At 35.9% G+C, this 142,928-nt stretch overlaps 12 protein-coding genes across 18 annotated transcripts; 3 read left to right on the top strand and 9 right to left on the bottom strand.

Moving 5' to 3' along the window:
* The first annotated feature begins 11,376 nt into the window (after positions 1–11,376).
* LOC115974954 lies at positions 11,377–15,012 on the top strand. Of its 4 annotated transcripts, none has more exons than XM_031095540.1 (6): positions 11,377–11,651; positions 11,864–12,766; positions 12,985–13,235; positions 13,963–14,050; positions 14,523–14,589; positions 14,684–15,012. In XM_031095540.1, exons 2-6 carry the CDS (start codon positions 12,618–12,620, stop codon positions 14,735–14,737), a joined length of 609 nt encoding a protein of 202 aa, XP_030951400.1. In that variant the 5' UTR covers positions 11,377–11,651; positions 11,864–12,617; the 3' UTR covers positions 14,738–15,012. The 4 variants fall into 4 exon arrangements, with proteins under 4 accessions (XP_030951400.1, XP_030951401.1, XP_030951404.1 ...); XM_031095541.1 differs by having other exon boundaries at positions 11,381–11,651; positions 11,864–11,989; XM_031095544.1 differs by having other exon boundaries at positions 11,382–11,651; positions 11,864–11,989; positions 12,980–13,235.
* An 18,992-nt stretch (positions 15,013–34,004) lies between these two features.
* On the top strand, positions 34,005–38,073 carry LOC115974953 (EIN3-binding F-box protein 1-like). The gene is made up of 2 exons (XM_031095539.1): positions 34,005–34,375; positions 35,353–38,073. The coding sequence occupies exons 1-2, from the start codon at positions 34,351–34,353 to the stop codon at positions 37,272–37,274; spliced, it is 1,947 nt and encodes a 648-aa protein (XP_030951399.1). The 5' UTR covers positions 34,005–34,350; the 3' UTR covers positions 37,275–38,073.
* Positions 38,074–41,961: 3,888 nt separating this feature from the next.
* Positions 41,962–48,110, bottom strand: LOC115974952 (succinate dehydrogenase subunit 6, mitochondrial). The gene is made up of 3 exons (XM_031095538.1): positions 47,733–48,110; positions 43,547–43,649; positions 41,962–42,341 (listed from the first exon to the last, which is right to left on the bottom strand). Exons 1-3 carry the CDS (start codon positions 47,913–47,915, stop codon positions 42,187–42,189), a joined length of 441 nt encoding a protein of 146 aa, XP_030951398.1. The 5' UTR covers positions 47,916–48,110; the 3' UTR covers positions 41,962–42,186.
* Positions 48,111–49,204: 1,094 nt separating this feature from the next.
* LOC115974950 (protein WVD2-like 6) lies at positions 49,205–54,800 on the bottom strand. Of its 2 annotated transcripts, none has more exons than XM_031095537.1 (9): positions 54,534–54,800; positions 53,476–53,758; positions 53,164–53,391; positions 52,940–52,980; positions 52,620–52,688; positions 52,421–52,520; positions 52,259–52,330; positions 52,067–52,177; positions 49,205–50,255 (listed from the first exon to the last, which is right to left on the bottom strand). In XM_031095537.1, the coding sequence occupies exons 2-9, from the start codon at positions 53,743–53,745 to the stop codon at positions 49,791–49,793; spliced, it is 1,356 nt and encodes a 451-aa protein (XP_030951397.1). In that variant the 5' UTR covers positions 53,746–53,758; positions 54,534–54,800; the 3' UTR covers positions 49,205–49,790. The 2 variants fall into 2 exon arrangements, with proteins under 2 accessions (XP_030951397.1, XP_030951396.1); XM_031095536.1 differs by lacking the exon at positions 54,534–54,800 and adding an exon at positions 54,396–54,527.
* An 11,807-nt stretch (positions 54,801–66,607) lies between these two features.
* On the top strand, positions 66,608–69,200 carry LOC115978252 (ADP-ribosylation factor-like protein 2). Of its 2 annotated transcripts, XM_031100274.1 has the most exons (5): positions 66,785–66,848; positions 66,950–67,060; positions 67,465–67,627; positions 68,209–68,289; positions 68,934–69,200. In XM_031100274.1, the coding sequence occupies exons 1-5, from the start codon at positions 66,832–66,834 to the stop codon at positions 69,042–69,044; spliced, it is 483 nt and encodes a 160-aa protein (XP_030956134.1). In that variant the 5' UTR covers positions 66,785–66,831; the 3' UTR covers positions 69,045–69,200. The 2 variants fall into 2 exon arrangements, with proteins under 2 accessions (XP_030956133.1, XP_030956134.1); XM_031100273.1 differs by having other exon boundaries at positions 66,608–67,060.
* A 614-nt stretch (positions 69,201–69,814) lies between these two features.
* On the bottom strand, positions 69,815–72,381 carry LOC115974949 (60S ribosomal protein L6, mitochondrial-like). The gene is made up of 2 exons (XM_031095535.1): positions 72,178–72,381; positions 69,815–70,461 (listed from the first exon to the last, which is right to left on the bottom strand). The coding sequence occupies exon 2, from the start codon at positions 70,429–70,431 to the stop codon at positions 70,123–70,125; it is 309 nt and encodes a 102-aa protein (XP_030951395.1). The 5' UTR covers positions 70,432–70,461; positions 72,178–72,381; the 3' UTR covers positions 69,815–70,122.
* Positions 72,382–82,187: 9,806 nt separating this feature from the next.
* Positions 82,188–82,884, bottom strand: LOC115961120. The gene is made up of 3 exons (XM_031080155.1): positions 82,871–82,884; positions 82,304–82,768; positions 82,188–82,212 (listed from the first exon to the last, which is right to left on the bottom strand). Exons 1-3 carry the CDS (start codon positions 82,882–82,884, stop codon positions 82,188–82,190), a joined length of 504 nt encoding a protein of 167 aa, XP_030936015.1.
* Positions 82,885–83,061: 177 nt separating this feature from the next.
* Positions 83,062–84,223, bottom strand: LOC115961111. Its single transcript, XM_031080150.1, has 2 exons — positions 83,408–84,223; positions 83,062–83,259 (listed from the first exon to the last, which is right to left on the bottom strand). Exons 1-2 carry the CDS (start codon positions 84,221–84,223, stop codon positions 83,062–83,064), a joined length of 1,014 nt encoding a protein of 337 aa, XP_030936010.1.
* Positions 84,224–87,242: 3,019 nt separating this feature from the next.
* On the bottom strand, positions 87,243–93,103 carry LOC115974948 (putative L-ascorbate peroxidase 6). The gene is made up of 9 exons (XM_031095534.1): positions 92,731–93,103; positions 91,922–92,058; positions 91,148–91,218; positions 90,911–90,953; positions 90,716–90,812; positions 90,379–90,462; positions 88,757–88,878; positions 88,317–88,383; positions 87,243–87,524 (listed from the first exon to the last, which is right to left on the bottom strand). The coding sequence occupies exons 1-9, from the start codon at positions 93,039–93,041 to the stop codon at positions 87,422–87,424; spliced, it is 1,035 nt and encodes a 344-aa protein (XP_030951394.1). The 5' UTR covers positions 93,042–93,103; the 3' UTR covers positions 87,243–87,421.
* A 3,039-nt stretch (positions 93,104–96,142) lies between these two features.
* LOC115974947 (probable methyltransferase PMT14) lies at positions 96,143–103,999 on the bottom strand. Of its 2 annotated transcripts, none has more exons than XM_031095533.1 (7): positions 103,669–103,999; positions 102,250–102,918; positions 101,384–101,594; positions 100,805–101,087; positions 98,660–99,046; positions 98,121–98,198; positions 96,143–96,657 (listed from the first exon to the last, which is right to left on the bottom strand). In XM_031095533.1, the coding sequence occupies exons 2-7, from the start codon at positions 102,892–102,894 to the stop codon at positions 96,420–96,422; spliced, it is 1,842 nt and encodes a 613-aa protein (XP_030951393.1). In that variant the 5' UTR covers positions 102,895–102,918; positions 103,669–103,999; the 3' UTR covers positions 96,143–96,419. The 2 variants fall into 2 exon arrangements, with proteins under 2 accessions (XP_030951393.1, XP_030951392.1); XM_031095532.1 differs by having other exon boundaries at positions 103,734–103,999.
* Positions 104,000–106,614: 2,615 nt separating this feature from the next.
* LOC115974946 (G-type lectin S-receptor-like serine/threonine-protein kinase SD2-5) lies at positions 106,615–110,249 on the bottom strand. Its single transcript, XM_031095531.1, has one exon. The coding sequence runs from the start codon at positions 109,208–109,210 to the stop codon at positions 106,760–106,762; it is 2,451 nt and encodes an 816-aa protein (XP_030951391.1). The 5' UTR covers positions 109,211–110,249; the 3' UTR covers positions 106,615–106,759.
* A 29,659-nt stretch (positions 110,250–139,908) lies between these two features.
* Positions 139,909–140,700, bottom strand: LOC115961094. Its single transcript, XM_031080137.1, has one exon. The coding sequence runs from the start codon at positions 140,698–140,700 to the stop codon at positions 139,909–139,911; it is 792 nt and encodes a 263-aa protein (XP_030935997.1).
* Positions 140,701–142,928: the final 2,228 nt, after the last annotated feature.

The following is a 142,928-nucleotide window of genomic DNA, read 5'->3' as shown; positions in this document are numbered from 1 at the left end:
TAAATGAATTTCTAATAGTTTCAAATAGAAATCAGGATTTAAAGTGAATGGGTTTTTCTGAAAACTTTTCTAACCGCATTATTAATCGAGATTATCATGCGTTCTTGAATTGTCTCAGTTCAACCGAATCATAAGTTTTTAATTGTATAAGAACAATCAATTATGAAATAGATATTTTCTTAGATCATAAAGAATTTCATATCAATATAGGGAAACACCCCGATACCCTAGTATTTACATTATTGATTTAAATCAGTTATTATTATTATTCTTGTTAACAATCACCAAGCAAAAGTATTTTTCTTATTCACCCAAATTGTTATTTAATTATATTGTCTTTGAATTTACCCTGCTCCTTGTGGTTCGACCTCGGTACTCCGAGAATTATATTGCTACGATCTCCTGCACTTGGGAGTGAGCAAGCAAGGTCCCTCGCACCTTCATCTTGTACAATGACCTTCAGTTTGATAGCAAATCTTTTAGAAAATACTGCTGTGATTTGGAAATTACGAATAGATATTCTATACCAGCTTATCCCTAAGGGAATGGACAAGCCGAGGTTGTTAATAAGGTCATAATGAATGGTCTCAAGAAGAGGTTAGATGATGCGAAGGGAAAATTGGCAGAAGAACTTTAGTTTGATAGCAAATCTTTTAGAGAATACTGCTGTAATTTGGAAATTACGAACAGATATTCTATACCAGCTTATCCCTAAGGGAATGGACAAGCTGAGGTTGTTAATAAGGTCATAATGAATGGTCTCAAGAAGAGGTTGGATGATGCGAAGGGAAAATTGGCAGAAGAACTACCACGTCTTGTGGACATATCGAACCACACACCTCGGAGGTCAACAAGGGAGACCCCATTTTCAATGACTTATGGAGCAGAGGCTGTCATTCCTTTAGAAACTGGTTTCCCAACGCTAAAGACCAACTCATTCAGTCCAAGCAGTAACAATGAATTGCTAGAAAAGAGCTTAGATTTTATTGAAGAAAAAAGAGAAAGTGCAATGGTTCAGTTGGCATACTACCAACACAAAATCAAGCAAGGTTATGATGCCAACATAAAGCTGAGGCCATTAATGCCTGGTAACTTGGTATTGAGAAAAGTTCTGGGTACTACAAAGAACCCAGCATGGGGAAAGCTAGGACCCAATTGGGAATGACCATATCGCATCACCTCGGTGGCTAGTATAGGAGCATATTTTCTAGAATACTTAGATGAACATGTAATACCGCGCCCTTGGAATGTAAACAACTTGAAAATGCATTATTATTAATGAAAGTTTCCTTTATCAATATGTTCATTTGTTGTATAAAGGCATGGCACTTCCCATTATTTGTTCTTTTTTATAAGTGTTAAATAGATCCTAAGTTATGTTAGGCCTCTCAGATCATATACTTAGATGAAATTAACGCTTAACGACATCTTTATAAGTTTTTAAACAAAACCTTAGTTATGCCTAGGTCCTCAGACCAGATGCTTTGGGGAAATTGACACATTATGACATCTATCTAAGTGTTTAAACAGAACCTTAGTCATGCCTGGGTCCTCGGACCAGATACTTTGGGGAAATTAACACGCTATGACATCTATCTAAGTGTTTAAACAAAATCTTAGTCATGCTTGGGTCCTCGGACCAGATACTTTGGGGAAATTAACATATTATGACATCTATCTAAGTGTTTAAATAGAACCTTAGTCATGCCTGAGTCCTCGGACCAGATGCTATGGGGAAATTAACACACTATGACATCTATCTAAGTGTTTAAACAGAACCTTAGTCATGCTTGGGTCCTCGGACCAGATGTTTTAGGGAAATTAACACGCTATGAAATCTATCTAAGTGTTTAAACAGAACCTTAGTCATGCCTGGGTCCTCAGACCAGATGCTTTGGCAAAATAGATCTTCAAGGGCATCTTTATAAGTGTTAGACAGATCCTAAGTTATGCCAGGTCTCTCAAGCCACATACTTGGGTGAAAGTAACATTCAATATCTGACCCTCGCTAAGTGTCAAAATAGATCCAGGACTATGCAAAACTCCTCAGATTGATGGCTTTGAGTAAGTCAAGGACCTTGATTATTTATACAAGCGTTGAATCATTTCACAGTGCAAGCATAAGGTAAACCTCTTTGTTACTGATACACAGTTATTTCCAGTTTTTATTAAAGTTAGCATAATAACAGTTCGATACTATTTATGATAGTCATAAGCTTCGAAGCACATAAAAGTAAAGGTACGAGAGATAAAAAAGAAAATTTTCATTAAACAAAAGAGGGAATACATTGTCAGAGGGTAGAACGCCATTACAAAAAGTATAAAAATAAAAAATAAAAATAAAAAAACTACTACAAAAGAAAACCCTATAATTGAGATCATAGGCCTTGGCTTGAGGAGGGTTTTCCTAGGGATCAGCAGCCTCGGAGTGGACATCACTAGCTTTAGACTTAGCCTTTCCATCCTTGGCCTGGGAGACCACATCCTTGATTGTAAGGGCATCCTTAGAGGGGTTGGGCTTCACCGGAGGCTGAGCCTCCTCACCCACTCCAGCCCCTTTAGAGATTTCAACTTCGGGATGGGAAGCTTGGGTGGTGGGGAGTTGCTCAGAAGGAGGAACCGTACCCGAAATTTCTCGAATATCCTCTGGGAAGAAGATACTCCCGGCCCTCCTTAGCTTGGAGTCTACAGGGACTACCGCCCGGTCCATTGCTACTCCCCAGGACTCGGTGCAGTAGTCCCTACACACTGTAGCCACCTCCTCTGCTAGGCAGGCCTCCGTGTTTAACACCCCACGTTCATAGGATGCGGCCACTATGGCCTCAACGGTTTCCCTAGCCACCCAAGTAGCATCCTTGGCTTTTTGTAGCTTGGCCTTAAGATCTAAAACATTTTTCTTTTCGGTGGCCAAGTTTATCTCAGTTACATGCAGTTTCTGGCATTGATCCTCCATTTGCCTCTCCGTGGTTTTAGGCCCGCCTCGATGCTTAAGCAAGCCTTGTCCGCCTCCTTTAATTTTTTAGATAGTTGGGCATGTTCTTCTTTAAGGGCCCCAAGGGCCTTCTCAACTTCAATGTGGGAGTGGGCCTCAATTTTGACTTCATTACAAGCGTTTCGGACCCACTCCTTGGCCACGTAAACCTACTGAGTAAGCTGCATGACCATAGCAGAACGATCAAATATATGCATAAGAATAAATAAGAATCCTCGTGTTAAACTCAGAAAAGTGTTGACTGACTTACCATGACAAGGTCCCTCTTCAATGACATGAAGAGGTCGGGTTGCCTAGTACGCCTAAGGCCCTCCATATCCTGGGGGAGAAGTAGAAGTTGCTCTAGAGCCTCGGTGAGGACGGTGGCATACCCCCTTTGGGACTCCCAGCGTGGCATCCCAAGGAATAGGAGCACCATCCGCCTCTAGCCGAGGGGCCTATGAGCGTTGCCCTCGGCGTACTTCAGCTTCATCACGGCTCTCCACCGATTTGGCCCTTTTGTCATGGGGATCCTTACCCTTCTTTTGTTGCTTGGCCCCCTTTTGAGGCGCCACCTCGCCTTCTTTCAGGTCTTCAACTAGCCTTTTATTCCTTAAGTTGGGAATGGCCTTCAATCCGAGGTCTGTAGATGGAGGAGGAGGAGGAAGAGGGAGACTGGTAGGAACTTGGGTCTTAGGAACTTCCTTTGATGTGGACCATTTGTTCCTGTTTGCCAGCAACCCCTTTAAGTCGGACCTGGGCTTCAAATCCATTCCTTCTTCTTCGATTTCTGAGCTAGTGTTGACCCGAGCGACAATTAGCTTCAGAGGATGAGCTATAGAGAATTTGTTGGACTCATGTTCAAAATCCGAGAGCTCTACAGGTCTTTCTGGTGCTCCTTCCTCCTTAAAGCGGAACCGATCAATCTCAACGTCAAGGGTATGCCGAGAAGAGGCTGACTCCTCTCTCAAAGCAGCTACATGAGGAGAAACGCATTGAACAGGCAATCAACGGGTAGGAGATCTCTCCGAGCCAAAAATCCTAGCTTGGATACGTCTATGCGGTTCAGCCTAGAGTCACTAGCTCTTATTGCCGTCCTGGAATTGACAAGATAAAGGCTTGTAATCTAAAATCAGATGAGCAGCTCTTAATTGTCCGTCTTTGCTTATAAATACTTCAGACCTCAGCAACTTGTCGAGACCTGGTACGTTAACAAGACTTAGTCTCAGGGCGACGTGGTTTTTATTTGCAAAAAGTTTCTGAGAAGGAGATTACGGTTAGATCAATTGAGACTATTATCTGAGAAGACAAAATGCTAAGGCAGGGTATAAAAAAAAGAAGAAAAATTTTGCTAAAAAGAAAAAAATTAAGAGAGCTAAAGACAATCAGGTAGTCATCTTTCATGCCCTTATTAGATTTGGGGAGACAAGATATCAGCCTGACGACCTCAGATTGGGACTTGAGATAGTATCCCGCGCCAGCAAGCTTGTGGCACTCGTACATGTGAACCACATCATGCCACGTGAGCCCTAAGCCCATTTGCTCGTTGAGAGCGTCTACACAGCCCAAAACTCTAACTAGGTTTGGAGCGCACTGATGACGGGTCAATCTGTGGTTAATCAGGTAGTCTCTGGTTATCCTACCTGTGGGAAGCATCATTCCTCCCTTTATGAAAGCGATCATAGGAACGACGACTTCACCCACCTCTCTATTGGTATGAATTTGGTTTGGCGCACAATATGATAGAGCTACTCCCTGTGGGATGTGATATTTGGCCCTAAAGCCCTCCATGCCAACCGGAGAGTGAACTAAATGTTTAAATCTACCCATTTGAACAGACTAAAAGGATGCGAAAGAAATTTTTTGAAGAGAAAGAAGGCTGAGGGGTTGGCCGAGGAGGAGAAGAAGAATGTAAAGAGATAGAAACTTACGAAAGTAAGTGTATTAATCTTGATCCTTTAGAAATGGTCTTTTGAAAAACTTCTTAAGAACAGAGTTATAAAGTCTTAGGAACTTAGAATATTTTGTGGGTTGGAGCGTTGGGATTCTCTGGAACACTTGAAGATTTGTGAAGTAAAGAAGAAAATGAGTGCCCTCAAGGCTTTATATAGAGGGAGAAAATAAGTGAGAATACTCCCGCTCAAAATTCTAGGAAAAATGTCAGCCATTGAATTGGCGCCTCACCGTTGGATACAGGGAACATAAAGCCCCCTAGAGTAATTAATAAACACTTCGTGGCCTACAAAGCGTCAGTAGCAATTATGAAGCGTGTAAAACCACACTCTTGCACATGTGAATCAAGGAATCAATTGGTCTTATCTCTTAAAAATCAAAACCCCACTTTTTCTCCTTGGATGAGAGGGAAAAACTGAAATTTTGAGGGGCTATTGTAGGGATAAGGGCCTAAGATCATATATTGGGTCTTGGGCTTTGTCCGAGGATATTGATAAGTCCGAAGAGGAACAAATAGTTATTAGGGGTTCCCATTTAAAGTCTCATAAGTAGGGAACGAATGGAGGGTGATCCGAGGAGGAACTCCTCCTTAGATACGATGAATGCAGCTCAAGTATCTATTCCAGCGATTAGAATGACCTTCCAAAAAGCCCCAATAATAGAGACATGCCTCATGAACATATGAGAAAAAAGGAAACCCAAAAATATCTAAGGAAAAGCTGCTACCACCGCATTAAATACACTACAGCTACTTTTCTGGTCGCATTTATGTGGAAAAGACCTTTGAATAATGCTACCTTGGTTATTACAACTCACAGAAAACCAAAGAAGGTATCTGATGAGACAGGTATTCAAGTAAGGGCTTAAATGATCAACAAGTGTAGGATCAAGATGATCCCAAGGGAGCTATATAATGTGAGAGATCCTTCATATCCAGAAAATCAGAAAAATAGAAAGAGGACACTGTAGCAATTTAAATTGTTCTTGTATTCAATTGTAACCAATTTATATAAGTTTGACCTCCTCGGACGGTGAAGTCGTTCAACTTTACTTTCTTTGTTCCTGCTTGATCATCTTCCAAACCCATACTAGCCGTTGTCAAATTCATTAGGGCCTAATTCTTCGACCTACTCTCTACAAATTTATTGTATTGGGCTTATTGGGCCAAGATCCCATGCATTTTGGGCTTGGGCTGTAAACCGTGTCCCTACAACTCTAATTAAGGTTGATGGTTTTTCTTTTGTTTTTTTTAATAAATATGTGTTTTGGTATTGTGTTTTTTTAATTTCTCATCACAAAGTCTTCTCTCTCCCTTTTATAATTTTGGTTGAATTTTGGTTTGGGTTAATACTTAGTTTCTTTATAAAAAAAAAAAAAATTAGTTTATATCAAAACACGATCTACATTACTATGAATTTGAATATACCTACCAATTGTTTGAGTAATAAATTATTATAAAGTTTATCTTTTATTCCTTTGGTTTCATTTTAATTTTGGTTCAAATAACATTGTTATTTTGTAATGAATTTTGATTATTATGATAATCTCTTTATTCCTTAAGCTATGAGAAATTTGAAACTTATAAAGTTTAGTTGTATATCAGACAAATATAACACACTACAACAGAAGTTAGAAGAATATGGTTCACCTTAAAAAAAAAAAAAAAAAAAAAAAAAAAAAAAAAAAAAAAAAAAATTAATCAAACAAAAAAAATAACAAAATGATATATTTTGTAAAGATAAATAAAAAATAAAAAAATAAAAAAAAAAAAAAAAACTTGTAGCATTTTTTTTAAAAAATAGACAATACTTGAAGTAATTGTTACTTTTTATATATTACACTCCATTATATAATATTTTATATTCTTACGCATTGCGTGGGTCTGCAACTAGTATATATAAAACCAAAGTATTTTCAATTTTCACTGATCTTATAATATTGTGCCATATAAATTTTTGAAATTTCATAATTTTACATGTCATTATCCCAATATATATTTTTAATTTTTTCTCAATTTTTTTTAATTTGCATTTAAATTTTGTTCTATATTTAAACCATCCATTAAAATTTTTGTACAAAATGACATAATGTTTCTTTTAAATGAGACTATATAATTCCATATATAAACACCATCATAATAAATGCATAATTTTTTGTAAAATAGTTTATATCTCTAACAGTATTCCTTTATATAATAGGGAAATGTTAAGATCACAACTTTTGTTATAATTTGCTCATGTGACAAATAATGAGTGGTGGAATTGTGGACTCATCATAATTTGCCACGTGGGCAAATTGTGGCAAAAGTTATGGTAAAAGTTATGACATAAGTTGTGGTCCTAGCAATACTCTATATAATAATATAATCATAATAAATGTTTATTAATAACTACCATAATTGTTATATTTCATATTTAAGTAAAAATAAATAAGAGTTAAAAAATTATATTATGTTGAAATTTCTTGTGCATTGTATGGGTTGTTGGCATTCCTCCTCCAAATTTAATGTCTTATATATATAAAAGGTAAGGATCAAGTTATATATGAAAGATAGTTTAAGTTCTACGTATGTCCCTGAAATATCATTCAAGTTTTATTTTTATCGGTTTCTCAAAAAAAAAAAGTTTTATTTTTATTCTTGACAATTAACAAGTGTAGGGGAAGGACAAAATGTAGAATTTTTTAAATTTCTAAGAATTTGCAAATAGATTAGCGGCTCACCATCATTGATGGTTGTAGAACTGTTAAGCCTACGTAACATGCATTAACGACCCAAAAATAAAATAAAACTTTTAAAGTTTTAATGATGAAAATATAACATGGGCTCAGATAAAAAAATATATATAACATGGGCTATATTTTAAGAATGAAAAGAATATTTTAGTCTAATAAATGAAAATTCAAATTATAAAATTTTACAAAAAAAAAAATACTACATAATTTAATTAAAAATTTGTTCAGTGTTGAATTACTTTATTTAAAAAAGGCAGTGAGTTTTATTTAGTTTTTTTTTTTTTTTTTTGAAAGCTATTTAAACTAACAAAATTTAACACAATATATATAGTCTTCAGTTGTTTGAGTTTAGATTAACTTTTTATGAAAAAAATTATTTATTTATTTGATAAAAAAAAGATATTTATTTACTTATTGAAAATTGATAAAAATATAATCATATTTTGAAAATATGGAGTTCACTTAAATTAATAAGGTTAGAAAAAATAACTCCATGCTCACACGACTTCCCCTTTTTTTTAGGGTAGGTGTAACATAGATTGTTTTCTCTTTTGTTATTCTTTTTTTTTTTTTTTGGCTAGATGATTGCGGGGGTTAGGAACTCCCGAGCATCAGGTCAAATAGGTACCTGGATGCCAATAGGCTACTGAGGCCAATGGATTCACTATTGTTATTCATTTAAAGTTATCCTTATCCACTTTATTTTCAATAATAATAATTGGCGATGTGGACTTTGTCCAATGCTTTTATGACTTCCTTGGGTCACCAATGGCAATAATTGTCTTTCTTATGTAACATTTTCACTTTGGGCAATTGGGCCCATCTCTCATAAAATAAATTGGAAGTCCTTAAAATGCTTATGGTCGTTTTTCTTAACCAATAAAAAAAATGCTTACCATTTTTAATATGCTCTAATCAATAAGTTCCGTAAAAAAAATAGTATTTTTTATATTTATTTTATTAATAAGTGACTTTTTTTTTTTTTTTTTGGGTGCTAAATGTCCAAATGTCTTTTGTTTAAGCTCAAAATCCGTTTATTTTGACTTATTAGATATTCTTTGAAGCACTTGTTTTCTAGGTATATTTTATTCAAATTTCACTTTTTAAGATAGCTACGAGTCTCAATTTTTAAAATAAGCCAAATAAAAGTAAAAAAAAGTTCGTACTTGGATAGGTTTTATTTATTGTTTATTTGCTAAATGTACCCTAGAAAAAGAGGAGATTTTCCCCCTTCTTAAAACCCATCAAAAGAAGCTACAAGTTTTTAAAAAATTGGTATTTTTGCATTTGTCAAAAACATTCTATAAGAAAATATGTTGCAGATTGAAGGGATGACAAAAATTCCTCTGTATGCTTGATCAGTTCTATTATGCTTTACTCCTTGTCCCAAAGAGGTGACAGGGCGAGGATGGGTCTTGCTCATCCCATTTCGTCTTCCCTTATCTCGTCTCAATTATGTACATATAATTTAACTTAATACATCTTTAAACTATATATAATGTAATTTTTTTAATACTTATCTTATTAATATTAAAGTTATCTAGTTGAGGACAGAAAATACCTCTAACCTACCCTAACCTTGACTCGCCTCGTTCCCATCCTACAAGTATTTTTCCTACCCTGAGAAGAAACGGTCATGCAACTTTGTCCCTCTTCATTTCCATCCTTAGGAGATTAACATTAAAAAATTTTAAAAATCTAAAAAAATATACCAAAAATAGAAGTAGGAGCATAAAATAGGAAGTAGAATAGAGAAACTAAAAATAGAAGTTGGATCATGAGAGCATTCCCATCAACACTTCTAAAAATTTAGCATTTAACATCTCAAAACCCAATTTTATAACATATAACACACCACTTTACAACACCTCTTACATCAAAATTTCTTTTTTTTTTTTAACACTTCATTTAAATATTCTTTCATTATCATTTTTTATTCTTTTTTCTCTATCTCTCTCTCCTTTGTGTCTATCTTTCACAACCCAACGCTGCCGGTCACCATATCCACCTACCATCGCCGCAACCAAAAAAAAAAACCTCCACATCAAAAGCCACAAAATCAAAGAATCATCCAAATCAAAGAATCACAAAATCACAACAAAGACTCAAAACCACCCCGATCAACTCATGAACCCAACCACCAAAATCAATCAAAACCACTGAAATTAAAACTCACTGATATCAAATCACAAAACCCACTCATCGAACCACCGCAGAGACCTACCACGAACCACCGTAGAGACCTACAATCCACCAAAAACCACCGCAACCCAACCACACCTAACATCACATCCTGGCCACACCCAAGACCCATGAACTCGAGATGCAGAGAGAAAGGGAAACAGAAAGACGAAGAGAAAATGAAAAAAAGAGTAAGAAGGAGTGGACGAAGAGCATGAGGGGGACAGTGAAAAGGAAAGGAGTGGACGGAGAGCACGAGATCGGTGGCGGCATGTGGGTATGGAGATAGCGCAGAGATCGGAGGGTAATCGGATGGTGGAGGAACCGTATTCGGATCGGACAATAAGGATGGAGATAACGGTGATGATGATGATGAGGAGTGAGCATGTGGGTTTGGAGAATAATGGCGGCAACATGTTTTGGTGAGCTATGGAAGGCTTGCCTTTGAGAGAGACACTAGAAGGAGAGAGGGACGGAGAGCACAAGAGAGAGTGAAAAAGGAAGAAAGAAAGAAAAAAATTGTAGTGGTGAAAGAGTTGGCTGAGATGGTGAGAGGGAAAGGAAGAAGCTTGGGTGAAATGGTGTAACAGAGGAGAAGTGAGAGAGGAGAGAGAAGAGACTTAGGAAGGAGACAAACGCGGAAGAGAGAGAGAAAGAAATTAATAAAAAATGATAGTATAATATTACAGTGCGGTCTCAAAAATGAGAGCACACTATAGCAATATTGCAAATTTTTTAACATATGCAATCTTTGATGGAGCAGATTTTTGGGTTATAAATGCTAAAAAAAACATATTTGAGCATATACAACCCTTAAGCTCCGTTTGGGAGTTCATAAGGGAATAGGATAGAATGATCATAAGGGAATGGAAATAAATGAAATATATTTAAGTAAAGGAAAGGAATAGAAAAGAATGGAATAAAATAGAATCAAGTAACCTTAATTAGATGTTTTAAAATAAAAGAATGAAAATAAATGAAATGTAAGTAATCTTGTTTGAGAGTAATATGGAGGAAATTGAATGGAATCATTTTATGACAATATTACTATTAGACCTCTATTTTAAAATAAATTGTTAAATATATGGGTATTTTGACAATTTTAGTAAAAAAATTATTAAATCTAATTTCATTCACTCTCATTCCTCCCAATTTCGAGGGAATGAAAATTTGAGATTTTAAGGGAATAGAGAGGAATGAGTGTTGTTTCTTACCCATTCTATTCCCTCCCACTTAAACTCTCAAATAAAAGAATAAGTTTTCTATTCTCTCCATTAAAACTCTCCTATAATAAAAAATAAAAATAAAAAATATTTTAATATTATTCTTCTCATTTATTTCCATTCCGTCTTCCGATCATACCGTCAATTATTAAAGGAGAATCAAACATTTCCTGACTTAAACTCTCAAATAAAAAAATAAATTTTCTATTTCCTCTATTAAAACTTCCTAATAATAAAAAAAAATAAAAAATATTTTAATATTATTCTTTTCGTTTATTTCCATTCCGTCTTCCGATCACACCGTCAGATGTTAAAGGAGAATCAAACATTTCCTGACTTTTCTTACGTTGGTCTGTCTTTCTGTCTGTCTACAGCATAAGGAAGAATAAAAGCAAATAGCTACTACAGTTGTAAGAAAAAAAAAAATTACTAAAAAAAAAAAAAAAAAAAGTAAACAAACAGAAACAGAGGGCGCCCTTAGCTTTGGTTGAGAATCACTCACCGGAGGAGAGAGGGGGCCAATTGTTTTCACGAAAAGGAGTTTAACAATTCCTTAGACGCAATCCTTATCCAAACATGCCATTTTTGAGGTCTGTACAACCTTTTTTTTTTTTTCTTCTTTTCTCTTCTCTCTTTTTCAAGAATTTTTATGAAGGAAAATTTTTGAAGGAAAGTGACGGAAACTGTTTTTTTCTTTTCTTTTCTTGGGAACCAAACAAAGCTGGATCTTTCTTAATTTTCAATATTCATTTTTTGTTTCAGTTATCTGATATTGAAATTGGAATATTTATATTCTATGCAGGACCGTAAGGCCAAAAATTCTTGGACTAATAAGAGTTTTGCTTCAGAGATCTCTGCTTGGACGTGCATAAATGCAATTCTCTACATACCTTCCGACTTGCCTCTCTCAGCTTTTTGCTTGCATGGGGTCACTTCTCTCTCTCTCTCTCTCTCTTCATCATAATTCTAAGCCCTTTTTGGATACTGAGAAAAACAGAAGAAGAAAAAAAAATCCAGGAATTTTGAGATTTCGAGTCTATACATATTCATTGTTTGTGATCCGAAGGGGAAAAAAAAAAAGAACTTTAAGTTGAAAGCAGGTTTAATAACTTTTGAATTTTTGCTTGCAGAGAAAATATATGAAAATTAAAGGAAAGGAAAAAAAATCCTTCAAATTTGAGAAAAATATAGAATCTCTGCTCTGCTCGAGATAGTTTTGCAAATTTTGGTATACTGTGAGATTACAAACAGGAAATATATAAGATTTGAGATTCTAACTTGTTTTGTTTTCCTTAGCTTTCTTGTAGTTTACAATCAAAAAAAGGAAAACTTTCTTGTAGTTTATAGTTGCTTTGTAGGTTAAGGAATCTTGAGGACTTGTGTTTGCTTGTTCAGAAAGCAAACTTTGAGACTTAGCGAACAGGGAAACACTGGGGAGGATCTTTTTTGTGGTTTGTTAATTCTTTTCTTGGAGTTTTGGGAAGTTGTTTAGTCTATATAGATATGATTTATATTATTTGTATTAGATATTGGGGGATCCTATAGCAATAGCAGCTATGTATTCTAGGTGTTGTTTGATAGCCAAATCGGAGAGATGCTTTGGGAAAAAACCCTGCTGTTCATTTTTAGTGCTTTCAGGAGCGTATTTGCATGCTCTTGTGCTTTTGATCAAGGAAAAGTTCAAGGCTAAATGGAAGGCTCTAGTGTAAGGAAAAAGAAAATTTTATTTTTCCTTCTTTTTTTGTTTGCAAAGAAAATAGAAATGAAAAACCCTGTGGCTTAAATTGGGAATATTTAGCTCAGGCAATGATTGTTCTAAACTTTTTTTTTATTTATTAATAATTTCAAATGCTAGATTGAGAATTGAGTTGATACTTGGTTTTAATCAATTTTGTGGTTAAAACCTGATTTGCAACAGAGCAGAGGCTGCCTTGGATGCTATACTAAACCTACATCGATGGGTGAACCTTCACAGAGGCTGAGAATTCATGATAAATATGTGAGGAGAAATAGTGTATCAGAGGATTTCTGGAGTAGCAGCACTTTTGAAATGGACAACAGTACAGTTCAATCCCAGAGAAGCATCTCATCAATTGGCACCTCAAACCAAGCCCCCCTTGATCAACAGGGTTTTGATGGCAGTGTAAGCAACCCATCTGAATTTGTAAATCATGGTAAGTTCATATTTTATTAACTTTTTTTTCTATTCACAATAACTGATTGGAGTGTTAACTAATTTCTATATTGCTTATGTTCTTGAATTTACCAATTGGAATATATTGTTGCTTGTATGATTAGTATTTTTTCCAGTCCCCTTGCTTGGGGCTAGAGGGCTCTAACAATCTTGCTAAGACTAGTGAGAAGGGGATCCCTTCAGATGTAATTCATTGATGTACAGTTCATCCATCTCAACTTTGCACCGATCTTTTCAAATTTAATAATGCCTTGGGACACAACCTTGTTCAACTGCCTTAAGTGCCTTCTGCGCCAGATGTGGTTATCATATGAGTACTGCTATCTGCTCTGACCCTCTCTTTTATAATTAGAAAAGGGACAATGATAAATGTTCTGGCAAGCATGGAGCTCCTAAGACATTTATTACTTATCTTTTCTTTGTTCATTTTATTTTATTTTTTAATTGCCTGACTTCTCTGCAATTTCTGTATCTCCTTTGGTGCTCGTTAGACAATCTAATGAGTAATGATCTGTATATTCATGTACTCTGGACCTACACAATTGACACAATGAATGGCCTTGGTGTAATATAGTAGGTTATGTAGTCTTATTGATGATGCTTTTCTCTTTTGAGAAAAAAGAATGAAAGATAAGACATTTTTTAACCATTAATCCTCTCTTTCTCAAGCCAACTCTTTTACATAATGAAAACTTTGATGGATGCAGGACTTCTTCTCTGGAACCAGACAAGGCAGCAATGGCTTGGAAACAAAAGGTCACAGAGCCATCCACAAGTTCGAGAACCCAAAATAAGGTGAATAACTTCAATTGATATTGCCATTGAAGTATTCTGCTCCTGTTGTCATGCTAGTATGTGCATAATGGCCACCCAAAAATGAAAAAACAAAAAAGAAAAGTCTTAATTTCCTGGTGTCTCTAGCAAAAAGAAAGAACCTCCTAATTTGTCCAGAGAATCTGCACCCACCTCCCTCCAAAAAAAAAAAAAGAAGAAGAAGAAGAAGAAGCTAAAAAAGAGATTAATTATTTCCTAGCATAATTTGATTGGGTTTACTGACCTGATGAAGTTAGCTTCTATGTTTTATTAACTTGTACATTAATATAATTCTTTCTCTTGCACATATGTGCAATTTCTTTATGGAAATATTTTGCCTGCAATACTCACAATCCTGCAGCTTGAGCAAGCCTTGGTCAAGTGTTCTGTTGTTTAACTTCTTTAATTGGTGCCTATTTTCTATCTATATGATTCAACCATTATGTTTCTGCAGATGGAATGAAACTTATGACAGTCTACTTTCAACCAAAAAGCCTTTCCAACAGCCCATCCCCCTTCGTGTAAGTTGAAAGAGACTAGGTTGCTTCCTTTGTTGTTATTGCTCATACAAGATAGTACACAACTCCTTACTATTTACTGGATTTTAAATGACAGGAGATGGTAGAATTCCTTGTAGATATCTGGGACCAGGAGGGTCTGTATGATTGAGCATGCAAAACTGGAAAGCTCTTAAAATTTTCAATCCTTTCTTTCTTACCTTTTTTTAGTCCCCATTTGTATTGATTGTGTGTCTAGTGCTAAGGTTGTATATTTTCAATTTGTATTGATTATTGTTCCCCTTCTCTGCTTAGGTCCTTTATGGGTGGACCAGACAAAGTGAATTATTGTGGGGTGTTTTAAATAAAAATGACCACTTGCAATGGGACCATATATGTATATATCGCCTACAATGTAATAATATGCAATCCCTGCAATGTGTCTTAGTTGGCCCAATTAAAACTTGACCCATTAATTAGAATGCCGTCTCAAATCCACATCAGTCTATTGGTGATGGAACTCCCAAAATCTTTCTCAGTTAACCCTTGTGTTCTGTCAATTATCACCAACATCTCAAGCATTTAGGAAATTGTGGTGATTTGCCAAATGCCTATCACAATGCAGATATCAAACCAAAGAAAAACCAAAATAGCGAAAGAGATTATTATTATCTCTTACTGTTGTGGGTCCGGCCCACATGACAGGCCATTCAATGGGTTTGTGGTAGTGTGGCCAGCCAGCCACATGATTCAAGTTGAGTTTGGCATTCTAGTCAAGTTTTTTTTTTTTTTTTGGGAGGAACAAAGCATTCTAGTCAAGTTCAGTTAGGAATTGAGTGTTCTTATTTAGGATAAAGCGGCATGCGTGTTTTTCAAATTAGAGAAGAGAGCTGCCAATGGCTGAAAAGAGAAAAGGAAAAAAGAAAGAAGAAAAAAAAAGTGAGTGCATATCAGTTTTTGCAGCCACAGAAAAAGTGAAAGTGTAGTGAGGGTAAGAGCAAAGAAAACAATAAGATATTTTTTTAGCGACAGAGAGACATACACAAGAGAAGAGACGATAAATTTGGAATTTTCTCTGAAAAGAAAGATTTTGTGGGTGCTACAACTATAGACAGTTGTATTAAATGTGAGTGAAGATCACAGACTAGTTTGTGACCCATCAAGTGCCATAAGAGTTTCCATCGTCCCAACAAGTGGTACTAAAACTTGGTTGATTTAGTGGGCGTTTTTTTAAGATGGATGAAAGTTATGGGACTATGATTAAATTGATGGGTCCAAATTATCATATTTAGAAGCATAAGATGGAGGACCTACTTAATTGTAAGGATTTATATGATCCTATTGAAGGTGATACGACCAAGCCAAAGGATAAATATGATGAGTAGGAAAACTATTGGGTTCATTTGTCAATGGGTTGATGATTGTGTATTTCATCACATCGCAAGTGAGACTAATGCTTAGACACTTTCGATATATTGGAGAGTTTGTATAAGCGAAAAGACTACTAGAATAAGGTATTTTTATTCAGAAGTTTGTGAATTTAAAGTTTAAGGATGGAAGATCTGTTGCCGAGTGTTTGACTGAATTTCATAGTTTGGTGAATCAATTGACTACAGGTGAAGATCGCATTAGATGGTGAATTGTAGGTGCTGTTACTATTAAGCAATCTTCTAGACAGTCGGGAAATGTTGGTCGTATCATTGAATAACTTCACCCCTAATTGTGTTGCCGCTAACCGTTGTGAAAGATAGCTTGTTTAACAAAGAAAATAGAAGAAAAGATGCAGGCGGAGTCAACGTACAAGATCAAGCTATTGTCACAAAGAACACGGTAGAAGTAAAAGTAGAAGAGTTTTAGAGATTGTTTGGATTTGCTGTTTCTATAACTCATAATTCAAAAATGGTGGGACTCATGATTGAGAAGTCCGTTTGGATTTTCATAACTCTATTTCTAGTTTTTGTTTCCATCACTCAATTCTCTGATTTTTGAGTGATGAGTTATGGAAACTGAAAACACATTTTATGTGTTTTTAGTTTCCATAACTCTATTTTCAATGGCATTTTTATAATTAAAACAACATATTGGGTCCCACAGTCAGAGGTCAGTTGCAACTTTTGACCTTTTTTTTTTCTCTCTCTGGGTTTGGTGATCTTCTTCTTCTTCTTCTTCTTCTTTTTCTTTTTCCTTTCACACTGGTGGGTTTCGGAGTTTAAGATCATAACCCTAATAAAAAAAATAAAAAATAAAAAGATTTTTTTTTGCAAACACAGATCTGAATCAAAGACCCAGAAGGCTTCTAGATCTTAGAAAGTTAAGAAATTCGCAATCTTTGTGTACCAAGTCAAATCAAACTCACATTCTCATCTCTCACAATCCATAACCCAAGCAAGAAAAACACAGAGACAGAGAGAGAGAAGAGGCAGAGAAAAATAGATAAAAAGTTTCTTAGTGTGAAAATGTGTATAGAATAGTGGGTAAGTACTGAAATTTTGCAAAGGAGATGAGATTGTAAAGGCAGGTCTCACTGAAAGTTTCTGGGTTTTTGTTTTGTTTGTTTGTTTGGTTTTTTTTTTTTTTTTTTTCATTGGGTTTGATCTCCCTCCACACCATCGCCTCCATCGCCCTCTTCTTCTTTCAGTAGGTTTTGGCCTTGGTTTGAGATTTGAGAATGGTCTGCGGCGGAGTGAAAATCGAAGAGGACTTGCAGAGAGTCAGCGGAGCCATCTTGGTGTTGCTGGACTAGACGGTGGTGTTGTTGGGCTTGTCTTCATCGGGCGAAAAGGGTAGAGGGAGGTCTCCATACAACCCAATGCAAAAAAGACCAAAAAGGAAAGATATGACGCAGAGAGAGAGAGAGAGAAAGAGAGAGAGAGAGAGAGAGAGAGAGAGAGAGAGTGATTAGGGGCTGTGAGTGTGTCAGGCATGGGTCCCACAAACAATGAAAAAATATTGAATGATGATAAGTTGAGTGATGGTGCCAAACAGAGTTCGTGTAGAGTGATGGGGTATTTTAAGTGATGAGTGATGAGTGACAAAAATTGAGTGAGGAGTGATAAGTGATGAAAAATAAAAATCCAAACAGGGCCTTAATGATTGGATTAAATTCAATGATAGATGATAATCAAGAGATAGATCTTAGTTTAAGGAGACTAGAGAATATTCCTATTGTAAAGAAAGTGATCATATAAAGGTATTGGAAAAGAGAATTAACTGATGGCAAAGATGAAAGGAATGATGATGAGAAGAATATTATAGCTACTTTGATTGTTGAGGAAGTTATAGTGCTTTATGTTGAAGAGAATAGTGTGAGAATGTTGCCAATAATGATGTTGAATGGGTTGTTAATTCGGCAACCTCCAACCGTGTTATGATAGTGCTACAAATTAATGAGTGAGCAATTTGTGATGAAGAATATAGAGAGGCTAAGTCATCTACAATTGATAATGATGAAGTGGAAGATTCAAAGGGTTTTGAGAAGTGGGAGCAACTTCCTCCATTAGAGATTTTTTAAACCTAAGAGATGTGGTCTATTAAAGAATATCAAATATTGAGCTTCAAGAATATTTTTGGGCTTCTAACAAGGGAGGCCAGGGAATTGGATTAAGAATATCTAATGTGAGATTAATTCTTTGAGAATGAGAGGCATTGAATTTGATGAGGTTTTCAGGGACTAAATGCAGGAATTCTCCATTTTCAAGGGGTACCTCATAGCAAAGCGATGACTATTGCTCAAAAGGTTGTTTTGCTTCAGCTTGCCAAATTTCATGTGATTCCGTCTCCAAGGTCCATGATTCTTCTAGTGCCTTTTTGCCTTGCGCTTTGATTTCAGGTGCACATGAGAGTCCAGGAAGGCCATGGCGGTCTATTCTACATCATTAGATCAACCACATAAGATTCAAATGATAAAGCACCACTTGTGGGACTTTGTTCAACTACTGATCCTCTTTCCCCATTAGAAAGTTTGAATTTGGAAACAAATGAAAACATATAAAAGGCAGTTATGGTGTAAACTAGGGTTTGAATTTGGAAAAGAAAAAAAAAATCATATAAAGGGCAATTTTGAAGCTATTGAGTTAGTCAATTTAGTCATTTAACATAAAATCTATGGCAATATCTTATTGCCACCAAGTGCCTAATGGCTTATGCGACACTTCCTAATATTTCTAACCTAAATATTTAAGGTTCAAATCCTCTCACCCCCAACTATCTAATTATATTAAAAATTAGAAAGTATCTTGTTAAGTTATGGTTTTTCACATAACGTTTATGTTGGCTTTATTCCATGATAAAAAGTGTTGTAATTGCATTAATTTATTTCTTTGTAATTTGTAGGATTTTATTGTATTGGGTTTAGTATTAAGTTGGTGAAGATAGCTCAAGAAGTTGATCTCGCGACTTGGCTCACGAGTGGTGCAACCCGCGAAAGTCACATGAGAAGCACATGCTAGAAGATAAAGAGTCAAGTGTTAGGTTGTATTTTGCGAGTCACTTCATAACTTAGGCCAAGTCATGAGTGACCCGCGAAACTCTCTACCTGGAGGGTTTTAAGTGTGACCTTTCATCTTTTTTACTCTACTATATATATCCTCATTACCCACAAAATTATAAGGAAGCTATTCAAAAGAAAAGTTTAGAGAGGTTTCTACAACACACCCACCTTTTAGAGAAAGAGCTACTCATCCTTAAGAGAGAGCTACTCATCCTTAAGTGAGAATTCATTTGTAGTCTTTTCCCCTTCCCCTCTCCCATTGTTATACCTTGAGAGGAGATTTATACTCAAACACAACCCACACCAATTCAGAGTATAGAAAGTGTCTTAAAGCTTGGGAAGCATTTAGGATTTGCCAAAAAAAGCCGATGAGGGTTGGCAAATGCAATCGAACGGTATTGCAGGATCCGGATAACTAGTGAAGATAAGACTTTGAAAAGTTCATTGGTAGCTGGAGCTTGGAAGGCTCAAGTATATTGGGTAAATTAGGCTTGGAAGGTCTTTTTGATGTTCATGTACTCCAACTTATTCACTAATGGATTGATTTCGGCTTGGAGGGTCACGGAGAGGTTTTTCGTCGAGTACTTCGGTTTCTTTTTCAATAACACGTCTTGGTGTTATCTTGTGTTTGCACTCTCTTCTCTACTCTTTAAGCTTTACATTTATCGCTTATTGTACTTGCTTATGCCTTAGAGTAATGTTTCGGTTTATTGCGCATCTTTTACTCTTGTTCCACACTTGGTTAAGTTAGAGTAAAAGCAATTAAGCCATAATTTAAATTTGGGAGTCTAAATAAGCATTAGTGTTTCTACACTAATTGAGCTTTCATATCTTATTGCCACCATTGCCATGGGTTAACAATATTACCATATATTCTAGTCATGAATCCCATAAATAACGAATCAAGCATGGTAATATATCATAATCCTATAAATTGGTGTAATCTTTGTCACATCAAGTAAACCAAACATGCACTTAAAATAAAATGAAGAGGAGATGGTATGACATTATAGAGTTTTTTTTTTCCTAGAATGAATAAATAAAAAGGCGCACAGTTTTTGCATTTACTTTGATTTTTTAAAAAATAAAATAATAAAAATATCACTCACTTATTTAGGAATCAACTGTATAAAAAAAAAATGTTGAGAGCAGAAAAGAAAAGGAACATCGAAAAAGTGGATGCAAATGTATCTAGCCTAAGCCACCAAAATGGAACCAACCTATTACTTATGTGACTAAAGCAATGCGTTTCACGTTGATTACCAAAATCAACTCATGGGTCATGCATATCATATGTGTTATTTAAGAACCAATAATTAAATTGTAAACCTATCTATACTTGGTGTGAAACCGCGTTTTAATTTCAACTTTCCTTCATGCTTCCTTAATGGGTAACTAGCAACTGCTCCATTTTCCTTGGCGTAATAGCCATGTCACAAGTTGTGACGTTAAATTTGGCAATGATATTTTATTTTTTTTGCCTTTAGCTCTAGTCCAAAATGAACAAAATCCTCATGGGCCATACTTTTGATACTTTTGCAGATAAGATAATATACATATGGGGCAGCCCCATTATAGATGTTCAAGTTCAACCTCCATTCCTCCACCACTCAAAATGCACTCAATAGTTTATTTTATCACAAAACACAAACTCCACATTATAACATTAGTCATTAAGAAAATCAATGTGATGATGCCTTGTGCGTTTAGCCTAAAGTTTTTTTTTTTTTTTTTTTTTTTGTTATGTCTCTTTTTCCCCACCTATTTGGACTTGTTAGGAGAATCCCAAACTTTTTATGCTAGATGTTCCGTCAACATTATTAATGCTTAGAAGATTTTTTTAAGTCTCGTGTACCTTCACAAATGAGTGTTAATTTCCTACCAATGATTATTAGTGGGGCACATCTCTCCTGTTCTACTTTTTCGAAAGAGTAAAACTACTTTTTCGAAGGAGTAAAACTTAGGAAGAGAATATTGTTTGTGCTTTATTAACCAATGCAATCAAGGTTGTCAAAATTGAAATTCTACGTAAGATCGTGAGAGAAGGTAAGATCATGAATCATATGATTGGATTATGAATTGTAAGATCCTATATTATTTGAGAAAAAAAAAAACAAAAAATACACGTTGGTATGTTAAATAATCATATAAATTATACATTCATTGATATAATTACTATATATCATTATATCCATTTGTAAGTATCATTTAAAGAGGCTAAAAATCTCAAAACATTGACATTATTGGAATATTTTTTATTCGGGTCTAACTAACACTCTCTTTACATTAGAGTGAAAAAACTTGGTTTATTGGGATTTTATTTTTCATTTAAATTCAACTAAGCCTTTTGTCAAGTTAAAAAACATTACAAGAAACAATTGTCGTTTGAGATCATCAAAATCGTAAGATTTTGCCAATCCTGAACGATCACAAATATCCTTGAAAGATCTGGATCGTTTTAGACAGGTGAGATTATAAAATCGTAAAATCCATATCAGGATTTTGACAACCATGAATGTAACTATGTAATTGAATTTAATTAGAAAACCTAATGTATTACAATTGAGAAATTGTATCTAAGTTTTACTATAAGACTTAATTTATATCCTCTAGAAACAACTATTTCTGTAATTCCAAAATAACACGACCTGGGACAAGTACATACAAAGAGAAAAACAACTTTTTTATTTTCAAACAATAAAAATTAAAACTAAAAAAAAAAATAAAAATAAAAAAGAGAGAAAGAAAGAAAGAGGCTAGAGGAGTGTAAACTAGTGATCCTACTTTTGCTAAATCAAATAAAGGTTGTGAAACTATTACCCTTCAACCCCCCCCCACCCCCCTTTTTCCAAAAAAAAAAAAAAAAACGTAAGATAGGTTATACATAGCAAATGAGCAAGCCACCATTTTATACTTTACACTCGTACTAAGATTATTTCAATAGAAATATCAATTTAATTAAAATTAATGGGTGTTCTGTTCTATTTTTTTGACATTTTGTGGTTTGTCAAGAAAAGTATCAACCACGCTTAAGCTGTAGGTATGAGACATGATTTCAAAATGGGATACTTAATTATTTATTAACTATTTTGTGTCTTTTCACCTAATAAAAAACAAAACAATTATGCGTCTTTTTATATCCCTTACTTGCATGGTTGTCAAAATCGCGATCTGGATCATAGGATCACACAATTTTACGATTTCACTTCACCAAAATATTTAGAATTGCACTAGAATTGTAAAAATGGTAGGATCGTAGGGGATCCTACCGATTCTACTGATCCTACCAAAACATTAGTTTTTGGTTTATGGTTTTTTTTTTTGGGGGGGTTTAAGGATAAATTTTTGGTTTTGATAAAGCGTTAAGGGTTGTTATTTTTCTATGTTGTGATGGTATGGCTTTTTATTTTTATTTTTTATAAAATTATGTTAACCTAGGCAAATGTTTTCTAGTTTTTAGTTCACTTGTAATAAAAATAAAGGAATGTTTCATCATTTCTAAATGAAGAATTTATATTAGTTTTGCTACATTTAAGCTATAATGTTGTAAAATTTGTTTGATCAATATACTAATTTGTGTTATGATATTATTAAAATGTTTTTCTTATATATAATTTTATTAGTATTCTTGTATTTGTATATTGATTGATTGATATTTTTGAGCACACTCTGTAATTCTTGCTGAGTGATATAACTTGAATAATTGATAGTATGCAAATATACAATGTGTACATAAATGATAAAATGGTTGATGATGATTAGGACGGTGGTCATAAGAACCCTATAATGAGAATAATTAAATGTTCATTTCACCTAATATTAATCTTGCTTTTGGATTTCATATTTTAGTTAACTAGTTTCCATTTGATAACTTATTTTGGATTTTAAACTTGGAACTTAGAACTTTAAAAATATTTTCATATTGTTGGTAAATATTTTGGTATTTGGTTGCTAATTAAACATTTATTAAACTTTTTAGATACATTGGGTCAAAATGTAAATATATTTGCTTCGTTAGTATAGACATAGCGATGTAAGACATGCAAATTATATTATATAATGTAAATTTTTGTATTTTTATGGATAAATTCACAATTTACGTGATTATTCAACATACAAAGTCATTATCGATGTGTTTTTTGCTTTCAATATGAAAATATGTAAGATCTTACGATCTACAATTCGATCCTACGATCCACAATCCCACTTACCTCTCACGATTTTACGTAAGATCCCAATTTTGACAACCTTGCTTGCTTGCGAACTACATTTGTTATATCATTGCCAGCCAATAACTTATACAATTGCAATACTACAATGCTGCTTTGTTGCACTTATATTTACTTTGTCTTTGTATTGTTATTTTTTTTGGGTAAAGGATTCCAATTTAATCTTCCAATTCATTTTCATTCTTATTTATTTTTTTATTTTTTTTGGGAGAAAAATTTTCATTCTTAATTAGATGTGAGGCACCTGTTTTGTTTTGTTTTTTTTTTGTTCTTTTTTTTTTTTTTTTTTTTATCAAGGCAAGTGACATTTATTGAGTTTTATATACATGTATTACATCAAAATAAACAATAAATAAATAATTGAAGGAATTGAAAGATTCATAGATAGTTTTTTTTTTTTATGTGAAAATGCAATCAAATAAAATATAGTGGATATAATGTACTTTAATTACAATTATTAGTGTGTGTAGGATGAAATGCAATCATCTAGATGGTATTGTTGAAAATGCAATCATATTCATTAAGTTATGAAATTGCACAAATGTGTACCATCATTAAAATAATTCATCTTTTTAATAATTTGATAATTACAAGTGTAAGGACCCAAAAATTTGTGGCGCAGGCCCACTTAGAATAATGGAAAAACGTGGTCTAATCCAATAAAATTTGTAAGAGGAGGGAACGAACAACAACAATGGGCTCTGCCCGAAGACAGCTACAAAGGAAGAATCAAGTTTATATTCAGAAACAAATGAGTCTCAGGCTCTACACAAGTGCTCCTGAGGAGACTGAGCTTACATAAAAAGTAGAACTATTCACTTTCTCCTTTCTCAATGTTCTTCCTTTTGTTTTCTCTCTCTTGTTCCGATCCCCTTTTCAATGCTCTTTTCTTTCCTTATAAACCTCTACCTCCATCACATCTTCACCATCCATTTCTACCTAATCTCCCACCTTTTTTTATGCTTGTTACCTTTCTCATCTGAAAAAGATGGTGGAAGGAATCTGCTAAACTGTGGCTTACACTATTCAAGTCACTTTCTCATCAATGCGGCTGATAAAGCTGTTGTTCATCATTTAATGTAGATGCAACAAGCTACACCAAGCCAAAAAACTTCCCTACTGCCCATTGACTTTCACTATCTTCAGATCCTAGCTCCCACTTAGAATACAAAAGAGTTCCATGATTCATTTCTTCTACTCCTCGAGTAGCCTCCTCCCTCGGGCCCGTGGCTTCCAGCATTACCACGTCAATGCTACGACCTTTCGACTTCATCCTCGATCCTCAAACCAATGCTGTGACCCTTCAACTTCATCCTCGGTCCTCGAGTACCCACAACAAGAATGGAGAAAGAGAATTTGAATCTTGATATTTTCATTATTAACATTAGTAGCTGCTAGACAAATTACAATGTTCTTTACTAAAATTAGTCAAATCTAAATCCTAACATAAATACATAAATAAATAAATAACATCCCAACAATGAATGATTCAAAATTCCCATTATATATATATATGTGTGTGTGTGTGTGTGTGTGTGTATGCATATATGTATATAATTCAAAACTACAATTAAGAGTCTTATGATATAATAATTATAATAACTAGTCTCATTGCACGCACTTCATGCATGCATGGGGCTCTCTTTTTTTGGTTTAATGTCATAATTTTCTATTCATCACAATTTGAGGTTTGAGTGTATGTTCGATCATATTATGCATTTGAGAATTACTGATACAAACAGGAGTGTCATGAGACTAATCGCAAAAAATAAACACATTCACACACAAACATATGATTTCAAATTTTTTTTAAGGGTTAGGAAAAATTTAGGAGTCCCCACTTGATTTTAGGTATATTAACTATTCTTTTGACCCCTACATAGAGGTTTAATTGAACCGGACCGTGAGTTCAGAGACAATAAGGCAGCTAGATTGTCTCATGAGTTAAAAGAGAATCAAAAAAGACTACAGCCTGCCTTACAAACAGACACTAAGGCATCAGGTGGATTGTGATTATTGAAAGAAAAACATTCAAGGGAGGCAAGAGACAATCTAGCTGCCTTATGGGCCACACGATTACATTTTCTTTTAACCCAAGAAAAGGAAAAGCTTAAATAATGCTTAAGGTTGTTACCTCCTTTAAGTTGAGCTAAATAACACTTAAATAGGCTAAGAAAATCATAATACAAGTAGAATTTTCATGTAGAAAAAAAAAATCCATAATTTTAGGGTTTTGATTAACCGCCTTTTTTCAACCCTTAAGCTTTGGAATTTGGAGATCTTTGTGAAATTCAATTTTTTAGCCCTTTGAATTATCTTTCGAAATAAATTTGAATCGCCTCAATTCGATAATTGAACTGGAAGTTATGTGCAAAATAATAAGACCTTCACAGGCTCAAATTGAATTAGGCTGACTTTCTTTAACTTCTTTGAATTCATTTTCAAAATTTAGTCCATTAGTCATTATCTTTAAACAAATCTGCTTGTCTCTTTCTTGATAAATTTTGCTAGAATTGTTTTCATTCTCCTTAAAAAAACATATTCATACATTATAAACTCACTTTAAGGAAAAATAAATGATTTAACATTAATGATCAATCCAAACCAAATATAAAATGAATGAATCAAAATAATATAAGTATTATAATGTTCTATAATAATGATATAAATATGCAAAATTAAGTTATTAACCATCTCCAATTCAACAACTCAAATTGCTTGGCATTGGCTCTAGCTCGCACCATGGTCTTCACGACAAATATGATAGTGGTTACGACATGGCTGCTGGTGGGAGGAGCAACTAAGGAATTAGGTGAAGGAATTGAGCCTAAAGAAATTAAAGAGGGAGACACGATCAAAGGAGGATGACATGTTAGAGTCATGGTGGTGGGAAATGCTCAAATTTGCTCAAGGACTCCTTATATCTTAAGGAAAAATTTTCCTAATTGTTTTGTTTTCTCACTAGCCAAATTTATATATATATTTATATATTTGCTCTCGTACAATGTTTCCTCAAAACTTTCAACTAGAAACTAATCACTGTTTGCGCTAGGTGGGCCCACGAAGGGGTAAAGCGCTGGCTTAGGAAATTCTTTTCAAAGTGCAGGTAGCAGGACTCGAATTGAGGAGCACACCCAGTCAAGCCCAGTACAAGCACCTTAAGATCGAGAGTCTAACCAACTCGGCCAACCCCCTGGGTTACTAGCCAAATATATGTGTGTGTGTGTATATTTTGCTGAATAGCTAGGAAAGATTCATGAGCTCTTTTGTTTTTGAAATTTTTTTGCTAGATGGATTGAGTGTAGATTGGCTTAGTAAGTTGTTTTTGTTCTTTGAACTTGGAACTTTTTATATTTCTTTTTAATTTTTTTTAGCTATTTGAATGTGTGGTTTTCAATATATATACGAATTCAAAATTTTGTTTGAGAGATGGAAATTGTAGACAATGGTCAAGTTGGATAATGAAAACATGTAGGGTTCCCAAATGTGTGAAAGAAGTAGAAGAATATATAAAACTTGAAACACCAGACGTGGTCTTAAAAGCAGGTTTGCCGGAGTCCATACACACTATGGCCCATGCGGGCATAGGAATTCGTACATCCCTTTCTTATTATACTTAATGCAAGTTCCCTGTATACAGATCCCCTTGCCTTTGCCAGCTCGGCTCTCTTTTTCTCTCTCCATATGAAATTACAAGTTGATGTTTTAAAATGGAATTCAAAGAACAAATTGGCTATATATATACACATATGTCCAGCATCAAGACAGCCGTAAGTCCCTAACTCTTTCTGGTATATGATAATTAAGGTTTCCCTAGCTAAAACCTATACCTTTTTTTATATTTAATTTTGATTTCCTAAAATTAATAAAAGAATTAATAGTAGTTGTTCTTGCTTACCCTCCACACCTTACAAGGTGACTTTCCAATTTCATGATTATATTCTTTTATTTTGATTGATAGTTAACAGGTTTCAAACTTTGAAGAGGTGAGTAAATTACACTGTTAAATAAATTGGAGGAAATATAGAAAATATTGTAATGAGCTGAGCGGAAGTAAAAATAAAAACATAAGAGAATTACGTGATTCGGTGTTAACAACCTACGTCCATATAGAAAATTCTTACATTTAAAAAAAAAATATAAGTATAATTTCTATATTAATGAACTCAATGTACGTATTTATATGGAGACATTAACTATGATTACTAGACTTGTTTACCCATTGTCTAGAATTGGACTTGTTATATCTCTAACATACCTAATTTATCATAATGCAACATGAATGCCAATCTAATAGCAGATCTTTTATAGGTCATATGAGAACTTAGATTCATCTCCATCATGCATGTTCTTGCCCCAACTAATAATAAACCATGGTTCACACGCCAAATCTAAAAGAACATGCTGTGATCAGAGATAACTTATATGATAAAGAACCTAATTTTTCTTTAAAAAAATCTTTGTTTAATGAAGTAGTTATGTAAATTATTATATAATAAAAATGGAACCGGGCCACTTGTCCTGGTTGTATATTATATTATTTATGTTAGAATATGCATTAATTGTTGGCGTAAAAGGCGTGGATTTAGATCCTAGGACATGCATGGGCTGCACAGCTGGAGGCAGAGGAACTGTCAAAACTCATTAGAAAATAGAAATAGTTGTGAGTCTTTATTCTTCAAGGTTTAACGTTAGCGAGTGTTGTTATATATATGATCAAATGCATATATCATCATGCGGTTTATCAGGGGGGAATGTACCAGGAATATAGTTCTTCATATGAATCGGATACACGTGCAGCTCCTAAATGGTTCTGCTTTTAAAACGTTGAATATCATCAAGTTGGGATAAGGAATGTACTTCCATTTTTCATTTTTTTTTTTATAGGGGAAGGTTAACCAGCACCGCAAAAAAAAAACAAAAAATATTTGTCAAAAAAAGTAAAAAATATCTTTAAATAGTACTTATAAACTAAAAAAGTAACATAAATTGAAAAAAAAAAAACACAATTTTTTTCAGAAAAAGGGGTGCTTAACGGGCACCGTGCGGTGCCCATTAACACAACCCTTTTTTATATTAATGAAACGAACTGGGAAAATCTTGAAGTATAAGAAAAGGGGTTATTTGAAATCACTCAACTTTGGGAGATCATTTAGGAAGAAGAGGTGTTTGTTGCTCAAGTTCAAAGGAAAGACATACTTAAAGTAAATTTATTTGTACTACTTTACTGCGGTAGAAAAATATTGTAATTATTACGATATAAATTTAACATAACTTTTATAAATTAATATATTTTTGTTTATCAATAAAAAAAATTAAAAATTATATTTTTTTTAATAAAATGATAGAATTTTAATTTACGGTACCTGTTTTATCTTTTTTATTATTAAGACAAAATATCAATTGATTTTTTTTTTTTTGGGTGTAAACAACTAATTTAAATCCCAATTTTTTATTTAACAACAACAATATTTTTTTTTTTTTTGAATTGAGCTTATTGGAACTCACTATTTATATTTACACGGTCGAAGTCAAAAAGATCACATTAACATTTTTCTTATTTATAAAGAGAGAACATGAGCACCAATGCAATGTCAGAAAATATAATAAATGTCTAAATTTTGTTTATGTCAAATATATGTGTGATATTTTGCAACTATAAACTTGTCACGAGTGCTAAATGAACAATACTTGTAACAATGTTCCATAGTTAATAAATAAATCATCTGTTTTATCAACCATAAAAAAAATAAAAAAATAAAAACATTTTTGTTATTTTAATATGAAAAATGCTAACTAATGTCTTTAGGGTAATGATTAACAATCTATTTAAAGAAAGTTTTTATGAAATAAAAAATAATTAATATTTTGACAATTTTTTTTCATTTTTTATAAAAATTGTATTAAAATTTTCCTAAAATGAATAATTAGAACCCGTTTGGTAACCCTACTCAACATATATTTTTCACATTTCAAACATACTTATACACATTTTTACCTAGGCCTCGTCAATGGGCCGGGCCGGGCTGGCCCAGCCCGTTTTTACTTGGCCCATGGGTCTAATGGGCTGGGCTTAACGGGCTGTTGACTAGTCAATGGGCTGGGTCGGGCCGGGCTGGATGGAAAAACCCTAGCCCATGGCCCTACCCATGGACAATGCCCATTTGGGCTTTAGTGAGATGGGCTAGTGAGGTGGGTTTAATGAGCTACCTATGGGCATTTTTAACAGGTCTTCAATGGGGTTATAAAAATTTAACCAAAAAAATTATAATTATATATTATTACAAACTATCAAATTAAACAATTAAATCTACTAAAAAGATTCTATAAAAAAAAAATACTAAGACATACCTATTAAAAAGGTACTAAAATGAGATTAATTAACTTTATTGATAAGAATAAATTGGTACATTGAATTAAATATCAACTCCTAAAGGAAATATTTGAAGAATAAAATATCAATTCTTAAAGGAAATATATGAAAAATCAAATATCAACTCATTAAGGAAAGAATTTCTTCCAACCAACGGTAAGCTTTTTTTTTTTTTTTTTTTAAGGAATTTCTTCTATAATTGTAACTTGTAAGGAAATAATTAGAATTTATCACAAAGGAAAGAATGACTTTCTTTCCAAAGGCACAGAGGTAGGGTAACAGTCATCTTAGTAATTTTGTTTTAAAAATCAAAACTACTATACTAATACCAAAATATATATTTATTATGCATATTGTATCACAATCATTCCAAGTATTTAGTGGTTAGGTGTGTGGTCTTAAAGTTTTTATAATGTCTAAAGTTCAATCCCTCACCCACCCAACCCCTAAATTATTTTGTTATAAATTTTGGGTAATGAGTCAGGCTAACGGGTCGGGCTACTGGGCTAGGCTAACGGGCTGGCCCACCGGGCGTCCATGGGTAAAGAAACCAACCCATAGCCTGTCCCATTGGACTATTGGACTGCCCACGGACTTCAATATTACCGGACTGAGCTACCCATTAGCCTGGTGGGCTAGCGAACTATTAGACCGACCCATGGATCATAGACTATTTGATGACCCTTATTTTAACCCACACATATATCAAAAACACTCAAAAATAACTTACTCAAACTATTCTCACAAAAAGACATTAGTTAACCATTTCCATAAAAGGATTAGTTAGCTTTGCCCTTTTAACATTTATTTAACATTTATGTCATGAGTTATGACTTCTATGTGATAATTAGAGTCCGCGTGGAAGGACCGGAAGGTGGTACGAATACTACGAATAGAAGAAAGTATCCAGGAGCAGGGGTACATGCACATCTTGCTGCAAAATCAAAAATGTAATAATGTGGCCCCACAAAACGCTCACATGCATTTAATTAGGTGGATTATAAAGACTTGACCTTTATTGAAACTTAAAAGGAAACTTCGTAGACTGTGCCCGTGCATGAATTTTCTCCTTTTTTTATTCTTGCTCATTGTTCCCGTACATGCATCTGCCACTGCCCCGTCACCTCCGTTACAGAGAAAATTAACTCTGGATCAAACTATGAAAAGGCATCATTTAAGTTTGTTTTTTAATATATAGTTTTGTCATTTACTTATAATGCAACTAGTGTATTTTCATAACTATTTATCTTTCATCCCTTTTAAGTTTGAAATTATTTTCATTTTGGGTCCATTAAGTTTGATGTTTTTTATTTTAGTCCCCCATGTTTGAGTCTTTTTCAAAAATGACTCATAGATTACACAAATAAACACATAATGTATGTCTAGTCGTAGATGACAAGTCATAAGACAATGTCTAGTCAAAAGACATGTCACCCCTTTTTTGCTCAAATGTCCTAGTATGCATGCCAGATCATGCCCAAATGACTAAGTGAGAGAGAGAGAAAAAAAAGACACTGTGTAAGGATTGAAAACTAGGGTTGTAAACAAGCCAAGTCGAGTTGAGCGTTAAAAATTCAAATTTGTTTATTTAATTTTATTTCAAATATGAGTCTAGCTTAAGCTTATTACTAAATAAGATTATATGTTCAAAATTTGTTTATTTTTTTGTCAAAAAAGCTCGAGCTTGTTTACGAGCTACTTAATTAACTTATTATTTTCTTATATATAGTAAAATGATGACTCGAAGTTTTACCACTCCACTAATTAATGAATTTTTACAACGAATGGACTGTGTAGAGTATCAATAAACTATAAATGATAATTTTATATCATATGAAAATATCTAAAAACTTATACAATTCAGTCTCAAGTTTATATAAATATATTTTTAACCAAATGTACATATAAGAATATAATATTATATATAGTTAAATCAAGCCATGATGTTCACGATCTTATTCACAAACACATTATAATATTCAAACTTAGCTCATTTAATAGTCAAGCCTAAACTTGGATTTGAGCTTGCCTTGTTTGCTAAACAAAACAAACATAAACAATATTTTTTCCGAACCAAACTCGCGTTGTCCATAAACAACAATGAAAACTACTCATCCCCATCCTAATCTTAATTGTCATTCATATATACTACTGATAGAGAGATAAAGAAAGTGAATGATTTTTAGAAGAGAGATAAAATTTTAAAATTCAATTTTCTCGACTTTCTTGCTCTATGTTGTTGTTCGATTCGCAACTACCAAAAATTTTATTTCCAATCTATGCAGTCATCTCCTAAATTTTCTTGGTAAAGTTATCTTGATTTTGCTCTCTTCCAATTATATTTTCAATTCACTTTTCTAGTGTTGACTTATAGTTTGAATTTATTTGTTGAAAATTAATGGAAATTAGGGTTTTCGATTTGGAGTGAGGAATATACATTAAAGAGAATTGCAATATGTGTAACTATTCAGTGCTTTCCCCTCTCATATGAATAGTAGGTCCCAACAAGAATTTAATTAGTGAGATCCACTATTATGTGAAAGGCGGGAGTACTAATAATTACTCTTGCAATATGAGTCCCTAAAGATAGGAGAATGATTAGGGTTTTTGAGGTTCCCTCTAAGAAGAGGAAGTGAAGCAATTTTTGTGGGTGATGGAGGCATTGCATGCATGCCTTTACATAGCAGCATCATTTGAAGAGGTTTCTAATTTTAGAGAACACTTTATAATAGCATAAGTAAGAATGGTATCAATAGCAACAACAATAACTTTAATTCCAAGTTGCTTAAGTATTTTGACACTAACCAAAAGAAGAAGATGGTAAAGGTGGAGGATCAGTTTGTGAGCAGCAACACAAAAACAATGACAAAGATTTCAAAAGAATAAGTATGATGATGGAATTGAAGACTTAAAATGTTGAAATTTGTGAAATTAAGAATGACAAAATTTATGTTGAGAGGTCGTCGGAGGGGGGTGGAAATGCAAACTTTGAACTCTAATGATGGATAGGGATCAAGACACATTAGTAATAGACTAATTTTACACCATTTAAATAACTTTTTAATTAAAACTTCGAAAATCCCACTATTGGATCACATGTTCTCTATGTTCTTAACATGTATGCAAAATTCCATGCCAATTAAATGGTATTTACTATTCAAAAATTCAATAAAATGATATAGTTATTAATATCCTTGATTATCTTGGAATTTTGCAAGAATGGAATGAATAAGAAATAAATGTAATCTAACAGTAGATTTGTCTAAACTCATAGCCAATAAAAAATATTGAATGGTATGACATCACTTCAAATAACCAATAAGGATAAAATAGTAATTTAATTTATATCTTTTTACTTTTCCATCCGTTTTACTAGGGATGTATACGGGTCGATCTGAGTTGGGTTTGTGCTCAACTCGAACTCGACCATCACTTAGGGTGGGGAATACGGCTTGAGTCTTAATGTGTGGTAATAGGATGTTGGTCGGAGTAGGTAAAACTATGAGGAAAACAGTTCTTACAAGATTTGTCAAGATCTCATCAGATCTAGTCAAGTTCTAAGTTCTAACCAAAATCTTGTGGAGAACAATGGAAAATGGCAACGTCTAACAGTGGACATTGGTCGAATCAGTTGAAATATGGTTTTCTTGCAACAACCAGTCACTTGACCTAATCTCGCTAGATTTCAAGGGAGGTGAATCGTCGTCGACTTCCGCATTGAGTAGATCGATCGAATCTTGGATCGAGCCCAAGCCCAATCAAATATTTCGATTTGTTAAGCACTTAATTGGGTTTGAACAGTCTTATAAGCTGTGGAGCTAGCTTCATAAAGAGAAAAAAAAAATTAAAATAAACTGTGGGTTACTTTTATGTCTTTTTCTTTTATTTATCTAAATTTTTTTATTAAGTGAAACCCACATTAGTCCAACATTAACAAACACCATACGATACTTGTTAACATTTCCTTTTTTCTATTTTTTCAATATTTTTCATCCTTACCAAACGATATATAAAAGTTGGCACTGTAACACGGAGTCTCCCATAATGATCTAATTTTATTCCTTCCACTCATATTTAAAAATAAATAAATGAAGGAGTAAAATAAAAGGAAATTACTAGTCTTCACCCATCACCTTGGTTACAAAGATAGAATTAAAAGACAAAGAAACAAACAAAACGTTCTCCACGATCCTGACTTAATATCATCTCAGCACCCAAACAACCCCAACTTAACCCAAAAAGCAAAACCGAAAACCACAAAAAAGAAAACCAGAAACCGGAATATGGATTCTGGTTTTAATTTGGTGGGAGAATATAACAAAGAAACCCCCACTTCTATGCACAAATACATTGCATTTGGGTGACCCTTGCGTGTATTGTCATGTACCCAAACTCCCATTCTGTTTCAGTCTCACAATAATAAAAGCAATCAATAGAACCATTCTCACCCTTCAATTTCATTTCTCTTTTTTTCTCTTTAACCTTCTCCCTTTTTTTTTCCCTATCTTATAGGGTTTCCATGTTCTTCTTCCTCTGATTTCTCTCTATCTCATGAACTTCTGCTTCGCAGCTTTGTACGTAGCTATATCAGTGTTTTTAGCCATCTTTGTGGTTCTCTTTTTTGCTCTCTTTGGAGGGTTCTTTGGTGAAAAGCGGTGTGGGTTCGACCTCCCGGGGTTTTTTAAGCTGTACCCATGTCTAAGCTCTTCGGTTTCAGTGGTAAGTTTCCTTTTTTTTTTTTAAAATATATATATATATATATATATATATTTATCATGGGTTTCTTTCAAAGTTCATGTTTTTAAGCTGAATATGTATGTGGGTTTTGTTTCAATCTTCTGATTTTCATGTTGTTTAGCTGATATAGTTGTAGATCAGATGTGTATGCTTGATCTTTGAGAAGGGTTTCATGACTTTTGGGGAATTTTGGGGTCATGGGTTAAGTTATGTTGTGAAATTTATATATAGTACCTGTTGTGTTGTAAGCTTGCGATTGATGCCCAGATGGGTTTATTTTTGTTTTGGGGTAATTTTAGACCAGGTATTCTTAGAAATGATCAGATGGGTTATTTTTCTGTTGCTGGTCCTTTGTTATGTAATTCTTTATTTTGTGTAAGTGGATGCAGATTATTTAATGGCTTAGAAGTGAGATAACCACGTATTGGTGTTGGATCTGGTTAGAGATCTTAGATATGATCTTGATACTAATTTTATCTATGGTGCTTTGCTGGTATAGAAATCCTGTTTAGTTGGAATATAAGAAAAGAGAGTAATAAAACTAGATTGAGTTGTATGATGTATGCTTTTTTTTTTTTTAATTCCCAGAAAGTGGAATAGTTTGGTTAGGCAGGTTCCTAGGAGTACTATAGTTAGGCAGATTTCTAGGAGTTCTATAGTTAGGTAGGAAACTAGTTTTCTTTCCAGAAATTTTGTTTGTTAGATTGTAATACTACCTATTATAACTTTCCCAGTTATAAATATTTAATTTATACACACAACTGAAACTCGAACATAGAAATTATTACCATGTGTTGTATATATATGTGTGTGTGTGTATGTATGTATGTATGTATATTAACTTGAACATACATATTGATATATATTTGCGGGTGTATTAAAGAAATTATTGAATGTAAAAATTTTTTTGTAGTTCATTGGAATATTTGTCTAAGCTACTATTGTTTTTGGGTTTTCAGGAGATGATGATTTTTGCCCTGGGGGGTCAATATACCCAAATCCCAAGGAATCTAGCCTCTTTTTGTCCCTTGGTCATCATGTGGATGTCTACTTCCCTCCTCGCAAGAGGTCTCGCATCAGTGCTCCCATTGTTTTCACAGAGAAGTTTGAGAGGAAGAAGGAGGTCTCTATTGAAGTTCTTCCAGATGAATGCCTCTTTGAGATCTTCAGGCGGTTGCCTGCTGGCCAGGAAAGGAGTGCCTGTGCTTGTGTTTCCAAGCGCTGGCTTACGCTTTTGAGCAATATCCGCAGGGGTGAATTCAGCAGCAACTCAAACATTGAAAATCTTAAGCCCGAGGAAAAGGTTAACGAGAATAAGGCTGAAGATCAAGAAATTGAAAGTGATGGATTCCTTTCTAGGAGCTTGGAAGGGAAGAAGGCAACAGATGTTAGACTTGCTGCCATTGCTGTTGGTGCTGCTAGTCATGGTGGGTTGGGCAAGCTATCAATCCGGGGAAGCAATTCTGCTCTCAGGGTGACAGATGTTGGCCTTAGGGCGATTTCTCGTGGCTGCCCTTCTCTGAAGGTTCTTTCTTTGTGGAATGTTCCTTCCATAGGAGATGAAGGTCTGTGTGAGATTGCTAAGGGTTGTAACCTGCTTGAAAAGCTTGACCTTAGCCAGTGTCCCGAAATTTCTGATAGGGCTTTGATTGCAGTTGCGAAACACTGCCCTAATCTGACTGATTTAACAATAGAGTCCTGTTCAAAAATTGGGAATGAAGGTCTTCAAGCTATTGGGCGTTGCTGCCCCAATCTTAAGTCCATTTCAATTAAAGACTGCCCTCTTCTTGGTGATCAAGGAATAGTGAACTTGTTATCTTCCACTTCTTATGTCATGACTAAGGTGAAGCTCCAAGCATTGAATATTACTGATGTCCCTTTGGCAGTTATTGGACACTATGGCAAGGCAATTACTGATCTTGTGCTTGTTGGCCTTCCAAACGTTAGTGAGAGGGGCTTCTGGGTCATGGGCAATGGTCATGGATTGCAGAAATTGAAGTCGTTGTCAATTACATCATGCCGAGGAGTAACAGATACCGGGCTTGAAGCTGTAGGGAGAGGTTGCCCAAACTTGAAACAGTTCTGTCTCCGTAAATGTGCCTTTTTATCTGACAATGGGTTGGTCTCTTTTGCCAAAGCTGCAGCTTCACTTGAGAGCCTGCAATTGGAAGAGTGCCACAGGATCACCCAATTTGGGTTTTTTGGCATACTTTTAAACTGTGGTGCAAAGTTGAAGGCTCTTGCTATGGTGAACTGCCTGGGGATCAAGGACCTAAATATGGGACTGCCTCTGCAGGCTCCTTGCAAATCCCTGCGATCATTGTCCATTCATAACTGCTCTGGATTTGGTAATGCAAGCTTGGCAGTGTTGGGGAAGTTGTGTCCTCAACTGCAGCACTTAGACTTGAGCGGGCTTCAGGGAGTAACAGATGCTGGGTTTCTCCCAATGCTTGAGAGCTGTGAGGCTGGTCTAGTGAAGGTTAATCTTAGTGGTTGTGTAAATCTGACAGATAAAGTGGTTTCATCCTTGGTTGAGATGCATGGTTGGACTCTAGAAATGCTAAATCTTGATGGTTGTCAGAAGATAAGTGATGCAAGCTTGGTTGCTATTGCAGAAAACTGCCCATTGCTCAGTGATCTTGATCTTTCGAAGTGCATGATCACAGATTGTGGGATTGCTGCCCTGGCCAATGCAAACCAGCTCAATCTCCAGATCCTTTCAGTATCAAGGTGCTCTTCGATAACAGACAAAAGCTTGCTTGCCTTGGGAAAATTGGGTCAGACCCTTGGTGGGTTGAATCTCCAACACTGCAATGCAATTAGCATCAGCACAGTTGACCTGCTTGTGGAGCAGCTATGGAAGTGTGACATCCTTTCCTAAGCAGGGAATGTTTTCAAACCAATCAGGTCTAAGAATTCCGGTCAGGTTTTGTGAGTAGCAGTTTGTGTATTTTTTTTTTTGGGTCCATCAGCTATGGGTCTTCAATCATTCAGTAACCCAGTTCCCTTTTCCAGGGAATGCAGCCATTAACTCTTTTTTGCAGGTTTCCTAAAAATAGAAATCTGTGTTACCAGTTTTTTTGCTCCAAACAATGGGGCGTAATGGCTGCATTTCCCTGAGAACATAGTTACCGGGTTTTGAGTGTAGGGTTTCTTTCCACTAGTCATGGTTTTTATATTGCTGGGTATCTGCACCTGGTAGTTTTTTTTAGCTCAGCCTTGTACTGGTTATGGCTTCCTGCATGTGCTAAGCTCTTCTCCTTCTACATTTTACCCAGTTCCGAGTCTGTACGTTGTCTCTTTTACCAAGTCGGCCACGTTTTTGAACCTGTATTCTCCACGTGATGGTTGGGTCTCTGTTTTCCTCAAAGGGCAGGTTAATGTACCTGAGTCAGTTACAGTAGTGCTGGTTGCTCTTAGCAGTTTGAATTTTTGGTGCCTTGTATCTCTGGGGCTTTGGCCATGGCAGCAGGTAATACAAAGTCTGCCATCACAATCCTCCTCCTAAGGGAGGGTTGTTTTTTTACCAAGTCCTAGTATTTCAGGCTTCATTTATTTTTTTTCGAACTGTGAGCAACCTCCTTATGATGTAATGAACATTGTTATCTGTCCTTTGTGTTGTATGCATTCCATCCTATTGGGTGATGATAAATAAAAATCTTGTCTTTATGTATTTGTAATATGTAGCTTTAAATGGAATCCTTTTGTGTGACTAATGGTTTTCATGGTGCTCCATGCAATTCCCACTTCATAATTTGCCCCTATTTATCAGAACTTGTGAACCTTTTAAGTAAATATCTCCAGGAAAGAAAAATTGACAACTTAAGGTGTGCTGTCCTGTGCTTGCTCTTTGCTACCACTGCTCTCTTTGACTTATAAAAAGCATGCAAATAACAAGTGTTTCTGGATAGATGGATAAGTAGTGGTATAGCTCATCCAATGTTAGAAGCCTGTTTATAAGAATCTTGGCTTAGTGGTTCCTGCATGATATTTATGAGATCTGCATGTGATATTTATGAGATCTCAAGTTCGAAATTTCTAGTTAACATCTTTAAGGCCACCTTCATGAGATTCTTTTAATCTGGTGCGTGTGAAAGTTTGTTTATGAGAGAGAGAGAGAGAGCTCCTCGTAGTTTGCAACTGTTGGAGAGTGAGTGAGTGAGTGGCAAGTCTTGTATAGGAGGCACTGTCTGATTGATCTTAGGTAAATTTTTTTATACAAGATAAGAATTTTACTCTAACTTAATCTAATTGTATATGTGTGTAAAATTTTCATCTGGAGACTTAAATCCTAACTTTTGTCTTCTATATTCTATAAACATTTATACTTATAGAGTGGTCATTACACTAAGTATATGCGGTGATTGGATAAATATTTTATGGGTCATGTTAACGAGTGCCCTTAGTTAAGAATCTATTTTAAGAAAGTTTTAACATCACTTTTATGAGAAATGATAAAAGCTGTCAAAATATTAATTGTTTTTTTTTTTCTTTTTCTATAAAACTTTCTTTAACTGGATTCTTAATGAGTGCCCTTAGGATGCTCGTTAGCATTTTCCATTTTTTATTGACTTAAACTTTAGTTTTACATTTAGGGGTAATAAATGCAAAACCAATAAATGCTCGTTATGAGTTGTAATGTGCACTCTTCAAAATTAAAATACAAATGTTAACAAATTTACACACATAAATTTATTATGATTATATGTGTTTTTTTTGTTTTTAATGTGTACAGTTTGACTTTATATTTTGAAAAATGTATAAAAGTATTATTTAATAAAGCATTAAATGTATCTTAACAACTATATTAAAGGCATTTGTAAACAAAATCTTGCAAATTTATAGTATTGGGACTAATGAATCAAGGTGAATGATGAATTATTATTTTCATGATGAAGCGAGGATTTTTTGGTGGGAAGAGATCTTAAAGGGTGGTGGGAAGATTTTTCAATTAAATTTAACTATATGGTTACATTGATTAATGGTTCACAATTTGTATAAATCATTGAGTGGGGTGGGAAGAAAAGTCCTAAAGAGTTTTTGGGGGGGGAGGGGGGGGGGGGGGAATTTTGAATTAAATTTAATGATATGGTTATATTGATTAATGGGTCACAATTTGTATAACACCCAAAGAATTATACTTAAATTTTGTTATTTTTGGATGTATGGTAAAGAAAATGGTGCTATAAGTGTACCTAAAGAGTCTTGTAATTCAATTTACATCTCTTGATGTTTTTAATGGAGATGTCCATTGTTTAAATCTTACCTCCTCTCTCTTCCTACTATCAAATAATAATAAAAAAGTAATTCTTCTTTCTACCATCAAATAATAATAAGAAAGAAAAGTAAATCATACATTGTATAGTAAATAAATGAGTCCACAAGTTGTACATTATATAAGGTATTATAGGTAAGTCTATAATGCATAAGCCTCCACAACTGATCCAAAAAAGTTTTAACGTCAATATATTATAAAAGTTGGGTTTTAGATGCATAAAATAATGATCTCTCTTTGCCAAAGCATACAATAATGGCAAATGGCAATACTCCTTTATTCCTCCTTTTGAGTCTAATTATCTATACAATATAAAAAACAGAGGACTTGAGCAAGGATTGAAATGGTCCCTTGTTCTGTCGTCTAGGAAAATTAGTGGGTTCTCTTGATGAAACTAATAAAAAATATTTATACCAATGAAGATAGTAATCTAATACAAAGGATGTAACAATCGACAAGTGAAGAGATGCAATCGGTTTTGGGTACTTTGTTCTCAATTAATGGGGTGCTTTGCATTTCCAATCTCTCTCTCCCTCTCTTGACATTTTACATATCCAAATAAAGCCTTCACTTTCGGGATTTTGATGTTTTTTTATTCCAATTTGTTCATCACTCACTTCAGCTTTGTACATGTTTCGCTCTCATCAAGAACTACCACTGATCTTAATCAAATCAAAATCCAAGTCCCCTTTTCTTTAACAAATCCTTATATATCATTAAACCATTCAACAACCCAAGATCCAAAGCACACGTACACACACAAAAGAAAAAGAGCAAGAAAACAAAAGAGTTGGAGCACCAAAGATTTGTGAAAAGATTATTTATTTATTTTTTTTAATGTGAAAAGATTATTGATGATGTTGTTGTTTGTTTGTTCTCTAACCTACAGAAAGACGCAACTTGCTTTATATCCTATGTATGGTTTTTTTTTTTTTCTCTATACCATGCTATCGGCTGTTGTAATCAATATGATTTGGTTACTCAATTCAATTTAAAATAGTTTAGATGCCCAACCACCACCGTAACTTTGTGAATTGGTATGTTGAATTCTACTACTTGTTTGGGGTCTTTTATGTTGATTAAGGATTCATGGTTGTACAGTATAACTTGAACACCTTTTAGTTTTTTGCTTTAGCCACTAAGCGCCAAAACTGAAAAAACAAAAATTCTTTCTTGCATGGAATCGAAATTGCTAAATAAAGAACCACGTTACAAAACAAACAATATTTCACGCATTACAAAATTTGATTGTACTCATAGGTAGAAATCTTTTTGGAGATTGTGCTGGTATATTACTATATATGTATTCGTGATATAACGTAAGGGTAAATCTATAGTAGTTAGGAAGAGTATCCGATTCGGCAAACATTATCTTCTTCTTAATCATCATTCTGACGTGGGATTCCTATGTTTGGGGTTTAACTGTTGTTTTAAGTAAATTTTTTGTGGGATTAGTGTAGTAATCCGAAAAAGATTATAAAAAATATAGTCATTAAATCACATTCAAAAAATCTATCTTAAATTATTGTGTTGTCTATAGAGATCATGTCACGTGCTGGTATCATGCAAGATCAATTATGAAGCAAGTATACAAAATCCATACATTGATATGACCAAAGATTTGTCAATCTCATCACATGAGAATGGCAGTCGGTGCTTGGCCTAAATAACATTGCTGAGATATTACCAATTTTTGCGAGTTTGTTGAAATTTGAAAATTGAAATGGTCCATTCATCTAATAAGTAATAAGAAAGTTTCGTATGTGTGTTTTTAATGATGTGTGGTGTTAAGGACCCAGAAGAGTCTACACTAGCACTTGAGTTTTGACTATTTGCCAATAGATGAGTCATCCTTTTAACCATTTTGAGTTTCCTCCATTATTATTGCATCTTCAACATCTGTTTAAGCTTAGTCATTATGGAGAATTGCTACAATGGATCAACAAATAAACTATTATAATCCAAAAGACTCAAACTTACGGCATGAACCATGCGTCATCTATGTACATGTAGAACGGGCAAAGTATACATATTTGAAATGCGAGTTTTACAATGAACATGGTAAATATGTAATTGCCCAAACGCAGGCCATTGAATTTGTCAAGGTTTGATCTATCACAAAAGAGAGAGGCCAGAAATTTTATGGATTTTCCCTGCATACGTTTTAAACGGGCGGAGGCAGGGGGGCCATGGTTTATTTCATCCACATAACATCCTCTGGGGCACTGATTTACTAATGCGCTCACTAATTTTGTGCAACAAAACTTTATTATAGATTGGGTAGAACAGCATCATCAAAATTCAACCTTTTAAACAGAAGTAGATAAAGCAGAACAGGTTGCAAGTAGGTCACTTTGGAATCAGTTTTGTTTCATAAAGAGAGAAGATGAACTGCCTTACTTCAAAAGAATCTAAGCATATTCAAGGTATTTCAATCAACCATTACATTTGTAACCCTGGTGAACTTATTGAAAACATGGAAACAAAGTTGCACTTCACTCTTCATGTAATGTTTCAGTTAAGACTGTCCCTCACTCTTCTTTTCCCACCACTCCATAAACTTGACTTGTGCAGCCATGGTGTCCAGCCTGTAGAGTTGCAGCCAGTGGTTTGCAACTTCCTGTCCAAATGTCCAACCAAACACACCTCCTGCTAGAAAGGACAGTCCAGCACCTGCCATATATAGGAGGGGTAAGAACCATAATACACAAATCCCCGTAAAAGAAATTTTACGGTGAACAATTTGTCCCATTCAATCATTGTCAAGAACCTACCCTTGATTGATACACGCATCAGTTCTTTGTCAGCAATTTGAAATATATGATGAGCAATGCTAGGGACACAGCTTCTTCTTTTTTCCCTTTCTTTTTTTTTTTTAATTTATAATTTGCTAAAGAAACAAGTTGTGATTAAAGTAACATCACTTACCACTTAGACCCAACATTGACCACTTTATTATGCACCAATCAGGCAATCACAACATTCCACCTCAACAACAAGCAGCCTTAATCCCAAATTTTTGGGGTCAACAATTGTGAAAAGAGGTATTGAAAATTTGTGTCCCTAGATTTTTAGATATATAATTAGTCCAGGTGAGCAATTTCACATAATTAATATATGAAAATACCAAAAAAACCATTTTGAGCTTGTACAAAGTCAGACATGGAAGAGAAGCAAAGGGGGCTGTGAAATTGGTGTCACACACTGAAAACCTTGTCAATGCCTCCAAAGAACAAAAATTACATTCCAAATAAGACGTATGTGAATGTCTTCCCAAAAAAAAAAAAAACCTCTCATCCTCATAATTTGCAATTAGTGTCCACCTAAAGCATGCAAAGCTCCTGATCCAATAGGAACTTTGCATGATAGTGCACCACATTACTTAGACACAGCCAAACCACCCCCACCCCCAAAAAAAAACACACACACACACACTTCTCTTTCCCCCCAAAATTCCTCTCTCTCTCTCTCTCTCTCTCTTTGCCTGGGCAAGCCAACAAGACACAAAAGTCTTTAAATATCAATTGTCATCCATTAATATTCATATTATCATATTCTTCAGCTAAATTTATTTTCTTCACACAAGCATTTTCAAAAAGTGAACCTTTTGGTGAGGTTTAATGCACCCTCAACAAAATTAGGATACAGTGAAACATGACCATGAAAAAGAAGTAAAATATACACTAATAGAGAGAGGTGGTTTAGTGTTCCATAAGCAAATTAATCTTTCCCAGAGCCTCAAAGCATTAAACAACAAAAATCAGTAATCACTGTAATCAATTTCACATAAATCAAAGTTAGAAACAACTTCATCCCTAAGCAGTATTCTGGTATAAAAAGGTAAAACAGCTATTAGAAAGAAGAGTCAGTAGACTTGCCATGTAAGCTCCTTGAATATTTCCAGGCAACACCTGCAGTAGAGACTGCTCCAATAACACTTCCTGTAAGGCCAAAGTTCACTGCTTCCCTAGCAGTTTTCAGCTGAAAGAAGAAAAAATGAATCAAACATTTCACAGAAACATACTTTACAGTACAAAGATTAATATTTAACCACAAATCACTCAATGAAAATATTAGTCAATCCAAATACAGTCACTACCCAAGGTCACGGCAAGCATCTGCTCAAGTCAGTACCCAAATTAAAGTACAAATAATGATTTTGGCAACGAAAAGTGCTGTATATGCTATTGATCTCAAGCGCATCAGTGATGCTAACTAATTACCTTTTTCTACATTTTAAAAAAAAAAAAAAAAACCCAACAAGGCTTATCATCATATACGCCTAGAAGTCTAAAACGTAATCTCAGACAAACAGAGAAGCACATGAATATTTCTTCAAAAAGATCTACGAATAAACCAAGAAGGCGGCTCTAGTTAAGTTAGCATTAAAAAAAGAAAAAAAGAACACCCTATAACAACAAAGCCTTAGACCATCACAAAAGTGTTGGGATTGGCTATTGATTCTCATGAGACTAATTGGTGTATTCTTCTTTATTACTTTTACCAATGTTCTTTTGTTCCCTCAACAAAAACATGAAATTTCATCATATCAAGGAAGGACAAGAAAGGCAGAAGGGTCTCTTTATATGCTATGCGGTCACTTGGCTCCATCTCTACAGTTGCTTTATGGCTGGCTGCCATATAACTAAAATTATAATGAAATGAAATAGCTTAAATATGGTATGAGTTGAGCTGTGAAATATGAGATATTAGGGTTGCAAGACAGAAAAAGAATGAAGAGAGATTTGAGGTTTAGGCTGCCGTAATTAGCCCTTCACCTTAGCAAATATTTATATTAGGATTTATGGCATGATTACAAAAATAACCTTATTAACATGTTCATATGGAAAAAAAAAACAAAACAAAACAAAAAAAACAAAAATAAAGTAACTCTAATAGTACGCGCATTTGATCCTCCTCTTTTTTTTAATAAGTAAATGATTTTATTCCAGAAAATCTACCTCGTGAACAATACAAAGCACAAGATAGTCTATAGAATTGTACCTTAAGAATTACAGTTAAAGGATACCAAATTAATGAACTCATAACAGTACCATGGTCACTACTCACTAAAACCCAGGGCATTTGACCCTTCACTAAGTAATTTTAGAAATGAAAGCCTCAACAGCTCTTCAAAAAATTCCACATCTTTGAAGGTTTGAGAATTCCGCTCCCACCACAAAAGCCACATTAGACACAGCATAAAAAGCATACACCAAACCAATCATTCCACCCAACTAGTAAATCAAAAACTCTACATGGCAGCACCCATTACTCCAAAAGTCAAAATACATGGCCCCCACATAGCATTGGCAAAATCACAATGAAGAAACAAATAATTCATGGACTTCCCACTACACCTACAAAAAAAAAAAAAAAATACCAATTTACTAGTGCAATTTCTCTCTTTCAAAGATTATCATTAGTCAAAATCTTCCCCCCCACACTATTGTACACCCACACACGCACACACACAAAGAAAAAAGAAAAGCTACCCGCTTTAGGTCTTTGACATATAAAATTCCACTCTATGGAAAAGAGATCTCCCTTAGCGCCCGTAGCACACCATAGTAAGATCACACATCAAATGCCCCTGTACCTCATACACTCTACCCCATTCGATCAAGGCCCACCCTCCTTGGTACTTTTGGATACAGTAATCCAAGTATGGAAGGAGCCAAGAACACCTTCCAGTCATCAAACTGAATCAGAAATCCCTGTTTCTCCGTACCTTCAGTATTGCATTCCAAGTATGAAGCTATGAGAGCGTCCTAGTCAACTGCCAAAGGGTACAAGATCAGGTACAACTCCTTCAAAGGTAGAGCCCAACACCACCTAACATGCCAAAATTGCACATGTTGCCACCTCAAAACATACATGGCTAAAAAATATATCCTGCCCTGCTCTAACACTCTTCCATAAGCTACACCCATGAGTTCAACGCACTGGCTTCATAGTCCAACCTCCCCCATCCAGCCCATATTTTAATGCAATGACCAGCCTCCTCAAATGAGTCTCTTCATTCCCCCCAAAATGCCATAGACATTTCCCTAAGAGCCTGATTAAAAGAACTAATTTATGCACCCCAAACCACCAAAATCAATTTGAGAACAAATTGCATTCCAATTTATGAAGTGAAACTTGAACTCCTCCCTCAATCCACTCCATAAAAAATTCCTCTGCAACTTCTCTACTCTGTTTGAAACATGAAAAATATAAACAACGAGACGTAGTGGTTTGGAAGACTCGATATCTTACTATTAGGTAGTGTTAGTCATCCCCCTTTTGAATGATCAAACTTCTTCCATACTGCCAATCTTCACTCTGTTTTCTCAATAATAAGATTCCACACTGTCATGGTCTTGAAAGACACCCCAAGGGAATACCCAAATAATTCATTGGCAAACTCCTACCTTTACAATAAAGACTATCAGCCAATTCCTCCAATCCTTCAACATCTCCAACTGGGACTGCTACACTCTTATTTAGATCATTTAATCCTCCCTATTTAAGAATTCTAAGAAGTGTCACAAGCAATAGAAAAGGCTGAGATTTTATGGCAAGGAAGACAAGAATAAAGTAAGTCATAATGTTCAATCTAACTTCATACTACAAGGAGGTCCTATTTGTAATTTTCAAAAATTGAACGAACCACATTAAAGATCTTAGCAGTTGAGGAGGGTCAATTTTTTCTCTTCCTTAGATTAGGGGAGCACCTCGGAATTAGTTGAACCCCCCCTCCCCCTACACCCTCTCTCAACCAACGATTACAAGAGTAGAAAAGAATTTCCAGTAGAGATCCATGTCATAAACATATTAGACCTGAGAGGAGGGAGAAGGTCCTGCATGTTAGCCATGTAACTGGCAAAGTTCCATTGCATGAGAGACCGAATCAGGTAAAGCACGCACTCCAAATGTATTGACAAGATTTGAAAGAGGCAGACACCCAACACAACAAATCTTTCCTCATTCTCCTAGATCAAAGAAAGCAGAATGAAGGCATACAGTAAAGTTTGGTGGCATCACAAGTTCACTAGTCTCCACTTTGACACAATTTTAAGTATTAACAGAAGTGAGCTCTGTTCTTGAATAATAGCATAATAACTTATAATATTATTACCTTAAAGATATCTAAGGGAGGAACCAAAACTTATTTTCACCAAAAACCCAATCAATATTAGTCACTCCCAAAACAATGTTGATAAATTCATATGATTAATAGCTAGAAACAGATACTTTCCTTAGTCTTCTGGCACATCGTCATTTCTGCTGCTTTTGAGAAGCATAACTATAGACAAGATGGAGAATGGATGGGCAGTGTTATTTAAGTATGAAGGTGCCCTTGAACGCTAAATTCTCCTAGAGCCTACGCACAAAATGAGGTGTGTGCTTAAAGAAGTAATTCTCTTGCTTTGGAGATACAACTTCTAGGGAGTTTGGATTAGCTTTTTACTGAAAAAAAAACTCATTTGCTGATACTTAAAGTTGGCAAAAATACAATTGTACCTAGAAAATATGAGGCTTTTGCTTTAAAAAGCTGTATATAAACAAATAAACTAATCCAAACACACTACTGATAAAATCACACTCGCTGACCATGAGTAATCACATATCTATGACTGCTTCCACGCACGAAGAATCACACCAGTCTGCAGCATATATCCCCAAATTATATATAATGAGAAAGAATCTAGTTTAAAGAGATAAAGAACCCAAGTAAAAAATCTGCATCAAAAAACCCAACAAAGATCATCGGAAATATAAAAACCAGTCTATCGCCATCACTAACAGAAAAGTGCTTGTCGTGTAACATGGTTAAAAAACAAACAAACACTAAGACAAAAAATGAAATGGTCAAAGCCCAAAATAAGACCAACCCAGATGAGTGTTATCACATCAAAGCCAAAATCTACTAGACACAATCTAAAACAACAACAATTTAAGAATTTAAAGAACAGCTCAAACCCATTAAGAAACAAATACCCAGATCAGGAAAAGCCAAAAAGAACTTAAAAAAAAGCACAGAATAGAACAAAGAGTTAGAAAAGAGAGAGAGTTACAGACAGTGAATCCATTAACGGGGTCGGAAGCAATGAATTCTTCAACATCGGAGTCGGACCAAGATGGGAGAGGCTTTTCACGCTGGACGAACCTGCCATAGTTCTCCAAGAACGAAAAACGCTCGGTCCAGAATTCCTTGACCCCCTCATAGTGTTTCTTGAAGAAAGATTGTGAAGACTCCCCCATTTTTCTTTGATTTTGATATCTCTCTCTCTCTCTCACTTTCTCTTTCGTCTAGATTTCTCCAGCTCCTTTTCTTTTTCGGACCCGAAATGCAAAGGAGCGATTGAGTGCCTAATGCGGTGCGTTTAGACTGTGGGTCGGGCCAGAGTGCGAGTCTTTTGGATTGAAAATGGACAATGCTTACTAACACACACGCACACACTCGCTACTACACACTCTCTATAAAATGTGGCTGGGTGTACAGTGAGATTATAACAAGAACTTTTACTCTTACACTTGTTTGTTTTAAACTTTTAATAGAAAACCTATAATATATATATATATATATATATTATATGACAGCCAAAATGTTACAATATTTACCCTTGATGAAGTTTCCACTATTGTATTACTATTGACCCATGCAAATGATGATGTTTTTGAAAAAGAAGATTCTTCGTCGTTTTAGTCACCTCATGCTTTCTTCCAACACATTTGGTTCTTTGGATTGAAAAATCAGACAAAGCCCTTGCTTATAGAAAATTATTTCTTAACTTTCCTTATTTAGTTTAGCATGAGAGAGAGAGAGAGAGTTGTTCTCTCATACTAAGCTAAATAAGAAAAGTCAAAAAATAGTTTTTCAATTCATTTTAAAGTTACTATCAAACATAGGAAAATGAGATAATTTTCTAAAAATTACTATTTGAACAAACATGAGACACCACAAATGATACAATTACCATTAAGTTATCAGTTGAAATCATATGCTAATCATTTGTAAACTTTAAAGATTGACAAATTTTCATTTAATTGCGGGTGAGAGAATTTGAATTTTGGGTGTCTTCATTGAAAACACGCTCAATGCCAAATTCAATAACCTTATTCTTCTATTAATTTTTTATCTTACAACCCTATCTACGACTTTAGAACATACAATCTCATGCCCATAACTCTGTATAATAATTTATAATAAAATACAATGTGCCCATTCATGAACTAATTGAGTCCATTCATTAACAAATTATATCTGAGAATAGTTTGTTTGCTAAACAAACAAATATAAATAAATTCTTTTGATAACCCAACAACTACAATAATGGGGAGAGGAGATTCAAACTCTGATGGAGAATGAATTATGCCACTGAACCATTAAGCTCTTGAAATATTAAGTAAATGACTCAGTCGTCCCCCTCTTTGGGCAGCCAATCCGTTTAGCTCTTGACTTTGTGTTCATAAAATTATTTCAACAAACGTGAATTAATAGCAATTACTGAAAAAATAGAAACCCACTTATTGCCGTGCACTCTGTAGCAAGATTTATCAGTGGCTTGGAAATTCATTCTACTCTAATACAAGTATACAACCCATCAGTTTGTGGTTGAAATTAAGAAACTAACAAATATATGATACAGAACAACTAAACAAGTTCAAACAGTTATCAAGGATGTCCCAGCACAAAATCAGCCTTCGTAAACAATACCCATTTGTTCAACAGAATAGGCTTAGACAAACAATACATTTCATCCTTAACTATCTAATGGCAGATCCTCCCAAAATTTTCCCAAACATTTCCAAAAGACAAGGCAACTAATACATTCTTGAACAATTATAAATTAAAATAACCTGACACTGACAAATAGTTACATACAGTGCTGCAAGCTGGAATGCAAAACTCTAATGCAAGACCAGCAACCTAGAAAGCAAGCACACAAAACAACCAATGCTGCTGACTATGGACAGGATGACATCACAAACCATAATGCAAATTTTTTTCACCTTCATCGTCAAATAATTCAGGTCTTATACCTCTTATTTTCATGAAATTGAGAGGGCTCTGTAAGTGCGCATCCATTCTATTGCTGCATTTTGTTTAATGCTGCAACGGTGCGGGTTTTTGAATCAAGTTGGTTGAGGCTGCTTTTCTACCTCTGCCTCATAATCTTTATGTTCTTGAATTTCACTTGGCTCGGCTGTGGGAACTACCTCCTGGTCTTCAGTAATAAATGGACGTCCATTTGTTTCGCTGGACACATTGATCTTATCTTCATCTGCATTGGACATGGCAGTCTGCTCTTCATCTGTTGCATCGGGCAATGTGATCTTTTCCTCATGTGAAGCTTTAGATGAAGTGCTTTTTTCTGCATTAGTTGCATTAGATAAAGTGGTCTTTTCAGAAGGTAATCTAGGAAGAGACTTTCGGTGTGGCTTCTTCTGATTGATGGGAGAAAGACCTCTGGCAGGTTTTTCCCTGGGGACTTTCTCATCCAAACTAAGGCGGCCAGTTCCAACACTGCTACTATTCCCTTCAGTCTCAGAGCCCTTCTTTCGGCCAAGCTTGGGAGATTTAGCTCTTGTTGTTGGTATCTGCTTCAGAGTAATAAAGACATTAGGGCCAAAGAAATTGCAATCAAATGAAAACCCCACCTATTTTTTTATAACAGGATTTTCTTGATAAGAAAAATGGCAAAACCCAAGTGCAGGAGAAGTATATAAGAGCAACACAAAAAATTACAAAGAAACAAGAACAACAAACATCCCCAAAATTCCACAAACCAAATCAGTAAATGCTTGATGGTGCCACACAGCAGACAGGGAAAGCAAAAAGGACCACCCAATTCAACATTAGGTTTCCATTAGAATACCTTTAGAAAACCCCCACATGGAAAAACTCAAACATGAAGCAGCAAACTATATGACCTAAAAATTAGCAGGATGTATAATAAATATTTAGTCTAGAACCATGACAGAGAAATCTCTCATTAAGAAGATAAAACCTTTCAACATCAAACATGCTTGCAACACTGCTTCTAGTTGGTGACTTGGCAGGCCAAAAATAAAAAAAGATTTTGTAAGAAATCTACACTCCTACAGCAGCTAAGGATCAATTTGATTACTATAATGTCCCAAAGTTTTCCTTACTATTCTTATGTCTTCTCCCCAACCATATATCACATTATAGCTGTAATAGACAGATAAGTGGTAAGGCCATGGATTAATAGGAATAACAGTTCAAAAATGTAAATTAATGGGATCAGACTATAAATGTATACCTCAATCATTCTAAAATTGAAAACTGACATGTCTAACCCACAAATTGACAATTACAAATGCTATGATAACCAGGAAAGAATTTCGAACAACTCATATTAAGGAGTATAGGTAGATACACCTGTGAAACCCTGATTACCCTTATTAGCACCAATTCTGTTAATCTGAGAGAGCCCTTAACTCTTAATTAGGTATTCTAGGACCTGGAGTCTCCACAGGTAGGAAAAAATACCAGTGGAATCCTGATTACTGTTATTAGCACCAATAATATTAATCTGAGTGAGTCTTTTGCTCTTAATAATAATTTCCATGCCTGGACTCTCTACAAAGAAAATTCAATGTAATTCGGCGTTATCCATTTCAGTTCATTTTTTGATAATTTAATAGTTGGTGGTGGGTGGATTTGAGCCTTGATGTCTCCGTTGAAAACACCAAGAGGTGTCAATTGAGCTACAAGGCTCTTGGCAAAAGGGCTGGAAATGATTTCAGTTCATACAAAGCAATCATGAGAAAAAGCAATGCAACTAGCACAGCCTTACTCTGATAAGGGCTGCCTCAGTTAGGATCAGTATCCAATCCAAAATTAAAATATATATATATATATATATTTATTAAGCAATGGAGTTAGTGTCCAAGGCACCAAGCTCAAAAATATTTTATTTTTTCCTTTTTTCATCCCCAACTACAAAATCTTGAAAGCAGCCTAGGAACCACTAACAAACATATAACAACATAAAATCTTGTATACTTAATAATAATTATCCAAAAAAGATGGCCCTAGAATAAGCATAAAGAATGTATATGGTATCACAGCATGTTTGAGCCAATCTTTAAGTGCAGGAATTAACCAGCTTTTTGTTATAATCCCATTCCCCCAAAAAATAGTAAAATTTAATTAAAACCATCAGTATCTTGACAAATTGAAACAGATAATCCGATTGATGTGGGGAAAAAACCAACACCAGCAACAAGTACCTGCTGCTCCACACAAAGGAACTAACTTACAGACATTCCAAAAGAGGCTAGAGAGTTTGTTTAGACGTTGTCCATACAATGGCATGTTTAAGTTATGGACAGAAGAAAAAGGTTTATGATAGATACCATTATGACAAAACATAAATACTTACCTTCTTCAACTCCACCTTGGGAGGTGGAGGCTCCTGATAGAAGCTTGGCATGGGTGTTGCTTTAAAGGTCAAACTCTTCCTGAGCATCTTAATCTCAGCTTCTAGTGTTTCCTGCAAAGAGTTGGAAAGTTGTCATAGCAAGAACATATTGCATATGCAAAACATTCTAATTCAGATTCACAAATAAACCACCTTGGACTTGGCTTGCAAGTTATTCTTCTCTACTTCCTTTGCATGAATCTTTTCCTCAAGTTTAGAGTAAAACTGCACAGCATTATCAAAAATATATTGAAGTACAGACATAGCTGGAGAAGACCATATAATAATTCAAGAAGGTGAAAGTATAGAACTAACCTCTCTCCGTTTCTCAGCTCGTTCATCACACCTAAAACTGAACCCATAGTTTGGAAGCATGCCAACCTTGCGAGACTTCCCATCTTCTCCTGTGGGACTTCTATGAAGTACTTAAGGATAAACAAACAGATATTAGTAATATTATATTTCTATTTCTAACCCAAGAGAAAGTGAATAACATTCAAAATGCAAAGGATACAAGGAAGGTTGTATGTCTTCAGCTTTACCACCAGGTCCTTTTTTCAAGGGCTTCACTTTTGTCTTATCCCTGTATCCAGAGAAATCACAGAACAGCCACAGAAAATAGCTCTATCAATTAACTTAAACATTAACATTTTTATATTAAAAAAAAAAAAAAAACTATAAAATTAATCAAACATTTCAAATACAGATGGTCTGTAAGAGCATCCTACATCCAGCCTCATGAACTTAACATTAATTTAAATTGGAGATGAAGATATAGCTCCAACTCAAAAGGATTAGATAAGAAAATGAAACTTAAGGGTAAAAAATACATACATGAGACCTACAGACAATGCTGCATCAGACTTATCTGATAGCTGTCAGAAGCAGATAGAGAGTGAAATATCAGTAACCACAAAGATGGTAAAAAAGGATCAACCAAGATGAAGAGGTAAAAGTGGTATGCTGAAATCAAAATATGGCCATGCTACAGAGGCAAGACAATATAAAGTTGGCTACAGAAGCAAGACAATATGAAACTTTATATTGGATAACTGAACCTGTCTTCCGTTGAAAGATCTGCTGTTAGAAGGCTGTTTTGAGAGTGAAATCAAACCAACTGAACCATTTGAAGTGGATGTTCCTTCCACATCTTTTCCATCTTTTTTCTTCATCACGGAAGCTGCTGAAGCACTTTTAAGGCTCAAGGGCTTCTCATTCTTGCTCTTGCCTAGAGCCTTTTGAGGTCTGGACTGCTTTGAATGATCTTCGTTTTTCACTTCCCCATCCTAAAACATGGGCACACATGTAGAATTTAAATCATAAGAGCTAATTTAACAAACCAAACAGACAACAAAACAACAACCTCCTACCTTAAAAGTTGTCAAGCCATTGCTTTCTAGCTGGACATTTGAACCCTCATCAAGTTCCCCAGTAGATGAGTTAATAGTTGCATCATCATACAACTTGACAACGTTCTCTAAATTCCCATTTGGCACTGCAGTATCTGAACCTTTATTGACAGTCCAATTGACATTATCCAAAACAACACCATCGTCTCCAACAATAGGAATTTGGCCATAAACACCATTTTGATGGGTTGCCTCAACCCCAGCAATGGGTACAAGATTATCTGAGTCCATCACTCAAACAGTACTACAACAAAGAAAAGACGCATAGAACTATAAGCTTAACCATTAAGACAACATGGGCAAACAACATAGAAAGATAAAGCTGAAAATCAACCAGCTGCTAGTCCTATAACCCAAATAAATAATTTTTAGTACGAGTCTTCTATTTTATACGAACTATGAATGTACGAAAAACGAATCATTTGAATTTTCAAACCCCGCACACAAACAAGAGTAAATAAATATGCCAATACTATGAAGAGAACAAATCATTTAGAGAATGCAGTTCATCAAATCGCATAGTATTTCACAGTGCACTAATTGTCTCAGACAACATGAGATTTTACAAAACCCCAAGCTACCCAGAAAACCCTTTAACCTGGATTGGCCATTGCGAACGTGAAAACGAAGAATAATGCAAGATGTGAGAAAATTTGAGACTCAGAGAGTACACAAAAACCTAACTTGAAACTATTTTCTCAGGAAGCAAACGGAGCATATCTATCCAATTACATACACACTTAGAAAAACCAATGAATTAAGCAACCACAGCCAACTAACCAAATCAAAATAGAGCAAAAGAAAATAAAAAAATTCCACATCAAGCACATTCTCAAAGATAGAAACTAAGATTTCCACATTGATCTGCTACAGACACTTACATGCAACAAATACCCGTATGTTACAGAATCACAGTACATAGAAACTACTAGATTCAAAAACTTTCTCCCATCATTTTCTCAGCAACCAAACAAAGAAAGTGTAAGATAAAAATTCAAAATCTAACTGCTCGCTCTTACCTGAAAAAAAAAAAAAAAAAAAAAGCGTGCAGCAATTATTAAATCTCCATTTGAAGTAGAAGCTTTGAAAGATCTATGGACCACATCCAAAACCGAGAGAGAGAGAGAGAGAGAAAGAGAGAGACAGAAGATGATAATGAAGATGGTGACAATGGATCGGAGGATCCGAACCCTAACGAAGGATCTGTCGGATTCAAAAAAATTTGGAATATTTTTATTATAGTTTGTGTTTTTTGTTTTTTTTTTGTTTTTTCTTAATTTTTAAGGAAAAAAGAAAAAGGTTAGTAAAATTTAAGGATTTGAAAAGGTTGAAAGTTGAAACTAAGGTAGAAACTAGAAATGGAGGAATAAGAGGTGGGGGATTTAAAACTTAACTGGTACTGTCTTTCGGTTAGGTAGGAAGGTAGACCGTAGATGTATACGGTCTTCCGTTTTTCGGGCAAATACGCACGGATTGTTTTAAGTAACTATTAACTAACATAACTGTGTACTGTCTCTGTCTCATATATTGTTTTTTTTTTTTTTTTTTTGACATATTTTAAAAAATATAAATGAAAATATAAAATAAAACAATAGATAGTGATGCTGCTAGAAACAATAATCATTAAAAAATACAAAAAAGTATCATATTTGTACCATGTATCATATTTGCCACCATAAGTATTTTGGGGGTATTAACTAATAATGAGTGTAAAATGGTGAAAATTTTTACAAGTTATACAGAGGAGTAGGATCAAGTTACACCTGATTAATATATGGGATGGTCCTTGGGTACCTTGACTAGAAGATTTCAAACAAAAACCAAGAGATGGATCCATTGTTAGAGAGATTATGATGGTGAATAGCCTTATTAACCCTATAACTCATACATGGAGGGAAGATAAATTAACTAAATTATTTGATGAGGAGTTTGTAAGGACTTCAGTCCCCTATAGCTATAAACAAGATACCTTGAGATTGATTAAGGACGTGAAAGGTCAAATCTCTTCTGGCAACACCTACACGATTTTGTAACAACTTCAGAAATGTGTTGGCAACATCTTTGCTTATAACTTAAAATGATTAGTTTTTTTTTTTTTTTTTAGTAAACTTAAAATGACTAGTTAAGTCATAACTAAGACTCTTCATAATCACTTACAAACCCAACATCCAGCAAACACCCAATATGAGACTCAACACTCGATTGCATAACACACACTCAAACAATCAAAGTTTCTCTCTCAAACAAAAAAAAAAAAACACAATTTAGTGTATCACATTAATCAATAGCAAATAATTAAAGAGAAAAAATATGACAATGCACTAATGACAAAAAACTCTATTTTTGCTAAGTATTTTGTAACTCAATTCACAATTTTTAGTATTTTCAAAAGAAATGTTCGGAGTTTGAATCAATCCTCATTCATTATTATAATTGCAAAATTATAAATAAATAAAAACGAGTATTTTTTTGCAGTTTCCAACAAAAATATATATTATAAAATAGAACAGTATTTTTGCTAGCATGGCACTTTTATTTTATTTTATTTTAATAATAATGACATTGACTCGTTGAGGAGCAATCTCCAAGCAACTCCACTTTGAAAGGCGCATGTATAGTAAATGTGCTATTGATTATATTATTGTATATATAAAGTGTACATAATCTATATATATATATATATAGATATATTTGTGTATTTTAAGTATATTCTCGATCTATACCCGTACTAATATTCATGAATAATGTAAAATAAATTCTTTAAATTTTTGTTGAATTTTTTTTAATGTTGACATATAAATTTTAACACTTTTTATGTTATTCTTTTAATATATATATATATAATTTAATTTAATTTAGTTTTTAGAGTTATTAAATTATATAATTTAAAGTAATTAGAACTCTGTGGGGATGAGGAATCAAAGAGGGAGAACCATAAAAAAGAACCTGCCCAAAGGGTAATACGTCCAAACTATATGCCAGGATAGGTCCAGATCAATCTGAATAAGATTTTTTGAGAAACTGAGGAGAGTGATACACCTAAGGAACCTGAGGGACAAGTACTCTTCAGGGGACCAGAGAATGATCATCAAGTCCACAATGCTGGGAGCTAAGAAGGGAAGGAGAGACGTACAAGTAAAGAAAGGGGGAGGTTTACAGATAAAGTACCCATCACCTCCGCATTCAATACACTGCACCAACTCAACTGGCCGTATTAATGGAAAAATGACCCCTGAATAGTGCCTTCGCAACTTGCAGCACATTGTACCACCTCCAGCAAGGCCCTGATAGGACAAACATCCAAGTGAAGATTAGTGGTTGTCTGAGTGGAGGGCTGAGAAGGAGAAATATAAAGTGTAATCAAGAACTTTGTAACCGAGAAGGTGATATCATATGAGTTAAGGCCCCTCGGACCAACCCGAGGAAGAATTTATACCAATATCTTTGTCTTTTTCCACTATTTTTCCCTCATGAAGCTTATTCCTTGATTGCATATTCTTCTCTGAATCATCTAACATAACTAGTTAGGCTTGAAAGGTTGGCCTTGATAACCTACCTCTTCAAATTAATTGTATTGGACTTTTACACAACCATGTCCTTAACGAAGTTGGGTCGGTCTGTCAGTTTCACCTATCTACAAACTCATTTTCATAAAATAATTTAATGCTATAAAAATTCTAATTAAATTGAGTTGGCTCTTTTTAAAAGAATTTCTAATTGAATTAGGAGTGTTCTTTTCAAAAAAAAAAAAAAATTCTCTAATTTTACTGTTTATTATTAATACTTATTTTTTATTGAGTTTTCTCATTTATAGGCATCACATGGATTAATAACTAGTATTTATACTAATAAACTTGGAGTTACCATTGAAAGAGGTCCTATAGTAGAAGACAATTAACACTCGTAATGAAGCCCATGAGTAATCTACAAATAATTTTAAGAGCCAAAATAAGTTTATAAGTTTGCAAGAATACAAATATATATAAATAACAAATAACTTGATCATAAAATAAACAAAAGAAGAAGATGACAATAAATAATTAAAATCGTGATAAAGTCGCTTTAAAAAAAAAATCCTGATATAGGCCCAGAGTATATTCAAGTTCTATTTTTCTTTTAGATACAATAATATTTCAATTTATAATGTTTGCTCTATGATACTTGTTTTTTATCTTTAAGTTCAAGACATTAATTGATTTTTGGTGTAAGCAATGATCATCAAACTCCAAATCTTATATTCGACAACAATATATTTTACCAGTTGAGTTAACGGAACCGTCGAATTCTAATGATTGAGCAAATGTTGTTTGTATTGTTCAAGCAGCAGTAATAGCAGTAGAGAAAGGGGGGCAGTGTGAGGAAGTGACAAACCGACCAAATATTAAGCCATGTTGTCGGGTGTGTCAAGAGTCAAGAATGAAGTGGCTAAAACAGGCACCATGTTTTGCCAAGACACCATTCGATACAAATCGAACACGTCTGCAACTGCGACAGTTGAACACGCATTAAAAGTATAGGGTAATAGTGCCCATAATTTTTTCTGTAATCACAAGCATACATAAACGTCCCTATTTTCTTTTTTTATTTGAATAAATACATGAACCTCCCTTATAATGACAGGGCAACTTTCCTTTTGATAAAAGCTAATCACAAGCATACATAAACGTCACTTACATAAAAGTAGTTAGGAAACAACTATTTTTTTATTTTTTTGGGTGCAATCATAAAAATTACTTTGAAGTAGTTAAAACTACCATATTTATATACTGTTATATACATGCATCTATTTTTCCGATTTTATTCTTTATTGTATTTATTAAATAATCATTAAAATTAATTTGAATCTTGAAATAATATTCTTTAATTAAGTAGTAGGTACAAAACAATTATATTCCCCAAGAGTCTTGTATTTCAAATCTTCTATCCCCGTCATAACTATCAAAATGACTGGTACAAAGCCCAGCAAAAATACATAAAAAGAAGTTTACATTAAAAATTTTACATCAATTCATCTAGCTGAAACTTGATAAACTCTAAATTCAATAATTTTGACGTAAACTCACGAGGGTTTGGAATTATTTTAGTTAGTAATATTACCACTGCTCGGCATTAATTATAACCAGATGCAGAATTATATATATATATATATATATAAGATTTTAATAATGTTTTTTTTTTTTTTGGAGAAAAAGATTTTAATAAAGTAAAAGTAAAAGGGTTACATGATATTAGAATTATTATTATTATTATTATTTTTTTTTTTGGGTTTGTTCTGCAAAAGAAATGCGTGACACAACAATAGTTATTAATATCAATTTTAAAAGAGTGGGATACATTACATGATTTTATTTTATTTTATAAATATCATTAATGGACTTTGACATTAATGTTAATTTAAACTTGACCTGAAAAGTTTATCTCATAGATATTAAGTTTGTAACAAATCAAGCCTTATGTTAATAATCTTTTTGTCAACCACTGTGCATCCTTGGTGCGGTGGTCACTTCACAAATATAAATACTTGTGGGGTGTGGGGGGTAAAGGCCGGGGTTAAAATTTTCAGGAGGGAACTTTACACACATATACACTTAGATTAGGATAGAGTAGAAATTTTATTTTGTATAAAAAAATATATATAATAATAATCTTTTTGTCAAAGTCGAATGATTATAATTGCATAATGTGCACATGATTCAGAAAGTTATGTATTCAAATCATAGTTTTAAAAACCGAACCGTTAAAAGAACCGAAAATAAGAAATGTTTAAGGTTTTAAGGTCATATCAAGATCCAACTAGAGGCTAAATCATGATGTCAAGGGTGGCTCTATGCATTTTTGGGCCTAAGGCAAAAATTGGAAAAAATATAGAGATATTGGAAAAAAAAAAAAAAAAAAAAAAAAAAAAAAAAAAAAGAAAGAAGAAGAAGAAAAAGAAGAGGTGTGAGTTTTCTTTTGGGGGGGGGGGGGTTGTGGTTAATATTTTGTTGATTTGTTCTGTTTTGTTGAGAGAGAAAAAAGAGAAAGGGAGAGATATTTTAGCTTCTAGGTCACAAACTACTTTCTTTTTCTTTTCTTTTTTACCCCCCCCCCCCCCCCCCCCCCCCTTCCCTTTTTGGCTATACTTTGGGCATAATTTATTGGCCTCCTTCCCCTCTTTCTTCTTCTTCTTCTTCATTTTTTTTTCTCTTAAATATTTTTTTCCTTATTTGTTTGGCTATATTTCAGGTATAATTTATAGGTCTTTTTTCCTATTTTTTCCTTTGACCTTTATTTATTTATTTTTTGGCTATGATTTAGGGTTTAATTTATTCATTTTACATAATTAATTTTTGTGGGAATCAAAAAATTTACTTAATTTGATAAAAATTGGGGGGCCTTAGGTGGTTGCCTAACCTACCTAAGATAAGAACATGTACTCCGTGATGACTTACTAATTATGTGATATGGATATAAATAAAATGAATGTATAAAAATTAACAATCTTCACTAATTCTTATTTTTTAAAATCTAAAGAGATTATAGTATAATGAGGTTAAAGATAAAATGATATTTTCATTAGCTATTATATGTTTTAAGCAGATTTTTTTTATCATTTAATTTATTTTAACAAATTTGTACAACTTGAAAATATCTTTAAAAGTCCAATATGTTTATGCAAAATACCTTTATCTTTAAAGCAATTGAAATACTTTAACCATATTAATAGGCATGTAAAATAAAAATAAAAAATCCAAATGTCCCATGTAAATTTTTTACATTGCCTTATTTTCTTTAACAATTTACCATGGGTTCTAGAAGATAGGGTTCCATCATCTATTGTGGTACTTGGGCATTGGGCCTTTGAACCCTACCAACCTCCCTTCCCCTTTTGTTTTCTAGGTTTTAAAATCCAAAAGTAGCCAATTCCCAATTAACCCGATGAAAGCCATGATTCAAACCGAAATTTCAATGACCAAATACTCATATTAGCTAAAAAAGGGACAAAAACCATTTCATTAAACCAATAAGTTTTTTAAGCATTTATTTTACTCTCTTTCAAGGCATTGGATTTATATAGTTTTTTTTTTTTTTTTTTTGAGGAAATGGATTTATATAGTTAATAGTTAATTAGTGTGAGAATATCATTTCTCCTTCGTAGATTTAAAATGCCAAAGTATGGTTGAGTTTTTCTTGACTTTTAATATACTTCCATTATGGTTAGCTAGACTAACTTAGGTGAGACAGTTTTCAGTCTAACCATACGAATTGCTTTGCTTACTAGACCGTATAACCTACGTGATAACTGATAAGATAGAAATGCTTTAAAGCCAAGTTGGCTTGCCGTTTATTCTCAAAAAAAGCCAAGTTGGCTAACAAGATAAGATTTTTATTTTTACACTAGTTAATGATCTCATAAAAATCAATGACATGACCTGATAAATTAGAAGGTAAGAGGTGGGTGGAGAAAAATTATCTAAAAAAAAGGAAAGAGAAGTGTGACTTTTGGCAAGTATTATAAAAAACAAATTAAAGAAGAATTCAAGTTTCTAAAACATATATATATATATATATATATATATATAAATAAAGTATAGGAAAATTTTAGCTTTTTTAAACCTTATAGTTTAGGAGTAGTCTAAATTAAATACTATAGTTTCAAGAATAATAAATTAAACTCCAAATATTATGATTCTAAAAAACAACTCCAAATATTTTGAATTTGAAAGGTAACAAATTGAATTTTGGAGTCAAAATTGATGTAATATCGTTTAAGTAAATGTTAATGAGAGAGAGATGTTCGTTTGAATTTGGAGAGAGGGCATGTCTACGCCACTTGTCTCCAGGTTCTCCACTGCCTACAAACGTAAGCTATGTTTTCACTTTCTCTCTCTCTTTTTTCTTTTAATTTTTTTTTTTTTATAAAATTATTCTTGCTGGTTCCGCCGTTTAAAACGAAAAAACATAATATAAAAAATTCAAAGTAAATTTAGCAAACCCACAACAAATTGTATAAGTTTTCACTTATTATTATTTTAATCACTCAAAAAAATAATATGTGGATTCTATAAATTGAAACTCTATCTCTAAAAAAAAAAAAGAGAGAGAATAATACATTTTATATGCAAATACATCTATTATAATAATAATAATAATAATAATAATAATAATAATAGGATATATATCATCAGTATATAGCTCAGCTGAGGCATGATTATTTCGCTCTCATGATTCAATAGCCTAGCTATATATACTTTAAGCTTCATATATAAGTTTGCATTGCACAATAGAAAAAAAAAAAGTTTTTCTATTGTGTGTGTTTGTTTCTCAACAAAAAAAGAAAAGAAAAGAAAAAGGTTTGCATTGCACAATAGAAAAAAATGCTCCACTAAAAGTAGAACGTTTATATGTAACACATTCTACCATATCACATATCTCACATAATTTCTATATCTCCTTCAGTCAGAGTACCATACTTTATATATAGAACTTGAAGTTATAAATAAAGAAACATTATGTAAATTAAAAAAAAAAAAAAAAATTCCCCCTCAAAATTTGAATTTTCCTATTGTTTATTTTAATTAAAAGGAAGGCAAAACTTGAAAAAAGAAAATGAAAAACTTTATTTGCTCTTTTTTTTCCCCATTGATGTTGGATTAGAAATTCAAAAACATTATTCTCATGTGTGTCTCCTATGTCAGGTGCTCTCAAGAAGCACATGAAACCCAGAGGGTGAATGGGCATGAGGAAGCACAGAGGAAGCAATGGTGCAATGAGAGCTGACAAATGCATGTTTTTAGTCTTTATTCTCCAAAACATTTTCTAGCATTTGCACGTGCGGTGAGGTCCTAACTCAATCCTCATTGGCTATAACACGTGACATGTTTACAGGTTGTGGCCCTTGTGGACCATAAAATCAATCAATGGGCATGCATTGCAGCCATGAGCCTAATTTGGGCCTGTCTTATAAATCTAAATCTTACCCATTTTATGTACTTTATTGATACATCGATTCATTCTTCATCCATGGCCAATCCCACCCAAGTTTATCATGCTATTTTTTTTAGTCATAACATTGTTTTTCATGGGCTTTTTTTTTTTTTTTTTTTGCTATTTGGAGACACTACCACAAATTTTTTTTAATATGAGATATAAATTATATTCTAGTATAATCTAAGTGTAAATGTGTAAAATTTCTTCCTAAAAACTTGAATCTTGACTTTTGCCCCTTGTCCCCCACCCCACAATAACTTATACATGTAGAATAACTATTATGCCAAGGGTGAGCGGTGGTAACACTACAACCATTTCTATCAGCTCTTATCTACGGGTTCTACCATTTTAATAGAGGATAATTCATGCATACTTTTAATCTTGTCAATTAAATTCCCAAATTTATGGAATCATTTCAATTTAAGGCATTTGTCCATCATTTGTTATTCATTTCAATTATTTTGAACACTGTTAGAGTGTTGATAAAAGTAGAGAACTATTGATTAACTTGGCGTTTCACCTAGGCCCTAGAATTTGTTCATAAGTGATTTTGCCAAAAGACCGAAATTTATTTCCTGGGTGAAACACATGATTTTATCAATACTTTTTCCATTTTCTCCACTCCATTATTGCCCAAAACAATGTAAATGAATAATGGAGATGTACAGAGAATTTAAATTAAAAGTCTTGATAACTGATAAGTTTGGGGTTTTGAATTGACAAAAAAAAAAAAAAAAATTCAAACTTAATATGATGCAGAGTATAAACGCTGGACCTTTTTATGTAATTTCTCCATATGAGTTTAAGCAAATAACGCATGCAATTCAATTTGTAATCTACGATATGATTATGAAGGTAGAAAATAGGTATTTACACCCAAAACCAAAAGTGCTAGGTACTCGCCCTCTCAAGCGATGGAACCCACCACCAAGTATGAAAGCAACACTTTAGAAAATTGAAATAGGAAGATGTAAAACAAGATTCTTTTTAATTTAGGGATTTTTGGTGCAAAATGTGGCCAAATATCTTAGAGAATGGCAAGGATTTTCTCATCTAATTTTTAAATGGTATGTTACTTCTATCATTATCTTTATCAAGCAAAACAAAGGGAATCAAAAAGTTAGGCCAGCCCAAGACAATGATACTAAATTGACATCCATGACTTGTTAATTTCCTGCCATCCTATTCATCGAAAAATTCTAAATCATCTTTCTATTTAATCGATGACAAAAGAGAAGTGAGAATCCTCACAATTGGCCATCTATGACCTCTTGATTTTTATTTTTATTTTTTTTTAAGTTTGGATAATCATTGTCTATAGGACTTGAGCACTGGAAGGTATATTCGCTCTTAAAAAACATATATTAAAATATAGTATATAGAACAGAAATTAAAAAACAAAAAGACATATGATAATCTTACGGATTTAAATAAAGGAAATTCGGAAAAGGAAAACAACTATGTATATTATATTAGATTATTTATTTTATCATATTTAAATTTAGTAGCATATTTATTTTATCTATTAGTATATATTTGTAAGATATTTTTAGAATAAACTAATTTAGAATACTAATTAGGAAAATAATATATTGATTATATATTTATTTAATTTTTGTTATACTTTCAAGAAAATCAGTAAACAAATTACATAATATAAATTTCCTTGTATCATTATAAATTTAAAAAAGTTGTAATTTAGACACTAAGATCTAATCATCCAAATTAAAAAAAAAAAAAAAAAAAAAACTTAAAAGATAAAAAAAAAGCATGAATATATATATATATATATGTAAGGACACGATTCGTAACGACCCATAATAGTGTTGGGTTCGCACGTAAAAAGGCCCAAACAATATCATTTATAGAGCATGGGTTTGAAAGGCTAGGCCTTGATCACAAGACGGTGGTTTTCTGTAGTGTTCATACATAATTAAATTGTGATCGCCCTAGGAGTCTTTCTCCTGGAGGCGGGCTGGGAGGCTCTGGTTTTTGGCCATTTTTCCCAGCCTCTCTCTCTGGATTCTTACTTTTCCTTTTATACTGGCCTGCATCTTTTATCCAACGTCCACGTGTAGGATCGACCTTTCCAAAACTGATACTTGTCCCATCAACCCATACCCAGAGTGGTTGGGGGTGGTTGTAAAAGCTGAAGGGTATGGCTCTGTCAGTTGCAGAGTATTGAATGGCAGTAAGGGCAGCTTTCCCTTTGTCCTTGGTCGTTAAACTATCCAACGTATCCTTCCTTATTGACATAGATATTTTTAGATTTTTTCCAAACTGTTCCTATACCGTTTTTGTCCTTCCTTCCAGGGGGACCTCGGACATGCCGAAGACTGAATCATCCTCGGCTGTGTCCCAAGACTATTTGGACTTGTATTACCTATCCTTGGCTATAACCTTCCTCGGCTCGGGCCTTGGGTCCCAATGAATAAATGGGCCAGGGCCACAAATTATTGGGCCCCACAATATATATATATATATATATAGAGAGAGAGAGAGAGAGAGAGAGGTCTTTAATATAAAGAAAATATTACAAGATAGATTACATTATTAATAATTTTGATAATTGTGTTGTCAATTATAATAATACAATTTGGCACAATAAATAACTTTACAAGAGTATTCAAGTTCAATCAAACTATAATATACACAATATTTGTGTATGTAGAATGCAAAAAAGAAAAAAAAAGAAAAAAAAATCCCTCATGCGGAAAAAGAGTCTATTTTTAAAGTATTTGAATATTAGAAAGTCTATAGACACAACAAATTTGATATTTGCAAATATGACAGATTGTTAATGGTAGATAATAAAAGTGATGTCAGTAATGAACTCAAATAAATGTGTACATCTATGAATTATAATAGATATTGATGGAAAACTCCAATATTCACAAAATCAAGATTGGATAAAAGAACCTTTATCACTTAAGTATTACTAGCATATCTTTGTCACCAAAATAAATGAGCAGAGAAGAAAATACAACATACTTTAATGAGAGGAAGAAGTTATGGGCTTGGTGATGTGACCTGAATGAGGTGGTTTTTTGGACTTTGGCCTTAGGTGTAGATATATATGTGAGAGAGAGAGTAAGATAATGTATTGGATTTTCATGAGCCAAACCAATAAGTGAGAATTAAAAATGCAAGCATAGCCACCGCACACCCTTGGTGCAGTGGTCACTTCACAAGTACAAATACTTGTTGATGTGAGAAAGAAGTTATGGGCTTGGTGATGTGACCTGAATGAGGTGGTTTTTTGGACTTTGGCCTTAGGTGTAGATATATATGTGTGAGAGAGAGTAAGATAATGTATTAGATTTTCATGAGCCAAACCAATAAGTGAGAATTAAAAATGCAAGCATAACCACCGCACACCCTTGGTGCAGTGGTTACTTCATAAGTACAAATGCTTGTGGGGTGTGAAGGGCAAGGACCGAGGTTCAAGTCTCCAAGAGGGAACTTCACACACATATACACTTAGATTATGTTAGAGTAGAAATTCTATCTTGTATAAAAAAAATGCAAGCATATTACATTAAAGGCTGCCTATAATTAAACAAATAAACAATACTATTAATTATAAAGTGCATTAAAATAGCTCAATATTAACAATAGGTGGTATTCGCTATCCACTATTGGGTCTAACAAATGCTCACTAAAATACACTCTAACTAATTCATGTTTTATTAAATATATAAAACAATGACTATGCTAGCCCACACATTAAAAAAAAGAAGCAGCTAACAATCAGGTTGTAACTAATTTTCATGCCCTTAAATTTGTTTTGGCTGAATAATTTTCATTCCTCTTTGTGAGACGCATTCAACCAAACTTTTAAATAATGTACAATTAAGAAATATTATTAGGTAGTCTGGAAGGAATATGTCTCAAATTTATGATGCATCCCCCTTAATTTAATTAGTGACATTCATGTTGGACATGAAAGGAGGGACAATCCCAAAGTATCTAATACTAATTACTTTTCCATTCAACAACCAAATGAAGCCTAGGCCATGTGACAATTCTTGGACCTATGGCAGCATCCTATCAAGTCTAATATAAAATACTTTGGATTGAACAAAAATTATGAGGTACTCCTAGAGTACGATAATGCGGTGCCCTCTTCCCTCCAAAAAAAAGTCATTTCTATATATTCGGTAGTATCTAAGAATTACTCGTAAACGAAGCCCAACTTGACAGAGAGAGAAATACAACAGCTACAGAGAAAGAGAGGAGAAACACATCGGTTTGAGAAAGAGAACAGCAGTGGTCGCTTGCTGCGGGGGGGCGGGGTGGGGGGGGCTACTCAGTATAATCCGAAAAATCAAAAGGAAAGAGAAAGAAATGCGTATACTCGTGGTGTATGTATAATGTATTGTATAGTGTATACCCTCCAAAATCTCATATTTATATGAATATGTAATTTGCTAAAAATGTTAGAATACTTTGCCTTGCTTTGCAGCGGGCTTGATAATTCAGGGAAGACTACCATTGTCTTGAAGATCAATGGGGAAGACACCAGCGTAATCAGTCCCACACTCGGTTTCAATATCAAGACCATCACCTACCAAAAGTAATTCAACTTTAACAATTTGATTACATTTTTTGTCTGTGTCTTTTGGTTGATATTTTTGCAAATATATGATGATTTAGTATATTGGGCAATGGGCAATATATCATACAGTAATGGAGGTCTCATTAAAATTATTGCCATTTGGGCAATGGGCAATGGGCAATGGGCAAAATGCATGGAAATGGTATTTAATTTTGTAAGACGGGTTTTATACTTTGTTTTCTTGTTTATATCTTAATTGGGTATGTCTAAGTCTCTTGAAAAAGCTATCATCAAGTTCTCGAATTTAATCTTTTCACTGCTGTTCTTGCACTTCATTGCATATTGCTTCATGCTTTTGAGTTGATCAAAATTTGCTTCAATATGTAGAATATTGAAATTCCAGTTAATGTGACTTTTGGCAGGTATACTTTAAATATATGGGATGTTGGGGGCCAAAAAACTATAAGATCTTACTGGAGAAACTACTTTGAGCAAACTGATGGTTTGGTATGGGTGGTTGACAGTTTGGATCTTAGACGGTTAGATGACTGCAAAATGGAACTCGATAATCTTTTGAAGGAAGAGGTATATACCCCATATCAAATTTTCTACACACATGCTTAAAAGGCGAGTCATTTGGAGCGGTAGTTTATCCATCCTGCTTACTTTTGTTCTTTTGGTTTGCTTCTCAGTGGAATGTTTGTTCATTCATCTACATTAGATAGAATCGTAGAATAGGAGCTCTCTGTTTGTAGTTCACTTGAGATGCCTCTTAATTTGAGAGACCCAACTACCAGAATGAGCCACTTAATTTGTTTTATGGAACTCAAAAAGTTTTTCTTAAGATATTTTTTGTTGGGTTTATTGACCATGAACCAACTGTTAACAATAAGATGCATACTTTAAGCGTCTATACTTGAGGCAGTGCTTAAATTCTTTTATGTAATTTGTCTTTTTACTGAATAAACTGATGATTTGTAGTACACTTGAAAACAATTGTTTCTAATTGTTTTGCTTGTTTTGGAAAGCTGAAATTAAAATTTGCAAGATAAAAAAATTTCAGGAATGGTATTGCAAGAAATAAAGAAAGGGGTTCTCTTGGACTTCTGGTCTTTTTTCTTTTTTGAACTTTTTGAAAAATTCTAACTTGTTTGTTCACTTGACAGAGGCTTTCAGGAGCATCTTTACTCATACTGGCAAATAAGCAGGACATAAAAGGTGCCCTTACCCCAGAGGAGATTGCAAAAGTAAGGCTGCTGGCTGATAATTTCCTCTTGTTTATGTAGTTAAATATGGCCTTTGTTAGAATGCAGATTAAATATTGTAGACTTGACATTTGATTTCTCATTGACTCAAGGTACATTTGTTTGCCATATTAAAGCCTCAAATTTGTATTTTAGAGCTGTAGATTACTAGATTGTCTTCTGCTTATGCACAAATTTCTGTTGAAACTGGTTCTGTCATATGAGTTCTTTTTCTTTCTTTTTCAAAAAAATTCCAGTGGCAAACTTTGCATGTACTAAATTCTTTACTCTTTTAGTGTGAAGTGTGAAACCAAGTTTGGAATCTGAGTACGAGCTTCGTGTATAAACACATTTATGCTGGATATCTTTATGTTGGTCATGAGTTCAACTCTGTATGTGGTTGTCAAATATAGATGTCTACATGTGGTGCATTTATACTATGTAATGCGTATGCCTTTTATAATTGTTCTTTCTATAGAAGAATGATGTTTGTAGTAATGAGTTTATGGGCCAAATCAATCCATTTTATTCTAGGCATTGTTATTGTATGTTTAAAATAATAGATATTTACACAGGTACTTTGATTAGTGTTTATATATTTGTACATTAACTTCTAAAATTCTAAAGGGTTATTATCACTTCTACAGGTACTGAACTTGGAAGCCATGGACAAAACCCGGCGTTGGCAAATTGTTGGTTGTAGTGCATATACTGGTGAGGGGCGCTTGAAGGATTTGATTGGTTGGTCCAGGATGTAGCCTCTCGAATCTATGTGCTTGATTAATGCCTACTTGGGAGTCATTTTTTGTTCTTTGACAATACCAAAGCATTTATGGAAGCTAAAATGGAATTGTTCCTAGGCTCTTAAGCATATTTTCTATTCAATGAGAGAAGGTATCTTTGTTTGATGGACTCGTTACCTGAGATAGTCATCCTTCTACTACAACTTCTTCTTTTCCTCTTTTTTCTTTTTTTCTGTTTTTTGAATTGACCCGAGTCATCGATCAGTGCATAAGACAAATTTCCAAATGTGACAATGGCATTTGAAACAAACGGCAATTCTTCAGATAGACATTATACAGTTTATACTGCCCTTCTACAAACACTAATGAATTTTTTTTTTTTGGGTGGGGGGGATTTTCCAGATTTCAATTCATAAAAACAAGCATGCATTTTCCAATGCTTTGCCTTTTTAACATCAGAATATTGTAGTCATATGGCAGAGCACCAGACTTTTAACACTCAGGGCTCAGCTTATCAGATTAAATCATTGAAGTAGGAAAGTGGAAATGAGTTCACTAACTACTTGTAAGAAGTGAGAATATCTATAGATTAGTCATAATATCATTTATGATATTTAACAACTCAATTTATGGTTAGCTGATGCCCTGGTTTTAACTTCCCTCAGTTTTGAGAAACTCCTAAGTCCTAAATGTGTTGCCCATTTCTACACGGAGCAAGCAGGGAGATGGTGGCTCACGGATTGGCCATTCTTGCTTGTCAGTGATGGGTCTCTATACTCTCCTAATTGACAATAGGATCAAGAATTAGTTTGAAAACTCTGCCCACGAAATTACATGGAGATGTTTAGTATCTTATTACAGCGAAAACAGTAATAATAAGGCCTTAAATTAAGCAAAAACTCCTAGCTGATTCAGAGAAAATTGGATCAAATATTACAAAGCTTTTAAACTAGTTCGAAAGCACTGTGCTGTGCTGCATGAATACTTTGATTTGAAGTCAGATGCCAAACCCATCTTTGCAGGATGAGGCAATAGTATGTCCAGACATGGCTTGATATAAAACATTCTCCAATACTACTCATCCTCTTTGCAATCATTTTGATTTCTTTCCTTGCTTCTTCTTAATAACTTCATCAACGTACATAATGCCTTTGCCTTTGTACACTTCAGGCGGCTTACAACTACGAACAGCAGCAGCAAACTGGTGCACTCTATGCTTGTCAATTCCGGTGCAACAAATTACATTATTTTTGAAGCAGAACACACGCACAGCTGGAGGAACAGTCAGTTCAACCTCATGGCTGTATCCCAATTTGAGAAGTAAGAGACGTCCTTCAGCTTCAGCTCTTGCTTTGTACCCAACACCCACAATCTTAAGAAAGCGAAAAAATTTGGCTTCCATTAAGCTTAAAGTGAAATGATCACCTGAATTCTGAGAGATAAACAAGTGTCAAAAGGAAAAAAAAATTTAATAAAAATACATTAGCCAAAGAAACCACAAATTATAACCTAATAAACAATATTTATATTTTTGCATTAAAAAAAATCTCTATTAAGAAAATTAAATTTTGGAATCTTGATGGCACATATATCTTCTTTCTAACTAAAAGAGGAATCAATTAGTAAAACAGCAAGTGCATGCAAGCTTTTAAAAATCTATAATTTTGTTTTATCTCTAACTCATCTCACTAATAAGATCAGTGAGCATAATTTCATTTCAAAATTTAATAACTAAAAACTGATTTGGAATTTCTATCATCATTAAAAAAATATGTATGAAAGCAAATAGAGGTTATGGTTTCGATACTTCCTTCAAGGTCTTTGACTTCCATTTATTAACGCAGTATTGTCTGTTTTGTTTCTAAAATTATAAAATTCATTCACCTGCTGAGAAAATTTCTCACACATCACGAAAACATTGGAAGTTTATCAACATTGATTTCATCTATCTTTTAATTGTATCTTAGCATTCAATTATTTAATCTTCAATGGAACCATATATTTTCATTTCCTTTGCCATGTTTTATTGGCAATCAAACAGTACATAAACATTTAATACCATGATGCATTTAACTCAGCCACAGTCCAAAATCAAAGTCTACTTGAGGAATTTAGAGTGTGAGTGTGTGCATAATTCATTCAGCTGTCATGGCCACTATGGTGCTTACACACACCTTAGTTCCATACCCATTCTCAAAACCCCAGCATAATTTGCACAACAACAACCACCACCTTTGAAGTTAACAATTCCAAGCCCAAAATTATTAAAAAGTAATCATCAAATACATCACCAACATAAACAGAAACAAAATTTGAAACTTCAAACCGTTTGCATTTGGTTTCGGCCTCATCCACAACCAAGAGTTTATCCCCAAAAAAAAAAAAAAAAAATATGCAACAACAACTTCCCAACAATCCACTCCATTAGAAATGAAACCCCTTTAATCCCAAAATTGCAATATCAACTTTGATTCTATCAGATTATTCCTTACCCATCAATGTATAAACATAAGAATTTCCATTGAGAAACTTAAGATATTATTTTGATTTTTTTTATCACTTTAAAATTTTGGGAAATTTATGTAATGTGTACAACATTCTTTTAAAAAAAAATTGTATTATGTTTCTTTTACAAATTTTGTTCATAAAAACATAGTTGATTACCAAATTAGGCTAGTCATAAGTTAAAAAGTAGATGACAAATACCCTAGCTACTCGTTCAGATCAAATGACCATGATCTCATAGAATAAGCAATTGGAAAGTAGAAGGAAAAAGTAGGGATGGCCACAATCTAATCTAAGGGTCTATTAAATCTAAAGTTAAGAGTTTGGAGACCTTAAAAGCAGTTACAGCTCTAAAAACAATTGGAAAATCACTGAATAATTTATCCAACATAAACTGATCCAGATTAAATGGCAATATATAAACAGGTTACAGCTCTAAGAATTAGTAAATTACAATGTATTAAACAATCTGGTGTACATTAAGTTTGAAAATTTTAACTAACAAAAGATCCAATTAACATAACCATTTTAGACGACCCCTTAGGCGAGTTAGGCAATTGCCTAAGGCCCCCAAAATTTTAGAAAAGAACCAACCGGGTAGTAGAAACACAAAACAATCCACTCAAAACCCTAAAATTTTTACCTTTCTCTCTAGTCTCCAGTCTCCACTGTTCAGTCTGATTCTCTGCTCTCCGCCTCTCTCAAGTCTCAACTGCTCACCTCACCTCAGGAATCAGGTATAAAATTATAAAATATTTGGGCTTTTATTTGTTAAGAACTTAAGATAACTTTGTTTATTTCGGCCCTCCCTGGCTCTGGCTGGTTTTGTAACTTTGTTTATCACCTATCAGTTTATCATTATGGCTGCCTGGACTGGGTGTTAAGTCTGGGCCTTCAAGGTTTTTTTTTTTTTTTGGTGGGTCTTATTAATAAGTCTTGTGTCAGTGTTATGGCTGTGCTTAATTTTTTTTTTTTTTTAATTTATGTAGGTTGAGATTGCTAAAAACTTGTTATTATTCAATGAAACTACAACAATACTTTTTATATAAATCAGGTTCTATTTCTCATTTGCTCTACACTTGAAAGTTATTTTTTATTTTAGTCTTTATAAATATATTGTTTGATTAGAAATATCTACTAGAAAATATGCATCTAAATATGAAAAACTTAAAAAAAGAAAAAAAATTAATTGAGTCTCAAAAAGGATTAATGGATAAATTTGTTATTAGTAATAAACAAAATATAACACAAAATTTAGATGAAAATATCACAAATGAGCAAGAAATTCACCAAAATAATTTAGAAGAAAATGATGTTCAATTTTGCAATACAACAAATTTTGATAATGAACTTCAAAATAATTTAGAAGAAAATGAAAATAATGATGAAAAATATACTATAAAAATATTAAATAAACATTAATTTAATTAATATATAAGTATAAAAAAATGCCCCATTTTTAGTTCTCGCCTTAGGCTCCAAAATGTCTAGGGCCACCCCTGTTTCCCTCTCATCCTCTCTCTGCCTCAACCCACATCACACCGTGCTCCATGGCTGACCATCAAGCTCTCCTTCTAAACCTCCATGGCCGGAGCTTTTCAAACTCATCACCTCCAACCACGCACCACTGCCGAAACCCAGCCAAAATCAAATCACGACCACTACCACGGCCAAAACCCAACCAAAATCAAATCACAACAAAAACCCAAAAGCCCACCAAATCACAAATCAAATCACACACACCGAAATTAAAGCACAAAACCCACAAAACAACCAAAATCACAAAATGAAAATACTGAAAGTGAACCCATCGTTAAAAAAACATATATTGGTTTTGTTATTATATTTTAGAAGAAGAATTATCTTGTTGAACTAATTTTAGATCCAAATTAATCAAACACATACCACAAGCAAGAATGATAGACTGAAAGTAAAGCAAAAAAAAAAAGATATTTCTCAAAAAAGTGTTTTCAGAAAGTAGAAAGGGTAAGCAAAATATAAAAACTATTTGCTTCATAATCTCAAATAAATAAATAAATAACCAAAAATCACACACCATAATCTGGTGAAGCCTCGTGAGCCACAATTTCACCTAAGAAGATCGTCTGAGTTGAGAGGAAGAGATTTTCATAGTCTTTGACTCGACAGCACAATCTTCGATTTCCTTTCTTGACGTGGCTTTCGCTCGCTCCTCTCCTGTCAGTCTAGGCGATGTATAAAGAGAAATAAAAGGAAGAAGAACAAAGCACCGTGTAAAAAAGAAGAAAAGAAAAATAGTGAGAGAAGAAAGACGGACTGAGATCAGGTGCACTGCCGTGGGTATTTTTTTACATTTCTTACATTTTTTTAAAAAAATTTTTTAACTCTCCTTTAATATATTTTATTTAATGGTTGAAATTGAAAGTTGTTTTTTCAACTTTTAATCTCAGCCAATAATTACAATTGCATCAGGGTATTGCACCTGAATCTAAAAAAGACAAAGAGACATACACATACACATACACATACATAAGCACACATACACATACACATACACATAAACATACATAAATATAAGCATGCGTAAACACATACACATACACATACACATACACATACATAAGCACACATACACATACACATACATATACACATACATAAGCACATATACATAAACACACATACACACACATACATACACATACACATATATATACACATACACATACACATAAATATACATATACATAAAAAAACACATAAAAAATAGCAAAAAACCCCCATGACACAACAAGTGCAAATTTGTACTTTTGTAACTTCTCTTTAGCTATCCTTTCTCTCACCCTAGTTTTTTCTTCCATTCGCTTGGTTTTGTTTTCCCTCTCAATAGCTGTTGTTTCCCTATCAATAGCCTCCTTTTCCTTTTCCTTTGCAACTCTTGCTTGATTTTTGTACATGCTGAATCTTGCAAGGACAATGGGTGCAACTTCGGATCCACGCTTACATATTTTGCCATCCAACCACCTAAAGTATTTACAAGTATGTTCATCATCCTACAAACAAAATCAAATTAGGGTTATTCATAAAGCCAACAAAACCAGAAAACCAACAAAACCAGAAAAAAAAAAAATAAAAAAACTAAAAAAGGAAAAAAAAAAATGAAAACCAACTATTACTCACCACATCATAGTAGTTGCACCCATAAAACCTTCTCCCAAAATTGTTCAAGGTCAGAGCAGTCCGTAGCCTGCAACTGTCAGCAAAGCATGAATGGTGACTGCAACCCGAGTAATAACTTGAAGAAGACATGTTCGGGGATTAAGCTTAGGCAATCGGAGTACAGATGGAAATGGGTTTGGGGTTTTTTAGGGATCTTGATATAGCGGAAATAGGTTTGGGGATTTTTGAGGGTTCGAAGGTAAAGAAAGGGAGAGAGCTCAGTCCTTTTTTAGGGTTCTAATTGTGTTCTAATTTTGGCTTATATAGCAAATGAGATTTTCTAATGGAAATGGCAGAGGTGGGTAACGGGGATCTAATGGAGCCCACCTTAGGTGCGTTAAGTGACAACTTTTAAATCATGGGTGGGCATTGTTAAAACAGGCCAAACTACAGGTGGGTAAATTGCAATTTTCCCTTTTTGTAAATAGGTAATACGTTAATTAGTGATACTGATATCCCTAGCTTTTTTTTTTTTTTTTTTTTTTATCGAAATGATAGAAGTGATATCCCTAGCTTTACTTGGTAGTGGCTCATGTCAAAAGCCCATTTGTCAACGGGTATTATCCAACCCGACCCATATAAATAAGTAATTATTTTAAAAATAAAAAATAAAATCCCGAAAAAGTTTCCTAATTCAGTTCTCATTCTCACTCAGCTACCATAGCCATCATTCTCAAGCTGCCTAATCGAAAACTCGTGTTCCCGAAACTTTCGTGATCTACGTAGTCCTCTGTCATAGGTCAGAAATCTCTCTCTCTCTCTCTCTCTCTCTCTCTTTCTCTCTCTCTCTCTCTCTCAGTTTTTTCTTTATTTGACCATTTTTTTGGTTGCCAAGAAACTGAGTAAAAACTGGTAATTTTTTTGTATATAGTGCTTGATATGCTTATATAAGGATTTGCAAACATTTTTTGGATGTGGGTCTTTGAAGCGCTTATGTGGTTTGTGCTTGTAGTTTGATGTGAGTTCAGTGTGAAAAGAGTATGAAAGGTGTTTGTGAAAAATTCTCTTAGAATTTTTCAATATACAATACTATTAGGTTGGGAACATTTTGGTTCTTCTATTCGAACTATGTTAGTAAAACTTGGTCATTAATGTACTACGTATTTATAGGTTAACCCGTGCTTTATATGTTGAAAATTGTTACACAGGCTTCTATATCTTAAGTTATAATAACCTGGTTGCACATGCCATGCATGTTCAGCATTCACATATGTGCATATGTGAGACTATTAAACATGGGGGTTTTCTTTTCAAACACCCTCCCAATTTTTTAATCATGAATGAAACTATGTCAATTCCTGCCAAAGTTACTGTAGTATCACATTTGTGTAAGCATGTCGTCTACAGGGGCAGCCCTAGACATTTTGGGGCCTAAGGCGAGAACTAAAAATGTATGTGTATGTGTATGTGTATGTGTATGTGTATGTGTGTTTATGTATGTGTACGTGTATGTGTATGTTTATGTGTGTGTATGTGTATGTTTATATTTATGTGTATGTGCATGTGTATGAGTGTGTATGTGTATGTGTGTGTGTGTGTGTGTGTGTGTGTGTGTGTTTATATTTATTTATGTTTATGTATGTGTGTATGTTATGTATGTTTATATTTATAAATATAAATACATATACACATAAATATGCATGAACACAAACACAAACAAACATACACAAAAACAAACAAATAAATATAAACACATATACATATAAACATGCGTACACAAACATAAACAAAAACACACGTACACATAAACACACACACATAAAACATAAACATACATAGACATAAACACACACACAGACTGAGAAAAATTAAACCCTCATATAAATTGGAAAAAATTGCAAACTAACACCAATCCTTAAACAATTTCGTTAGTTACTTTGGTATGCTAAATTGAGCATTTATATGTGTTTATGTTTATATTTAAGTTTATGTGTGGGTATGTTTACGTTTATGTGTGTGTATGTTTACGTTTATGTGAGTTTATACGTGTTTATGTGTATGTATGTTTATATTTATGTATATGTATATTTATGTGTATGTGTATGTATGTGTATGTGTATGTATGTGTGTGTATGTGTGCTTATGTATATGTGCTTATGTATGTATATGTGTATGTGTGTTTATGTTTGTTTGTTTTTGTTTATGTTTATTTATGCGTGTTTATGTTTATTTGTTTATTTGTTTGTTTTTGTGTACGTTTGTTTGTATTTGTGTTCATGTATGTTTATGTGTATATGTGTTTATATTTATATTTATAATACATAAACATACACACATACATAAATATGCATAAACATAAATGAACATAAATATATACACATAAACATAAACATACACATACATACACATACACATACACATACACACTCATACACATACACATACATAAATATCCACACGTACATAAACATACACACATACATTAATATAAATGAACATAAACATAAACACACATGCACATACACATACATAAACATACACATATACATACACACTCATACACATACACATACATAAGCATACATACACATACACATACATTTTTAGTTCTCGTCTTAGGGTCTGTTTGGATACAGCTGAAAATTGAAAACTGAAAACTGAAAATTACTGTAACAAAACGTGAATACTGTAGCGTAGCTGAAAATATATAAGGGGCGCGTTTTACTGTAGCTCAGCTGAAAAAATCCTTTTTTTTTTTTTTTTTTTTTTTTTTTTTTTTTTTTCTGCTATTCACTCCTCACCCTCCAGAGAAGATAGTTCCGCACCCACCAAAGAATAGAAGACGAGGTTCAATGCCGGCGAAGAGCTCAGAAGAGAAATCGACGATGAACGTCACCCAGTCCGACACCGGCAAATACAACCTAGTCTTTCATAAATCCATTTCACCATTTTCCCTAATTTCAGTCCTCTCCCACCCATGACAGTGCTCCTTGAAACCTAAATCTGAATTAGCCTGAGCTCAAAAATCAGAAGCAACCGTGTAGAAATGAATCCCACTTCCCTAAGGTGAGTGTTCTCAATTTTTTTTTTCACTATTTTCTATGAAGTCTTGTTCGAATTTCATTTCTTGTTAATGGGTTTCTTTTAATTTGCTGGAATTACTTCATTTGATTTGATAGAGTGCAAGTTCAGTCCTCTCTATTCATTTGTTGGAATTTCAGTTCTTGTTAATGGGTTCATTTGATTTCTTTTTACAAAGTTTTGATCTTGTTAATGGGTTAATGGGTTTCTTTTAAATCAGATTCTTGCTGAAGTCGGTTCATGTTTATGATCACTCATTGTTTTGAGTGCTGCATGAATGCTGCTGAGTTTGCACCAACTCGTGGGAAGAAGGGATTATGCAGTGAGTGTTTGAAGCTTGTTTTATATGCAGAAGAAAACGTGGACCAGAGAAGCTGTTAGGGTGCTTTTGCACCCAAAAAAAAAAAGCAAAAACTCATAAGCAAAAAAATAAGCAAAAAGAGGATAAATTGGAGAGGTATAAAACTCATCTGGTACTGTTCACGGGCTGTGTGAACAGTACCCATGAACAGTACCAGAGAAGCTGTTAGGGTGCTTTTGCACCCAAAACAAAAGAAGAAAAAAAGCAAAAACTCATAAGCAAAAAGAGGATAAATTGGAGAGAACATAACATATTGGGTTTGTTCAATGCGTTTTCTGTTTATGCTTTGGAGTTTCATTGTTGAAACGGTGCGTTTTTCATTGTTGGAGTTTACACGCATAGACGGTTTAGCGTTTCAGTGTTTTAATGAAGCGGTGCGCATAGATATTCATTTTGCGTTTCAGCGTGGAGGAGCAGCGTTTTACTGTAGCAGGGTCCCATGTCTTAGAAAAACACAAATGCAGAATTGGGCAGAAAATGCCCAATCCAAACATAACCTTAGGCCCCAAAATGTCTAGGGCCGCCCTTGTAGACGACATGCTTACACAAATGTGATACTACAGTAACTTTGGCAGGAATTGACATGGTTTCATTCATGATTAAAAAATTGGGAGGGTGTTTGAAAAGAAAACCCCCATGTTTAATAGTCTTACATATGCATATATGTGAATGCTGAACATGCATGGCATGTGTAACCAGGTTATTATAACTTAAGATATAGAAGCCTGTGTAACAATTTTCAACATATAAAGCACGGGTTAACCCATAAATACATAGTACATTAATGACCGGGTTTTACTAACATAGTTCGAATAGAAGAACCAAAATGTTCCCAACTTAATAGCATTGTGCCTTAAAAAATTCTAAGAGAACTTTTCATAAACACCTTTCATACTCTTTTCACACTGAACTCACATTAAACTACAAGCACAAACCACATAAGCTCTTCAAAGACCCACATCCAAAAAAGGTTTGCAAATGCTTATATAACCATATCAAGCACTATTTACAAGAAAATTACCAGTTTTTACTTAGTTTCTCGGCAACCAAAAAAAGGGTCAAATTAAGAAAAAACTGAGAGAGAGAGAGAGAGAGAGAGAGAGAGAGAGAGAGAGAGAGAGAGAGAGAGATTTTTGACCTATGGTAGAGGACTACGTAGATCACAAGAGCTTCAGGAGCACGAGTTTTTTATTAGGCAGCTTGAGAATGATGGCTATGGTAGCTGAGTGAGAATGAGAATTGAGCTAGAAAACTTTTTCGGGATTTTATTTTTTATTTTTAAAATAATTACTTATTTATATGGGTCGGGTTGGATAATACCCGTTGACATATGGGCTTTTGACATGAGCCACCACCAAGTAAATCTAGGGATATCACTTCTATCATTTCGATCAAAAAAAAAAAAAAAAAGAAAAAAGAAAAGAAGAAAAAGCTAGGGATATTAGTATCACTAATTAACGTATTACCTATTTACAAAAAGCGGAAATTGCAATTTACCCACCTGTGGTTTAGCCCGTTTTAACAATGCCTACCCGTGATTTAAAAGTTGTCACTTAACGCACCTGAGGTGAGCTCCGTTAGACCCTCGTTACCCACCTCTGCCATTTCCGTTAGAAAATCTCATTTACTGTATAAGCCAAAATTAGAATACAATTAGAACCCTAAAAAAGGACTGAGCTCTCTCCCTCTCTTTACCTTCTAACCCTCAAAAATCCCCAAACCTATTTCTGCTATATTAAGATCCCTAAAAAACCCCAAACCCATTTCCCTCTGTACTTCGATTACCTAAGCTTAATCCCCGAACATGTCTTCTTCAAGTTATTACTCGGGTTGCAGTCACCATTCATGCTTTGCTGACAGTTGCCGGCTACGGACTGCTCTGACCTTGAACAATTTTGGGAGAAGCTTTTATGGGTGCAGCTACTATGATGTGGTGAGTAATAGTTGGTTTTTTTTTTTTTTTTTTTCCTTTTTTAGTTTTTTTATTTTTTTTTTATTTTCTGGTTTTGTTGGTTTTCTGGTTTTGTTGGCTTTATGAATAACTCTAATTTGATTTTGTTTGTAGGATGATGAACATACTTGAAAATACTTTAGGTGGTTGGATGGAAAAACATGTAAGCGTGGATCCGAAGTTGCACCCATTGTCCTTGCAAGATTCAGAATGTACAAGAATCAAGCAAGAGTTGTAGAGGAAAAGGAAAATGAGACTATTGATAGGGAAATAGCAACTATTGAGAGGGAAAACAAAGCCAAGCGAATGGAAGATAAAACTAGGGTGAGAAAGAGGATATCTAAAGAGAAGTTACAAAAGTACAAATTTGCACTTGTTGTGTCATGGGGGTTTTTTGCTATTTTTTATGTGTTTTTTGGTAGGATGGGAGAATTTGGAACAAAGGCATCGTGTCTGCCTTAAAGGCAAGTTGTTGTAGTTATTGTATAGTTTTGGGTACTACCACTTTTGACAAGTGTATTCCATGTATTTGGCACTATGTAATGTTGTTGTTTATTTGAATAGAGTATGCAATTTGTTCTTTATGTGATGTGTTCTTCTTTATGTGATGTGTTCTTTATGTAATTTGTTCTTGTTTATGTAATGCTACCTTATTTGTGTAATGTGTTCTTTATGTAATGTGATCTTGTAATTTAAATAGAGCATGCTGTCTTGTTTATGTAATGTATAATGCTGCCTTGTAATTTGTTCTTTATGTAATGTGATCTTATTATTTGAATAAAGCATGCTGCCCTGTAATGTATTATTTATGTAATGTGTTCTTGTAATTTGAATAGGGTATGCAACCTATTCTTTATAAAGATTGTGTATGTTATACATCAATTGGGTAGGCAAGGACATGCACCCCACAGGATTCTGTTTACATCAATTGAAGAAGCATAAAGAAGTATGTTTTCAAGTAAGACCATTCCATACATATATATTAATAAGCATTGTTCAAAAACTGCCAAATTTCATCTAACATTAATGGCTAAATACTGACAAATTTCATCTAACCAAGAGTACCATTCAATACTATATATAATAAGCATTGTTCAAAAACAAGTGGACTCCATTAACATTAATGGCTAAACACTGCCAAATTACATCTACATAATAGGTGGTTCTGTCCCCACTAAGACAATAACAAAATAACTTTACAGTATAACGTTCTGCACAATAACAAAAAAACAAAAAAGTGGTGACATGCCACTATCAGACAAGCACAATAACAAAAAAAAGTAAAGTAAAGTTTCTACTTCCACATTCTCCAATCTTCATTTTCCAAAGACCTTGTCCTTGCCTTTGCCCCTACCTATTGAGAACATTGCACCAGATTTCTCAGCTCTTATTCCACCTCCTCTCCCATATGAGAACAGATGACTGCTCCCAACTACCCTTGGTGGTACCAACTCCCTTCGAGGCTGCAAAATACATAGAAACTCCATATCAAGATCTAATCCAGTGTTTTATGTAAGTATAAAGGGTGGTGTTTGTGTTTGTGTTTGTGTTTGTGTATATACCTAAGATTCAGCTCTTCTTGTGTCCTATGTTTCCTTAGGAGTACGAGAGATGGGCTGGAACCATTGAGCTGTGGGTGCTTTACTTGCTGGTGGTTTGCTTGAATCTGCTGCAGATGGTGGTGGTCTGCTTGAAGCTGAAGCAGATGTTTCAGTTGGCTGCCTCAATGGCTGCTTTTGTGGCTGGTTGACTGGTTGACTTTCTTGATGGGTGGTTGGCTTTCTTGTTGAATGGCTAGCTACCCCACTTGTTGGTTGATTGGTTGTCTGCTTGGCCTTCTTGTTTACTAGTCCAGGTGGGTGCCTTGCTTACTGGTTGGCTGCTTTGTTTGCAGATCTGGGTGGCTGCCTTGCTTGAATGGTAGTTGCCTGGTTGGCCTTCTTGTTTGCTAATCTTGCTGACTGCCTTGCTTGCTCATTGGTTGCCTGGTTAGCTGCCTGAGTGGTTGGTTGCCTTACAAACCTCATTGGTGGTTGCCTATGTGGCTGGCTGCCTGCCTGCCTGGTTGGCAAACCAGGGTGGTTGCTTAGGTGGCTGACTGGCTGGCTGGCTAGTTGACTGGCTAGTTGGCTGCTTGTTCCTTGTCCCTACAAACAGAATTACCTTGCATCAGAAATAGATTTGTAATATAATTGTCATAGTGAACACATTCTTGCTTTACTTACAAATTTTTTTTGCCTTTCAAGTCTCTGCCTCCTTTGCCATGGTATCTCACCAGTTATTCCAGCCTTACACCTCCTTGAATTATGCTCATTCTGATGGCAAAACCCACATTTTATAGGTCTATATGACCTAGAAACTTTGTATGGGTTGTTTGGCTCATCTGCATCTTTCTTCCTTTTCATTGGTGGCCTGCCTGCAGGCTTGTACACAATTGGAGTAACAGAGGTAGGAAGGTTGGTTTCAACCCATTCATCTTGGCCAGGCAGTGGGGTAATCATCTCCTTATATGCAGCCACATAGGCATCCTTTCTAAAGCATGCATGCACATAATCTTCAGGCCTCTCCAAGTTTTTATAGATTGCTGCAACACCATGCTTACATGGGATTCTTGTCAAATCCCAAACTCTACAAGTACAACACTTTCTTGTAAGGTTAACCACATGCCTCTCATATTCATTATCAATCTCATATATATAGCATCTTGATGGAATAACAGAAAATGACTTAGAATCAACTTTCAACTACTCAAGCTTCTGCACTACGTTTGGACATATGTCACTAGTGAATTTTTCAATCCCAGACCTCTTACTGTACATTCTAGTCATCAACCTAACCCTAATCCACTCTAGCATGGCAATGATAGGCTTATCCCTAGTTTCTAGTATTATAAAATTAAATGACTCACTAAGATTGTTCACATAACAATCAGAGATGGCCTTTGGAGTGAAATGTGACTTGGTCCATTGGGTTGGTTGGATGTCTGCTAGATACTCCTATGCTTCTTTGTCCAATTCCTTCATATCTTGCATTCTCTTCTCAAACTCCCTAACTGTTGTTACTGTAGCACACTTCCATAATGTAGCCTTTAATTCTAAACCCTTGAAGTTTAACTTAAAGTTGTTGTAAATATACTTCACACAAAATCTATGTTCAATTGTTGGAAACAACATCTCCATGGCAGGTATCAATCCCTGGTTATCATAAATACAATAAAAAAACATCCAAAGAACAAAAATGAACACCATTTGCCTAAGAAAAAAAACAAAACTTTCAAAAAGCATAAATGTAATGATTAAGAACAAACAGCAGTATCAAAAAACAAGTGAATTGTTGTATTACCTTCTGCCTATCTGAAATGAACACCAGATTTAGCTCATCTGGCCTCCCAATATCATCTGCAAATGTCTGTAAAAACCACACCCAAGAATCATTGTTTTCTTGCTCAACTACACCTAGTGCAATAGGGAAAATATTGTCATTCCCATCCCTTACAGTTGCTGATAATATATGTCCACCAAACTTGCCCTTCAAGTGGTAACCATCTAATCCTACAGGTGGCCTGCACCCCTCCAAGAATCCAACTTTCTGTGCATTGTATCTCACATACATCCTCTTGAACTTAGGTTGTGTGTTAGGCTCAGTAATCTCAGTTTGCAAAATCACCTTACTCCCCACATTAGTTACTCTTATCATCTCTGTATAGTCCCTAAGCTTCCCATACTGCAACCTCTCATCACCTAGTATGAACTCTCTAGCTTTCCTCTTAGTTCTGTACACTCGATTTATGCTCAAGTCCACATATACATCTTGCATAACTCGATGCTTCACACCAGAAATTGCCCAATAATGGTTTTTGTTGAAATCATCCAAGTATTTCCTAGCCACATATGTAGAAGTGACCTGCCTATGCTTGAATGTCCTCCTACATGTACAAGTTGGAACCATGGTCTTTATCTGGAAGGTTAACTCCCCTGCAATTTGTGATGCATATACCCTCCAACCACATTCATACTTGCAGTGGATAGAAACTTTGGTCTTCTCATTAAGCTTGAACTTAATGTCCACAGGCTTCCTCACTACATATTCCCTCAGAGCAGCCCTAAACACCTTCCCATTTGGGAACTTCATACCCTTGCATAACTCTGGGTTACTCATGCCAGTCTTCTCATTAAACTATGGATATCTCACCCTTTCATCCTCATCCTCTGAACTATTTATGCTCCTAGTGTCATCATCATCAAGAACTTTTTCAGCCCAATCATTATTATTACCAGCTTGATCACTTACAGCAGCTTGATCACTGGCAACAGCTTCTGGTCTCTCCCCATTATCTGTAACTGGCTCTCTCACACCATCTCCATCGTTTACATTTTCAGTATCTTTTTCATGCTCTCTTATATTGGGCACCTGAGCACCAAATATGTCATCAGGATAATCTAGTCCTTCATACCCTTCATCTAGCCAATCAGGTTCATTCACATGAACAACTTGATCACTACCAACAGTTTGTCCATGGGTAGCATGGTCATCCACATGCACAGCTCCACCACGACTGCCATCCCTTAAACCCTCAACAAGTTCTGCACTAACATCATTTTGGTCAACCACAGATGATCTAATAGTATTGGTCACCTCCTCACAATCAGTATCATTATCAGTATCATCATCTTCATCATTCATTTCCCATGATTGGTCTACTGCAACTAGTTGATCTGGTTCAACTATAGTTTCTTCAATAGCAATTGGTTCAACTTCAGGTTCTACATAAAGTGTGACTTCATTTGTTGGCCATTCAGCACGTAGTTCACACATGTAGGTCACAACATCATCTGAATTAATTAACCTTAACCCTTGCTCTAAGTCACCACCAGGTATTAAATAATAAATCCTACTGTTAATGGGTCCCCCAACCTCAGCACAAATGTCTTGTATCTCAAAATGACTTAGTAGATCTGGATCAACATTAGCCATTGTAGATACCTCACCACCTACATACTCTAAACCAGAGTTCCACTCAAAATTCCCACTATGGTGAATGGTAAAATCAAAACAAATTTCAGCAGCCATCTGCAGGAGTTAAAACATATGCACAAACAATAGTAATTAAATACATAACCAACACACGCATAGAGAGCAACAATGACAAAAGCAAAATAATTTCAGTTGCACAACAAACACCAAGTAACGTGGGGTCAGAGACAAGAAACACAATGAACTAAACGATTTGTCTCCATGGGACCACAGACAACCTAAAGATGCATCTAACCAAAATATTCCTAGGGACCACAGTTATCAATGTCAACTATAAAAGAACAAAACCCAACAATGGTAAACTACTAATTTTATGACAGAAAAACTTTAATCCGAATCACCTTCATCAATCGTTACACATTGAAAAAGAATAAACACAACAATGGTAAACCCTAGAAACTCATTTCATACTTGATATAGAGGAAAACCCAAGCTTCAGCTTCAGCACACCTCCTCCTTGCTTGCAAGTGTTCGGGGATTAAGCTTTGGCAATCAAAGTAAAGAGAGAAAGGGATTATGGTTTGGGGATTTTTGAGGGTTTGAAGGTAGAGAGAGGGAAAGGGCAGAGGGTTCTTTTTTAGGGTTCTAATTGTGTTCTAATTTTGGCTTATATAGTAAATGAGATTTTCTAACAGAAAGGGCAGAGGTGGGTAACGAGGGTCTAACGAAGCCTACATCAGGTGAGTTAAGTGACAACTTTTAAACCATGGGTGGACATTGTTAAAATGGGCCAAACCACAGGTGGGTAAATTGCAATTTCCCCTTACAAAAATGCAATTCAAATATTAATTTATTATATTGTTTAAATACTCATAATTATATTCTTGTCATATCAATTTGTAAATTTTTTATTTTAAAAAAAATGCAAATGTTAACAAGCAGTACATAGGTGCTTGTTAAGGTTGTATAAAAGTGAGTCCCATTTAATAAAAAAATTAAATGAATAAATGAAAAGGACATAAAACTAGTCATTTTGGTTATTTTAATATTTTTTTGGGATAATTATAGTAAACTCACATGTGGTTTGGTCCGTTTTCACTTTGCCTACTCGTGGTTTAAAACTTTACACTTTGCCCACCTGAACTTCAATCCGTTACTCATCCGTTACCCACGGTGGGCAAAGTGGGCAAAGTGTAAAGTTTTAAATCACAGCTAGGTAAAGTGAAAACGGATCATACCACAGGTAGGTTTACTATAATTATCCCTATTTTTTTTTCTTTACAAAGTTGACCCCACATTGAAAAATATGATATAAAGCTGCAAAAAAAGACAAAATTGTACCAAAAAAAAGGTCAAAAGTTGCTATCCGTTGACACAACCCTTAAAAAAATTGTAAGTTACTTAAAGTAATATTTGAAATACTTTAAACATTTTTTCGAGCAAATGATTGTCGCTATCTATTCCAATAACTCCCAATTCTGTCTAGCACATGAGAAATGGGGCTTAAAAGCCTTAAATAGGTAGGCTAAAGGGTTAGAACAACAGAGAATTTCGTAATAGAATTCTATCAAGTTCAGTGAAGTTCGTACTTAGAGGTGAACTCACTGTCCAATAGAATTTCAAACTTGAAGTTTGTATCTTCTTTGCCTTTTGCCTTGCAATTTGTAGGAATGAAACATGCTACAACTATTTTCCATTTTTGCGTTCTGAAACTTCACAAGCCCAATACAAGTAAAAGCCCACAATATTACATAAAAACAATGAAATTTTAAAACCCAAAGTTAAATTAAATTTGTCTTTGAATTAGCCAACACTATAGGACTTAACATTCATAATATACTACAGTCATCATATTGTTTCCAATCAAATTTATCATGGAATTAGTCTACACTACAAGACTCAACATTCATAATATACTACAGTCATCATATAACGGTATATTTTTTATGAGATTTTTCTCAAACAAAAACATTTGTGATATTATGGGATATGAAATGACTTCTTCCATAAAATTCATCCATAAATTTCATCAATAGAAACAAAATTGCTATTTTGTACTATATTCCAGTTATATAAACTAAAATTTGAAGTCTAAATCATTCCATTTAAGTTCTTTTTCCAACTGAACCATTATTGAAATTTTATAAGTACTACTTAAAAAGGAAGAAGAAGAAGAAAGAAAAGAAAAACCCACGATCCAATATGAATTAAATTGGCAAGCTTCATTTGTAATTTATTCACACTTCTTGAAAATTATTCTAACAAAAATTACAGCATCACACACAACATCTAACCACATTGATGCACCCATTCCCTGTATATAATTTCTGTAAATACATCTGCAATCTTTTTAAAAGAGAAAAAAAAAATTCCTGATTAATATCACACGCTTTTCCACTTTGCACCAGAACTTACTAGTTTGGTATAAGCATTCTTAAAATCTTCAAAGAACATGCTCTGATTTTCAGCATACTTTGTGATCCATCTGTGCAATAGAAGGAGTGAGCTTCCCTTCAGTTAAGCAAAAAGAAAACAGACAAATATTGCACCAAAATTAAGTTATCATTTTTCTAAATTGAAAGCTCATATGCCAGTGAATTTTCAGCTAAATTCCTAAAGAGAGAGAGGGAGAGAGTTCTAATTATTTTTCCATGGCTTTATTGGTTCCAGGACACCATTTGGAAGCCACTGCCATGAACCACAATAAGTGCATATTCAAGTATGATCAAGTCACCTACATCAGGTCCAAACTTTAGAAAACCTCGGATTTTAAAACACAAGGTGAGCAATTTGGATTAGTTAGGCAAAATCTGTGAACAAGTTGATAAAAATTCAAGATGAAGTTGACTGGGTCAGAAACAGTGTGAGAGAAAACTAGATGCATGTGTTAAATTCAGGAATTTGGAAAATGACAGGTTTTGTCTGCAGTTTGGACATCACTCTGTGAAATTCAATCGATTTTTTTCCTAAAATCTGAATATAAAGTGTGATAAAACCCAATATTCTCAAACATGTTCAAATAAAATGTCAATTATCAAGGACATTTGTGTTGCTTCTACAGTTCATGTATTGCATTGTTTAGGATCATTTTGCACCACACCCACTAGCAAGTATGTTTCCAAATTTCATATATCTTTCCACCCAATCAGATTCATTTTCCTAAACTTTTTTTTATAAAACAAGCACATACCCTACTATAGCTATTGAGTGCTCAGCAAATTAGTGAAACAATACAGATCATAAGGGAAGCTCAAGAGATCTATGAAAGACAAAGAACCTTAAGCATTCGTTATCATCAGTAAGTGCACGATCTGAAGGAAGCCCAACCATGCTTGCCATACCACCTGCATGCAAAGAACAGAATAAGTAAATGAATAAGGAGAAAAGATTTTTCTGATAATTAAAATAAAAAGTGTAAGTTGCTTAAATTAAATTTGTTGATAATAGTTGTTAAAGACAAAACCGAAAATAAAAATGTTAACCCCATCTCACTCCTCCCTTTCAATCATACCAAATATATCATGCAGTAATCTTACATTTATATAGGCTAGACTTGAGCAAGCAATTTAAGGCCAATAATGCCGCATATGGCAGAGTTTAAAGAAGACAAAAGAAAGTATTAATAGATAAACATCTCGGGCCAAAGATAAAGGCAATCATCAATAAACAACTCAGAAGATTGCTGGACTAAAATGATTTTTATGATCAGTTAACTACCTGAAGACGTCCATGGCTTCTGCAGAAGAATTTTAAAGTATGAATTGTCAAAAACAGTTGGATTTCCAAAACCTTTACTTCCAAGGGTATGAGCTCCAGACAGAACAACAAGATCTTGTGTTCTGCACAAAAAATTAAGAGAGTCTTGCTTCAAGTAAGGCCTTTGTGAAGTTACTTACACAGTAAAATATGCCAAAGATGCATACCTATTAGCTATGACCTACTAAGGTTTCAGTTGTATAGCTCAAGTAAATAATATAAAAATTTAGACTAGTTAACACCTAAAATTTTAACTATTAAAATATTTATCAGCAATTCATAGCTTTATCACTTGGGGACAGGCTTAAACAGGTATTTAAGCTTTAAATTTGTCAAATCCACACATCTAAAAGTAAGTAGATTTGGCATTGCAGCATGTATAAATGTCAATATGGGTTCCATAATAAGCAATTTAAATTCAAAACACATGGACCCCAAAACTTTCTATTAATTCACAGGTAGGAAGTACACTTTAGCTCTATCCAATTATTGTAAATATGCTTTTATCTACACTTCTAATAAACTGAGTACTTTGCAGGTAAGGGACAGAATTTACAAGTGTCATACAAGAATTCGTCAAAGTCTTGGTGCTTGGCCGGAATTGATACTTCATTCATTTTGTAGTGCATAGGTAATGGTATGTTTTTTTTAAGAAGTCTTGCATGTGTGTTGCCCAATGATAAAGGATGTCATCATTTGCGTGACATTGACAGGTAGGCTTGTTGTGTAATGCATGGTGGGTGGGTTATAATGCACACATAACCATCATGTTAACAGTTTGATGGCTGATGCTAGCATTTTCCCTAGTTCTTTTGAAGTGTTAAAGAAAAATTGAAATCTGGCTCATCATGCTCTTATTTCATGAGATATGACCTGGTACAGCCATTGTAGAACAGTTATTGCCAGGAAAGAAAACCAATGAAAACAAATATCAAAACGAAGGAAAATGAAATGACTGTTTGCAATCTAAGGTTTTATGTTGCTTTTGAGTTCCCAAAAAGGAAAAGTTACATCAATTAGGAAAAAGAGTATTGTAATGACAATTGAATGGAGGCTGATTTTATATAGTGAGAAGTCCTGGATTCAAAATTCAAACTTATTTTCTTTATCTACCATTTCTAAGCTACCAAGCCAAGCATTAAATAAACTGAAGGATCTGTCTAACGTAAATGTAACTACTTAGTAATGCACAACCAAGCATGTTAAGTTAAAGTTGATAACAAAGGAGAATTTAAAAAGTTATTAAAAAGGCTAATAAGCACAGTAAAATTTTAAAATTGTACAATAAATTACCCAAAATCCAAATCCCCCTTTAAATTCAGTGCAATAGCTGTCCAGCTGACAAGTTCACCTTTTGTGCCCCAGGAAATTAATAAAGAAGGAAAAAAAATGGAATTATACTTAATACGTCTAAATTTAGTTCTAGAAAAAATTATTTTACAAACCAAGAAGAGGTTATCCATCTTTCTAAAGCACCACGTCACTAATTATTTACAGCAACTGCGCTGAAGATGATGACAAATATGTAAATTGTTAATAGGAACATGTGAATAAAAAAGGATTTTTGCAAACTATAAACTCACGATAAGCCTTTTCTTTGAAAGCTTTGCTTCAAACCAGGAGCATCCAGAGATTCTTGAGGAAGTTTCCCTTCTGGATCAGGCTCCCTATTAAGAAAAAAGTAATTATCAAAATCATAGGCAGTGAGCCTTTAATTAGGTATTTTCGAATTAATGCTGCACAAAAGAAGGATTTGAGGTTCTCCAAACTAAAAAGTAAACATTAAGTGGCAAACAACTCAAACACTCATTAAAAAAGACAGCTTGAGTTTAATATTTTGGAAGGATCTTAGGACACCAAGTGACCCGACATTCAGTTTTCTGCCATGTCATAAATTAGGATAATAAGCTAGCCTCTTACATTGAATCTAGTCTGCCTAAGGGAACTGGAATTGTTGGACCTCCACACAATGAAACTGCTTCAGCTCCCGCCACAGCAATCATGTCTGCCCATGATACTAATAATGGAAAAAAAATTTCAAAACATGATGGCAGGCACCAAAATATTCCCATTAAATTCAAACCCTTGAATAGTGGCATTTTCAGAAATAAAAACCTGGTTTTACTGCATCCACTTCAGTCTTTGCTTTCTCTAAAATCTAAAAAACAATGCAAGTACACTGGGTGTCAGCTGGTCAGAGACTGTATGAAAGTTAATCATTTTCATGTTCACATTCAAGAAATACAGAACAATAAACTTTCTATTGAAAATCATAACAAGGAGTTGCATAGATACATACAAGTCTACAATATATGTCTGCCTATAAGTAAAAAGTTGTGTAGGAGAGCATGCCTTCATAGGTTTTTTAAGACCTGCATTTTCTGGTCTATCAAGTTCATAAATGATGGAACCATTCATACCACCTGCAGTAATAATAATGATGCATAGTAAAAGAAGAGAAGAGTAAAAAAAATAAGAGTTGTAATTTGGTGGAAAAACAGGCTTAAAAAATTTCAGAATGAAATGTATGATTGTCTTTTATGTTGGAATCAGTTGGCAATAAAGCAGAATTTAACTGAACTACTCATAGCTTTACCCTAGTTACTCAACTTTACTAATGTCTGGAACCTCTATGTTGCCGATCCAATAAAAATTAAACTATCACTAGCATTTGCATCTTGTTCCTGTTATGAAAATGAACTATCAAGGTGAAAGGGATGAATGCAGAATATAAGTCTCTACTATGGATGTCACCTAATATCTGGAGACATTTTGTGAACTATAAAGCCTCAAATTATCTTTCCCATCTTTAGAACATTAAAACTTTAATACTTTTCCAAAACTTACACCAGTTTAACCAAAGAATGTTCTCTAGTCTGCTGTCTTACATCAGTTATAGTACAAGAGTGGTTCAAAAATGATTAATCTAGCTATCAATAGTAAGCATAAATCTGGCAACGAATTACAAACCAGACCGATAATCTATTGTAAGAAAACACATCAAATAGGTAAATCAATTGACTTAGATAAAAGACAGAATATAGCATAATGTATCCTACTAGTAAGCATCATCCACAATATTATCACTCTATAAAGCATCCCAATAACATTTCATCCGGACCATACCTGAATTTTCATCCATATCAAAAGTTCCTGCATCGTGAAAAACCAAACGAAGCACACCAGCCGCCTTTGCCTTTGACAATACCTTCCTCACCTCTTCCTTTATGAGCACGTAGTTCTCACTTGTAGTTGTAGCCAGCCTTCAATGTTCATAGAGAAGTATAAAGTAAAACAGAAATGAGAACAGTATCTAGTCAGAGGATACATAAGCACACAATTATATAACATCTGGGTATGTAGTTTAACTATATTCTCCACTGTTCCAAAAGTTTATGGTACCTAATAACACCTAATTTAAAAATAAAACCTATCAAATTGAATTCATATTATACACTACAGTTTTATAAACGAGCAATGTTTATTTTACACTCTCACTTACAAACATAGTACACACACTCACCAATTTTGCAAATAAATCATGACTTGAAGTCATGATTTCCAATAGTTCAAAAAGTTGAGTGTGTGCAATAGAAATTTCCTTTTCTAAATTATATGCAAAATATCATTAGAGACTACTGCTGATGTGGTTTTTTATTTTTATTTTTATTTTTTTTTTATAGTTCTTTTAGGACAACTTTTGCCACAATTTACTGAGATGTTCAACCACTTTCACATAGACCCACCACTTTAACGAGTTGTGGCAACCGTTGTGACCCAGAATGACTTTACCTAAGCCAAGCAAGTAGTATCTAATATCTGTTCAGAATCATCAATTACATCGAAAAAAACATAAAAAAAAAAAGAAGTAAAAATGGAAAAGAATTCAGGTATGAATTGAAGGTAAGAAGAAGTGTTGGCAGTAACTAACTAACCCAGCAGCCTTAACTGCAGAGGCCTCATGATTGAAAAGAAGAAGCAATGGCGTTGTTGTGGCTGCTACAAATACAAGTGCTCTCCTTCTACTTGTACTTGCACCTGCACCTGAGACAGACTCATTCTCAATGCTTATGTGATTGTGAGTGGAAGTCCTGGGCGTAGTGGCGTGGAATTCGACCGTTGGGAGGGGTGAACATTGTGACCTGGCGGGAAATTTGAATTTGAATATGAATGAAGAAGTGGAGGAGCAGGAGCAGAGGAGAGGGCCGGGTTTACAGTTGAAGAGAATCGATGAACTCATACTCATTATCTGTAATGGACGGTTCACAGTCTCTGCTCTTGTTTCAAAGGTGGTGGGTCATTTCATTAAATGGGAAAGTTGAAGTTGCTTAGTGAGTGGAAAAATAGAAAGCAGCTCGTCCTTGTTAAGAAAGTGATTTTCCGCCGCTAATAAATATTGAGGAGCAATGCCTTTGTAATATTTTCATAATAATTTATAGATAATTAATTATTATTAGTTTTAATTTGAACCTAATACTAAAATTATTTTTTTGTCAACTTATAACATTCAGTAACAACTTATAACTTAAGATTTTTTTGTAATATTTCTTATAATTATTAGGTGGTGATGTGGTGCTCAATTCTTTTATATTTATAGTAGACTCTATTAATTAAATTTATTATGAAATCTATTATGAATGTGAGATAAAAAGAGCATCACATCACTATTTGCTCTAAAAATACTTAATAATTTTCTATCTACCACTATAGTTGAGACCACATTAGTAAGTTATGGTAAATATTGCAAGCTTAAAGGCGATAATAAATGAGAGAATTCCTTATATTATTTAATTAGCAATTTTGGATTTTAATTCTAATATGTAATATTTTTAGCTTTTTGAGATACAAAATTATTAATTAAGTTTAAAAGTACAATTATTGGTGGCTAATATTTCTTAACACTACTAAAATTTTTGTATTTAGGTGTTGCTAAAATCTAATTTTTAATTAATTATATGACTAAGAACTTGATTTACAGTAGGATTTTATTGATTCTAAAAAAAGTAGGATTTTATTTATTTATTTTAAATTTCTTTATGCAAAAACAATTATAACAAATATTACCATTAAAAGTTGACACATTATTTTTTTATATCAATTTAGCACGTAATTCAATAAATTAATTCTAACCAAACTAATATGGATTTCATTTAGAGAAACCAAATATCATGGCTAAAAGAATAAATATAACAAGAGATGAAATTTTTTTTTTTTTTTTGAAAAAGGAGTTTCACTATGCCTAGGTTAAGGTCAGTATGGTGAAGAAAATTTGAAATCTAATTTCCAATTTTGATTTTGGTGTTGAGAATAATGAATTTTTTGATGTGTGGCCATGTGAGAGATTGGATTGAAAATAATGGATTGTTTTGAACAACCTTGCTTAAGGATCCCAAGATTTTGGGTTCAACAAAAGTAGAGTAATGTTAAGTTTACAATATTTTCATAACAAATTTTAAGTGGCAAGTTGTTACTAGTTTTTTAAATTGGACCCACCACTAATATCACTTTTTTATCCATTAATATTAACTTGCTACCTAAAATTTATTGTGAAAACATTGTAAACGTGAAAACATTGTAAACGTAGCATTTCTCATAAAAAAATCTTGGCCCCCCAAACACAATTCTTAACCCTTAAAAAAAACCCAAATAACATCAATAAAAATTAGCCTAAATAACAGCAAAAATAGCCCCTACAACAACTAGATTATGCCCAACAACAACAAAATGAATAAAGTTTACAACAAAAAGCCCATTCAACAATAAAAACTCCTAATCATTTAGATTCCTAACTCACTCACTAATTCCATAAAAATAATCTCTAATTTCATTTTTCCTAAAAGACAATATCAAGAGATATAGTGTGGCAATGAACTTTCTTTGACGACGTCAGCAGCTCTGCTCTCTCGGTTTTATAAATTGCAAGTGGAGTAGCTTTGCTCTCCTCGGCAACTCGGCTTGCAGTCTGAATAGTTATCATCTCTCTCTCTCTCTCTCTCTCTCTCCATTTGTACCTTCTTTATTATAATTTCAGATTCTCTCTCACTTTATTACTCTAATCTCAACATTCTCATTGCTCATTTCATCTCTCATACCTTCTCTATTATAATTTTAGATTCTCTCTCACCTTATTACTCTAATCTCAACATTCTGATAGCTCATTTTATCTCTCATTAGTCATTTTATTTGTTTTTTATTTTTTTAGTAGAAGGAAATTGTAAAACATTAAGTAGTAGTTTTTTTTTTTTTTTTTTTTTTTGTGTGTGATGTCGATATATTCAAATTCTATTTTTTATTTATTAGATTTTATATAATTTAAGTTTTTTAACGAATATCAAAAACAAAAATAAAAAAATTTCTAGAGCCCCTGAGATTACTTTTAGAGGCATGAGACAATTATCTCTAAAAGAATTTGGCAAAATAGCCAAATTGGGGATCAGGGTGCCTCCTCACAAAAGACTCATCCAATATTAACAAAATAAGGCACTTAAACCACCCATTGGAATAACCAGTGCAACCGTGTTTAGCATATTTATTTTCCGGCTGCCAAAGTAATTTTCATTGAAAATGATGGCACATTAAATCAGCTAACTAGTGGCTTACTATTCTTGGAAAGTGTTAGCAATATAAACAGCTATGTGCAACAAAACAAACCTGAAAAGTTAACGAATACCTCCAAGGGATTAGTTTAAAAAATATTTTTAAAAACTTTTCATGGAAAGAGAAAAAAAAATTAATTTTTTTGATAGCTTTTTATATTTTTCATAATAATAATATCAAAACTTCCCTAAAATGATTCATTAACAAATGAGAAATGTTATGCCCACAACATTTTCATAACAAGTCCTAAATAACAGATTGCTATTGGCTGTTATTGATGGACAAAAACATAAATTTAGTAGTAAATCCAAATTAGAAATTACCACCTAAGTAGAATTTGTTGTGAAAGTATAATGAAAATATTATAGACGTAGCAAATCTCTTAACAAATATTTGGATCCCAAAACTAGTACCATTTGCACCAAAAAGCTTGTAATTCAACAGACTCAACAAAAACACTGAAATCCAAATCTCTTTTTCCTAATTGTAACTATCGATTTTCCTCCCTGTCGAGATTAGTTTTGAGGTCACTCCAATTGTAAAAGGGCTCTTAATTGGGCCCAAGCAGAACCAACCCCTGCAATATTTTTAAGGGCCTCCGATGCAAGTTTCGAGCAGTAAAGACACAATAAATTATAAGGACAATAAAAACAAAATTTCATATTATGATTTTTTGTGTTTTTGTTTGAAGAACATACGATGAAAATAAGTGTCTTGCTAAACATCATCACAATAATGTTCTTGAAATACTATCTGCGAACCTTTTTTCTACAATTACCTCCAAAATCAAGATAAGGATATCGGAATAAGAGCCTTGTAACTCAATAATATCAACCTGTCTCATTTGTAAGGAGAATCAGGGTTCAAATCCCCCTCCCCACTAGTTGGTTGTAACTTTTAACAGTTTATCAAAAATTTTTAAAAATAAAAACAAGAATTCTAATGAGGATAAAAATAATTACACGTGCCATCTATGAGGATCTCAACTCCTTGACTCCATCTACTCCAAAGCAAACAATGATCTGGTTTATTTATTACTGGATGTGCTGTTTCCGCTACTGCCAACCCAATATTGTTTGACTGCAACCAATATCTTCTCAGGCACAAGGGGACCATCCTCATGATCCATCAGCCTGATAGTCCATCTCATGCCTCCAGCAATTTTCTTAACCTTGTTCATGACATCAACTTCATCCCTCAAGATGACAGCCCCTTCAGGCCTCAATATCCTATCCATCTCCAGAAGGATGTCTTCCAGTTGGCACCTATTCAAGCATTTGCATATATTTTGTCATAACTTAAAGGTAGTAAAAACTTCTTACAAATGAGGTTGTCTATCAGAAGAAAACCCCATATAACCAGGATTTAGTTAATAAATTAAGATCATATAAATTGCAGCAACCTATTTTTTTACTAAGTATAGGAGATCAAGGAGTTACAGAACTTTTTGCACATATAGTGCTATGTCCACTTCAGCTCTCAAGAAAAAATCAAGCCTGGAAAGCCATTGTTATCATTTGTTAGGTTTTAGATTGTTGACTAAATTCCTATGTCAAAACAAAATGTCACAAGGGTAATTCATTCATGTTCGAGTTATGCTAAGTTGAGCCAAGAAGCAAATTGAAAAATTTAAGCTTTAGAATACTCGCTCAATTGAAATCATTCTTGCTTGAGTGAATGTCAGACAGAAAGTTCTTGGGACCTCACTTGACAGAAAATTTGACAGAATGTGAAACCTGCACTGACCGAAAATTGTGTGAATAGTAAATTGAATTGCTGTCACCTATTTACCTAGTTTTCTCTATGTCAACCAACCCTTGCTACAAAGAGAGTGAAAGGCTGTTATACACGAGCAAATCTAGGAACCAAATCTCCTTGAGCTTAAAGAGTCCTAAATTCCTCTATATTTTTTTAGAGATACATTTTGAGAGTTCCTAGAGCCCTGAGCTTAAAACACTGTGAGTTTTATTCATCCCAACCCTTTGTCAGTGAATTCATTGATAGAAAACCTCCAAAGAATTCTTTGGAGCATTGGATTTCCAGGTCCTTGTGGACAAGGTTATTCATGGAGAAAGTTCCTGTAGAAAAATTTCAGAGTTCTAGGGCCACTAGGTGGGAAGGCAAGTGGGGTGTTTACTAAGGTTACATAGAGAATTTAGCTACAAAGGTTTTGTAAGTAGGCTATTGTAATTGTTTCTTTTTTTGGCATAAGGGGTTGAATCCTCTGGAGTAGTTTTTCCTTTAAAGAGTTTCTTCATTGGTTTTCCACTTTGTTTCCAGATCTGTGTGTTGTTTATTGCTTTCAGTATCTTTATTGCTTTTGATTTGGTGATTGATAACTGTGGTTGAAGTACTTGTTTGTGTTGTCTATTTGTGCTAATCTGTTTGGAATCAATCAATCCGTCTGCTTCTAGTTGTTTGGGGGTCTAACTTGAATTTTTCATCATTGATTCAAAACCTCACAGAAAAGTTAGCGGGCACTCCTATGTTGTTTACAATTTCTAGCATCGTAGCTTTTTGCTGAGTTCCAATAAAGTAGGACACATTAGCATGAAAATGATATATATATATATGATATGTTATGAAAATACCTGGAAATTCAGAACCTATGACTACAAAAACAATCGTCAATCTTAAGGCTTCCAGGTCAATTAATTTAAAGTCGCCAAAACCTGATATGACTTCTGGCATACAGGAAGAAGAAGAAGAAGAAGAAGAAGAGGCTTACCTGTTCTGGTACAAGCTGAATACACCACTAGCATGAATAAGATCATATGTCCTTGGGTAAGTAGAGAAGCCTTCACACCTGATCATATAGATAGGGAATAAAAAAGTTATTGAGATTACATAGCCTTTGGCATTGTGATAAAGAAATGGAACTGGTAACAAGAATGAAAGCTTGTACTATTTGACATTCTTATGTTGCCCTCAGCATTGTGATAGACATTACCAAAAAATTTGAAAAAATTAATTAGCGACCATATTGCACATATGCTTAATGAGTTGCAAAAGAAGTTGCTATGCTATCAACAAAAATAAGAAAAGGGAAGCTTATAAATGAATCCCTCTGAGAATGCACCAAAAAAATTCAAATTCAACATAAGCAGCTATTATTTGGTCATATAATAACAGATTTTCATCTTTATCAAAATTGCAATTAAAACTCTCATGCTAACAAATCTCAGCAATTATGGTATATAAAAATATAGGGAAAGTGTAAGAGACTTTAAGGGGGCAACAAAGAGAGAGAAAATTGTAGGGACATACCAGTCATGATACATGCCAATTAGACCTCTCTCATAGATAACACCTAAAGTGTTCTTGGAAATTGTAGGCACCACATTCATCACCCAAGATTTCGGTGATTCAAGTGCTGCTGCAAATCCTCCAAGGCCTGCATTCATATCCATCACATTCCGATATCTTGTAGTGCCAATCAATCTATTGATCCTTTTGTAGGCATTTAAACGTTTTTTCCAAAGTTTATTGTCCTCTTCGTAAGATTCTGCTGTAACCCCTTCAATGAATCCCTTAGCTATTCGGGGAGGAACTGCAAAAAGCCTAGCTGGAAACTTCTTCAACTCCCCTCCTGCTACTTCATCTTCACTACTTACCTCAGGGAAAGGAGTTACACATGTGCCCATTTTCTTGTACCTAATATACACCACAAAAATAAGAATTAGGATGATAATACCAAAAGCAACAATTTTAACAAATTTGAGAAAAACAAAAACATCTGAAAAGTCTACCACTGGATTTGCAAAACAGTAAAATTCAATGCCAACATTTAATTGGAGTAAGGCAAATTCATAGATTTTTGTATAACGTTTTACCAAAAAGAAGGGAGTTGATCAAATTAGATGGTTGCAGATTCAACCCTTATTTATCAACTAAATGGAATTTCGAGGCACAATTGTGCTTGTATTAATCCATACTCGCTCAAATTGGATCGATTCAACCAGTACAGGACAACAAAGTGCAATACACCATAATATCCCATATATCAGGGAGTTAATTGTCATGGATACAAATCAACCAACATATTAAGTTATACATACGAAATTCCATTCCTCCCAACCACTACTTACATGCACTGCCTCCACATAACAGAGAATGAAGCTTGCTTAGCATGCAGTTGCCTTAGTTAAAGTAAAAACAGAACAAGTACTCACAAAGAAATAGATAACAGATCATAGGGAGTTAGGATTCTGAGTGTTGAATGACACAACTTCACAATGGCTTCATTATAATTTTTGTAAGGCAAATACCACATTTGGTCCTTAAAATTCATCCAATTTTCCAATTTGGTCCCTAGGTTTTCAAAAATAGCAATCAAATCCTTACATTACACAAAACACTGATGTATCATCTGTCTAGACGCATTTACAACAAAAAATGGTCTAGGTGTCTTACAAAATACATGCGTTCAGCCTAAATAGTTTTAAAATGCCACACTATCAGCATAGCCTAGATCTGAGAACCCAAGCCATGTGGCATCATAGTGCCAGATTTGTTTTTGATAAGTAATAAGACTTTTATTGAAAAGAAAATGAAGTAACTCCCAAGTACATAAGCAGTAAGGAAGCTACAAATAACATTGAAATGACATAAGTCAAGGAACTCCTCTAGTGAGGAAAAGGAGTGACTACTTAAAGCAAGCCAGCCAATCTAGCGAGGAAAACATACAACCATAGTACCAGATGGTCCAATAGTGTGGCACTTTTATCCATTTGTGCTGCTCACATCTATTTTTTTAAGACACCTAAACCTTTTTAAAAAAAAATTATAAATGTGCCCAATCAGATAACATATTAGCATTTTGAGTATTGTAAGGACCAAATTTGGACCATTTTACATTTTTCAAGGATTTGATTGTTACTTTTGAAACTCCAGGGACCAAATTGGAAAATTGGACAAACTTTAGGGCACAAAGACATGCTTCTAACTTTGGCTAGCTCATTTATGTGGAAACTTAGCAAACATGTAGCTTGAAGGCAGCACTAAAGTAATCCATGACCATAGTATTTCTTCAAGCATTAATAAGTATAATAGGACAACTGTTGAAAAGAATAAGTACCAAAGATTTCAATTGATAGAATTGTTTCATACCTCTATCAGTGAATAACTATAACAAAAACAAACACAATTAAGAAAAAATTCAAATTCCCTTAAACCATAAAATGACTGACTGATGGCTGAAGTATCAAAGACAAGTGACTATCTCATACCTCAAACAGTGAACAATATCACAGAAACCTAGTAAAAATATAATTGAGCAAAGATTTTTTCAACCATAAATTATAAATGAACACTGATGGTAGTACCAAATGTGTTATACAAGTAAAAATGTTGTACCTCTAACAGAAAATAACATTAAAGCAACCATAGCATCATAGCATCACAGGGACTCACCAGACATCATCAGCATCCTTTGATGTACATATATTGGCAGAGTTTCTTTGGCAGGATTTGGCATTTACTTTTTTTCTCCAGATTGCGATATCTCCCTTCTCATACTTCTTTTCCCAGCAAAGAAGTTCAGCCAGCTTTTCAATCTTTGTTTGCTCAGCATTGAGATCCTCCTTAGACCGCTTCCATGTTTGGTAATAGGTCTTCCAATTGATTGGAGGGCCAGACAAAATCCAGTATCCACCAGGTCTGAGAACTCGATCAACTTCCATGAGGTACATTCCATCTGTATAGAGAGGTTCATATGTGAAATTAACTTCCACCAGGTACAAAAAAATTCTACCACCTATGTTCTAAATTGAGAGTCCATTTTTTAAACCATTTTCTACCATTTTGGTGTGATTTTTCATTAACTACAGAAAACATTTTCCATTGACTAGCATTTTCAGTCACACCAAAACACACAAAACATTTTATGCTGAAACAAACGGGTCTAAGTTTAAGTACTTTTTGCATAATACAAAAAGTACAACGATCAATACATGATTGTCAACCAAGATATTGGACATTCCTAGCACTTACCATTTGCAGTCCATGGTATTAGACATCGAGAGCACTGAGCCATATCAAAGGCTCTTGATGGGTATGGAAGATTTATTGATCCAAGAACACCTATAATAGCAGGAACACCTCGCTCCAATGCAAACTGAACCTGGGCTTCATGATTGTCCCTGGGTGCAAAGGACATAGCCAATACATTTCTTTTCAGCAAGTATGCACCCCAGCTTGCAACCTGTGTTATGGACAAAATTATTAGTCCAGCAACCATTACTGAATTGAAAAGCCAACTGTGAAGCACATTAGGCAGCTTGTAGAAATAACAAATGAGCTACCGCCATCATATTGATACTATAAATTGGAGCAATAAATTATATTATATAATTATAATGTGAATCTTGTCAGAAAGAAATCACATTCATATGGATAGTTTAAACCCCCAAAAAAATGCCAAGTAGTCCAGAATAGAAACTACAAGATGGGTATTCAAGAGCATAAAGCTAATGTTGATTCTCAATATATCAAGCCCTTCAAGGAAGATACATCAACTGCTTGTGACTTTCAGGCCTCAGTACAGGCATTGGCATTTTAACAATGACATCAAGACAGACATTATGCACGACGAGCATCTCTATTTTATAGTTTCCACGAAACACATAGAGGAAGAGGCCTAATTGGGTTATGTGTTAAAGGCTTCCGAACTGGAAAGAAAACAGACAGTTCAAGGGCTCAACATGCATCCAGGCAAGCTAGAGGGAGAAGGAAGATTGGGAAGGGGGGAATTGGGAACAATTTGAGTTCTAAACTATTGATGAATATTACTATGTACATATATGTAGACACATAAACAATAAATAAATAAATCATTGTAAGTTGAACAATCAACATACTCCACAACCAGTATCCAGTGCTGTTCTGACAGTGCCATCTGCAATTGGAATAACAGATGCAAGTTCGTCAATATATGCGTCCGCGCCTTGAGGAAACATTGTTCCCCCACCTGGAAATTTGAACACATCTCCCTGAAACTGCACCCAATTCTGGACTGCCTTCTCAACAGTCAGATGTTTATAAGGAACATTAGCATAGTGGACATAGTCCCGGCTTTTAGGCCAAGGGAATGGAGTCACATATCCCTTGGGTGCTGGGATAAGACAGTGCAATTTTTCCTCCTCTGGAGGGCAATGTCTTTCCCTGTATATCATATTTTCCCTTGGGAATTTCATTGCTCGGTCTTGTTCTTGGCAAGGAGTATAATCAGTATATTGGATGTCACAAGGCTTGAACACTTTGGCTCTGGGTTCATCATGTTCAATAATTTCAAGATCATTGTGATGAGCCTCAAAATCTAGAATGGTAACGTTGTTGCAATCTGTCTGCCTGGTTATTTCCAATGGTATGCCATCCCCTTTTCTGAAACCACTCTTCTGCCATGCTCCTAAAAGGTAAAAGAAACAGCACAAACCAATAACGACAAATATAGTCAACGTGCCTCGTGTTCTGTAGCCTGGTAAGTGATACTTGGAGCCCATCATATGATTAAGACAATTCCCTCAAACCTACATTATTGTGCATCAAAATTAGAAAGCAAAACCTTGAAACATATCATCAAGGGTTGAGAAGTAATATTAATCTTGGGGAAAATACATTTATAACTGTACCAACTATGTAATATTTATCTATAACCAGAATAAGTGTATTGACTAGTTTAACTATTACATAAACATATATCCAAGAGGCTTCATGTAAAAAATAGATCAATTTAAATCTAAAGATAATGACCAATTGGGACAATTGAAAAAATGCAACTCCAGCACATAGTTTCACTCTTTTAGACAATAGTGCTTGCATTCAAAAGATACAAACTTTAGAGTAAGAACTTTGCGGATGGGAAATGTGAATTTACAATCACATCATGATCAATATCTCTTTACATCAGTTATTTACTCACTATGATTTATTGGCAGGCCAATTCTCATTGCTATAATAAAAATATGGATTTAATTAAATCAAGAAGTGGCATACTGGAATTTTCTCCATTATACAATCTAAAACAGCTACAGAGATCTCTTCTATTGCTTTATCAAGTTGGTAAACTAATGGAACTTTACAGCCAAATCTGACATATTTGAGTGTCTAGATAACAAAAAGAACTCATAAACAACAAGCAGCAGAACTAAAGTAGAAACTCTTAAGAAATCGCAAGCTTCTCAAATACCCAGAAGAAGGAAAAAACACAAGTGCATAGATCTTATAAGAATACACAGTAAAAACCCAAAAAAGAAGAAAAAAGAGATCAAATGCTTTACCAGAGTGAGAAAGAGTAATCAATAGCTCCAAAGAGATGATATGATGATTTTGAAGTGAGTTCTACCAGCTATGTAGTTAAGGGTCTCTCTCTCCTTCACTCTGAATCTCCCACGCTTATTCAGTGCCAGTGACAGTTAGCGACGCCAGAGAGAGAGAGAGAGTTTGCGCGTGCAAATTGGAGAGAGAGAGAGAGAGATTGAGCTTTTATAACTTGTTTAAATTTGAAGTTAGATACTTTATAGTATTAGATTAGAATTAGATACGTAGATAGTTTGAGTAGTAGCAGTGATCCACTTCTTCATGGAAGAGTTGGAAATTTGGAGTATTTTTTTTTTTTTTTTTTTTTGGGCTTCAATTCGTTATATGATAAATGGTAAATAATAGAGAAAAAAACAGTATTCATATAAGTCCACAACTCATTATTACGTGGTAAATTATGAATATTGGTGAGATGTGACAAAAATTATATAAATAATTAAAGAACATTATAGTCACAAGGCTAGAAAGGAAGTAGAAATTGGATCTTGTTTAGTGGCCCCACTGCCCGTGATTAGCTGTTTAAAGTGATCACAGCACACCCGCACATGGTGTTGGTGTCTATTTAGTCACGCAAAGTGATTATTAGTCAAGTTTACACAGATCCTTGCACATGAATAATTTTACATCTTTACCTTTTTTTTTATTTTTTTTTGTTACTTGAAAAGAAAATGATCTGATCCCAAAAAAAAAGAGCCAATTGGGCTGAGGATTCTTAGGCCCTTTTTGGTTTAGAGCTCACTCATATCTCAACACTCTCACAAAAAACCATTCCAAAGAGTAAAAATTATTAAAAAAAAAGGGTTAGAAATTCTCTTATGTCTGAAGCAGTATAGAATGGCTGGAAAAAACTTGCTACAGTTGATAAAAAAAAAAAAAAAAAAAAAAAAAAAAACCCATTAAGGCAGTCAGAGACCCAAAAAGATACACCCACGGCTTGTCACAGCAGAATCTGGTACCAGGAACTGTCACCAAGGGAAATGGCGTGCAAGGCCGAGAGTTGTGGAAGAAGAAGAGGGAGATTAGTGATCATGGAGATTTCAGAGAGCAATCTCACCTTTGACCTTTCAGAAACAACAACAATGGAGGCTGAGAGAAACACACAGGTCCAAGAAAAGGTTAAGAGAAATGAGGGAAAAGAAATAAAGGCTGAAATGAACAGTGGTGTAGCCGTGGAACGGATTCATGGGTTTTAGGCCCAATTCAAGGATTTTTTGAGTGAGTCAGCCCAAAGAGGAGAGTTTGGTCATGGCCCATGATTCCATTTTCTTGAGATGAGTATATGCGTCGGCCGAGGGAGAAAAGTTTATTGTTCTTTTATTTTAAAACCCATGTCCGAGCCCATTTTTAGTTCTTAGGACTTGGGTCATGCCAAATTAGTCTAAAATGACCAAAATATCCTTGGAACCACAAAAATAACTAAAATGAACTACGAATATCCAAAATACTCCAAAAACCTCTGACCAACTTTGCAATGTCTGTTTCCCTCACAGAGAGAGAGAGAGAGAGAGAGCTTTGCAATGTCTGGATTGTTGGTTATAGTGAGTAGATCTGACTGAAGGCCTCCACATGTTCCAAACCAGATTGTTCTAGATATTTGCATTGGAAAAATAGGTGTATACTAGTCTCCTGTTCATAAATTTGAGCCCATTCTCCAAATTAACATTTTGATCCCACTTACATGCTTATTGAATTTATAAATGTATGAAAAATCTTAGTACCAGTGTGATTAGTCAATGAACTGCTCATGTTGACAATATTTTTATTTGCCTGGTAATAAGCAAATTGAAAATTACTTCCCTGTGAAGCAGGTTACTCAGTAGTATGTGACAAAGTTGTAGAAGGCATTATATATTAGGTGCATTATGAGCTGACTCATCTATGTTGTAGTGAAAGTCAAAAAAATCTTGTTACAAACATCTTGCCAAAGTTGCAAAAAGCATCTCTATATAGCAAAAGACAGCTAATCTGGGAATCCATAGAGATTAAAACTACCAGACTTTTGCACATATAATATCATTCATAAGCAATTCCTTTCTTTATAAGTAATAACAGTTTTGTTATATAAAAAATAAAAAAGGTATAGCACTTTTACGCAGTTAGTATTTAAGAGATACACAAAAGATAATGAAAAAAGGAGATCTAAAAATTCCAAGAAACCAACAAAGAAGCAAAACCCCTAATTGTTCTGATCCAAAGTAACTTCAACTCAAGCACTGAGACATCAGTTTCATCAAATGTCCTAGCATTCCTCTCCCACCAATTACTCATTCTTAAAAAAAGAGGAATTGACATTTATAAGCAATGCATAAATAATGAAAACATGAGGTGTAGTGTATCCTTCTTTTCTCTTCATTTACAATTTTCTATCTAAATCTAAAAGTATAGCTTAGAACTGGTTCCTTTTACTTTTAATAGGGTTCCGGGGGTGTTAAGTAATTGGTTCGAGTATTATGCTCTTTTGGTTTTTTCTAGCTTGGACCAAAATCATGAAGTGATCTGCCATTGTACAATATAACCTAACTGGTACCTTATCAAAAACATTGGAATCTTCCCTGTTCAGCATAATGATATCCAAGAACTCGCAATGAAATATGGATAGCAGGCTCAAATGGTAAGAATTAAGATAGATCATTAAAGCATTAACTGGTGGACTGTGAATCATGTTAATATATATATCTAGCTAAGTATTAGAGAGGGTACCCCAAACCATAACACATGCACTTCCCTTCTAATATTTTCTTTCAGCCCTTTTACTTTGTGGAAGAAGGGGGTTGGCAACTTTTACATCACCTCTTTTATTTCAAATCATGAAATGGGATCAAATTTCTTGATTTTTTTTTTCATGATTTTGCAAAACTATTATCATAATCAAGACTATTTATTTACAAAGCAAGCAGGAGCACATGAACATGTAAGAAAGCTCAAGCTATGGCTAGTATTACAAATTTGAGTATTCAAAAAAAAAAAATTTACAAGAGCTTAAAACTAAGGAAAATAATACATAACTCATCCAGGAACACTATCTCCTATCTTCAGCAACTGTTTTGAATGTCATCTTGGGCCAGAAAGCCGCACAGCAGAAAGATAAGCATCGCTGTTGTAGTCTGATGGGCCTGAGGAAGTGCCTTCCTCACTGACTGATCTAAAGAAACTTGAATATAGCCGAAATCCCAGAGGAGAGGAAGTGGGAGGGTGAGGAACAGCACTGAGTCCTTCAAGCATTTGGAAAACCTTGGTCATTGATGGCCTTAGATGCATATCTTCCTGTATGCACCACAACGCAACCTTAATGGCAGTAGAAACTCTCTCATCATTTACATTTATATTCAGTCTTGAATCGATGATGTCTCCCAGTTTCCCTTCTTCTAACATCTTAAAAGCATAGGATGGGAAATGGGATTTCTCTGAAGTTTCCTCTGGCTCAAAATTTTTTCTTCCACTAATGATCTCTAACAATACCATCCCATAGCTATAAACATCACTTTTCTCTGATATGGCATAGTTTGTGATCCACTCTGGTGCAAGGTACCCCCTTGTGCCCCTTAGTGTTGTGAAAACATGGCTTTGCTCTCGAGTCATTAGCTTAGCTAATCCAAAATCTGAGACTTTGGCAAGGAAATTATCATCAAGAAGCACATTTTCTGGTTTTATATCACAGTGGACAATCTTGGCATCGCAATCTTCATGGAGGTAAGCTAGTCCTTTTGCTGTTCCCAATGCAATATTGAATCTGGTCTCCCAATCCAACAGGAACTGATCATCATTGTTTTTCTTGAATATCCATTTATCCAAAGACCTATTTGCCATGTACTCATAAGCAAGAAGCCGATGACTTCCTTCAGCACAGAAGCCTTTAAGCCTGACCAAGTGAACATGATGGATGCTGCCAATGATGCTAACTTCTGCTCGAAACTCTTTCTTTCCTTGTCCAATGCCTTCTAACTTCTTCACAGCCAGTTGAGTTCCATCAGGGAGAGACCCTTTGTAAACTGAGCCAAAACCTCCTTGCCCAAGCTTCACAGAGAAGTTATTAGTTGCACTTTGAAGGTCTTTGTAATTGAAACGAATCGGCATCCCAGACAAGTTCTCCAAAAAATTATCCTCTTCTGAAGTCTCCTGTGGAGATTCAGGCAATTGTCTCTTTGCTCTGTAGTATCGAAATCCCACATAAAGTAGACCAATGATGATAAGTACTGTTGAAATAGCTATAATCACAACAAATGGAAAGCCTCTGTGGTTGCTTCCACCTCCTCCATTACTTACGCCACTGCCTCCATCACTCAAGACCTTAATATATGAAATGAAGCCAGAGCCTTTACCAGAGTTTTGGAAGCTACCTATGCTGTCAAGTAGAAAACAAGCTCCTGTACTGTTTTGGAAGAATAAAGCGAGGCAAGAGCAGTTACCATCACAGGAGGCTTTGCAACTGTTCAAATCAGTAATAGAAGAGGGTGTAAGGAACCCAAGTGCAAAATAATTGAGCACATTTCCAGCATTTAAAAGCTCTGTACGACCGTTTGAGTGATCACATGGAGAGACAATCCCAGTGTTGCAATTTCGGGAGCTAAGAATTGAAGGGCATTGGCACATTTTTTCACTGAAACATGTGACATATGCACTACAAGGTTCCGGGGTGCTGCATGGATCGTTCGGTATTTTTGTTTGTGAAGCACTACTTGACTGTCCATCTTCGAGATTGTAGAATGAGATAAAGCCATCATTTCCTAGGACTGCAATCCAAGTGGCATTTGTGTCGGTTGAGAAAATAAACTGCCACTGTAAGTCTTTGTTTTGATCATAGATATTCCATGAATTTGCAATGAGAGATGCATTAGTGACCACACCACCAACTTGATTGATTGTCTTTCTGCTGTCCTTCCCCATAGACCAATAAGGCTGCGGAGTTGGAAAACCTGCAGAAAGTATCATGTCGCTTGACTTGATCTCAAGAATATAAGTCAAGTTCTTAGAGCTGGGATTGCTTACGAGCTTCATTCCTTCAACAAAATCTTGGTTTGGCAATAGGGTATCTGTGGGATTTTTAAAACTCTGCCAAACTATTTCACTTCTATTCCCATACATAACCAAATTTCCCGAGTTCTGCAATTCAATAGCTGAAACTCCTTTGCCTCTAGTATCTGGTGTCCAAGCCACACCATTTCCTTTCTGTAAGTACACATTACCCTTCGCATCAAACACAAAGTGATCAGAATTTGCAACTGGGGAATCTCTATTTGCGGACCAGACTGTTCTTGAACTCTGCAAATGGATGATTACTAGTAGGAACAATGTGACATCTGGGGTTGTAACGAAGCCAAAAGCAAAATTCGAGTTGTTGGATAAAAGAAAATATCCATTATTATCAATAAATAACATCTGAGACGCTTGAAACCCAGGCTGAATTTTGCCAAAACTTTGAATACTAGCCAAACTTGTCTCAGAGAGAAGGACAACAGATAGCCATGTGAAGCCCATGAAAAGAAAGAAGCTCCAAGTTTCCATGGCTAATCCAACAACATAAGACTCACACAAATTTGGGAAAACCCAAAAGTCTAGGAAGAAGTATAGAATTGAAGATTGTAAAGAGGATGTGGAAAAAGAAAAATTGACATTCAAGCGTTTACATTTGAACACAGTACCAAAACCCAAAAACTAAAACTCGCTAAGGAAATGGTTAAGAATTTGAACAAATGTCAATTGGGTCAATTGCCAAACTGCAGAATTGTCCAAAAATTCGGCTAAAAGTTATGGAGACATGATATAATAACAAACAAAAAGAGAACCTATTTGTTCCCAGTTCCCACTTACAAAAAAGTCTCTTCAGCTGTCCTCTCGTATCAACCCAGTTCCTTTTGAATCCCAACTTAGACTTTGGCAACAAAGCTTGTAAAACCCAAAATAGGAAATTTAAGAAAGCACATCAGGAAACATGATTAAAGATCAGAATTTCTATATTTGATACTGAAGAAAGAACCAATAGGACAGAAAAGAGAGAGAGAGAGAGAGAGATGATAGGGCCAGCTAAACTGGTACACTGCACATGGCCATAAATTGAAAGAGGCCCACCCACTTAAATTATGGCTGGCATGGAACTACTACTGCTCACTTAGCCATGACACGAAAACAAGTTGTTAGGAAAAGAAAACACAATAAAATAATGTGAAAAAAAGAAGAGGAAATATATATCACAAAAGAACAAGAAATGGATAAACAAGGAGAAGCTATTTCAGCTAAAATATGGTATATAAGACAGGAAGCAGTGATTTTTTTTTGTTTACCTCATTATCATATGTTGGGTGAGGTTGAAGAAATTAAAAAGTGGATTTTTTTTTTTTGTTGTTGTTGTTGTTGTTTCAGACATGGGACTCTCTCTCTGTTCTGCTTTTTATCACAGGGAGAGTTGGAAGTTTGAGATCTGAGGTAGGTTGTTTTGTTTGAACAACTTTGGTTTTACATTGTAAGGCGGTTTCGCAACAGTTCTAGGAAATGCATAGAGCTTTGTTTAATGAAGGTTGACAGATCCAATGATTTCTGCTGAACAAAATATACATGCCCCCCCTCCCTATCTATCCAAGGGATGAAAGGGCAGAGACCTTTGACTTAATCATGTTGTCAAAGAGTTGAACAATGAATTTTCATGTTGTCAAAGAGTTCAACAAATGGACTATAGAGAACCCATTGTAATAATATATTAGCATGTGATATTTTTCGTTTTTAAAGGAACAGACAATAAAAAGTGGCAATTATAGAATGACTTTTTGTTACCCGGGTATGAGGAATATTTTTTCCATTTGGTCTTAAATTTTTAACAATTTCGTTAGCGGTGATTTTGCCAAGCAATATAGAAAAATAGCATCTCGAGTTTTATTATAGAACTCGAGTCTTAAATGCTCGAGTTCTAGAGCTGGCAAACAAAAATTATTCACGTGGAACTCAAGTCTTATAGACTCGAGTTCCTTCATTAACATATCCCCTTCAACTCTATTTCTTCGATCTGGGTTTCTTCATCTTCGTGGGTTTCTTCTTCTTCTTCATCTTTGTTCTATTCTTCTTCTACTGGGCTTCATCTTCGTTCTGTTCTTAAGAAAAGGGAAATTGGAATTTACCAAGAGTAGAATAGCAAGCAATGATGGATTCGAGAACCAAAAATGCAATTCTAATGAAGAGAAACGGTAGCACGATCCCAAGCACCAGCGCCACCAGAAGCAAAAGTTTGGCTCTGAATCTGACAACTCAACGCCGTCGTTGGATCGTGTTTCCACTCATTTTTGAGTGCGAGATCTAGAAGGAAAAAATATATATATAGAAAGCAAAAGAGATTTGAGATTTGAAATGCGAGGAGAGAGTGAAAATGGTCATGGAAAAGCATTTACCTCAATTTGGGAGACTCGATGAGATCACACAACTTCATTGTTAAGGTAGGGTTTTCTAGGTTCTTTCTTTCTTCAGTCGGGTTCTTTCTTCTTTTTCTGGGTTTATATTGTTTGAAATCGAGTGTAAAACACTCGAGATTCATGTTTTTTTATACTCAACTGTTAGAAACTCGAGATCTATGTGGCATAACCATGTCCAACTCAGCAAACTCAACAAGTAGAAAGCGAGTCTTTAAGGCTCGAGATTGATAGGGAACTCGAGTTTCTAAAACTCAAGATGCTAGTTTCCATTATTCTTACAAATCCATATTAACTTACCATATTCTATTCCCTCACAATGTTAGTCTGCAAATATCCCCTGGGTATGAGTATATTTATGACCATGACATGGTTATTTGAAATTTGAATTTAGGGTAATTTTTTATTTTTGGTTATTGAAATTTAGTCACTTTAGTGTAACTTCAATGTTAGTTTTTTGAGGGGAACTTCAATGCTAGTTGATTATCAAAAAACTTCAATGTTAGTCTCTTAAATTTAATAAATTTGGATATAGTCTATGAAATTTCATATTATAAACAATTTGGTCCTACGTTTATTTTTTATTTTATTTTATTCAGTTTAAAGTTTTGAAATTTTAATATAAAAATAGAATTGAAAAAGAAGCATATATAAACGTACATACAACTGCTACAAAAATTACAAAAAAATGTCAACCAATTGAGTTACAAGACTCTTAAATTTAAGAATTTGAATCAATAAGAAAATGTAACTTAGGTAGGAGATAAATCTTGCCGTCTACGTGATTTTCTTATTACAAATTTTTTTCATAATACTAGCAAGAGAATAATATATATATATTGTGGGGCCCAACAATTCGTGGACCAGGCCCATTTGCCCTTAGAGAGTCCGAGGGCCCAATCCGAAGAGAACTGTGGCCCAAGCTCCATGACGCAGAGCACAGACCAATTTTGGGAGGCAGCCGAGGACAGTCTAGTCCTCGGCAGGCCCATAATCCGCCCAGAATAACGGGATAAATTCGTAAGGAAATCCAAAATACCTTGGGGCGATTACCCTAAATACCCTTCTGGATAAGGCCCAATGCCTGACAGAACCGTACTCTGCAGCTTTATCAAGTCATCCCTAACAATTCCGGGATTAGATTGATGGGACCAATGTCAGTATTTGTAAAGACTGACCCTACACGTGGACGAAAGACATCGAATGCACGCTAGTATAAAAGGAGAAGTAAGTGAATCTAGTAGGGGGGAGGAGGAAAAAGAAAGACTTCATGAATAAGATCGCCGGAACGATCCATGCACAGAACGGAGAAGGTCCTCCGTTGGACAGCCGGAAAGGATCACAAGGGTCCTCGGATCAAGTCCGAGGAGCCCACTCTCAGAAGTGGCAGCATGGCGGGGCTTTAAACGTTTAGGCCCAGTCCATTTTCCACAGGGACCTTTCTGAAATCCAGACCGGACCATCGCCCCGTGACCAAGTCCAAGCTTTTCAAGCCCACTCTCTACAAATCGTATTGTGAGGGACCTCTCCCGCGTGAACCCAAAAATGTCACTGGGCCGCGCAGGAATCGTGTCCTTACAATTGGCGTCGTTTGTGGGGAAAGCATGCGCGCTTGGCGCAGGTGGCGGTGGAGTCAATCTCTACTAAGCAAAAAATTCACGGAGCTTCCTCCGTCTCCTTTGACGTGCAGCTGTTGTTCCAAACATAAACTTCTGCTAGGGGCTACGCCTTGCAGCGCCCATGGCGTAGGCAGCCCTAGGGGCTCTTGGCCTCAAGCCGGCTCTCCCCCGCCTGATCTAGGGGCTTACATCCGAAAAACAAACAAATACAAAAAATAAATCTCGGTAAGCTTTGGACAAGAACCAAGGTCTTGCATGGTCCTCGGACTCAAACCTATGGGGAAACCAAGCACAAGAGATCAAAATCGAAAGTTTTGGACAAACCAAGGCCTGCATGGTCCACGGACTCAAAGCCTTGTGGGGAAACCAAACACAACAATAAATCTCTGTAAGCTTTGGACAGAAAAAACAAGTGTCTTGCATCCGTCCTCGACTCAAACCTATTGGGGAAACCAAGCACAAGAGATGAAAATCGAAAGTTTTGGACAGAACCAAGGCCTTGCATGGTCCACGGACTCAAGCCTGTGGGGAAACCAAACACAAAAAATAAATCTCGTAAGCTTTGGACAGAACCAAGGTCTTGCATGGTCCTCGGACTCAAACCTATGGGGAAACCAAGCACAAGAGATCAAAATCGAAAGTTTTGGACAGAACCAAGGCCTTGCATGGTCCACGGACTCAAGCCTGTGGGGAAACCAAACACACACAATAAATCTCGTAAGCTTTGGACAGAACCAAGGTCTTGCATGGTCCTCGGACTCAAACCTATGGGGAAACCAAGCACAAGAGATCAAAATCAAAAGTTTTGGACAGAACCAAGGTCTTGCATGGTCCACGGACTCAAGCCTGTGGGGAAACCAAACACAAAAAACAAATCTCGTAAGCTTTGGACAGAACCAAGGTCTTGCATGGTCCTCGGACTCAAACCTATGGGGAAACCAAGCACAAGAGATGAAAATCAAAAGTTTTGGACAGAACCAAGGCCTTGCATGGTCCACGGACTCAAGCCTGTGGGGAAACCAAACACAAAAAATAAATCTCGTAAGCTTTGGACAGAAACCAAGGTCTTGCATGGTCCTCGGACTCAAACCTATGGGGAAACCAAGCACAAGAGATGAAAATCGAAAGTTTTGGACAGAACCAAGGCCTTGCATGGTCCACGGACTCAAGCCTGTGGGGAAACCAAACACAAAAAATAAATCTCGTAAGCTTTGGACAGAACCAAGGTCTTGCATGGTCCTCGGACTCAAACCTATGGGGAAACCAAGCACAAGAGATCAAAATCGAAAGTTTTGGACAGAACCAAGGCCTTGCATGGTCCACGGACTCAAGCCTGTGGGGAAACCAAACACACACAATAAATCTCGTAAGCTTTGGACAGAACCAAGGTCTTGCATGGTCCTCGGACTCAAACCTATGGGAAAACCAAGCACAAGAGATCAAAATCAAAAGTTTTGGACAGAACCAAGGTCTTGCATGGTCCACGGACTCAAGCCTGTGGGGAAACCAAGCACAAAAAACAAATCTCGTAAGCTTTGGACAGAACCAAGGTCTTGCATGGTCCTCGGACTCAAACCTATGGGGAAACCAAGCACAAGAGATCAAAATCAAAAGTTTTGGACAGAACCAAGGTCTTGCATGGTCCACGGACTCAAGCCTGTGGGGAAACCAAGCACAAAAAACAAATCTCATAAGCTTTGGACAGAACCAAGGTCTTGCATGGTCCTCGGACTCAAACCTATGGGGAAACCAAGCACAAGAGATCAAAATCAAAAGCTTTGGACAGAACCAAGGTCTTGCATGGTCCACGGACTCAAGCCTGTGGGGAAACCAAGCACAAAAAACAAATCTCATAAAGCTATTTGGACAGAACCAAGTCTTGCATGTCCTCGGACTCAAAACCTATGGGCGAAACCAAGCATAAGAGATCAAAATCAAAAGTTTTGGACAGAACCAAGGCCTTGCATGGTCCACGGACTCAAGCCTGTGGGGAAACCAAACACAAAAAATAAATCTCGTAAGCTTTGGACAGAACCAAGGTCTTGCATGGTCCTCGGACCAAGCCTGTGGGGAAACCAAACACAAAATAAATCTTCGTAGTTTGGACAGAACCAAGGTCTTTGCAATGGTCCCTCGGACTCAAACCATGGGGAACCATACAAGACGAATGAAAATCAAAAGCTTTGACAAGAACCAAGGTCTTGCATGGTCCATGGACTGCGAGCTGTGGGGAAACAAACACAAAAAACAAATCTCGTAAGTTTTGGACAGAACCAAGGTCTTGCATGGTCCTCGGACTCAAACCTATGGGGAAACCAAGTACAAGAGATCAATATCCAAAGTTTTGGACAGAACCAAGGCCTTGCATGGTCCACGGACTCAAGCCTGTGGGGAAACCAAATACAAAAAACAAATCTCGTAAGTTTTGGACAGAACCAAGGTCTTGCATGGTCCTCGGACTCAAACCTATGGGGAAACCAAGTACAAGAGATCAAAAGTTTTGGACAGAACCAAGGTCTTGCATGGTCCACGGACTCAAGCCTGTGGGGAAACCAAGCACAAAAAACAAATCTCATAAGTTTTGGACAGAACCAAGGTCTTGCATGGTCCTCGGACTCAAACCTATGGGGAAACCAAGTACAAGAGATGAAAATCAAAAGCTTTGGACAGAACCAAGGTCTTGCATGGTCTACGGACTCAAGCCTGTGGGGAAACCAAACACAAAAAACAAATCTCGTAAGTTTTGGACAGAACCAAGGTCTTGCATGGTCCTCGGACTCAAACCTATGGGGAAACCAAGTACAAGAGGTAAATATCACAAGTTTTGGACAGAACCAAGGTCTTGTATGGTCCTCGGACTCAAACCTATGGGAAAACCAACTACTCGTAAGGAAAAACTACATTACGTAGAGTTTGGATTCATCTGAGGAAAACTCTCCACTCGCCATTGGGTCAGTTCCCAAATTGCGGGGATTCGCAAGTCTGCTCTTAGATCTACAGCACCAAGGGAATCGAGGCGACGTAGGGCAATACGTCACCTGAGAAACGATATGAGTTCTTTACCCTCCGTCAACTCCTCGGACGGTACTCTCATACTTATCACAGAATATTCAATTGTTATTTTTGCTAGTTTCCTGAGTTAAACTTGCTATGAATTATCGCCGTAATGTTTGGTAGTGTTGGTACATTAGAATTGATTGGATTATGTTTCAAAACTTCCTGCTCTAAGTATCATTGAAGAAACAAACACAGGGAGCACACCCTTCCACAAAATAATGTTACAAAAAGAGTAGTATTCAAAATAAGTAGGCAAAATTTCCTTTTTTATTAAAACAAAGAAACAGTACAGCATACAACAAAAAGCTGAAATCAACTTGTGATAAAACTTGCTACATGATAGAAAGGAAAGTTACAAGGAAGCAAGAGAAGGCCGAGGAGGTAGCATAGACGAGAGGTTGGCTACTGCTTCGAGACCTCGTTTCATCCTCAACGCTTTCACGTGCCCGAAACTCAGGCAGCAAAAGAACCTGACCTCAGGCTAACACCATCTACAAAGAAGATGCAGGGAGCCGGAAGTTGGGAAGCCCCCGCAGAAATTTGCCGGCTACAAGGTAGACAGTGCTGATGGTGGAAATTCCTTCTTCGAACATACCAAAAATCTGGCATGGCCAGAACCTGCTTCGGATTTTGACTAAAAGTGTGGGAAACACCCTTTCCCCTCTGTCATAAGGGAATATGTCTTTGAATCTATGCCTTCGTTGCCCGTATATCACTCTTCTGAGCCTGAGGAGAACGTGGCGCCTTTGCGTCGGAGAGAGTTTTTCTTCCCCGACCCTCGTCTCAAACATGACTTACTGCGGGAGGAAGCTGAAGGGGGAGACTAAGGAGCTGGTGCCTAGGCAAAGAAACTTGCTCTCTTATTTATTTGAGGAGATAGGGTGGTGGCATTTAATTAGCGCAGCTTCCCAAGGAGCGCTACAGACAAAACGTCTCCAGCTCGACTTCCAACAAACCTCTGCAACGACAAGACTAAAGGAGTCTCGTGGAGGTGCACCTCGAACATCGGGACACCCAAAAGTACCGCGTGGCCAAAGACTATGGAAATATCTCCTGATCTGTGGGCCTAGTAAATTCGCGGCCCATGCCCTTGCTACATGATGGCCCACGGACTACGGCCCACGCCGGGTAATAACTAATGCCGAGGACAACCTCCTGCCCGGCCGCGTACGGGATACCTAAGGAGAGGGAATAAAACAGAACCAAGGCCTTGCATGGTCCACGGACTCAAGCCTGTGGGGAAACCAAGTATAAAAACTATTATTATTACAAGTTATAGACTGAGGCCTTGCATGGTCCTCGGACTCAAGCCTATAAGTAAACTATTATTATTACAAGTTTATGGACTGAACCAAGGCCTTGCATGGTCCTCGGACTCAAGCCTATGGGGAAACCAAGTATAAAACTATTATTAACAAGTTATGGACTGAACCAAGGCCTTGCATGGTCTCGGACTCAAGCCTATGGGGAAACCAAGTATAAAACTATTATTATTACAAGTTATGGACTGAACCAAGGCCTTGCATGGTCCTCGGACTCAAGCCTATGGGGAAACCAAGTATAAAAACTATTATTATTACAAGTTATGGACTGAACCAAGGCCTTGCATGGTCCTCGGACTCAAGCCTATGGGGAAACCAAGTATAAAACTATTATTATTACAAGTTATGGACTGAACCAAGGCCTTGCATGGTCCTCGGACTCAAGCCTATGGGGAAACCAAGTATAAAAATTATTATTATTACGAGTTTTGGATAGAATCAAGGCCCTTGTATGGTCCTCGGACCAAACACGGCATCAAGCCTCCAGTTCTCTCCTCGGCCAGCATGGGTAATCATTACTTTTCACTAGTCGGCCTTATTGGGCCAAACACTTATATTAGAGTTATGGCAACATCTTTTTATTATCAAGTATTTTGGTCTTAGTTGTCATCGGTTTAGATACTTTCTCATTGAGCCGAGCAGCATTTACCAATATACAAAAACATAAACGGAATATGCAAAATGAAAAAATAAAAAAATAAACACTTTTATTAATATAAGAGATTATTACAATGTACAAAAAAGGGCTCAAACAAGCCTATACAAAAGGAGGACTGCTAAAGCAACGATAACATTCGCAGTACAGAGAAGTAAGCAGTCAGGCTTCTTTTAAACTCATCTTCAGGGTCTCTTCAGTCTCTGCCTCAATATTGCTCATATCATGATAAGAACCTTCTTCGGAAAAGGATGAAGAACAAGGAAGAAGAATTGAAGGAGAAGGAAATAGTAAGGAAGAAATCAATGAAGAAGATGGAGGAGATGGATGAGGAAGATGGAGGACATGAGTAAAGAAGGTAGAGAAGAAGAGAGAAGAGATGAAAAGAAAGAAAAGGAGCAAAAGAGGGAAAAGAGAAGGCACCAAGGCGGAACTGGTGCTGGGAAGACTATAAGAGGAAGGTGGAGGAGGGCACCAAGGAGCAAAAGAGGGAGAAGCAGAAGCACTTAGCCCCTGCCTCAGCCCTGACTCCTAACACGTTGGTGCCATATTAGGTACGCTCGTGAGGAGCCGGGTGGTGCTGATATTGGGTATTCTCGACTCAGTCACGCCAAGAGTTCGGCGTGGTGAGCCCCTGCTTCGGATTTTGGCTAAAAGAGAGGCGGGACGGATCTTAAGTCTGCGCCACCCTTGCCCTGATTGAGCCATTTCAAGCTTTATCAGAATATGGTGTCTAGAGGAGGGGCACGATTTCTTCATCATTTGTTGCGATCTCAGAAGAATAGAAGGGAGTTAGTACGAAGGTGATGGCCTCCTGCCTGCCTTCTTATAGGAAGAGCAGAACGGATGGCATTAAATGCATTCAACCTTCCCAAAGAATCTGAAGAAAAAAGAGGCGTCCGTTCCACTTCTCCACCTTATCAAACGAGCCGCCGGATATAAATGAGCCTCGTTAAGGGGATTCATTAAGGGCGCGTCTGGGACATCCAAGCGGCAGGAGCAGATTCCGAGCGGATTAAAAGGAATCCCTCAAAAACTGCCTAACTTCCTGGGAAACCGCTCACATAAATGCGGGATCAAGCTAAATGGGCCATATTAAGGGCCCGGGTTTGCCAAAACCCTCCTTTCCAATCCGGAATTCGGATAGAAGGGTTTTGAGGGGCTATTGTGGGGCCCAACAATTCGTGGACCAGGCCCATTTGCCCTTAGAGAGTCCGAGGGCCCAATCCGAGGAGAACTGTGGCCCAAGCTCCATGACGCAGAGCACAGACCAATTTTGGGAGGCAGCCGAGGACAGTCTAGTCCTCGGCAGGCCCATAATCCGCCCAGAAAACGGGATAAATTCGTAAGGAAATCCAAAATACCTTGGGGCGATTACCCTAAATACCCTTCTGGATAAGGCCCAATGCCTGACAGAACCGTACTCTGCAGCTTTATCAAGTCATCCCTAACAATTCCGGGATTAGATTGATGGGACCAATGTCAGTATTTGTAAAGACTGACCCTACACGTGGACGAAAGACATCGAATGCACGCTAGTATAAAAGGAGAAGTAAGTGAATCTAGTAGGGGGGAGGAGGAAAAAGAAAGACTTCATGAATAAGATCGCCGGAACGATCCATGCACAGAACGGAGAAGGTCCTCCGTTGGACAGCCGGAAAGGATCACAAGGGTCCTCGGATCAAGTCCGAGGAGCCCACTCTCAGAAGTGGCAGCATGGCGGGGCTTTAAACGTTTAGGCCCAGTCCATTTTCCACAGGGACCTTTCTGAAATCCAGACCGGACCATCGCCCCGTGACCAAGTCCAAGCTTTTCAAGCCCACTCTCTACAAATCGTATTGTGAGGGACCTCTCCCGCGTGAACCCAAAAATGTCACTGGGCCGCGCAGGAATCGTGTCCTTACATATATATATATATATATATACAAGATAAAATTTCTACTCTAGCCTAATCTAAGTGTATATGTGTGTGAAGTTCTCTCCTAGAGATTAAATCTTGTTATTGAAATTAAATCTTGGAAATCATCTATTGTTTCTAAATACAATAAATATATTAATTTTCATTGTTAAGTGAATTTTAATTATTACTATTTAGAATATTTTTATTTATTAGTTTATGTTTATGCTCTTTTACCTACAATTATTTTATTTAATAGTTAAACTCAACTTTGATAACTATTGGCCTTTGTAATTATATTAATAAAAATTTTGTTGTGTTAACATTTTGTCTTCACTCAATCACTCCCATTTCCCATGTCTCACATCCCACATCCCTTGTCCAAATTTTTTTTTTTCTTAGAATCACCATTTGTCTAATTGTTTAATTGTCTTTTAATGTTAACATTTGCCACCCACTAATTTATTGCCCAATGCTCCCATTCCCTTATCAACAAATAACAAATTAAAAGCACATTTAGTTTTTGCTTTTTCTTTTTCTTTTTAGAAAAAGACATGGAACTTTTATTAAGAAACAGTGGCCAAATTGTCTTTTAATGTTAACATTTGCTACCCACTAACTTATTGCCCAATGCTCCCATTCACTTATCAACAAATAACAAATTAAAAGCACATTTAGTTTTTTCTTTTTAGGAAAAGACATGGAACTTTTATTAAGAAACAGTGGCCAAATCAACCTGAAATACAACGTTAAATTGTGGAGGAACAGACTTTATCCACACAGCATAGTAAGAGACATTTGTCGCATGTCTAGCTAAACTATGAGTTAACTTCTTCTTCTTCTTCTTTTTTTTTTTTTTTTTTTTTTTTTTTTTTTGGGAATAGGGGAAGGGGAAACCTAGACTGAATACTTTGCGGAATGGAATAAAGACTTAAACTCACACACCAACTCCAAAACTGCATGCGGCAGTTGGAGTCGCGGAGCGAGTTATAAATCCCTCTCCTAACATAGACCTATGCAATGTGCTATGAACTAACTTATTACCTTCTCTCCTAGTATAAGAGTAAAGTAGTTTGACAAAGGACCTAGAATAGAACTTAGCATCTTCAAAGAGTAAACCTTGGGAAGCCAAAGGTGAACTCTCCTCCTATAGAGCTTTAATGGTTAACCATGAATCTCCTTCCAGAACAGCTTGGGTAACACCTACTTTTGCAGCAAACAAAAGAGCTCTGGCCATAACTAGCCAAAGCTTCCACCTCCTCTGCTTGGTAAGCCTTGAGTAAGATCTCAGAAAGAGAGGCAATAGCAAAGACCTTGTGCATCCCTAATGATAACCCCAATACCAGACTTATTCTCAGCTTTGAAAGTGGCACCATCAAATTTGATTTTAAACAAATCAACTAGGAGGGGGTTGCCAGGAAACACGAAGGCATGTCAGGGTTGGGTTCGAAATGGGTTGCATAACTAGGAATTCTTCCTGACATTCCTTAGAGACTTGGGCAAGTTGAAAAGGCACATTTAGATTAAACCACTCCACTCACATATTCTGTCAAAAATATAAATTAATTGAAAAGTGTTATCTCCATAACATATTCACAACACTTTCATAACAAATCCTACATGGTAAGTTGTTAATGATTATAATTTGAAACTACCACTGGAATTATTATTTTTTCCTAACAATAGCAGCTAATAACAACTTGTCAATTACGATTTGTTGTGAAAATGTTGTAAATATATGATTTCTCAAATTAATTATAATTTTATTTGCAAGAATAGATTGTTGAGAGCATCAACATATAGATAGCTTAAGCTCTTTATATCAAGTCAAGACACTAATTAATTTTCAAATGTAAGTAGGGATCAAATCTCAAATTTCTTATTCTACAATAAGAGACTTTAACATATGAATTAGAATTAGTTGCAAAACTACATGGTAATGTGTGACTGCAAATTGATTTTTTTTTTTTTTTTTAACATATATCCATTGACAACAAATTTATGGATTCAATTATAAGAGTGATTTTTCAAAAATGAAAACTCTTTACAAATTTTCTTTAAAAAATTGTGATAGATTAAATTAAAAAAGAATCTTAAATTTATTTAAATGGTTCTAAAGCAAAATAAATGACTGATTTTTTTTTTCTTACACTAGACATGGTCCCAAGGGGGAAAAAATTACTTTCCCACTTGTTACCCAACATCCTCTTCTCCCCTCCCTTTAAAGTTCAAGCGCTAAACGTCTATAACAAAAGAGAACGAAAGAAAGATGGGAAATAATAATAATAATAATAATAATAAAAGACGGATCAAGAAAATATTGTGGAAATAGATCTAAAAAAAAAATTACACCTCAAAATTTTTATTGGGTTGCATTTACATGATTGTTTAACTAAAAATTAATACATTTATGGTGGCTATAGGGATAATAGGCTCAGTAGAACATATCTATGTACATATTGGGCCAGACTCCCAATCCGAAGATATTAAGTAATCCGAGGACGAGTAAACACTTTCATGAGAATCCGTGTTAGTAAGTGAACAGGTGAAGTGTGATCATGATCATCCAAAAGGGTGGTTCGAGGAGGAATGCCTCCTCGGCTAAGCAAAGCCGAGGTTGGAAGGTATGGTCTAACATCTAAAGCAACGTTCCAGACAATTCCACTGATTAGAATAAGTATCAAGAAGGAACAGGATATAGGGAGGCTATAAAATATCTAAAGGGAAAGCTGTTACCACCGCATTAAATGCTCTGTAGCTAACTCTCTGGCCGCATTAATGAGGAAGTGATACCTGAATAGTAACTTTAAGCCTTATAGCTACTACCCAAAAACTTTAAGAAGGTGTTAATGAGACAATGATCAACACCAACAATCTGATCTGCACATGGAAGGTGAAGATGAAAGGGGAAGATAGTATAAAATGAAAGAGAGACCCTGAGAGAAGGGGATCGAGAAATTAAGAGAAAAATAATGTAGCAATCAAGAATTGAACTTCTAATCAAATTTGAGAGAAATATATAAGAACTGATTTCCTCGGACTGTGCCGATGACGATTTTCTTTAGATTAAACTAGTTTATCTTCATTTTATTGTCATCTAAATCCACTTTACTTGTTGTTTGATTCATTAAAATCTAGTTTTCCAACCCATTCTCTACAAATTCATTATATTGGGCTTTTTGGGCCTAAGTTCATTTATCCTTTGGGCTAAGGACTCATATTGCGTCCTTACAATTGGCGCTGTTTGTGGGGAATTCTTATGTTGTAGTGAGTTTGACGTTCAATTATGGTAGGTTCAGGTCCAAACCAGGCAAAATCTATAGGGTCCCAATGTGAAGATCATTTTATCAATCTTGAGCGAAGAAGGGATTGAGAGGTTAGTGTGCATACCACCCATACTAGCAGGAGCTAGTCCCAAAATAGGAGCCACATTTCTCATGAGGAGAATACTAGAGCCCTGTAACTAGAGATTGATCATTTGAAGAGAAAGCCGCGCTACGAATGGCGAAGGTGAACTCCTTCTAACTTTGACTTCTCTTCTGACGATAAGGAGGATGATAGTTATAGACCCAGGTCAAGGACACCTCATAGTGAGTCCTTCTCATATGATAAGGACTATCTCCATGAACGCAGAAACAGTAGCTCATCCTCTAGAGGCTTGAGAAATGATGTGATGAGCAAAGCGTTCAACCAAATTTCCAGATCACCTTTCACGCGTAGAATTGAAGGAATGAGACTCCGTCGGCGGTTCACTCAGTCCACATTCATCATGTATAATGGTTGAACAGACCCTGTGGAGCATGTAAGCCCCTTCAACCAAAGGATGACAGTGCATTTCAATAACGAGACTCTAATGTGCAAAGCATTCTTATCCAGTTTGGAGCCTATGGCAATGAGGTGGTTTGATGGCCTAGAAGCAGGTTTCATTAATTCCTTCAAAGAACTCACTCAGGCGTTTAGATCTCGCTTTATTATGTGCAGTAAGGTTCTTCGGTCCTTAGATTCTTTGTTGTCTATGTCCATGAGAAAAGGGGAAATCCTGAAAACCTACTGGAACAGATACTGGGAAATGTTCAATGAGATAGATTGCTTAAGCTCTTTATATCAAGTCAAGACATTAATTGATTTTCAAATGTAAGTAAGGATCAAATCTCAAATTTCTTATTCTACGATAAGAGACTTTAACATATGAATAAGAATTAGTTGCAAAACTACATGGTAATGTGTGACTGCAAATTGATTTTTTTTTTTTAACATATATCCATTGACAACAAATTTATGGATTCAATTATAAGAGTGATTTTTTGAAAATGAAAACTGTAAGCACTCAAGAATTTTTGCCTTTGGTTTTGGCTTCGACTTTGGCTTTTTTGGCTTGATTGTCTTGCCTTGCCTTGGCTTGAATTCTTTTGTCCCATATTGGAAAGATAGCTTTCCTTTTTCTACCTTATAAGCGATGAACCAATGAAAAAGAGTACCACTAGTTTGGTTTTTTTATTGTAGGTACTCAAGAATTTTTGCTTTTGACTTCTTTGGCTTGATTGCTTTGCCTTGCCTTGGCTTGAATTCTTTTGTCCCACATTGGAAATATAGCTTTCCTCTTTCTACCTTATAAGGGATAAATCAATGAGAAAGAGTACCACATTGGAAAGCAAAGCCAAAGCCAAAGGCAAAGGCAAAGGCAAAGGCAAAAATTGTACCTACAAAAACTCTTTACAAATTTTCTTTAAAATATTGTGATAGATTAAATTAAAAAAGAATCTTAAATTTATTTAAATGGTTCTAAAGCAAAATAAATGACTGATTTTTTTTTTCTTTCACTAAACATGGTCCCAAGGGGGAAAAAATTACTTTCCCACTTGTTACCCAACACCCTCTTCTCCTCTCCCTTTAAAGTTCAAGCGCTAAACGTCTATAACAAAAGAGAAAGAAAGAAAGATGGGAAATAATAATAATAATAATAATAATAATAATAATAATAATAGATGGATCAAGAAAACATTGTGGAAATAGATCTAAAAAAAAAATTACACCTCAAAATTTTTATTGGGTTGCATTTACATGATTGTTTAACTAAAAAATTAATACATTTATGGTGGCTACCTACTTCCTTGCTATATTGAATATAATGATAATTTATGATTTTTCTCTCATAATTTATTCAATTTTTTTGCAATTAATAATTTTTTTTTTCTTTTGAGAATTGAAAATGGTTATTTTTTAGGTGCTTAAGTATTGATGAATAGAGTTTACATTATTAATTATTAAAAAAATCATATTAGGTTATCTCTTGAAAAAGTTGTAAAGTACAAGCATTAGAAGTCTAACACTAGAGAGAGAGAGAGAGAGAGGGGTAAAAATGGGAAAGAAGGAACAAGAAAATGTTGTGGTGATTGGAAAATTTTTTATTTAAACCTCAAATGTTATATTGGGTTGCATTTATTTGATTGTTTGACTAAATAAATTATATGTTTTTAGTGTCTATTTACTTATTATATTGAATATTCCGCACAATTATAATTTAGGATTTTTCTCTCATAATTTATTTAGTTTACTGCTTCTTTTTTTTTTGAGTTGGAAGTTTACTGCTGTTAATAATTTATTATATGTTGTTGAAATTGGTTATTTTAGGACTTTTATTAATTAATAATTATGAGTAATAACTTTATTAGATCAGTTAGATGTTATATGCGCTTAGGTATGTTTGATTGGATGGATTTTAGGGAGGATGGAAAAAAAATGAGAGAAAATGAGAGAGAAAATATTATTGGAAAAATTGGTGGAGCATGAGTGTTTTCTCTCTGGACCCACCAAAATAAGGAGAAAATTGGGTGGAAAATGCTCATAACTTGAGCGGACGAAAATGCCCATGTACAAAGTGCACAAGTAGTTTGCATCTTTCTTTCTTTCTTGTTTTTCCTTTTGATTTTTGTCTCTCTGTTATACTATCTATCTCTTTTTCTTTTTCTTTTTTATTCTCAAAAAAAAAAAAAAAATCTATCTCTTTTTTTTTTTTGGTCTCTCTGTTATACTATTTGTGTTAGTTTTTTTTTTCTTTATTCTTTTTTTTTTTTCATCTTATTTGGTTTTTGTCTTTTGTTATACTTCTTGTAAGGACGCGATTCGTGGCGGACCGTAACAGTGTCGGGTTCGCACGTAAAAAGGCCCCTAACAATATCATTTGTAGAGCGTGGGTTTGGAAGGCTAGGCCTTGATCGACAGGCGGCGGGTTTTCGCGTTGTTTGTACGAGTTTAAGTTTTCCTTCACCCCTGGAGTCTTTCTCCTGGAGGTGGGCTGGAAGGCTCTGGTTTTTGGCCATTTTTCCCAACCTCCTCTATAGATTACTTACTTTTCCTTTTATACTAGCTCGCGTCCACTGTCCTTCGTCCACGTGTAGGGTTAAACTTTCCAAGATTGATACTTGTCCCATCAGTCCATACTCAAAGTCGTTAGGGATGGTTGTAAAAGCCAAAGAATGCGGCTCTGTCAGGTTCAGAGCATTAAATGGCAGTAACAGCAGCTTTCCCTGAATATTTTAGATCTTTCTTCCAAGTTTCAGTCCTATACCGTCTTTACCCCTCTTTCAGGGGGGGGAACTTTGGGTCTGTCGAGGACTGAGCTGTCCTCGGCGGTATCCATAGGCTATTTTGTCGAGCTTGGGCCATAACCCTCCTCGGCTTGGGCCTTCGGATTCTCCCCGGGTAGATGGGCCTGGCCCATAAATCATTTGGGCCCCACAATAGCCCCTCAAAACCCAGCTGTCCAACCTCTTGGTTGGAAAGGGGGGTTTTGGTGATGTCCAACCTCGTCCTACGGCCCAATCAATTTGGCCTATTAATAATGCTGGCGGCTCTTCATCTGTCCAAGAAATGCACCGGTCTATGAGACAGTTTTTTGATTTCGCGCTTGATGCGTTCTTATCGTTTGGGTATCCAAAACGCGCTTTTAATGACCACTATTCACGAGACTACTTTAATTCGGCGGTTTGTTTTGATGGGGTGGAGAAACGGAACCGGCATGTTTGTGTTGGCAGATTCCTTTGGAGATCTGAACCTATTAAATGTCTCCCGCTCCACCCTCTGTATAAGAAGGAAGGGAGGAGGTTATTGTTTTTTGTAAAGAATTCCTTTTCATCCTTCTGAGATTTGAAATACTTGGCCTCCCCTAGGGTTCATTTTTCCCACTGGTTCACAAACTAAATCGTGATACACTTTACCTTAACAACGAGTGATGCAGGAGCCAGACCCCTCCCATAAACGCCATGTTCCAGTAAAGCTCATTATGGCTCGATCGAGACAGGGATGACGAAGATTCAAAATCAACCTCATCCTTCTTTCAATCAAAATCCGAAGCAGGGACTCGTCACGTCAAACTTTTGGCGTGACCGAGTCGAGGACACCCATTATCAGTACCAACCGCTCTCCTATGAGCATACCTAGTATGGCTCCAGTGTGTTGGGAGTCAGGATCGAGGCAGGGACTAAGTGTCTCTACTTCTTCCTCTCTTCCTTCACTGGTGCTATCCTCCGCCTCCCTTTCTTAGTCTTCCCAGCACCAGTTCCATCCTGGTGCTTTCAATTCTCCCTCTTTTGCTCCTTTTTCTTTCTTTTCATCTCTTCTCTCTTCTTCTCCTCCTTCTTTACTCATGTCCTCCATCTTCTTCATTGATTTCTTCCTTACTATTTCCTTCTCCTTCATTTTTTCCCAAAGAAGGTTCTCATCGTAATATGAGCAGTATTGAGGCAGAGATTGGAGAGACTTTGAAGACGAGTTTAAAAGACGCCTGACAGTTTACTTATCTGTACTACGGATGTAATTGTTGCTTAGGCAGTTCACATTTTGTATAGGCTCGTTTGAGTCCCTCTTTGTACGTTGTAATAATTTTTCGTATTAATAAAAGTTGTTGTTATTTTATTTCGCATGTTTTGTCTCTATGCCTTTTTTTTTTAATTTATAAACGCTGCTCGGCACAATAATATAGCATCTAAATCAATGAAGACTAAGGCCAAAATATTTGATAATAAAAAGATGTCGCCATAACTTTAATAGAAACGCTTGGCACAATAAGGCCGACCAGTGAAAAGTAGTACTTACCCCATGCTAGCCGAGGAGTAAAACGAAGGTTTGATGCCGTGTGAGGAATAACCATTTGAAGATATATCACCCACCAAATGAACAGCCTTTTGATACGACTAAATGCTGGGGCGTTTCACCACCTTCCTCACAACTTTATTGGTCCTGACCTTTTTTGGTGTTTAAGCCGTGGATGAAGTGACCTGACATTTTTATCAAGTAACCCCTCTTACGAAATTCAAACTTTTTCTTATCAAAGTATTTGGTTTCCTCATTGGCTTGGGTCCGAGGACCATACAAGGCCTTGGTTCTGTCCAAAACTTGTGATTTTTTCTTCCCCTTTTTTTTTACTTGGTTTCCCCATAGGCTTGAGTCCGAGGACCATGCAAGGCCATGGTTCTGTCCAAAACTTGTGATTTTTTCTTTCTTTTACTTGGTTTCCCCATAGGCTTGAGTCCGAGGACCATGCAAGGCCTTGGTTCTGTCCAAAACTTGTGATTTTTTCTTTCTTTTACTTGGTTTCCCCATAGGCTTGAGTCCGAGGACCATGCAAGGCCTTGGTTCTGTCCCTGGGCCTATATGCTGAACGGGCTTGGGCCGCGAATTTACTGGGCCCACAAATTAAGAGGTATTTCCGTAGTCTTTGATCACGCGGTACTTTTTGGCGTCCCAGTGTTCGAGGTGCGCCTTCTCGAGACTCCTCTAGCCTCAGGGTTGCAGACGACGTGGGAAATCGAGTCAGAGACGTTTTGTCTGTAGCGTTCCTTGGGACGCTGCGTGAATTAAATGCCACCGGTTTACTTCTGGGTATAAATGGGATAGAGGATCACTTCACTTGCACATGACCTCTTCTGTTCCCTTCAGAACCATATTTCTTCCATATCCGCGATCTCTCTTTCTATTGCCACTGCCTCAAAGCAAGATGTTTGAAGCGCGGATGGGGATGAAAGGTCTCCGCACGCTCCAAAGGCACCGAATCCTCAAGGTGGTATGGTACGGACAAGGATGGCACAGATTCAAGCCAATTCTCCGTCTTGACAGGAGGAAGGTGGTATTCCTCTTTCTTTTAGTCAAAATCCGAAGCAGGTTCTGGTCATGCCAGATTTTTGGTAGGTCAGAAAAAGGAATTTCCGCGATCAGCGCCGTCTGCCCTGTGGCAGGCAAATTTTTGCGGGGGCTCCCCAACTTCCGGCTCCCTGCACCCTTTCTGTAGATGGTGTTAGCCTGAGGTCAGGTTCCCTGCACCTTTTCTCCACCGGTGCAGGCCCCAAGTTGGGTTCTTTTGCTGCCTGAGTTATGGGCGTGCAAAGGCATTGAGGAGGAATAAGGTCTCGAGGCAGTAGCCAACTTCTCCTCTGTGCTACCTCCTCGGCTTTATCTTTACTCTCTTGTATTTTTCGTTACATACGTAGTTAGCTTCAATGTAGGCTTTGTTTCAGCTTTTCATTGTACACTGTACTGTTCCTTTGTCTTAATAAAATATGTGTCTATTTCTCTATACATATCTTTCTTCTCCGTAACAACTACTTTATGCATAAATATTAAATATAAGCTTGCCCTTAATGATACTCCGGGCAGAAAAATGCTTTAACACAGATTCCTATTGGTTTAAACTCACAAGTATTATCAAGTATAACAATGGTAATTCTCAGTAAATTAAACTCTTAGAACTAACCGGGATAACTGCTGAGTGCTGCGCGATGCACGCTAGACCAATGTCCAAAACTTAGCTTTCCTCCTCCAAGTAGTTGGTTTCCCCATAGGCTTGAGTCCGTGGACCATACAATGCCCTGGTTCTGTCCAAAACCTAGTTTTCCATCATCCAGGTAGTTGGTTTCCCCATAGGCTTGAGTCCGAGGACTTTACAATGCCCTGGTTCTGTCCAAAACCTAGTTTTCCATCATCCAAGTAGTTGGTTTCCCCATAGGCTTGAGTCCGAGGACTTTGCAATGCCCTGGTTCTGTCCAAAACCTAGTTTTCCTCATCCAGGTAGTTGGTTTCCCCATAGGCTTGAGTCCGTGGACCATACAATGCCCTGGTTCTGTCCAAAACCTAGTTTTCCATCATCCAGGTAGTTGGTTTCCCCATAGGCTTGAGTCCGAGGACTTTACAATGCCCTGGTTCTGTCCAAAACCTAGTTTTCCATCATCCAGGTAGTTGGTTTCCCCATAGGCTTGAGTCCGTGGACCATACAATGCCTTGGTTCTGTCCAAAACCTAGTTTTCCATCATCCAGGTAGTTGGTTTCCCCATAGGCTTGTGTCTGAGGACTTTACAATGCCCTGGTTCTGTCCAAAACCTAGTTTTCCATCATCCAGGTAGTTGGTTTCCCCATAGGCTTGAGTCCGTGGACCATACAATGCCCTGGTTCTGTCCAAAACCTAGTTTTCCATCATCCAAGTAGTTGGTTTCCCCATAGGCTTGAGTCCGATGACTATGCAATGCCCTGGTTCTGTCCAAAACCTAGTTTTTTCTCATCCAGGTAGTTGGTTTCCCCATAGGCTTGAGTCCGTGGACCATACAATGCCCTGGTTCTGTCCAAAACCTAGTTTTCTCCTCTGTGTGGGATCCTGGCTTTAGGGGAGTTAACTCCTCAACCAAGCCCCTAGAGTTTATCCATACGATTAACGCTATCAAGTACCTAGTTTGCTCTTTACGGGAGACCTTGGCTTTAAGGGAGTTAACTCCTCAGCCAAGCCCCTAGTCAAGAAACGTAGCCCCTAGCAGAACTTTATACTAGAACTCTATAACCAACGGTTAGAAATAACGAAGAAACTCTATCGACCCACATCCTATACCAACACACAAGCCTTTCCCACAGACGGCGCCAATTGTAAGGACGCGATTCGTGGCGGACCGTAATAGTGTCGGGTTCGCACGTAAAAAGGCCCTTAACAATATCATTTGTAGAGCGTGGGTTTGGAAGGCTAGGCCTTGATCGACAGGCAGCGGGTTTTCGCGTTGTTCGTACGAGTTTAAGTTTTCCTTCACCCCTGGAGTCTTTCTCCTGGAGGTGGGCTGGGAGGCTCTGGTTTTTGGCCATTTTTCCCAACCTCCTCTATAGATTACTTACTTTTCCTTTTATACTAGCTCGCGTCCACTGTCCTTCGTCCACGCGTAGGGTTAAACTTTCCAAGATTGATACTTGTCCCATCAGTCCATACTCAAAGTCGTTAGGGATGGTTGTAAAAGCCAAAGAATGCGGCTCTGTCAGGTTCAGAGCATTAAATGGCAGTAACAGCAGCTTTCCCTGGATATTTTAGATCTTTCTTCCAAGTTTCAGTCCTATATCGTCTTTACCCCTCTTTCAGGGGGAGGGGGGAACTTTGGGTCTGCCGAGGACTGAGCTGTCCTCGGCGGTATCCATAGGCTATTTTGTCGAGCTTGGGCCATAACCCTCCTCGGCTTGGGCCTTCGGATTCTCCCCGGGTAGATGGGCCTGGCCCATAAATCATTTGGGCCCCACACTTCTCATTAGTTTTTTTTTTTTTTAATCTTCCTTTGGGTTGTTCTCTTTAAAAAAAAAATTGTCCATAAAATTTTTTTTAATAAATGTTGAAGTTGAATATATTATTATTTTTGGTAGCATTGATATGCAATACTTTTAAAATATAAAAATTAATTGAGAATACTAGTACTTCTAACAAGTTATTGATTTGAAATAAAATTTTTATGTACAAAACGATATCCAATAAATGTATATAATTTTATTTTATTTAATTAGAATTTACACTATAGGAAAAGAAATCCTAACTAGCAAACAAAAAAGAAAAAAAAAATCTAACAATCACTTTCGTGTGAGCATTTTTCTCACTTGAGACATCAATATATGTTAATATGACAAATATCATTTGTCAAAATGAAGAGTCCCTTTTGATGATGCCAAGGTCGTTAGTAGAGATGATCGTCCAGTAGGATCGCTGACCAAGGTCGTCTAAACACCCTGCAAGAACAAATAATAAGAGGGAACACCGATGTGGTGCCTGCCACAAAGTCTCCGATACTTAAGTCAGTTAGCTGAGAGAGAAAAGAGGGTTTTGATTACTAAAATATCAGAGTTTCTCTATTAGAATTCCGTACCTCTCCTGGTCTTAGGGTGCTGATATATATATATATATATATATATGTGCCTATTTCTTCCTTCTAGCAGTTGGTGGTGCTTTAATGATGGTTTCAATGTGGTATTTGTAACGCCATTAATGGGGTCTTAATGATAATATCTGTCTCTCCAACGATATAGAGACCCATTATTGTCTTGTAACGGTTCGTCATTGATTGGGGGTGAATGTCCTGATCTTCGTTTGGCGAGTACCATGGGATGGACGAAGATTGATGTCACTTTCGTCCAATTCTCTCTATGGACAAGGATTTAACTGAGACTATTAGCTGCCCCCTTATTCTGAGGCCGTCTAACTTTGGGACGACCACAGGAATATGTCCTAATCTTCATCCTTTTTTTTTTTTTTTTTTTACGGTTGTGGCACTTGGGGTTCCACTCCCTACATTAATTTCTTAGTGGCGGCGTGGCACGCATCGTGGCCACGTCACACTCTATTTGGCCGATGGGTCTCGTTTCCGACAAAACCTTTCAGCCTTCCCGCGTTTTTCGAGGCAAACCTTTTTAATCCTTACCTCTCTCCTCTCATTTCTTCATTTTTCCTTTGCGTTTAGTTTTTTTGACTTCACAGCTACTCCTTCCTCCTTAGTGTGTTTTGCCTTCTGTCTTCTCAATTTCTTCCTTCTCTCAGGTACGCCCCCTTTTTTTACGCCTTTTCCTTTTGGAGTTTTACTGTTTTCCTTTCTTTGCGCTCCTATTTCCTTTTTAATGGTTGATTATTTTGCAATTAGGCACACTTCTCCCTCAATTGCCTTCTTTTTTGCTCGTTTAGGGGCACTGTTAGATTCCTCTAGTGACCAATTAGGTGCGGTTTCAGATTGTTCTAGTGACCAACACCTACAGATTGGAGATTTTGTTCTAGGTGATAGTAGCCTTAGTTTGACGTTGGGTAGTCTGTACCCATTGTTGTACCAATCTTTAGCTTGGTTCAAGTTTGTGTGTGGGGTTTTAAGGAGGGAAACTATGGGGTCTGAAATTAGATCTAGTGACTTAGAGACCGGCCTGTCTTCTAGTGCCGGTCCAGTTGGGGCCAGGACGGACACCGCTACCTCCATACCCTCTTCGGTACCCTTGCCTTCTCATCCTTTTGCCTCTAATACATCTCGTTCGTTTCACGCCCTTAAAGAGGGGTGTTCTTTGAAAAGAGATACTTTTAGGAGGTTCAAGGATAGGTTTCAATTTCTTGACGAGACTAGAGTTCGTCTTCCTAGGAAGGTTGAGAAGTTTTGCTCTTTTGCCTATGGTGAAGTATGTTTTTATAAGGCCGCATTCTTGTGTGGTCTCAGATTTCCCGTCAATCCATTTATAATGGAACTTCTTCATTACTTAAACATAGCTCCGGGACAGCTTATGCCGAATTCATGGAGAATCGTCATAAGCTGTATGGTGATCTAGAAGATCATAGTCGACGGGGATATGATCACTTTAAGTGAGTTTATCTATCTTTACCGTCTGAAGGAATCTAAAGAATTTGGGTATTATGAGCTCATGCCTTGGGATGGGAGGTCTCAACTCATCGTCGATCTACCTTCGTCCTTCCGTTACTAGAAATCTAGGTACTTTTCCATGTCGGGTGATGGTTGGGAGACCCTCTTTGACGATTTTTGGGGGGATGTCCCTAGGCTGCTACGTCGGTGGGAGATTCCTCAACTTGGTGCGTTCGCTTCTTATGTGATGCATTTTTTTTCTTTTGATATTGTTAGCTTTGATCATCCATTCTGACCTTGTGTGTTTTTTTTTTTTTTTTTTTTTTTTTTTTTTTTTTTTTTTGCAACTAAAGAACGTCTAGAGCTTGAAAGCCAATTTGTGGAGCTTGAAAGCCAATAAAGTACGTGAGCACGATAGACGACTTTGACGAGCTAGTTGATCCCCGGACCTTAGCTCGTCATTGTTTGGGGCCGGAGCCTTCTAATTTTGTTCTTCGCGCCATTCACCGAGAAAAGAAAATTAAGTCAATTTAGGATGAAGGTGGATCATATCTCTTTTGTTTCCTCTCTTACTTCTCCTCTTCTCTTTTTAACTTATAGTTTTTTTGCGTAGAGATGACAACAAAATTCAACCAGGAGTTGTATGCCAAGATCAAGGCGAAGAAGAATGAGCCCCTCTCTAGCATTGGCCAACGGAGGGTGAAGGTTATTGAAAAAGAGAAAGAGAAAGAGAAGGGATCGTCCACCCCTACCTTGGACGAGGGGCAAACTGCTTCCTCAGACCTTTCCCTCGAGGAGGTTACTCCTCATGCAAAGAAGCACAAGACTGAGGACAAAGGGAAAGGGAAGGTAAGGGCCAGCGTCTGGACTGATGCTGGGATGGCCTTGTTCGTGCTGCTAAGCAGCTGAGCGTGGAGAAACTATTGGTGAAACAAAAGGACGAACAACTCGCTGCAGCTAGTCATAAGATGAAGAGTGCCGTCACCAAAGCCGTCCATGCCTTTCAACTTACAGACGAGTACAATGCCATCTTATTCGGCTAGTACTTCAAAGGTTTTGAACTCTTGAGAAGATACCTAGTGAAACACGGTCCGAGAGTAGATCTGGAGGATCTGGATTTCGAAGCTATTGACAAGGAAATTGAAGCAGATGAGGCGGCGCAAGCATCCCAGGCTGCTGCATGTGCTGGTGATAATCCTCCCAAGTCCGACAAAGATGGAAATGATGCTCCTGTCGCATAGTTCTATTACTTACTTCTTTTCTTTTTCTTTTTTTAACGCCCTGCCTGTTTTATGGCTATTAAACAATTTATAACTGTTGGGTGCCCTGCCTGTTTTTGGGGTTGTTGAACAATTCATAACTTTTCATATATATATGTGTGTGTGTGTGTGTGTGTGTGTGTGCTTGTTTCCCTTATGTTTATGTTGCTTGTGAGTATTTTCTGTTTGAGTTTCATCGTCCCTCGAGGACTTAGAAAAACATTTGTGATTTTTGTCATCCATTGAGGACTTCGAAAAACATTTATGCTTTTTATCGTCCCTTGAGGACTTAGAAAAACATTTGTGATTTTTTTCGTCCATTGAGGACTTAGAAAAATATTTATGCTTTTTGTCGTCCCTTGAGGACTTAGAAAAACACTTGTGATTTTTGTCGTCCATTGAGGACTTAGAAAAACATTTGTGATTTTTGTCATCCATTAAGGACTTAAAAAATTATTTATGCTTTTCATCGTCCCTTGAGGACTTAGAAAAACATTTGTGATTTTTGTCGTCCATTGAGGACTTAGAAAAATATTTATGCAATTACTAACCTTGCCAATTTAACTCAATGGATGACCTTCATTCATCCATGGGATCCATTTGCCTTAGTTTTCGGCGGAAAGATTTACATCCTTTTGAGGAATCTCGTCCCTTGGGGACTTAGAGAAAATTTTGCCTAATTATAAACTCTATCATTTCCACTTAGTGGATGACATTCCTTTGTCTTTGGGATCTTTTTGCCTTTGTTTTTGGCAGGAAGACTTACATCATGTCGACTTGGCTTTTATTGGGACGATGTACATCCATTTAAAAAATCTTATCGTCTTTTGTTTGGACGATGTACATCCATTTAAGGAATCTTATCGTCTTTCATAGTTAAAAATGTTTTATATCTTTTGGAGGAATCTTATCATTTTAACTTGGTCGGGTTTTTGCATCTGGATGGTGGTTTTAGTTTGAAAGTAAAAAAGATAGTCAGAATACATTAGTCGCTAAATAATACGTTGATTTGCATTAAAAAGTATAAGGCAATACTGACTACTTACAATTGGACTATAGTTCCTATTCGTAATACCTCTTTAGATGTTCAATATTCCAAGCACGAGGTAACTTGTTCCCATCCAAATCTTCCAGGTGATAGCTTCCTTGTCGAGAATAGTGGACGACCTTGTAGGGCCTTTCCTATGTTGGCCCTAACTTGCCTTGTGCTGGATCCTTCGTTGCAGGTGTCACCTTTCATAGGACGAGGTCTCCGATGTGGAACCTTTTGAGCTTTAACCTTTGGTTGTAGTACTCCACCATCTTCCGCTGATACTTGGCCATTCTTTTAGAAGCTTGATCTCTGACTTCGTCCAAGCAATCCAGGTTCAACTTCAACTGGTCGTTGTTGTTATGTTCAACAAAAAATTCAATCTTTGGGCTGGTGAGTCCTATTTTAATGGGGATGACTGCTTCTGTGCCATATGTCAGGTTGAAGGGTGTTTCCTCTATAGGGGTTCTTTCTATAGTTCCGTAAGCCCATAAGATGCTGGGTAACTCTTTGGGCCATGCTCCCTTTGCCCCTATTAATCGGGCCTTGATGATCTTTAGCAATGTTTGATTCGTTACTTCAGTCTGTCCATTGGCTCGAGGATGCCCCGGGGATGAATATTTGTTCTTGATGCCCAGGCTTAAGCAAAACGATTTGAATCCTTGACTATCGAATTGACGACCATTATCCGAGATGATTGTTTGTGGGATCTCGAACCTACATACAATATTTTTCTATACAAAACTTCGTACCTTTGCTTCTGTGATCGTGGTTAGAGCTTTTGCCTCCACCCATTTTGTGGTAGAGGCCCTATAATGTCAATTTCCCATTGTGTAAATGGCCAAGGCGAAGAAATGATCGTCATATTCTTTCATGGGACCCGCTGGACGTTCCCATATCTTTGGCAGCTGTCACATTTCTTGACGAAATCTGCTGCGTCTTATTACATTATGGGCCAAAAGTAACCTGCCTTAATGATTTTTCTCACGAGGGACTTTGCTCCCATGTGATCACCGCAAATGCCCCCATGAACCTCCTCCAGAACATATTTGGCTTCTTCTTCTTCAATGCACCTCAAGTAAGGTTGTGTTTGGGTGGAAGGATCCTTCGGATTCTCCTGCTTCTGCCGAATTCCCATGGATTACTACTGCTACCATCATTTTCCCTTTGTGGTTAGGTAAGGGGTTCCTCTGCACTTCTGGCTCCTTTTGAGTGAGTTCCAGGGTTCCTTCCCTTAGCTTTTTGTGGAAGAGTCTATGAAGGGTCCAGCAATCCTTGGTGGAATGCTTGACATAATTATGGATCCTGCAAAACAAAGGATTCTTCCTTTCTTCTTCAGTTGGCGGTCTGGACACAGTAAATGGCCTAACAACTCCATCTCCGATCCATTTGTCTAAGACATGGTTTAACTCCTCAGTTGTGCATGGGATCACCGATAGTTCCTTAAACACCTTCCCGTCAGGCCTCTTTCTTTTCTCTCCCACTGATGCTGTCATAGCTTGGGACACTAGAATCCTTTTTGTCCTCATAGTCTGTGTTGTTCTTCTAGTTCTCTGTAACAGGTCAGCAAACTGCATAATACATAAATTTTCGAGGTTGAGCCTGTAATCAAAAAGCATGTTGGCTACACAAGTTTTTACGAGCTCCTTTTCTTCATGGTCCCCATAGCAATCTAGGAACACATCTTCAAATCTTTTAATGAACTGGACGAGATCCTCTCCAGGTCTCTGCCTTACTATCTGAAGGTTCTGGAAAGTGATCTTGTCCTCACCGGGGTAATACTTGGCACAGAATCTTTCCATCATTTCATCCCAGGTTTTGATGGACCTGGGTCTCAGTGTGGTGTACCAAGTGTATGCTCTACCCACTAAGGATTTAGCAAATTCCCTTAGACATAGTTCTCTGTCTCCTGCATAGGGGCCCATAGTGTGAGTGAACCTACTCACATGTTCCACAGCACTTCCATTTCTTCCATCGAAAGAATGGAACTTTGGGGGTTCATACCCCTTGGGGTATGGTTTGCCAAGAAGTTCTGGAGGGAACGGGGGATCCTGAGAGAATTGCTTAGGGATCCCCGAGAGTTTTTCCCTTTCTTGTTCCAGGAGGGCACTGACATCTATCAGTGTCAAGTATTGGGGGTTGGCTCTCCCTCCCACTACTGACCCTCCTTCTGGTTGCATCCTATCTTGGTTACCAGCAGGGGGAACATTGTCCCTAATTTCCTATGTCCTGCCTTCTTTGAGAAGGCTAACTTCTTACTCCATATCCTTCAACATTGCTGTCATTCGAGCCATGGGGTCTGGCTCTTGCCTTGTGTGCCTTTGTCCCGACAAAACCTCCTGCTCTACTAGGGGTACCTCGCCTCCCTGTCTGGAAGCTACCTCGTTTTCTCCCACAAGCTCAGAGGCCGTAGGTGGCACATTAGTTCCTTTGCTGTTTCTTTGTCTTGTAGGCATGCTCTGTGAAAGGATTGCTTCTTCCCTCTTCTTTATCTAGTCTCCAGTGGAGTCGCCAAAATGTAAGAGTGCCTTTTTCCGTAACACTCAGGCCTAAGGATCCCAGGCCGAATAATTGTAGTTTGGTGGACCGGACTTTGATTCACCGCAGCTAACAGGCTATTTAAGAATCAAGTAGTGCACAGGGCATGCTTCCTAAAATACATATAAACTGACAAACAAGGATATTTGTATTGAAAGACAAATCAAAACAACAAAGTAAATGTAGAGAACAAAATAATAAAAGAACAAAGTAACATTTTAGGGATCCTTAAATCAGTGGAAAGTATTTCATTGAATTTTTCTTTATTATAATTACAGTACGCTCACTAAGACGTGATACAAGGTTCAAGCAAGCTTAAAAATTACAGTCTTGAATGGTTATTCTAACCTTTAAGACTTGCAAAGTTTGATTCTTTTTGAATCCGAGTATGTGCTATAATAGCTTTTCTAAGATACCGGGAAGTAGTGTTACTAAATTTCCCTGAGTTTTCTCTTCTTTATAGAATTTTATCAATAGTTCTCTCACTCCTAAATTCTCTGCCCTTCTTCGTAATCCTTTCCCTCTTTTTATAGTGATATTCTGAAGTCCCAGGGGAACCATTGGTTCCCCTATTTTGTCCTCTGGTCAACAAGGCATGTATTGTGCCCATCGCTCAGCAGGTTCCGTTTCCCTGTTCTTCATCCTTTCCTTCCTTTAGTTTTGATTTCTTTGAAAGTCTATGGCTGACTACCTATTTCGAAACATGCTGAGGTCACGCCTTTCTCGATCCCACTTTTGACAGTTCTTCTTCTTTATCTTTTTTCTCAAATGGGCGGAATCCCATTCTGCCAGTTTGGAAGTCTTCCGCTGCTATTCCCATTTTTATACTTCTTCATTCTAGTTCCTCGAGGCGCTTCCTACTTGCGCCATGAGAGGTCGCTGATTCTTTCCTCTTTTCTTACTGGGTCGCTTGGCGCTTGAGAAGGACATGGCTTCTCCTCTGTTTCTCGTGTTTCTTTTTTGTCCTTTTCTTTCGAATTGTCTTAATCTTTTGTTGACTGTGCTTATTCGCCTAGGAGGATCTGAGCCTTTTGGTGGTCGCTGAGGATCCCGGCTCAGCTTTCTTCTTCAATCCCCTGACATAGGCTTCTTTTCCTTTTCTTTCTTCTTAATGCTTCTTTTGGGCTTCAAGCCTCTTGGGCTTATCTCTTCTCTTTTTTCGTGGCTCCCTTGCACTTATTTCTTTGGGCTTGGGTATTGTGATTTTTTTTAGACCTCAACACTCCTCAAAAAGCTAATGATTTCTTCCTTTGTCTAGAGGTTCAGATTCGTCCCTACCTGGGTCGTCTTTGTTGGATCTCCTTCGACCAACTTAATCGTCTCTAGTTTCTCTACGATTTCTGGTGTCTTCTCTTCAATTATCTAGGTATGGTTTTCTTTCGACGCTAAGACTGCCTAGTAACATTCTCATGCTAGCACCTGATCGCCTCTTATTTCCCCAATTCTGTTGGGAACTTCCCCTTTAGGTAATACGTGGAAGTGGCTGCTTTCCAACGATTGAGGGTAGGCCTTCCTATGATCACATTATAGGACGAAGGTGAGTCTACTACTAAGAAGTTGTGTTTATTGGTTACCTGGAGGGGGTACAAGTCAACCGTGACTGTCAACGTTACTATTCCCCGGGGGTACACCTTGTCTCCACTGAAACTAACGAGAGGGGATTCGAATGGACGAAGTCTCTTTGGGTCTACTTTTAATTGCCAGAAGGTAGAGAGGTAAATGATATCTGCTGAACTCTTATTGTCCACCAAAACCCTTCTGGTGTTGAACCTTTCAATCATGAGCATAATGACCAACGGGTCATCATAAGGCTGTTTCACCCCCCAGCATCCTCTTCTGAGAATATCATATCTTGGTCTGTCCACCTTTGCTTTAAAGGTGGCATGCTATGAATGCTGTTTACTTGCCTCTGGTATGACTTCCTGAGGGACTTGAATGACCCCCCTGTTGATGGTCCTCCTATGATGGTCTTTATTTCCCCTATGGCGCTTTGTGGACAAAGGGGCATGTGATCTTCGTCCCTCTGAGGAGCTTCGTGTTGGCCCTTGTTATCATTCCTGGATCTGCTGGAATCTCCCTTCTTCATAAACTTCTGCAACTTCCCTTTTCGTATAAGCTCTTCTATCTTCTCCTTTAGATCCTTGCAGTCTTTCATGTAATGCCCGTGATCTTTGTGGAAATGGCAGTATTTTCTCTTGTCACGCACATTAGGTGAAAAGTGTAATGGCTTAGGCCATTTGAGGTAGTGTTCGTCTTTAATCTGCACCAAAATCTGGTCAACAGGCATAACTAAGGGAGTGAACTTTATTGCACGAAGGTTTTTGTCATCTCTTCGTCTGTTCCCTTCAACATTCTGGCGATCTGCCCAATCCCTTTTTCGCCCTCTTCGGTCATCTTCCTTCTCTTTCTTCTTCTCCTTGGGCTTCTCTACCCTTTCTATTGCTGCCAATGCGTCATTAGCATTCATATACTTTTGCACCTCCAAGAGCATTTCTGCCATCGTTTTAAGAGGATTTTTCACCAGGGAAACCACAAACTCCTTGGATTTCAATCCAGCTTTGAAGGTTGTCAGCTGTACTTTATCATCTGCTTCATCCACCTCCAACATTTCTCGAGTGAAACGCGTTACATATGACCTCAGGCTCTCCTTTTCTCCTTGCTTGATGGTGAGCAAGTGGTCTGCTGGCCTTTTTGGGCGTTGCCCGCCAATGAAGTGACGGAGGAAGGAGCTGCCTAGCTGCTTGAAGTTGTTTATGGACGAGGTCAGTAGCTTAGTGAACCATTCTTTGTTGTCCTTTTGACCATTCTATCCAGCCTCCAATCCGTTTTCTCTTTGATTGCATTCCTCAGCTCATCCATCTCTTTTTTCATTTCCTTGAGAATGTCTGAGCTCACCCCTTCTGGAGTATCCGGTCGTCTTTTCTGACTGTCTCCATCATCATCCCAGTTGGTCTCCGTGCGATTGTCTTCCTGTTGCAATCACAGCCTCATCTCCTAATTCTATTTGGTAAGCTCCTCCATGGTGGCTGTGAGCGTCTGAATTTGTAGAGCTAATGTTGCAGAATCTTGGTTAGCATTGAATTCCATTTAGACTTGTGAGTTGAGTGGAATTGTGCTTTTGAACCTAGGTGCGAAGAAAGTCGCATTCCCACAGACGACGCCAAACTGATGATGCCAAGATTGTCAGTAGAGATGATCGTCCAGTAGGATCGCTGACCAAGATCGTCCAAATGCCCTGCAAGAACAAATAATAAGAGGGAACACCGATGTGGTGCCTGCCACAGAGCCTCCGATGCTTAAGTCAGTTAGCTGAGAGAGAAAAGAGGGTTTGGTTACTAAAATATCAGAGTTTTTGATTAGAATTCCGTACCTCTCCTGGTCTTAGGGTGCTGATATATATATATATATATATATATGCTTGTTTTTTCCTTCTAACCGTTGGTGGTGCTTTAATGGTGGTTTCAATGTGGTATTTGTAACGCCCCTAATGGGGTCTTAATGATAATATCTGTCTCTCCAATGGTATAAAGGCCCATTATTGTCCTGTAACGCTTTGTCATTGATTGGGGTGAATGTCCTGATCTTTGTCTGGTGGGTACCATGGGATGGACGAAGGTTAATGTCACTTTCGTCCAATTCTCTCTATGGACGAGGATATAACCGAGACTATCACCTTTCTTCTTTGATTTTTTTTTTTTTTTGTTTTTTGTTTTTCTAGTGGAACCAAACTAATTATGCTATTTCAAGTCAATATATGTGGCTTTATAATGTAGGAAAAACTATGTTCCATTGTTCTTGAAGCACGAGAGCCGAGCTTGGTGGATAAGACTTTGGCAGTTGGCAATCCGTAATGAATGATGGTAGCTAGTTGGAATAGTTTAATTGGGGAGGGTTTGGAAATTGGAAGTTTAATTTCTACAACCGACTCGGGTGGTGGGTCCCGATTCGAATCATAAATGTGAAATGTCTACCTGAATTTCATTTCATAATCAACCTTCAAAACAACTAACAAGTGTGCTGCAAAAGCCTAACAGATACGTTCTCCTCAGTCATCACCTTGAAATTCATTTTAAAAAATACCTTTGAATTTAGGGCGTTTACTTCTTGTAATCTTAGATTCATGGAATATCATTACAATAATATAACATTACAATGTTTGATTCATTAGTTATATTTCTATCCTATTAAGAATGTAACATTTATTTTGTTTGATTGGTTTCTAATATTCTTATTCAAAAAAAAAAAAAAAAACAATTTTTACAAATTTTTTATAATGAATTTCAAAAAAAATCCCTTTGAAATAACAAAAAAAAAAAATTAATAAAAAAAACTACAAAATAATTGAACACAATTTTATTTCACATTCTTCCACTTTCTCACAAACCAAACAACTCAAGATTCATAAAAAATAATAACAAAAGTTTTTCACTTACTTACACTTTCTCACTAACCAAACAATTACAATCCATAACCACAAAACAATTAAACAAAATTCTTTTTCACTTTCCCACACACTTTCTCACCTACCAAACAACTTAAATCCACTAAAAAAATACAAAACCACCAACATTGAATTACTTAGCACCACTGCCAACAAAACCACTCTACCCCAAGCCATAGCCCCAACTTATTACAATTAACAACAATTCAAACGTCCCTATTTGACGCACTCGCCCCAAAGCGGGACAACCTAACCCAACCCAAGTCCCGCCATTTGTAGTGGGTCACAATCGTTCAAGTTTTCACTAAGAACTTTGTTCTCAACTCTTCGCAGACTCACTTAGAAACCCGATCTCAATAGGAAAGGAAATGTTAAAATCGGAAATGATCCAATAG

The sequence above is a fragment of the Quercus lobata genome, chromosome 2 (genome assembly GCF_001633185.2).
Source record: "Quercus lobata isolate SW786 chromosome 2, ValleyOak3.0 Primary Assembly, whole genome shotgun sequence".
In the NCBI taxonomy this organism is placed as follows: domain Eukaryota; kingdom Viridiplantae; phylum Streptophyta; class Magnoliopsida; order Fagales; family Fagaceae; genus Quercus; species Quercus lobata.
Note: the sequence above shows the minus strand (reverse complement) of the source record. Positions and strands in the feature narration are given on the sequence as shown.

What these genes read in the sequence shown, in the direction of transcription:
- LOC115974954 (XM_031095540.1), top strand. Translation starts at nt 12,618, where the DNA reads ATGTATTCTAGGTGTTGTTTGATAGCCAAATCGGAGAGATGCTTTGGG. An exon ending in ATCTGAATTTGTAAATCATG is followed by an intron (nt 13,236 to 13,962) that starts GTAAGTTCATAT and finishes TGATGGATGCAG; the next exon opens with GACTTCTTCTCTGGAACCAG. An exon ending in AACAGCCCATCCCCCTTCGT is followed by an intron (nt 14,590 to 14,683) that starts GTAAGTTGAAAG and finishes TTTAAATGACAG; the next exon opens with GAGATGGTAGAATTCCTTGT.
- LOC115974953 (XM_031095539.1), top strand. Translation starts at nt 34,351, where the DNA reads ATGTCTAAGCTCTTCGGTTTCAGTG. An exon ending in TAAGCTCTTCGGTTTCAGTG is followed by an intron (nt 34,376 to 35,352) that starts GTAAGTTTCCTT and finishes TTGGGTTTTCAG; the next exon opens with GAGATGATGATTTTTGCCCT.
- LOC115974952 (XM_031095538.1), bottom strand. Translation starts at nt 47,915, where the DNA reads ATGGGGGAGTCTTCACAATCTTTCTTCAAGAAACACTATGAGGGGGTC. An exon ending in ACCCCGTTAATGGATTCACT is followed by an intron (nt 43,650 to 47,732) that starts GTCTGTAACTCT and finishes TTCTTCTTTCAG; the next exon opens with CTGAAAACTGCTAGGGAAGC. An exon ending in ATATTCAAGGAGCTTACATG is followed by an intron (nt 42,342 to 43,546) that starts GCAAGTCTACTG and finishes TATATATGGCAG; the next exon opens with GTGCTGGACTGTCCTTTCTA.
- LOC115974950 (XM_031095537.1), bottom strand. Translation starts at nt 53,745, where the DNA reads ATGGACTCAGATAATCTTGTACCCATTGCTGGGGTTGAGGCAACCCAT. An exon ending in GATCTTTCAACGGAAGACAG is followed by an intron (nt 52,981 to 53,163) that starts GTTCAGTTATCC and finishes TGCTTCTGACAG; the next exon opens with CTATCAGATAAGTCTGATGC. An exon ending in GAGCTGAGAAACGGAGAGAG is followed by an intron (nt 52,331 to 52,420) that starts GTTAGTTCTATA and finishes AATGCTGTGCAG; the next exon opens with TTTTACTCTAAACTTGAGGA.
- LOC115978252 (XM_031100273.1), top strand. Translation starts at nt 66,921, where the DNA reads ATGTTAGAATACTTTGCCTTGCTTTGCAGCGGGCTTGATAATTCAGGG. An exon ending in AAGACCATCACCTACCAAAA is followed by an intron (nt 67,061 to 67,464) that starts GTAATTCAACTT and finishes GACTTTTGGCAG; the next exon opens with GTATACTTTAAATATATGGG. An exon ending in ATAATCTTTTGAAGGAAGAG is followed by an intron (nt 67,628 to 68,208) that starts GTATATACCCCA and finishes TTCACTTGACAG; the next exon opens with AGGCTTTCAGGAGCATCTTT.
- LOC115974949 (XM_031095535.1), bottom strand. Translation starts at nt 70,431, where the DNA reads ATGGAAGCCAAATTTTTTCGCTTTCTTAAGATTGTGGGTGTTGGGTAC.
- LOC115961120 (XM_031080155.1), bottom strand. An exon ending in AGGAGGCAGAGACTTGAAAG is followed by an intron (nt 82,213 to 82,303) that starts GCAAAAAAAATT and finishes TTCTGTTTGTAG; the next exon opens with GGACAAGGAACAAGCAGCCA.
- LOC115961111 (XM_031080150.1), bottom strand. Translation starts at nt 84,223, where the DNA reads ATGAGTAACCCAGAGTTATGCAAGGGTATGAAGTTCCCAAATGGGAAG. An exon ending in TCATTTCAGATAGGCAGAAG is followed by an intron (nt 83,260 to 83,407) that starts GTAATACAACAA and finishes TATGATAACCAG; the next exon opens with GGATTGATACCTGCCATGGA.
- LOC115974948 (XM_031095534.1), bottom strand. Translation starts at nt 93,041, where the DNA reads ATGAGTATGAGTTCATCGATTCTCTTCAACTGTAAACCCGGCCCTCTC. An exon ending in GTCTTAAAAAACCTATGAAG is followed by an intron (nt 90,954 to 91,147) that starts GCATGCTCTCCT and finishes ATTGTTTTTTAG; the next exon opens with ATTTTAGAGAAAGCAAAGAC. An exon ending in TTAGGCAGACTAGATTCAAT is followed by an intron (nt 90,463 to 90,715) that starts GTAAGAGGCTAG and finishes TTTTCTTAATAG; the next exon opens with GGAGCCTGATCCAGAAGGGA.
- LOC115974947 (XM_031095533.1), bottom strand. Translation starts at nt 102,894, where the DNA reads ATGATGGGCTCCAAGTATCACTTACCAGGCTACAGAACACGAGGCACG. An exon ending in AATACCATGGACTGCAAATG is followed by an intron (nt 101,088 to 101,383) that starts GTAAGTGCTAGG and finishes CTCTCTATACAG; the next exon opens with ATGGAATGTACCTCATGGAA. An exon ending in TTCAGCTTGTACCAGAACAG is followed by an intron (nt 96,658 to 98,120) that starts GTAAGCCTCTTC and finishes ATGCTTGAATAG; the next exon opens with GTGCCAACTGGAAGACATCC.
- LOC115974946 (XM_031095531.1), bottom strand. Translation starts at nt 109,210, where the DNA reads ATGGAAACTTGGAGCTTCTTTCTTTTCATGGGCTTCACATGGCTATCT.
- LOC115961094 (XM_031080137.1), bottom strand. Translation starts at nt 140,700, where the DNA reads ATGTTGGAGGTGGATGAAGCAGATGATAAAGTACAGCTGACAACCTTC.